This window comes from Oreochromis niloticus, linkage group LG23 (genome assembly GCF_001858045.2).
Source record: "Oreochromis niloticus isolate F11D_XX linkage group LG23, O_niloticus_UMD_NMBU, whole genome shotgun sequence".
Taxonomy (NCBI): Eukaryota; Metazoa; Chordata; class Actinopteri; order Cichliformes; family Cichlidae; genus Oreochromis; species Oreochromis niloticus.
In genome coordinates, this window is record NC_031986.2 from 9830247 (window position 1) to 9952142 (window position 121896).

Genomic DNA, 121896 nt, shown 5'->3' on the forward strand with positions numbered 1-121896 from the left:
TCTATAAAAGCAGGGGTTTCTGCATTTTGTGGGTCTGGAGCATTCAGGTATGTGTTTACACAATGCCACAATCTTCCCAGGAATGGGCGTCTAAGCAAATTCTGCCCAAGGTCAGACTGTGCAATGATCAGAGAAACTGCAAAAACCCCAAGAGCTACATCTCAGACTCTTCAGCCCTCAGCTGGCATGTTAAATGTAAAAGCCCATGACAGCATAATCAAAAAGAAAATGAACAAGTGTGATGTGAGCCGAGAGCCACCTTTGCCCAAAAACCCCTTTTTTCAAAAAAGAATATAGCAGCACGGTTTAAATTAATTGTATCTGAGAAAACCACACCACTTCTGGAACAATGTCCTTTGGATAAATGAGACCACAGTGGAGATCTTTGGCCATAATGCACAGCTCCAAGTTTGGAGGAAAAAAAAAGCCTACCATAACAACTCAAACACCTCACACTAACTGTCAGCACGGTGGTGGAGGGGTAATGACTTGGGCTTGTGGGCACAAACTATTCTAGAGTGAAATGTGAAGCCATCTGTGTGACAGCATAATGGTGAAAAGAAAAGAACCAAGGTTTTGCATTGTCCCAGTCAAATGCCAGACCAGCTAAAATGCTATGGCAGGACCTTAAGAGAGCTGTGCAAAAACAAATGCTCGCAAACCTTAAAGAACTAAAGCAACGCTGTAAAGAAGAGTAGACCTAAATTCCTCCAAATCGATGTGAGAGACTGAGAAAGTCATACAGATAGCAATTACTTCAAGTTATTGATGCCAAAGGGCATTCTATTGATATTGAATCATATGATATACTTAATTTTTAATAGGCCTGCATAAAGTCCTTTAAAATTTTTCTAAAGACTATTCCATGCCCAAGGTCTAGTAAGACTTCTTTTCGTACAACTATACTTGTTAAACTTACTGCAAGGATATGTTTGAAATTATAGCATATTCAGTATTTTATAGGAAGATGATAATTGAGAAAATTGTTTTAATTTCTGCAACATGTGATTAATATTTGATTAAAGAAATCAAACTAAATGTCTTAAATGGGTTTGCAGAGGTAGTTATGACTATATATATATATATATGTATATATATATATGTATGTGTAATAATAAAAGAGCAGCGCTGCATCAAGCAGCTTTATATATTTTCCTTTTTTCAAACTGATGAGTTAACGAAATGAAAGTGAGATCAAAAAAACTTTATTCTCATTTTATCAGCATCAAAGGTGACAATAAAAGTGAACAAATTTGGTGTCTGAACTTGTGAGATAAACAAACTAAATCCTTGATGTTCACTTGTTTTTTTTCCTCCACCATACTTGTCAGAGATCGCCTGTCACTCAAAGCGCGCAGGCAGTACTGTGTTGCGTTTAGCTTTATTTTTCTTTTCTTTTGGTGGTGAAACTCTATTCATTCTTTATTCCGCTTTTAAGTTTTGATTTTTCAAACACAAACTGCATTCACTGTCAGCAGAAACATGAAACGACTTGCTCAAGGTGATTTCTCTGACCTAATTTAAGCACACAAATATTTTACAAATCCATATTTTAGACGTGTTAACCATGTTGTGACTTTTTCTATCTACAACACATGTGTACTGGATGGATTTCCTTCCTGGTCATCGGTTTCTCTCAGCAGTGATCACCTTTAGATCACCTACAGACCGCATGATTTGGGATTTTTCCTAAATCGATGTAGTCAGAGGCAGCAGCACAAGGAACTGACAGCACTATATCAGCTTTCCAAATCATATTAAATGTCTGAGGGAGACTTATCTGCTACCTAGAGGCTACAGTAGCTCAAGCAAAGATACTGTATACTGGCCTTTCACCAGTCCCAACAGGCTGATTAGCATTTCCTCATGCCCGCAGAGTTCAGTTGCTGAGCTGGTGGCATATACTAAGAGCTGGCTGTGTACAGTATTTTCAAGTAAGGTCAGAACCAGACCAGGAAAAGAAATGTAAACAAACCTTCATCACAGGTACTGCTGTGTAAGTTATTGTACTTGGTCCAAAATGGAGCAAATGTATAAAAGATAATATGGCCCGCAAGGCCTAGCATTATTTTCAGGGAAAAACTATGCATATAAATGACTTATGTGTTATTTAAAAGGAGAGTTCTTTCAATAAACAAAGGTTAAAGGGTTGAGCAATATTGTTAAATTATCCAACAAGACACTGTCCAAAATCTCTTAAGTGCTAATATATATGCACATTTTTACAGTTTAAGAAGTTTATAAAATCACATATTTGGTATTAAACTTAATTTGACAAAAGCAGCAAGCTTAGCAGCTGATATGAAAAGGTGTGGCTAACATATGCTACTAAATGATTAGTGTTCAACTTGCAGTGTGCAAAACTAGCAGTATGCAACTGTAGCTGAAAACTACATCATTAGTGTTAAAAAAAATGTTCCAGATTGCTCGTGAGCGCATAAAATGTTCTGGACATGGGAACAGAGACATGAGAAGACGAGTGTGGTTTTTTTCGGTGGCTGTCAAGGCTTTAAGGAGCCAGACCACTAAAGTGGCAAAACATGACAAAATCCTTCAAAAAAAGGAAGGCCCCAAATAAATAATACAGTTCAGATCCAAGTTAAACTTGGCTAAAGTTAGCTTGACTTAAATCAACTACAGCTGTGTTGAAAAGGGTTTGGAGTGGAGGGTCATCTTTGAAGAATAGTCCACATCAGCATTCATCCATTGGTCAAACCTTTTTGAAGCATAAGTGCTGGTTTTGCTTATGCATATTTTTTCTTTTTTGTCTTATCCTGTAGGGTTTTTTTTGGGGGGGGGGGATGTACACAATTGTATGACAACCTAAGTCCTTTTCATCAGAGTAAGTCTTCTCCTTGTCTCCAGTTTTTTTGATCCCCATGGTAAGAACGCCTCTGTGTTCAAGCTGTCAATGCGATTTCTTTATTTGTTCCCCCAGCCGTGTCCTCATTTTAAACATGCTCTTCTCCTTTCACCTTTCTCCCCGTGTCTCCGCTCCTCTCCTAAACAAAGTCAGCATGGGTGTGATTGGGCCTAAATTTGCATGAACAAATCGCACAGGCTGTTGCCTCTCAATGGCGCCTGCACTTTTCAGATGATTCAGCTGTGTGTGTGTGTGTGTGTGTGTGTGTGTCTGTCTGTCTCTGTCACATTGACGCCCGGAGTGTTTGCGTGCCGACTTCCCTCTGTGGCCGTCCTACTTCCAAGCAACCAGTCACACACACACATTCTTACACGCACACAAATGTGCTTGACGTATTTTGGAAATATTAGTGCGCTTGCTTCTGTGCCTGCCAAGGATTACTCCATCTGCAACAGCCCCTTCCAACCCTAATGAGAATTCGTGTTATATTTTAAACAGCCAAGGAGACGCTGCAGTCGCACTATCATCTTTTCAGTCCTTTCAGCCTCATATTACTATTTGACTCTGAGGTGCCAAGTTCAAATTCATTTCAGTGAGAATAAAGTACATTGTAAAAATACCTATGAAGTAAGAGAATGCACTTAATCCAGCAAATATGAGCACTGTGTTAGTTTTGCAGTCTAATGGAGCGACTGTATTATTCAGATAGGCTGGTCTCAAGGTTCCTACAAATGAGAAATGGCAAATGAGCGTGAAGCACGGGCAAAGTTTCAACTCGCACAACGACTTAAAAGTACACTCAGCTTTCCAAAAGGGATACAAGTGAGGCTCTTTATATGAATATAAATGTGGGAGTAGTGCGGGTGCGCGTGCTGCGTGTGTGTCTGTTACGATGAACAATAAACACTTCCTCTGAAAACGAAATCCCTCTGACGTCCTGTGTGTTAATAAGCCTGGGAGGAGAGTCTCAATACGTGTTTGTGTGTCAACATAGGTACGTATCAGCCCAGCGCCTCTCAGAAAACAAAAGACACATGGAGGCAAATCTTCACCATGTGCCGCTCTCCACTAGCTCTGTTTGTTTGATTCTCTTTGTTGTTGGGGTTTGGTTTTGTTTTTTTCAAAGCGTGAACGATCAGCAGGACACCGGTGTGCCACGATAAAAGAGAGGAAGAGGAAATGAAATGGGAGCTGATGTGAAAGTAAACACGAGACTCCTTCATTCTCCTCGTTATTCCATGAAAACCTGTAGTGGGAAATTAATTTCCTACATCATTAACATTTGCCTCTTGTTTAGAAAGTTTCTTCTTCTTTCCTTCTCAGCATGTCATTGCTGTGTGCACCTGTATGGAGTATACTTTGCTTCTGTGCTTCTTTAGCACTGAGGTGACATTTTCAGCACATTTGCTCAGCAAGATGCCTTAAATGACACCTAATTTACCTGCCACAGTGTTGTGGACTTGCTTTTTCTCCACTGACAGCCTTCCTTTGTAATGTCACTAAAAGGATGACTGCTGACATCACACCTTATCGTCTCAGTCTAGTCTTCAAGCTGTGTAAGTGACAGTGGTGAGATGTATCAAATTCCGGCAAAAAAAACAACACTACCTTGAGTAGCAGAACATGTTATTTGGTGACACTAAAGATGGTGATACACGTTGTTCCACCACATTTCATATCAACACCTTCTTGAGTGTTTAATTCTTTAGGACAGACTATCTACACTGTTAATTCAACACAGTCTCGGGCAGTTTGTAATATATTTTCACAAAATCTGTTGATTTGTTTACCTGAAAGAGTAGTTAGTAGCTTTATTTTCTTTGTTCCCAGGTTGACAAGTTCGAGAAGTCTGAGAAGCATGAAAATATTCTTCCTATTCAAATACTTTACTTTTGCATTTGACAGTAATCATACTACCACCAGCCAAACAACAGAACAGTTCAAGTCTATGTACACGACCATAATGAGGTTTCTCACATGATGTCATATGGACGTAATTTCATGACATGATAAAACCATCGGTTGCTAGGGAAAATGCGTATTCCATACCTGGATGGCAGTGATTGCTGGAGGTAGCTGGCTCTCTGTGGATGAAATAGGTTGCAAAGAGGGGGCTGCACCAAAATCCCCCAAGTGATTGATTTGGTTACCGGCAGGTTGCATCTAGTTTGTCAGCAAACACTCATTAAATACTGGGTTAGCAGTAGTAATATTCAAAAAAGGATGGAGTAGTCGTGCCTCAGAGTTGCAGCCAACATATTTCAAAAGAAACAACTCTGACGAAAACTGGAAATGGAGACTATTTGCCTTCAAAGTTTTCACTATAGCTCAGAGAGTAGCTGGACAGTCTTTGGACAGGGAATACTCCTATGTATTATGTTTACTGTGCAACCACCACATGGCTCAGAATCAGTCTCTAGGCCTATGTGACCTTATTCACTGTGTCTTATATTGTCATCACGATAGTCAGTTGTCCAAAGTGGCAGACAAGCTAATGCAATGTGGTTAGCGGTTACGTGTCTGCAAAACTTCAGTCGACTACATTTTCATGGATACTTGATATTGCTATTAGAACAGAACGATTACTTGCACGCAATCTGTGTCCAGAAACTCTTCAATGCCACAAGATATCTTAATAAATTGCTTTGAGTTGGAAGGGTTCTTCCAGGTTTGCCTGAATTCTACTATTAATTCTGCTCAGCAGTTAAAGCTGTTTGGATTTGTCATTGCTGTGTTCTGAGTAATACAAAGACACTTTGAAATCTGGTTTTGGATCCGATTTAGAAAAAAATCACCAAATCATGCTTTTTTGCTCTCGAGTCTTATTTAACTTTGTCTGATTATAGGCTGGCAATCAGAAAAATGTCAACAAGGATCATTCCACCTGCTCTTTTCCAGAAGCATGATTCTGCTCCACCCTGCACACCTGTGCCTCAATCACCTAAGTCACACTTTCTTTGCCCCCCACTAAACCCAGGCATTTAAACACAGCTGTTATTCTGTCATCTATGACCTTCGAGCTCCTGTTTTATATTCTGAAATGTTACATTTGTCTTTGTCCATTGATTCAAGTGAAATGCATTTTACACCATGTCCTTTGAAAAGATCGGCATATGGGTCCTGTCATTGGTCTACACTAAGCAATATATCAATAAGCTCAGTAGAAATTTTATTTTTTTTAAAATGTTACTAGTAAGAGTATTAAACTCTACAGTGATAATATTTAAGTTAATTGTTTTAGTATCTGAACCCTAAATCATTGAGCTATTTTGATGAAGGTTTGATGAAAAGCCTTTAAGGACTCATTTTGCTTCACTCTTGATACTCTTGATACGCTCGCTGCAGGTTTAGCCTATCTGGCAGAAATACTGCCCTTTAAAATGACTATTGCAGCTGAGCTTAGTTGCTTAATTTTTTCCTTAAATCATCAAAATATCTGCAGGATGTCCAGAATCAGTCATGTTCCGTGCAGTTGATTGGACATGATTTAAGGCTTGTCTCAAATCCAGGGTCCAACAGAGAATCTTGTTAAGACGTTGTTCTGGGAGAAGAATAAAGACAGCGGGGTTTCATTGCAAATGCTAAAGACCTGGAAACAGCATGATTTAGGAGGTTATAAAGGAGACAACGGTAACCTTTACCAAGCTTCAGAATCCTCAATGCTTGCTAGTGTTACCTGATAATGTAGCGCTACACTCTCTCATCCGAGCATGTCGACTTCTGGCTCCAAGAAAACCAGCATAGCCATAGTGATAACAGTGAGGCTTCAGAATGGGGCTTCACAAACTGTGTATTATTCCACGTCAGGTCTTGACCAGCACAGACTTGATGACGGTACTGCTGCTGAGCCATGTGCGTAAATACGCGCATCACTCTTAATTTAAAGAAGCACTCACTGCTTCTGCTGCTGTGTGATGCTGCAGTCATTTATTAAAGTCAAAGGAACTGAAACACAGCCAGCTGTGGGCAACAAACAGAACATTTAGCAGGGTTACTAATGTGTCTGCAGAATCCCAGTTTACACCTGAACGACGCTGTTATAATATTCAAACATTAATCTGATTCATTTCTTTCCATGTTAGAAGCTGGATTTAGATAGATGTTTTAACATAGCATGTAACAGATGAAATCAGAATGGAAAGTATAAGAAGGAAAATAGATTAAAAGCTGCTTTGTGGTGTTCAAGGAGGTCTGTGTGTTCACATCTGCAGATTTAAACTGAGGCTGTTTTTTTCTGCTTTTGTTCTCTCTGCAGTTTTCATTATAGCCTTTCTGTGGAGAAATGTGAAGAAAAATGGTATGGATGCTAGAGTTCTTATGTATTCGTGGAACAGTGCCAGCTGCTCTCCATGCACAAACTAAAACTAATTTCTTTCCTACAGACAAAACTTTTCCTGCCCAGTGATTTGACTGGGATTTACAAATCACGGTAGGCAGTCCTCCTATTTCCTTCTTTCTTCTCTTTGTTCTCAGCTAAACTAGCAATCTGAGGCCAAACCTTTACGAGTCCTTCAAGAAAACTCGCTTTAGATTGCATACAGCTCAAGACAGAGATGAAGATTCACCCTTTAGTGTGACTATTACCTCGAGCACCCAGGATGGGCACGCAAGAAGATCCTGGAGTGGCTTCTAGACAGCTCCTCTCTGGCTGTTCTTGTGACCTGATAAAAACTGGACTTTAAGTCTACCTCCAGCATCACAATGTAGCAAACCCAGGAAAAGATTAGACTTCATGATAAATGCACTATTTGTTTTTTATCTAGCGACACATTCAAAATTTTTAAAAAAATAGTGATTTTGTTTGATGTGAAGCTAAAACCTCCCACACTGATCTCCACGTGAAGCATTCTCCCTGTGTGGCTCTGCTCCAAGGTTGACAAACTCTTGTTTTTCCCGCTCAAGTCCAACTTTTGCTCCACAAAAATAAATTAATGACAAAATCCCAGAGGGAGCTTACTAAAATAAAAAGAAAATCGGGAGGAAGCGGGAAGAAAAGAGACAAGGTTTTCAGCTTCACAAAGCGGGGGCTTTTGACAGCTAGACATGAGACTGGCCTCCTCTTTTCTTTCACCTCTGCTATTCATTCCCCTTATTGGGCTTTTCTTTCTGATCTGTCTCTTCTCACCATCTCCTTTCTTCTCCCCGCAGCATAAATGACCCTGGAGGGTTGGCAGCCTGTGAGCAGAAGCTAGTCAATCAAGATTTGAGAAGAGAGGGAGAAGATCCAAGACATCATGCCGGAATTCAGACGGCACGTTGTTAACTGTGCGCACGTGTGTGTGTGCGCACAAGTATCTGTGTGTGTGTGTGTGTGTGTGTGTGTGTACGTGCGTGCTCCAGCAGGGGGTTGTCAGCACAGGTTGGCCTGACACAGGAGTCTGTTTCAGAGGTTGCCTAGGAAATGAGGCGGAAACCATTCCACTAACTCCGTTCTTAAGACCGACAGGGAAAGTGACTTTGGGGAGTTAACAGCAACTCTCTGAAAGGACACGCTGAGCTGAAGCTACAGGAAAATTTTATTTACCTCTTTTAGATTTTGGAGAAATGACCAGGACTTCAGTCGAGAATTTATAATGACCTCTGGAGCGTGACGTTTATCTCATTTAGACACCTTGCAAGTCACAGAGACAAAGCAAATTAAAAATGCATGGTGGTTTGGCTGCTGTGTTGAGTTCGGGAGCACGTCGCTACACGGAGCAGACGGTCGGCAATAAATGGAGGCAGCCTGGTTTCTCATTTTTCAGGCATTTTCTGCAGGATGACTTGATTTCTTACCTGATGAATGCCGTTCATAATCGGCTTTGTCACAAGCTACATGTTATTCACACGAGTGATCTAAATGAAAGCGTGGGGTTGCCTGAGGTCTGAAGCACGTCACCGGAAACCATGGGGGCATTCGTCTTTGAGCTAATGAACTCGGGGAGAAATCCAGGTTTACTCCACAGAAGTGAAAGAGGCCGAATCGAAATATGATTAAAAGCTAATTAAACACACCATTAAATCGGCAACGAATGTGGTTCCCTGTAGTGTACAATGAGGTTCATGTATCACGCCCAGCCGTCCAGCTAAGCGTGGGCTGCTTCATTTGTCACCGCTGTGCGGCTTCGCTGTAGCGTCAGCATTCACAGAAATACTTTTTCTCTCTTGATCTGCTTTCTGCACAAATTTGTTGTCTTCAAAAGTTATAAATCAGTTCAACCAGCTGTTACACAAAAGTATGAAAAAAAATCTTTACAACAAAATATGTCAGCTAAAACTTTAAGTTCACGTGGATTGTAATCATATAGATCTGCACATTGTCTTACGGTAACTGTCTGTATATGGGATGTAGTGTAATCATACATCAGCATTAAAGTGCACATGTATTGAACATATATTATAACTAATTATCTGTCTTTTTCCATAGGATTTCACTTTTTTTAAACTCGCTTTTTACGTGTTTTTTTTTATTGCTTTCATTAGACTTGTTTTTGTGGAAAGGCCACATTGCTACTGTTTTCTGTGTGTGCATTACTTAGATTGCTAAAGACCTTTTAAAAAAATAAAAGTCAACATAATCGTCTCAAAAAGAAGAGTTTATCTAAAAGTATACATTATAATAATATAGAATAGAATACAGTTCTGGATTGGAAATAAAATGTATCTGCAAAGCTTAACACAGCTAAGGACGATAGATAAAATTATGTGCATTTTTAGAACTCTGCAGTAGCTGATATAACGTTAATTGCAAGATGTAAGCAGAACAGATACAGACTATGAGACTGTTTAATGAGTTTGCCGGTGTAAAGACTGGAAGAATGTCAACACAGTGATTCTACTTATAGAAAGACACATGGCAACGCTCAAACTGTCGAGAAGTAAGACTTAGAGCCACAGCACAATCTAACGCAGTCAGTTACATGAGCAAAGCGGTACACAGCGCACACAGGATTGTCTGACTCCTCACAAGTATTGACGTCCCTTTTGCAGATGTATGTTATAATAATACATAGAATGATACAGGCTAATTCTACTGTTCTTAAACGCAGTGCACACTTGAAATTAATCTGTGCATTCTGTACACTGTGTGTGTGATACATCTGGAAAGCACATTAAATATTAACTATATGCAATTAGAACAATCTCCTGAAGTCATGCACTTGATCTCTAAACTCTCTTCGTTGCATGAAAGGGTTACAATGATCCCACTACTCATTAGTGTGCTGGAACATCCTTTGGTATACTTGGTGTCCTTCGTCCTCTTACTTTGCCCCGCCGTTTTGGAAGTCCCTCTGGGGTGAAAGAAATTCACACTTAATGACTTCAAAAGAACACACATATGTGTATAATTAGCGTTACTGTTGAGCATTTGGAGGCATATGTTAGAAACGCCAGCGATTCTTTTGTTCTATATTGGAAAAGACACATAATGTATAAGGCCAGCTACAGCTAATTAGCTGTTATGATGGCCCTTTTATAGACTGCATGAATAAAATCAATAACAATGCCAAATCTTTACTTACATATTCCACTCATATGCATTATGAATCGTATTAGCTGGCATTTGTATGTGTGTGTGTGTGTGTGTGTGTGTGTCTCAGAGGGATGTTTTAATTCACAGCATGGCACTGAATAGCAAGTACGCTGGCTCTGTCTATGATTGTATTGTAAGGTCTTTCCTCTTCACTTTTACCTTAAAAGATTGTGAAAGGAGACGAGGGGAGGCGGGAGTGCGAGGGAGAGGAAGGGAGGAAATGTAACAAAACTACAAAGAGCTATTTAGCTGCTCAAACAAATAATGTTGGTGTCAGCGTAATGCCAGAAACGCTTCCTCAACCCATCCCAAAAGATAATGACCTGGACACACCCCTCTGTCAAGCAAAATAAAAGCACTGCTTCATCAGCCTGTTCTTTTTATTATCTGTTTTTGGCATCAAGGCGTGTTTACAAGACAGCTCCTTATTGTATTTCCTGATCTTATCCTTTGCCCCCTTTCATTTCCGTCTAGCGCCTTTTCATTTAGACTCCGTGATGCAGCACCTATCTTTGCCAAGCTTCGTCAAAGCCCATTGCTAAATATTCAGCCGTCTCAAAGGTGCTCTTTCCCTTTCTGCTCATCTCTCTTTCACTGCCTCACTCGTTCTCGCTCACTTGTTTCTCCCTATCTCTCCTTTCCCATCGTCTTTTCACTCAAAGCTCAAGAGCAACCTGCTCTCGGAGGAAATACAGGCCCTGCCAAAGAATTCATTGAATTTGTTGTACAATTGATCCCTTGGAGGCAAGCTAGGGTTGAGAGTTGGTTGTGGGGGGGTGAAGGGGTAGAGACGGGAGGTATGGAAGGGTCAGGAGAACAGGGAGGGAGGGCTAATGTGAAGGGCTGGCAACTGCATCGGAGGGGACTGATTGAAAACAACACAGCAAAGTCTCAATTGGAACGGATCCTGTTCAAATTTACTCTCCCTTACCTATCTCCCAACACTGAAGTTGGCAAAGTGAGGCACTGGAACAATACAGTCGCCACTCTTTTCTATCCTCTCTTCCTGTTCCTTCAGAGGTGATACACATAATGATTGAAGACAATCCAGCGTTTAATCAGCAAAACCAGATAATAAAGTTTGCCTTTAAATCCTTTCAAATATGCAAATTTGCTATTCGTGGTAATCTGATATTGTTTTACACTCCTACTCAATCGTACTTCTGTGGTTTAACGAATAAAGTGCACGTCTGTCTTCTCCTCACCGACAAGCAAAACATATGATCCCTTGGCTGTAGCAGTGAGATTGGTGAATTTGCTAAACTACATGTGCAAAGCTCCAAGGTCTAAGACACTGACAGCATACATGCACAAGTCCTACAGATTAAGATTTCTTGTCATCCACCTATTCCTCGATTTGCTGTACCTGCTTATCTGTTTATAAAGTCATAGGGGGCTGGAGTCTGTCCCAACTGGCATTAGGCTAGAGGTGGGATGCAACCTGGGCAAGTCGCCAGTCCATCATAGGGTCTTGTCATCTTGAATCTTCATGTGCAGGTGTGCAACATGACCAGCTGTGTCCTGCACAGTGTTGTAATTAAATGTAATAAGATATTAAATTCAAGGTAGAGCACACAGTAATGGCAGCAAAAACATATTTAGCGATGCTAATGGGTAATCATTGCAGTTTGGGTTACTCGGTTAGGCCTCAGTCACATAGCCCAGGAGACTGGTAGGGGACTCTCTGGCAAAAATTTCCCAACATGTTGGCAAGCTGTTACTGGAAGTTGCCTGCTGTTGCCAACTGAAACTGGTCAGCAAGAGGTTGTATATGCATGATAAAGGTTGTATATGCATGATTGCTTTGGTCGCTAGCAGTTGCCCATAGTTTGCATGGAAGATACTGATTTGTCTGCAAACATCCTCTCAACATCTTTCTCTCCAAGATCTAGAGAAAAATGACAGTCTGCCTCAAACTGGGAACAAGAATGTTTGCTTTCAGAGTAAAGTTGTACCACAGCAAATGAAGCATTTCAAAGTTGTCACTTTTACTTCTGTGTTTCTAGCTTGCATCGTGCTTTTTTTCAAATTTCATTACAGTTTGGAGAGTAAATGGAAAGCATTGAAAGCATTCGCAGACAAATCAGAGTCTTTCATGCACAGTAATGGTGACCAAGGCAATTATAAGGAGGTTTCAGCGCTGCACTGTATACCTCTTTGCAACCCATGTCACGCTAGCAACTGCCAGCAAACTCTAGCAATCAGTTTAATATCAGGTTATTAAAGTTTAAAAAAACTTTAATAACCTGAGTTTTACTTCAAGTATCTTCACATATTTGGTGGGTTTTTTGGAATGTGTAAAGCCTTAGAGCCACTAGGGCTATATTCATATAAACTCATACAGCAAAAAGGTTGTTTTCAAGAAATATTTTTTCCTTTCCTTTTGCATTGTACATGAACAACAGTTGGTATTTTAGGCAACCTTTTACTTTATAATACCCTCCATAAGGATGTGCATCCACATCATATATACGTATAAAAGGATTTAGGGAAAATAAGTATGAGGTTTGAACACTTGCACATTTTCATGTCTGACATATACACATGAACAGTGCCAAGTACTTCCCTTCATCCATAAAACGCTTATGTTCTCACTTTAATATTTAGACGCTAAATTGTCCCGCAAGTGTCTGAAGGAAGTATTACTGTGAGCATCTTGAATTGGATCTCTAGTTAATTTCTTTATATTGGAAGAGAATGCCTTGGCTTGAACCTCCATGCATCTCATCACCATTGGTGTGTCCGCTAGTTACACTTTGTGATCGTAAGACAGTTGAAAGTGCATCCCACCCATCATCCACCCACACACACATACAGATTCAGTGTTATTACAGTGTTCGACACATCTAACCACAGTAATTGAAATCATAATATTCGGTTGCCTCTGACAGGATTTTTGATGGAGTTTCAGTAGAATAGCAGGCTAATGGCTTCCACATAGATTTGATCATTACAGAGAATGAAAGCTTGCTTTTGTAGGGCGCTGGTGATTATCCACCTGCTCCATTTGGAGCTGAAGAAAAATTGAACCTCCAATTTCCATGGCTTGTACTCATTTAAAGGTCCACGGTGGCATCAAAGGGTGTGGAGTGGTGCTTGTTCTCCTGTGATGAGACACAAGAAAGCCAATCATACAACTACTACTACGACACAATGCATGATGATGGTGGCTGATGAGCAATTTGTACAAACATAGCTTTTCAAATACACTACCTTTTTTGCATCAGATGAACTGCATTAAGGCAGAGTGTTAGAATAATGGGTCTTTGGATCAATGAGGTAAAAGGCAAAAGAAATTATGACTTGAAAAAATATTAGAGGTTAAAAAAAAAAAAAAAACCTGTTCGAAAATTTTCTAAGTCAAGTTTTCTAAGTTAAAAAAAATGTCAGGGGAGAAACAGAAAGCAGGATAAATGATCTATCCCGACAAGAAGTAGATTCCTGAACTTGAGTTCTAAGGCTTCCACACTCACAGCAGTGTGTGTTTGGAGAATAACCAAGACCAGCAGCTAGCTGCTAGCTTCAAAGACGTGGAAGCAGGAGAGTGGATGGTAAATAAACACAAAGTTATGCTAGGGTTTTTTTGTTTTCTTTAAGGGGGGGGGGCATAGAAGCTTTATTTACTATTAACCTCTTTCTTTTATTTGCCTAAACTGTCACTATCTGCTTATCATGCTTGATCGGTATTCCAAAGGTGGTTAACCCCAGCAAGTTTTACAAGCTGCGAGGTATCCATGAGGGGTTGAAATCCCTCTATTTTCTTTGGCTCTGTAGAGTGGAATATAACAGGGCTCACGAGCTGTGCCTTCCCATCCACTGGGCTGATTGGAATAGAGAAGCTGATTCCCCCTGTTTCACTCTCAGCCTAACTAGTTCTCATAGCACTTTGAAGTGCCTCACCCAGAGCTCTGGCAGTCTGCAGGAGACTGATCTCAGACATGCTGAAAGAGGGGTGGGGGGCTGAAGAACAGAGGCACATGTTCGGCACGCGCTCACACACTCACAGCCGTAGGATGTGTGGACATAGAAAAATACCCCACCATGCCTTTTTATATGAAAGTATACTCTTCTGGACATTTTTACTTGCAAGTATTTGCACTTAGCTGCTTAAATAAGTGCCTTTGCTAAACAACCAAAATGTAATCGTTAATGCATATTAAACCTACAGTTCATTGGGATAATAATCACGACGATAATCAGTGTTGCATGTTTTATTTGAATTTACTTAAAATCTGGAAAGAGCTGCAAATGAGAAAACTGCTTGCCAATTTTGGGCATTTTAAAGTTCCCGAATTGCCTGAAATGACTTTTAATTGACTCCCAATATGTTGGCACCCTTCAAAATATACGCTGATTCCCTGGCTTGAATTTCACTTCCAGTCGGCCTCATTGCAAATGAGCTTCGTTTCCCCCTAGTAATAATATTACCATCGTTACACAGATGACTACTCCCTCCACTTCTTAGCCTCAAATGCTCCGAAAATCCCCAAATCTCTACCTTGAAATGCACTTCCACAGTGCTGCGAGCTATACGCCCCAAGCTACAATCCATCTGGGCAATAATTCCATTACTATATAGAGCTTAGCATATAAGGGCATCGCATCTGCCTCAAAAACACACTGACTCACCAGACTGAAATGTGCCCTCAGTCTGCTTGACTTCCTCGGCATTCATCCCCATAGTAACATCTCAAAGGATGAGCAGACATACACAGTCTGATGTACAACATACAAGCACAGAGCAAGAGCAGCTGCTGCTTTCTCAGTTTAGGATTTAAAACTTTATTTTGATCTTTTATAGTTTATCTTTATAATGGGACTTTTAACATCATATCCATGTTAGATGGATTTTCCCCCACACTTTGGTGTTTGTTTAAAAATTTTAATGGTCAAGACCCAACAAATGGAGGCAGGCATATGCTGCTGCTGTTAAATTTTAGAAGATGGGATCACCTAGTGTTAATTGTGCTCTTCAGTTCTGTCAACAGCCATTGTTTTTGTCAGCAGTATTTTTAGAGGTAGTTACATTTCAGTTAATAATTCATGTTTAACCTCTCAGAGATCTGACACACCCATGAATAAAACTGAAACAATAAACACAAACTGGTAAAAAGCCACCTCAACCTTAGACTGCTAATTTTAAGTTCCTGAGGTTTTTTTGTTTTTTAGTCTCTTAAATCTAAAACATTAACAGCATTTAAAAGCAGGGGACCCACAAAAATGACTGAAAGTGCTTAGCTTAATTATGAATTATTGATTGTATGTATAAGACAAGCATGACTATGATGCCATCCACTAGTTTAAGGATCCCATGTGTAAACTATTAACAATACTATTGTGGGTGTCGCCATGTAGACTCTTGGAAATGACCCGAAGTTACCAAAGGTAGACGTGCTAATGCTAGCAAGCTTGATTAGCAAGGTGGCTCGATAGACTGAATGGATGGAACACACAGATAAACAAATCTAGTGCTAACTGACATATGAACAATTACACACAATTCGATATCCCCGTGTTCGTGTCGTTTCTTCATCACCATAATAATGTTCAGCATCAACGTCACAACTGACCAATGGCATTAGCTTAGCATTCATTTAGCATTAGCCAAGAAGTTATCTTGTTTTGCTAGAGAAAGTTTTTAATAGCATTAGGGGAGTAACCTAAATTTAGATAACAGCAACCTAACTTGATAATATATTTGTTATATCGTATCACAAAATAACATAATATAGCAATTTTTTCCTCACAGTGTTGATCCTGGACCAACATTATTATATAGACACCTTTAAATGCTACTAGAAATTCACTCGCCAAAACTGAAGCATAGACTTGATGAACTACTGGTAACTGCACACCCAAACATATTATATGTCAGATAATTGCTCCAAAAGACATTAACACCATAGACAGTGTGAAGAAATCCAACTCCACAATGCAAATTGACAGCTGTCCCTTTAGACCCTACCGGTCACAGCAGAAGGCCGCCTCTCCCCGTTAACAGGTTTCTTCCTGTTAAAAGGGGTATTTTCCCTCCCACTGTTGCTGTGTTTGTTCATAAGGGAACATCTGATTGTTGGGCTATTCTCTCTATAATTGTAGGGTCTTTAACTTACAATATAAAGCCCCTTGAGCTGACTGTTCTTTTAATTTGTTGCTATATAAATAAAAAGTAAATTGTTTTGTTTTACTTTTTCCTATCAGGGTCTATCGGGATTGACTTGCAACAGGAGGCAACCTCTAGTGGCCATTCAGAAAATTACCGTTTCTAGAAATTTCACATTGGGGTTATTTTTCAGCCCCTGAGGGTAGAATAACAACTAGGCACAAATAAAAACTTTGAAGATGAAAGGGGGGAAATTTTTATTTTTCACCCATAAAACAACATAAAAAATTCAGAAAGCACCGAAGTAAACATGGCAGGTGTGTGAGAAATGCTAAAAGGACCATTGTAGCAGGGATTCTGTGTTAGCTGCAGCTATTTAAAGACGTGTAAGTGTGGTGTAGGAGGTTTTTGTTGAAAGAGCATTTTTATCATTCTTTAACAGTGGGAGGTTCATATTCACATTCACTTATTGTGGGTGTGTTGGGCAGCAGCAGTGCGATTAAAGCTAGACGGTCTGATTACCATTTGTGATCGTGTTGCTTAAAGTGTACATGTAAATAAAGCCCCAGAATTCTGCTGTCATGATCAGTGACACAGCAAATCTAATTATAGTTAGGGGCGATTATTCAAACCCGCCAGTTAGCTGTTGTACTGTCAGCACAGATTTCCTCACAGCTCTGTGGAAATGAACCAGAAGACCTCCACGATACCACTGTCCATGTCACTCTCAGCTGCAGTTCCTCCTCAGAATTACACTATCACTACAGATAACTCTCCCATATGTTCTTTTAACTCCAAATACACTGTGAATCACCTGAGTGAAACTGCAACTCACCTTTTTTTTTCCAGAATAATCCTGTCTGGCAGTATTTCAGAAGTTTGCTGGACAGATTGCTTGTTGATACAAATACGCTAACACATCAGCACACACAAGCACCCACATGCATACATGCATGAACTGTTTAGACGATGCCCAGGGAACCTTACAATTCAAGGTGTTGCCTCGGTATTTATGCCCTTCCCCTGGTGTGCGTTTGACCCATAAAATTACTAAGCCAAATGGATGTTTGACTCAAAACATCACCCGTAGGATGTTTATGCAGCACTGCGAAGCGCAGTCGGCTTCAAATCGCCCTGGAGTAATTGCAGGGCTTTCCAAAAGCCCGTGATTGCTCTTCCAAGCTGTAGCGTTAACACATCTGATTGGGGGCTGAGATATAAAGGTGCTTTGAATGTGGGATGATTTGGGTAAAAGATGGTTGGAAAGGGATCTGTGTGGTTGCATAAATCCACACCTTGGGCGATGTCTTATGCTGGAGCTGGAAGGAGTGAGGGTGGAGGAAGCATAAGCTTTGCAAGCTGTTGCACACGGGGACAGGGAAATGATCCCAGGCATCTTGTTTGCATTGTCTTGCGTGGCCATTGTTTGTGAATGTCACGCAGCAGCTTCCAGCTCTCAGCGTGATGGAGAGGGTTGAAGCTTAGTACTATGACACATACACACATGTACGGATATGTGCAGACACACATATACACACACATACACAGTTTCAGTGTTGCAGAGGGTAGGACAGTAGATTTTTCCCCAAAGCCGCAGTCTGAAAAAGCTCCATTACAGTGTGTGTATCGCCCTCTTCTGTTCAACCACATGAACTGCACTCACACAGCTCCATTAGCTGACCCAGACTATCTACTCTTAAATTTGCATACTGTTTTTTCCTCTATTTGTGGTTTTCAGTCTGTTTTTTAGTCATTAATCCTTAATGGATGGGTGATTGAACGTTCAACTGTCAAAGAAAATGCTGCTTTATGGAGAACCACGCACTGAATTTTGTCAGCTTTGTGTGTGTGTTAATTATAGAGTCGGTGACACATGTCGACAAGCATTGCCTGCTTTAGCAGCATACCCTTTTACCAACAGTATTAGCCAAAGGTTTTAGGCACTCAAGGTTTAGAATCTTATCCAACATCAAATACCATCTGGGCTTCTGATGAGTCCCAAATACATTCTGTACCATGACAACAGGACTAAAAAAAACTACAAGAGCAAGGACTCCAGCTACAGATGGTGTGGCCTTCACAGAGGCATGATCTTGACATCATGGAGTATGGGATTACATGGAGGGACAGAAGGAAGAGAAAAGCAAAGTACTGTGGCAAATTCACCGAGATGCTTGGAAAGTACATGCCAAGTACTTTGGCAAAAGCTGTACCTCAGAGAGTACATGCTAGTTTAAAGGCAAATTATAGTCATACTGTTTTGTGTTTGCAACACTTACATATATAGATATTTAAGATATAAATTTATAGTTTTATGTCTCAGTATAAGATTATGGTTATTTTGAGAGTTAGATTGATTGTTTTGTTTTGTAACATGTAAAAATATATATTAAAAAAATATTCTAAAAGCATTCATTTTCCATGAATAACTCTACCACACAATTTACATGCTCGACAAGGAGTAGGATGAAGTTTTACGCTTACTTAATCTTTCCCCTCTAAAAAGTATTTAAGAATTTATTACTGCATAGAACTCCATACTAACCCAGTATAACCCATAGAACACTTACCTCAAGGTGGTTTTATATGGTAAAGACTACAATAATATAGAGAAAACCCCAACAATCAGACAATCCCCTATTAGCAAGCACTTGACAACAGTGGGAAGGAAAAACTCCCTTTTAACAGGAAGAAACCTCCAGCAGAACCAGGCTCAGGGAGGGGCGGCCATCTGCCGTGACTGCTTGAGGGTGAGGACACACACACAGTCCCACATAAAACAATATAAACTTCACAAACCAAAACAACAAACTCAATTTTTACATACACCCCGTGATTAAGAGCCCTCTAAATTCCTGTACATTGAGAAAATAATCTTTATATATTTTTTTTTAAACTGAGTTCTGTTTGGACATGGCTGACATTTCACACTTAAACTGTTCCACAATTTTACACCATATATGACTATAGAGTAACATTATAAAACAGTTTGGCTCAAAACTTTACCCTACACTTCTCAAACATTTTAGGTAAAGAAATGCAGGTGAAAAGTGTTAATGCCAAGATATTACCGTGGCTCTTCCAGAGCAAAAAATCATAACAATAGGCAGAAAAAAGACGGTCAAAATGACTGTTTGTTGACTTGCCAGAGTCAAGTGTTTTTACATGAGTTCAAAAATCAGAAAATGCTATCAACAGTCAGGAAAAAGTATGTTTTTCTGAATGATATATGAACAAAACCCTCCATAGAAATCTTCAGAAGGCAAGACAAGCATAAAACTGGAAAATCTGATGTATGCAAGTTCTTCTGAAGTAGAGATATCTGACATTCTGAGATTTCTGAGTGTATGTGGAGATTTCGCAAGAATAAAGAGGAAAAACTCGTTTTTAGACAACAGCATTTTATGAAAAACCACCAATTAAGTGTGTATAAACCAACAGAGAATAAGACAAATGAAATAAGTAAAATTAAAATATATACGTTTGGATAGTTCCTGTATTTTGAGAAAAGAAAAAGAATGATATATTAGGTTCCTGCAGACCATAAAAATATGAGTATTTCTTGTAAATCAGCTATTCAGAAAAGGTATCTTTGCATTGCTTTAATCCTGGATTAGCTCTCCTGCTGTACTCTCAAAATATTGATTCTTTATAGGTCAGTCGAGTGCTCTGGAGAGCCTTGGTAAAAAAAAAAAAGAGAAAATATACCTTTGTTGTTTTTTCTGGTACTCACTGAAAAAAAAAGTTTAAAAGCCTTTTTAAACCTTAATTAAATATTGATAGTATTTTCAAACTTCAAGGCAGCCTCAGAAGTTTTAGGCGTCATTTATATATCTGTTTTACCCAGTTGGCACAGACCACTGCATGAGCCACAGTGTGATTCAGTGCCACAGTGAAAATACAAGGACCACTGAATTTTCAGCTTATCCCTGTCACCCCTCATCTACTTCAGGCCCACCACGGTTCAATACATGCTGTGTGTATAGAGGTATGTAATTGAATGTTACCTATACCTTTCACTGCTCACAGGTTCCCAGTGAAACTGAAACTCTATCAAATACCCTTCTCACAAACAAGCCCCCTCAGGTGTAAAGGCACCAATCGGTATGAAGTGAACACTGCAGCAGCAACTTTCTGGTTTTATCTGTGGTGATTCTGTGGAAACGTAAGTGAAACATGTGGCCTTAATTTCAGCAACAAAGATCATTTGCAGGTAACTGATGAATTTAAAGGAGATGTTTATGCTAATTTTAAAGTTGACATTATACCTATTAGACTCTACCGAGGCTCTTTTGCATGATTACAGTTCAAAATAATCTTTACGAATTTCATACTTCACATCAGTTTCAGTTTTCAGTTTTCAGTTTTCAGTGCCACCCATGAGTTCATTCACAGCCTGAAACAAGTACCTGTAGCTTCTTTACCCCTTCAATTTAACCCCTCTGAATTCTAACTGGCTACCTCTCTCAAACAGAAGGTTTGAACTGTAGGTGGGTCGTCCTTCTGGACTCACAGTGAGAGCTTTTTGCCTGAGAGGACCATAGTTCATAAAAGATGGGACTAGCTACCATGACATCACTCACTGGTTTCTGAAACCTCAAAACGAGCATTTTTACTGTCAGCATCTTGGTTGCAGAAAAGGGGCAGGTCTGGCTGAGTATAGATAATCCTCAATTTTAAAACATGACCAAGACCAAAATAATTACAGAGTCTCACAAGAGACATTGGAGAAAAAATTACATGTACTTTTGCAAGATTCTGCAAAAGGGTTGCGAGATCGTGAGAAAGACTGTTTTTTCTTCCTGCATTTATTATGTTTCCATCAGTACTCGTGAAGCTGTACTGCAGCTGGCTGTCAATGAATTCACCCAAGACTGCCAGGAACATCTTGCTATGACTCTGTCCCCTTACACTTCCCTTACACTGTCAAAATAAAAACCTATGAATCTTTCCCATGGGTGAGTGTTTTCCATGACTATGTTTGTTTCCAGTGTCTGGTACTGACCTGGAGGTTCCTAGGCTTTTGCAGGATCTCGCAAAAGCAACTCAACATCTCGAAAATCTTTTTTAGAATCTTCCATTTTTCTCCAATGTCCCTTGCAGGGCTCAATATGAATCAAAGTGAGTGTCATAACAGAAAGTCATTTTCCCATAAAGTTCGGAAGCCTCTTTTTAAACCATAACTGTCGCCATCTGGTGGTCTTCTGATAAAATGCAGGTTAAGACAACTTTGGATTGGCTTCCTTTTTCTGACATGGAAGCTAAATCCAGGCTCTATACTGGTTATGGAGATAATCATATTAGCGATATTGACTATCAGTGACATCATACAGAGCCAAGAGCATAAAAAAAAACATCAAACACAATGTGTTTAGAGCACTCTGAGCTGTTGACTCACATGGATTTATTTCAGATATGTTTACCTGACTGTTAGAAACTTTGGCCACGTTTAATTAACCATCCAAACTAGTTTAAACACAATGTATGAATGTACTATTGCAATACTTGTCCAACGTATGATCCAGTGTTCTTGTTTTGCTTGTATATGTTCACCTTACTGTGTTTTGTGAATTTATATTTCATTTTGGAGATTAGTTTCTCACATTCCTCATATTTTCACTCCCTCCTTTGTTCCTTTCCCTGCCCTCTTTATTGTCTCCATTGAGTCCCCTTGTGCCTTGTCATCCCTGGTGTGTATCTGTGTGTGTGTGGACTGACTCTTTGGAAATGCCGAAGTATTTTCGCAACTGCCGTTCCTCCTCCTACACCGTTGACAGCTGGGTCTACACTTAATTATTACCTCAAAGTGTGACAGTAAAAGCATAATAGGTACACTTTAAGACCTGTACAGTATCTTTTTGATTAGTTTTTATTTATTTATCTATTTTAGTAAGTGTTCGCTGGTATTTTGGAACCACTTTCTGTCCTGAAACAGGGATTTCTGCCAAACCGCCTTGGCTTTTTATTTGACAATAAAAACATTTGTTGCCTCACCTCTCATTTGTCGCCCAGGTTCAGCTCTCTTTCAGTTTTTTAAAACAGTCACACGTGCCAAGAAAGTCCTGGATTTTTCTTCAAAGTACCTTCAAATAAATGAGGGATGGTGTTTAATACAATTCAGGGACAACCTCACCGAGAATTACACATTGTCATTCACTTTCCTATCTCACCTTGCAGCTGAGGTTATATAAATCCAGTCAATTATGAGGAAGGCATTTGCAAAAGGACATATTTCACTATCAAATCAATAAATGTTCCAGCAAAAAGAACTCCATTCTCTACTTTCATAGCAAGTTGGATAACTTTTTTTTTTAGTCATTACTGCAAAAATGTTTTATTTGAATCAGCGCAAAGGCTTCTACTCTCTGTACTCTGTACATGGGGATATTGAAAACCCTCCTGGGGAGCGATTGTTGATGGAGGTAACTGTCACTCTTTGAAATCCTAATTTGCTGTAAGACAGAAAGCAAGCTTGTCAACTGAGAAAATTGCTACCTTTATTTTCACACTATTCCCTTCTGTTGAACGTAAATGACATAAATGACAGTCTGTGGCAGCAGAGACAAGTAACAAAGCTTCACCACAATATCCATACCTTCAGTAGAACAGTCTCCCTGTTTAGCTTGTACATGTACAGTAATGTGCAAAGGTCTAGAGCCACCTGTCCTTTTGTTTTCCTTTTTCTTGTTTATTTTAGAGCCAGACTATTTTTTATTTAGTTAGTTTTTTAAGTTTGTCCTGGTCGATCTCCACCCAAAGATGTTAGATTTTGGTCAGGCGAGCATAGGGGGCCAGTCAATGGTCAATTCATCCATCCTCCAGGAACTGCCTGCATGCTCTTGCCCCATGAGGCCAGGTATTGCTGTACACGAGGAGAAACAAGGACCACCAGCATTGGGTCTCACAATTGGTCCAAGGATTGCGTCCTGATACCTAATGGCAGTCTGGGTGTCATTGCATAGCCTGTAAAGGTCTTTGTGTCCCTCCATGGATATGCCTCCTCAGACCATCACTCACCCAACACCAAACCAGTCATGCTGAATGATGTACACAGGCAATATAACGTCCTCCGTGTTTTTAGACCCCTTTACATCTGTCACATGTGCTCAGGGTGAACTGCTCTCATCTGTGGAAAGCACAGTGGTTACCTGCCAATTCGGGTATTCTATGGCAAATGCCAATCAGGTTCCATGTTGACGAGCAGTGAGCACAGGGCCCACTAGAGGATGCCCTGCCCGTAGGCCACACTCATAAAGTCTATTTCTCATTGTCTGGTCAGAGACCAAGCCCTGTCCAGCTCTCTAGAGTTACTGCCTGTCCCTTGAAATCTCCTCCACACTCTTGAAACTGTGCTGGCAGACACAGGAAAACTTGTGGTAAGAACACATATAGATGTGCCATCCTGGAGGAGGTGGACTACCTGTGCAACCTCTGTATGCTACCAGTAGTGACACTGACTCTAGCCAAATGCAAAACTAGTGAAAAAACAGTCAGAAAAGATGAGGAGGGAAGCATGTCAGTGGCCTCCAGCTGTAAGACCATTCCTTTTTTAGTAGTTGTCTCATTGTTGAGCCTTCAGTGAACTTGTTAACTATATTAACACCAAAGCAGCTGACACTGATTAACAACCTCCTCTGCTATTTAAGTAACCAGACCAATATCCCAGAAGTTTAACTGATTTAATGCTATAATCTGATAAAAAAGTCTTCCTTCAACTTTTTTGAGAAGTGTAATTCTCCAGGCTTACCCAAGGGTTTCGAAGGGTTTCTTTGGACGTTGGCTGCTTTTTTTTTCTTTCTTATGTTTTAAGCCACTGAACACCAACCTTTGAATCATTCAAGCATTATATTATAAAAGGCACCTACCTCAAGGGATGAACCAGCGTTGTCTACACATACCAGGCAACTTAGAATAGCACCAATTTAAAATTGCATCTTTAGGCATATTGCTACTAGAAGCCTGCTGCAAAAAACACAATTTGTTTCCCTCTTCAGTTGAATTTATGAGGAAAATGCCAAAAATAACACTGTTTGACACATATAACATGTGTTTTGTTAAACCACCTGACAAGCAAAAAAATATTACCAGTCAGGTACTAGGACTTTTATGTCTGCATTCTTGAGTCAGTAAGCATTGTTAATTTTGCTGTGTTCATTGCTGTGTATTTGATAAGTATTCCTAACACCAACAATAGCTAGTGTTTGGTTTTATGAATTTTATTGGTACACATTATAGCTCTGTCGGGTATATTTGTCAAGCAAGCACAACCGCATGCTTTGAATAGGCAGACATGAAAAGATTTATTCTAATTGCCAGGTAAACACTTACACCCTCACACTCACATGGTTTGAGCTAGAAATTCAGGGCCCCTTGAGAACAACACAGCAGTTATTACACCTGAAATATATGTAATTGCAGCCATCCTCTGAGGCCTCTGTGCAAATTTCGGCCTCTCAAATCATTGACGCTACACACTTTGTGGAAAAGCCAGCGATATTAAATTGTTTGCAGCATACAATCCATCTGTATAGGATGTCAAGTTGCACGAAAATGTTCCTGGTTTTAATTTGTCATCTGCGACCGCATGGAATTGAGCTGAATCATGGATGATAGATTTCAGGATCTCGGTGTATCTGTGTACAGGCTAAGTTTGTATGTGTGTGCAATGAACATCTCTGACGTCACGAGATTATTTCTTTGTGAGTCAGTTAGATGAAAGAGACAACGTATCCCCCTCGGATCTGCAAATGATTGCGGGCAACATATACAGATACAAGGGATTGCACACAAAGATGTGCACACAGGAGGCAGAGCAAAAATCAAACCCTCGCTCAGACCGGATATGAACATGATTCACCGAGTCACCTGGGAGTGTCATTTCTAAGTATCTCCAGTGGGACTCGCCTCAGGTAATCCATAAGCAATTATTCTGCGGAGACAACAGACAGGCCTGTCATATCCGTTCTTTTCTCTTGGCAAATGCACTCAGGCAAGAACAAACGGTGCCACGAGCCAGCGCACAAACACACCTACGCACGTACACACGCATCCATATACAAACGTGCATCTTCCTCTCACCTTCACACACAAATACACCTAATCTCACGCATACGCGATGCTCCTTTTTTGTGTTGCCTGTACAAATTCATCAAATTCACCTTTTTATTTTTTCTGTTATCACATTTTCCCTGCTTCTCATCCTCACCTTTCTCTCCTTCATGCACTCTCACATAGCAGCTACATTTCAGACCTAATGAGGTCTTTTCAATGCTCTTATTCATTCCCCGTCACTGATTGTACGCGCGAGGTTCATATTACCCGTCACAAGAAGTAGTACTCAACCTGAACAACCGCTGTATAATGTTTTTAGCATCTCTGAAAGAAAGATGGGGCTTGTTTGAGATTATCTATAATACAGATGTTACTGATTTAATTGTATTTATTGGAGATGTGCACATTCGAACTGGCTTTAAATCTGCAGTGCGTAGAGAAGAACTGGGTCTGCAACAACAGCGGCTGCCTCGATGTTGTCGTCTTATGGCCTGTTTTAGCCTCAGAGTAAGTTGAACCATAAATTGTAGGTACTGTGATGTGATCCATTTGGTTGTGAAGACTCAGCATTCAAAAGTTTTCTTTTTGGAGCCAGAAGTTTCCAATGTTTGGACAGAAGAGGTGGAGTGCTAAGTCATTAGTCATTGATGCTAGCGCACCTGGTTGCTAGCATTGATAGATTGATAGTTAGATGGTCTTCACTGGTACAGATACCAGCTAATTAGCGCTAAGCAACATCATAATGAGCTACTAAAATTTCTCTCACCAAAACTGGAGTATAGGCTTCTTGAACAGCCAGCTAGCATAATTAACTTCACAGCATGCTGTACTGACAAGGCCAAATTTAATGCAGTTAGCAGCCAAAGAGCTCCAGCACTACAGATCAAACCAAGAAGTGACACCTAGCAGACAGAAAAGGTCAATTACCTACAGAATCCAACCTAGTTTTTGCCCCAGGCTCTAAACATTCCTGCTGTAAAGTTAGGGATTTTAACATGGGAGTCTATGGAGGTTGAGTAATTGTTAGAGCCGCCATCAGGAACAGGATCTTTCGGCTCTTCCTCATAGGTTGGTACATGAGTTTGACAGGTTTTCGATCAATTCTGACACAGCTCAAACTAACCTTGACTTGGAACTGCTGTGAATGATTTTCCTTATCTTCCTTTATCTTCACCCATCTCTTTTCACTGTATGTGTTTATGAACCACTCTACATTTAGTCATTAGTCATTATTCATCTCTGGCTCTTCTTCATAGAAGAGTGATTTTTGAGGTTTTCTCTCTTTACCTTTCAATGTAAAGGGCCTTGAGGCGACTGCAATTTGGTGCTATATAAATAAAACTGAAGTGGGTTGAACTGAATGTGAAATGGAGGATTTGAGACTTTTAAAGCATGATACCTTTTGGATATGTCTCTGCCCACATTTGCACAATTTTCCATTTAAACCTCGGAGTCATCATTTGTGATGACCCCAACCCTAGCATCAAACCCTAAACGAGTGTTAGAATCTGAGACAAGCAGAAAGTGCTTATTTAGAAAATAATGTCAATAGTTTTTCATGTCTGTCAGTTTGTTCCCTGACTGCAAAGAATTTGGAGAGCACTTTTTAAAAGACCAAAAATTAGATATTTTACTTGCATATGGTGAACCTGAGAGGACTAACAGAGGGTACTAATCAACAACTAATATTGTTCAAAACCCTCAAGCTTTAACATAGTCAAATTACAGTATAATATGATCCTATTATGACCTAATGGTCCCATTTTAGAACTTTAATAATGTACTGTGATAATTACATCTGATTATGAGAATTTGAACTTTGTGGTTGGAGGTGCGTGTGCAAAATGTTTTGGAAATAAAGAGGAGGAAAGGTTTACCCTTATGCAGAAATATCATCTTTCAGCAGACAGTGATAAAAAGCTTATAAAACAGACACATTTATTTCATTTCTCGATATCAAGGAGAAAAGAGAAATGAGTACACATTACAGCAGGTATGGTCACTCAATTCTGAAATTTATCATTCTACAGACTTTTTTGTATAGCTGCTACCAGATAAGGCGAACCTCTCCACTATCACCAATCAGACAGCCTGTCCTTGATGTAGTTCGTAGAGGCAAAACTCAGGTCATTGCGCTTCTGACTCTTTTAGACTTCCCCAAAATAGTGAGACCTCAACAAATAGTGTGATCAACTCCAAAATATCCATCACTCAAATTATAATAGGTAGATTTATCAAAATAACTTTGCACTTCCCAGGTCAGGGGAGGCCATTCTGCTTTATGGACTAGAAAATCTTTTTCTTTGTTGACCACAACAGCTTTAACCCTGAGGTCAGTCATCAGCAATGACACTGTAACCCTAAGTCTAAGAGTATGCTATCAGAATGTGATTTTTCACCTTAAAAATTATTCTTCCAAGTCTTTGAAATGAGGGGAAAACTTTCTAACTGACGCACACACCCAAGTCGTTGCCTTCAAATGTCCTTTTTGTTCTAAGGGGGAAGTTGTTAGGACTTTTACAGAGAATCCTTTGGGTACACACAACACATGCCATGGCACACGCAATTGACAGCTGATGAGCTGATTCGTTTGAGCATTATCATTTGACTTATTCAAATTCATCTGTCTGATTGATTAATGTTTTGACTCTTGATTCATTCTCTGTGACTTCTGGAAACTTTTAATTGTCTATTCTCCAACAAAATGATTGACCTGCACACATTTTCAACCTAACCTTAGAGTGCCATCGCTATTGTACCTAAGAAGGTTAACTCTTCAGCCCCTGAAAGCCTGAGCAGGAGTAAACCTTGAAACTCATTCTTATATGACTCAAACTTAAACTTCAGGCCTGCTTGACTGGGTTTGCTTCAGAAGTTACCCTTGGAAAAACCCCAAACCTGTTTTAATGGTCGTCAAAACCATGTGTTTACTGATATGTACTGAGGTGTCAAAACTCGTCGTTAAGGGTACTGGGGATTGTCAGAAGTTGTGTTTTGGGGGTAAAAGACAACTTCTCAAGACTTTTTTTTTCTGCAGTGGTACTGAATTTACACTTGACTGTAAGTCACTCGCAGTACAAGTCAGACAAATCAGTGCCTCAAGTCTTCATACGGAGGTCAAAAGTCATCACCAAGTTAATAGTTACAAATTTCTTACGACAAATTCCTGCTAATTTCACATGACAAACAACATAGTACGGATATTTATTTTATTGTTATTTATATTTCACAGCCTCCTCCAAAGTAAACAGCCAGCATTATGAGCTAAACAGTGATGGCAGTAATGGCAGACAGAGCTTTTAAGGTGGCTTGGGGTAAAAACATAAAATATACATTTTTATACATTTTCTTTACTCCTGATTTATTGTCAAGTGTTCTTTTTATTTAATATGTTAAAATATAGTGAGCAAAAAAACTGTATTTATACACATATAGTAGTACAAACATGCCAACTGAGCAGTGGCCATTATGAGGAACCGAGGGTTAATGCCATCTGAACTTTTACTACTACATTTAGTAACACCAAAGTCTACTCACATGTGAGAAATGCTGTCACTCAAGCACATACAGTACACACAAGGAAGTGCAGCCTTATTTATTCTTCTACTTTCCCGGGTCCGGTACTCCCTCTAGCACTTTTCCGATAAAAATAAAAGTTGATGTGTTGCTCTCCTGCATTTTAAAACCAGATGAGACACATTCTAGCTCTGAGCCAACTTCTGTTGCACGCTGCCCCGCTGGGACTTCTTTTGCAAATGCCTGCCACTTAATTTGGCCTTATTCAAAAGAGAAATGAACAGAAATGGCTGAAACTAACACACGGCCAGTGTCTGCTACCTTTTTAATTCTTGCCTTTATCATTTCTTGTTGCTTGGTTGCTCCCCTCTCTTGTCTACCTTATTTTTTTCTGCCAATTACTTGAGTGCACAAAAGCCCTTCCCCATTTGGAGTGCAATAAATTATCGTCTCTTAATTAGGCAGCGAGGCGGTAAAAGCATGTCTGTCCAAGTTTGTTTCAACCCAACTGAAGATTTTATGATTGAGAGGTGCAAACTAATTGGATTCTTGACTGGCTGTCTGGATGAAATTGCAAGACTATTGAAGAGGGACTGAGTGAGTGAAGGTGGGAGAGAGAAGTTTTAAAGGAAAGAATCCCAGGAAAGGAAGAAGCGCTGAGAAAGACAGATTGTCAGTACCAAGTGAAAGGAGAGTTCAGAGGATGAAGGGAAATGAGAGGCAACAAAAGCCAGCAACATGTTTATTTAGAAACCGTGATAAAAAGGCATTACGATCAACCATGAGAGAGTGTGATTTCTTGGAGTCAAAATTACAGTCATAAAGATCACACTACTAATTCTTTTTTTTATCTTAATATTTGTGGCTTGATGACTGTGTTCAGCTTCCTTGCTAAAACTTTCCAAAACCCTATCATTTTTAAACCAGTCACTCTTTTCTGTTGCCCCTGGCCTTGCCCGATCAATAGATTAGATTGTTTATCACAAAAATAATAATAATTCTTTTTAAAAAACCCACCCTTTTCCAGCGCAGTAAGATTAGAATACTAAGCTAGGGCATACATAACAGGTCTCAGATTAAAATCAAATGCATTGAAATAGAAATTAGGGTTTCTGTTCCAAAAAGATTTAAAAAGAGGGTTTTGGCAAGCGAGGGTACATTTGAATATTGTTCGTCAGGTAGCGGCTGGTAATTGGAGGCCTAATAAGATGCTGAGCTGGATCTGATTCTCATTAATGACCCTCCTGTCTGCTGTCCCTTCAGGAGGCTTAGGAATGAGACCAAAGCTTGTGAGAATAACGAGTAAGCAACAGAGATGTTTTGGGTTTTTTTAAAGAAGCTAGTTTTGCTATTAAGTCATGAACTTTGTGGAAAAGGGAAAGACAAATTTGTTCTTAGAATAATTGCATTGATCTGTAACAAGGCTTAGCAATGCTGACAAGATGAAAAGCCTGCTACCTCCAAATTCCACAACTGCTAACCTGCAATTAGTAATGAGAGTAGAAGGGCTAATTGCAGGCTTAGGAAATGGAGTAGCCTGCTTTTTAGGAGTTTTCTAACACCAGCATTTAATAAAGCCAGGCAATGAGTTCTGTGCTTTTAGAGGATTTTTTTTTAGGTCATCAGTAGATATGCTTAGCTGGCCAGCCTTTGGCTCCTTGTAGCTACCCTACCTCCTTACAGGTGAGACCCAACAGCCAAAAGCCTTGCAGCACCCTCCCAGATGTACTTAAGCCAAGTGCAGAGGCTCATTCTAGACGTAAACCAAGCCCCGAAGCACAGTCTCTATTGCCAACAATCTGGTCTTCGGGATGTCGGCCAATTCCTGGATTCTCAGAGTCTACAGCTTTGGTGGTCATTAAGAAGCTCAACCGGTAGGTGGAAAACATAGACAGCAGCACATCAAAAGATATGGTTGACTGCCTTTAGTGGCAAATCTCTGCTGTATCTTGTGCAAAAAAAAAAAGAGTGGGCCTTCCATTTGCTGTGAGAGACAATCAGAGCCAGCAGGGTTTGCAGCTGCCCACATCTCTCTCCACCTCTCTGCTAATGATTGACCTGGAACCTGTTAGCCACAGAAGCTAATAACTTGTCCACAATAATTATAATTTTAACATCAAAACTAGCAATTATTTTGTCAGAGTGGGTGTTATTTCTCACAAATAGTGGTTATTCAGCAGGTAATGTTTAATAACACTTTAACAGTGGAATGATCACTTTAGAATAAAAAGCAAATCAAATCACACTGTGACATCTCTAGATTTGGCAGGAATGGGGTATCTTACTGACACACACGTGATTTTGTTCACTTTTCTGGCTAGTCTTTTAGAGATCTCAAGTCTCAGAAGTCTCAAGTCTCAGAAAGTGCTGCCACTGACTGACCTGAATGACATTCAGCTTAGGACTCTATGCCAGACTATAGCATCAGTCCTTGTTTGTCTTTTTGTTGAAGTATGACCATAGCTGTACGCTGGGGTTTTTTCCTGAATGAAGTTAGGACCACCCAGATGTAAAAATCTAAGACCACAGTGTTGGTTTTTGTGTACCCATTTCCCTCATTGCTGGTTTTCAAAAACTCATCTCAAATGATTCGTTGATAGTGGCATGCAGTCTGTTTTAAAATATTTTCAGATCGATTGAGACCCCAGCCAAGCAGTTACTAAAAAAGTATCTGGTACGAGGTACTACCTCCTAACAGTAAGCTCTAAAAACATAGTTGAGTCGAACTGAGCAGAGTGGAAAAGGGCTATTTGGTATTTTGAACTGTACAAAGGCAGTTTATTCAGCAATGAGTCAAAGATTTCCTGCTCTTCACCCAAACTGGTCAAAGAATCTTGGAAGAGTTCCAGAAGACCTGAAGATCAACACTTTGTCTCTGTGGTCAGCGGCAGGTATTTGGGAATGGTTTGCTAGGCTGGAGTGAAAAATGTTAACACAAACACATTAAGCCTACCAAATGAATCCATTTTTGGGAATAAGAAAATGACCGACAGGCTGGTGATTGCATATCGATTTCACAGTCAGACCGCTGCTACGACATTATGCCTGCAGTCAAGCCTCATGACGCAGTTTGTCTGTCCATACGCAAACATAGACACCTACAGCTACTAATGGTGATACTATAACTTGTGAGGATTAAACAGTGGTTTGGAGTCACAGAGTGACCTGGTGGAGAGCCAAACCAGTTACTTGCTCATGCATACAGGAACTGCATTTCATTTATTGATTTCCTCATTTATGTTTAATAAAGTCTAAATCAGTGGGAAGATGTATTATTTTTTTGGTTTGTTTTCCACAGCTGGACCAGAGGTCTCACTGTATATGAAATACCTCAACTTCATACGCATGAATTCCTTATAGATTATTATAAATGCCAATCAATCAATCGCCCTGATTGAGAATACCTTTTTCTTTGATGCCAGTAATGACTCACACACACTCATGTTTGCAAGATTTTACTACACTGCACTGACATATTCATTTCCTGAAAACTCACCTGGAAACTAAGTCTTTACCCATAAATTAAATCCCCAAAAAGGGAAGCTGTGTGAGTCAACAACTTTATGTCCTTATGTCTAACACACACACACAAAACACATACACACCAGGTCTAAGTACACAGAAATTCATCTGCTTTGTTGCCATTTACTGTCAATAATGAAGTGCCATTTCTGTGGAGGCACTTGTGTGTTTATTTTCTTGAATCCTAGCAGTGACATCTGCTGGTCATTACAAGTAAGAGCCCTGTTTGCAAGACTGCACAGAGAACAAAGCTCCTGCATAGCCAAGCCAAAGACCTACATTAGCAGTTAGACATTAAGAAAAAAGGAAAGCTATTGTACCTTTATTTTTTTAATTTAAGTGTGAAGTGTATTAGAATTTCTTCTGCACAGAGCTGGTGTATTAAAAGCCATTTTAACATGTTACAAATTGGAATGATGTGAAGTCACTCATGCTGTTGTTAGACTTGGGTTTGTTTTGACTTTGTTGCTTCTGTGTCTCTGTAAGAAATGCTCTCTCATTTTGTACACCCACTCCTGAGGGAGTTGCTGGTATTGCTCATCTTGAAATTCTGCAGTTGCCTATTTGCTTAAAATGCCAAATTGTCAGCAGCAAGTAGCCACTAATGCATGCCCACCACACACACACACACACACACACACACACACACATACACCTCCTTGTGTATTAGGATGGCAAAAGCCCATAGAGTACATGTACAGCTCCCCAGGGAAGACATAGGCTGTGTCTTTTTGTCTCTGTGTTGTAGTGTAGCCATGAGAAAAAAGATCCTCATGGGACTGCAAGGCCTGTGGACTCACCAGACAAGTACAGCTGCAGTGCACAAACAGCAACCCACTGAACCGACTCTGGCCTGATGGCATGTGCAAAAATGGGACAGTGTTTGCCTAAAGGACAGTGAAGTGGTCTTGTGAAGGAAGGTCAGTGGTTCAACTTCCCACGGGGGGGGGACTGAATGAGTAACAGTTTCCTTGTCTTGCTAAAGTATCATCAAGGTCCCCAACAGGCAGCAAAGAAAAGGCCTGAGCTGTTTAAGCACACTAGTTCACACTAGTTGTCACGTGTTAATACAGTGCGACATCACCGCGCACGAACCGAGGCTGTGGAGAAAAACAACACGAGCTCGGCAAAACCTTCCCTTGACAAAGGTTAATAAAATAGTCGGGACTCAACCTTTTGAGGTACATTTGAGGCAAGCAGCAGAATCCCAAGACACATTAAGTTGCCGCATCGATTGTTTAAAATGTCACACAAACTCTTGTATGGCAACACGAGAGGATGGGTAAGCGCTTTTAACTGCTGAACTTCACTCAGATTGTATAAAGTTAAAAGATGGGGTCAGAATTTAAAAATTTAGATTTTCCTGAAAGTAAAAACTAGTTTTATTAATACAGAACTAATGAATCAGTTAGCCTATGTTGACTCTGTACGAGGCAGAAACATTTAGAATAAAGACCTCCACATAGAATATCAAGAAAATATCGTCTTACTAATTTTACAGTAGTACAGATGGGCTCATATAATTAGTTGCACCCCTTTGCATAAAATTATTAATCGATATAGACTAGAGCCATTTATCAATAAAAATAGATGGACTTACCATGAGCAACCACTTGGCAAAAAGTGGGAAGGAAAAACTCCCTTTTAACAGGAAGACACCTCCAGTAGAACCAGGCGCAATGAGAAGCAGCCATCTGCCACTGCCAGCTGGTTTGTTGTCCCTCCTTCAGATTGTTTCCTGTTTTATTCTGAAATTTAGAAGCTAGTTCCTTGTATGGCTCATGGCGTTGTGTGCGCCCTGGCTTTGTTTCTCCTCTACCCTGTGGTATACTATCCTTTTTGTTTGGGTATATTTGGCTTCCTGTTGAGTATTCTCGCTGTTGTTACATTCCCCCTGCTGGCGTTCAGAGTTTGGTTTCTTTTAAATTGCTTTTGGACTTTTTTTTCAAACTCAATTCATTCAGCTTTCCTGGAGTGCTTTTCATCATCCATGTAAGTTTGGAATAAAATTCAATTATCTTACCTACCTGCTGTGTGCCTCCACAGGTGACAGTACCATTTCAGTTCAATTCAGTTTTATTTATATAGCAACAAACCACAACAACAGTCACCTCAAGGTGCTTTATGTAGTAAACTAAAGACCCTGCAACAAAATTTTTCCTAAAAAAAAATACATAAATAAAATGTAATAAAAAGTTAAGAACTTTTGGTAAACAAAAAAAACTCAGAGCTGCCTATACTGACACATTATTAAAACTCAAAAATAAGGCTTAAGATACATAGTTACAATACCACAACCCATATTTCCAGCTTGTTTTTTTTGTTATGATGAATTTTATGAAAACAGGCAAAGAGCCATCCTAGCTGTGAATTAAAAACACACACTCACACACACATGCATGACTCTGTCATTTGATGACCTGAAAAATTGTCTTTGTGTCCCTTTTGTTGTTTGCTCAGTGGAGCGCTGGGTAAACTCATTCGGCGTGCTCACGCCACTGAACTGTGTGAACGACACACAGAGCTTCAGCTAATGCTACAGTACAACAGTCTAGCAGTGAAGCCCCACTGAACCCCTGGCGTCTTAGAACAATTGCTCCTGGAGAAATCAGGAAGAGCCCCCGATGTCTGCGGGAAGTTCACGTGATAAACTTCCTCTTCTATGGGAAACGTGTAAACTCGAGTGAACTCAGCAGGCTGAAGTCTGAACCTTCTGAAGTGTTTGACGTTAGAACATTTTTTGAATGATTCATGGCGTGACAGAAAAAGCCCATGCTGTCAAGTCCCTGTGCAGCATCTGTTCCTATAGAGTGAAATAGCAGTGAAGTACAATGCTGATATAAGAATATTGATTACAGCAGCTTTAAATGACTGATTCTTGCTTACAGCACCAAGTGCAACACCTGCCCGAAGGGCACCAGTAACTTTATTCAAAACCAAAATGTCACAGTCTAAACTTATTGAATTTGGGACCGCCTGAATTTTCTCAATATGCGATCTTTATTTTTCACCAGAAATGGCTCCTGGCATTTCTCCTGGATATTTTATGAGATCGACTCTTGACATTCTCACACCGGCGCCATATTACTTAACTGGAGAAAAACAAAAGAGCACACTTTAATGTGAAAAGGAACAATGTTTATTTTTCACTCTCGTACAGACTTAGCTCAGACAGTAGTGACGCAAGCACTCGTACTGTATTATTTTCCCGTAAAAATATCCACAGAGACTGAACAGATAACACCATGGCCTCATACAAAGTTCAAATGGAAACATTAAATTAAACACAATATTTGCATCATTTACAATGAAACACAGAGTTCAATCTATTTCCAATAAACACAGAATTGAAGCTCATTTGTCCTATGTATTGTGTTTTGAACCAACGTCTGTCAAGATATACAACCAAATCTTTACATTTACAATTTTGTAACGCTTAACAATTTTTCAGTGGACTCTAACCTAAATTACAGAGAACATACTGTACTTGATTGTGTTTCTTCTGGGAGGTTTTGTTATACGCGACTATTTACGTATCAATGGCTGAAACTCACGTTGGCTAATTTTATCCGTTTAAATTGGAGAAATTAAGGAAAAACAAAAAATCAAATAGGACTCTGTGACTGAGTGAGGTGATTTTACCATACTGATATCGTCATTGTGCAACACGTCTGAGGACAGCCCCCTGTGCATGGGTGGTTGACTTAATAAAGTATCTTTTTTATAGACAGTCTGAATATAGGTTTGATGACCTGAAGTGTAAAAAGAACATGTAAAGCAGTATGTAGAGATGAGATCACCCTGGTTTTGGTGTAACGGTACTGTGGCACAGATGTGTCTCACTAAATATCCATATGCTCAATTACCAGAGCGTTTAAAAAAGAAGAAAAGAAAAAAATTACACCCAAATGTTCATTTCACACCTAATCTCCAATAATAACCTGTGGCTACAACTGTAACACAATTCACATATTATGTACCACATAAAATAATAATGACAGGACTTGTATGACTGCCAAAAATGAACTGAACACAATAAGTCCAACACAACACTTTCCCAATATGAATACATGTTAATTGCACCAGAATGCATTTGAATGTTAAGCTACAAAAAGCATGAATAAAGTATGAACAATGTGCAAAGACAAAGTCTATATTTATGGGAATGTTGCATTTAATATTGACCATAATGCTATTTTCTTCTCTGTCACGTTTTAAAAATAAGTCTCCATTTATTCTCGTAGCGTAAAATTTATATGAACAGCAATGGCTACTTTGGTTCCTTTTTAATGAGCAAGGAAAAAATAAGAGGGGTGAAATTACTTTACAAAATATACATCTGTAATTCTGCTCTTTCCAACAACCCTGACTGATGAAAGTATACTTTTTGTGTTTATGTGTGCAGTATGTGCAGTTTGAGGGAATTTCAAAGTGCAATATCTAAGAAAATAATCTAAAAAAGGCGGGTAGAGAGGAAAATAATTGATTGTGGCTTGTATCCTAGTTACCATGGTACAAATATGCTCACCATAGCCCAAAGTGCCTTAGAGTAGACTTTTCTAGTCCAGCACAGTCTTGAGCTAAGACTGATTTAGACTGAGTTATCACAAAGCCTTTCAAAGTCAAGCCCAACATTAACCAGAGTCAGATTTGATTGAGCAAATTTTAATAATAAACAGAAAATCTGTTGACAAAGCAACACATCATGCAATACGTCTTCTTTTTTCTTTTTTGCACAGTAAAGCTGCACTAGGTAACTTTGCACAAATGCTAGCAAGTTCTGTTGCTGTCTGAGAAAGTGAAAGTGTGATACTCACATAGAAAGCAAACAGGGTGTTATGGCATGTATCAAAGGAAGCCAGCTCGTAAAGGAGGAATAAATAAGACATTTGCAAGTCTGGCTTTATATTAGGACAGTGTGCTTGCTAGCTTCTGATAGAGATGTCATTGCCTCTGGGTACAAAAGTGCATATGAGGAGAATTTATGTTGGGTAAATAGAGCAGAGCTGATTGAATTAAAGAGGATAGATCCCTCTTCTGTTCTCTATCCAAAGATGAGTACTTTCACATCTCTTGCCCAGTGCAGCTTTAAGATACTAAATTTGGGTTGATTTATTTTTGTCTCTGTGTAGCTTTCAGTTGTTGGGTTCCAGTCCCTCTAGATGGTCAGGGATTGGTAGACCAGTAAGAATGGTTAGACACTTGTTCCACACGTTGAACACAGGACACACGGGCTGGATGAAGGAGACATGAAATGTGTGTAGGTGCTGGGAGCCTACAGCGTCATAGAAGCTCAGGTATCCAGCATCATAATCCAGCAGGACCCCAACGCGTCGCAGGTGGGGCGACGGCTCGATGGCTAGCTCCTTGCTGTTGTGACGAACTACCCAGGAGTTGTTGCAGCGGCAGAGCACCCAAGACGCTGAGTTCTTGCCGATCCATTCGTGCTTGGGGGCTGACTTATAGGCTATGCCTACAGCATACCTTGGGAGGAGATAAAATATTCTATTATCATTATTTGGAAACCAGAGACTATCAGTATTTGCTTAGATGAGTATCTCAGTATTCTGTTCATAAGCGAATTTGGTGGTATAAGCAGATGGAGTGGTGAACTGTCAGAAGTAATTGTGAAATGAGGCAAAGCTTTCACTTTCAACACCAATCTAGGTTCCACCCTTCATCTGTTTCCATGACTGAAAAATTGGGATTGCAGATACAGCCAAACTGCTACCTGTGTAGTGTGTCTACACGGATCTTTAGCAACAGGCTGAGGATCTCAGACATCTCTAAGGACCTGCTGCTCCTTTATGCAGAAAGCAACAAACTGAGGTGGTCCAAGCATCTAATTAGGATGGAGCTTTCCTTTTAGAGGTTCTCTGGTCATGCTCGGCTGGGAGGAACCCCAAAGGCTGATCCAGAATACAATAGAGGGATTACATTTGTCATCTGACATAGGAGGATACCTCAGAAGAAAGAGGGAGGGTTGCTGGGGAAAAGTCTGCTTAGCCCCACCTCCTAACTTTGAATAAGTGGACAGAAATGCATAGATGGATAGATGTTTTCCTCAAACAGAATCCATAAATTATTACTTAAAATGTGTAGCTCTCACCATGTGCTCCCTCCAATGAGAGCTTCCCAGTAGTGACGCCCACTGTCAATATAGACATTTCCCACTACACCGTAGCTGCTCTGGCTGGCGAACCGCTCTTGGCTGTGACCTTTCTTAGATGTGGTTTCATCTCGCTCCACTGTCAGGTTGTCGTGGGACACTTTCAGCTTCTTGTGAGCAGATTTAGGATCAAGCTTGAATGGCTGGCCTGTTCGTAGTAAACGAGATAAATAGAAGAGTTGATTTACAAATGGTTTCCATAATTTTCTAGGAAAAGACAGCGCATACCTGAGTTCTTACCAACTTGACCATAAGGACCATGTAGTTACTAAGAGTTGATAGTGAAGACTTTTCTAGCACTACTTTCCAGGGCGCACTGTGGAACACTTTATTATATGTTATGTGTAGGTCGTGTCTTGTTATATCCTGTATGTTACCTAAATGTTGTGCATCTGCACTTTATTGTTGTCTATGTCTACGCATGGGACAGTGTGAAACATAATTTCAATTCCTTTGTATGGCAAGTACATCTGAAGAAATTGACAAATAAAACTGACTTTGACTTTGACTTTGACGTGTAATTTCTCTCCTTGACCTACTTACCACCTATGGCAAATATTTAGCAGTCCACCAAATAAATAGTAATTAGGGGCTGTGTGTTTACAGACAGAAAAAAAAGACTCAGGACTATTTCAGTCTTTATTATCTTACTGTTTGTCTTTAAAGTCCCTGGTTCACTGCTTCTGCTCCCCGCTTGGTTAATAGCCTTGACAACAAAGATATACTTGGTGCCACTCTGCAGACCGTGCACTGTGTAGTGGTTCTGCTTGATGTTGGGAACAATCATCCAGCTTTCCAAGGAGTTACAGAGACCTGAGAGTGGAGGAAAAAACCAAAAGAGTCATGTGAGATTTAGTAAATAGTCAGTTAATTCACTTAAATTATAATTCATTTTATTTATTTTTTGCATTATGCGACTCTATAGGACAAAGTCTAGAATGAAAATGAAACTCAGTGCTGAAGAATTCATATAACTGCAGGCATTTCTCCTTAAAATAACTCACAAATAACAGAAAAACTATTTACTTAAGAGTTCCCTGGAAGAATGATGCATCGCTGTGTGAAAGGACGGTGAACAAAATAACCGGTTGTGTGCAACCCTGTGCCAGTGGAAACAGGTGAGATGGTGTGAAAAGGCACATGAGGAAACTATTCACACCTCGTTGACTTCATAGCTGCACTGTGCTCCCTCTGCTGTGTGTGTTTGTGTGTCTTTGGTATGTGCTTTTTATTTAATGGCACTTCAGCGCTGCTGCACAACCTCCTGAGGCATATGTGTGTATATGTGGGTGTACATTTTCCCTCCATTTCATGTCTTTGTTTGCCTGCTGATTTACTCGGGAAGTTGCCACTGCTCGTTGTTATCCATAGATGGAAACCAGTGTTTTGGGTGTGTTTTTTTTTTAAATAATGAGCACCCACAATGAAGATTTTAATGTCACTGTCACATAAACTGTTATGCCACATTCTAACAAAGACCTCTAAACAGACAAAAATATCATCGGGTGCGCTGACACTGAACACAAAGTCTTTTAAATATTTGTTTTACCTTTTAAAATCTTAAAGCAAGAGAGGAAATAAAGAGTCATATTTATTTAAGAAATGAAATGGAAGTTATGCAGTTATGCAGTTATGTAAAGATAATTTGCAGCACAGGCCTAAAACTAACCTGTATATTATGGAGCCCCGCAAGGGACACTGGAGAAAAAAAAATGAAGATGAACTTTTGTGAGATCTCGCAAAACTTTTGCGAGATCCTGAGTTACTTTTGCGAGATCGCGCAAAATAGGCCGCATTCAGAGGCCGCATTTGAAGGCTGATTACATCATAGCCAGGTGACGAAGGCTGTCCCAATTCGAAGGCTGCTCCAAATGCGTCCTTCATTTCCCCGAATTTGATGGATGGGTCGGGTGTATCCTTCGTGGCCCAACCTATCTCAGAATTCATAGTGCGGCCCAGCCAATTCCAGTTTCCAACAATGGTGGCAGCTACTTAGTTTTAATATTACTCTTTCTGGCTCACAAAATAAGCTTTTAAGATATTTTCAGGCGAGAATGTAGCTCTGTAAACTTCAAATATCTGCTCAGTTTATCAAGACATCACACACTTGCAAAAGTGCTCCGAGGTTTTCGGAGACGTCTGTTACCCACCAGCTCGAACCTGACCAGGAGGTCGAGGCCCACTAGAGCTGGCGAGAACACCGCACTCCCGGTACATCGTGCCTCGGCCTCCGAAGGATGCGGCCTATTTTGCTAGATCTCGCAAAAGGTTTGCAGGATCTCACAAAAGTTCATTTTCATTTTTTTTTCTCCAATGTCCCTTGTGGGGCTCCGCAGTATATTGTAAACTCACATTTGCTTGCTTAATTCTTGCAGAAATGATAGCTAGACAGCGAGATAGCCTTCATGTCTAACTTTAGCTAACGCAAAAACATATCTTCTCAACGTGATTATAGACGATAGTTTGTTATGTAATATATAATTCACTGATAATGGAAGAAAAAGCATCTAAATTCAGGCTAACAAAAGCTAGCTTAGCATAAAAGTATGATCTGTTAATAATATAATATGGTCTAGTAAAGCTACTTTCAATATTCTGATTTATTTAAATTGACAATAATGTGCCTAGTAAATGAATAATCATAATGAAAGTAGATAGGCACCTGAATTCATTAATTATCAGTTTATTTTAGTTTCTGAGAAGAATAGGCTAATATGGTATATATGTATTTGTGTGTACTGTGTTTTTGAATGCAATTCAAATTCCTTTGGAGAAAAAAAGGACAATGGAATGTAGTTAACTGAAAATCCTGAATCCTGAAAATTATTAAATCCATGATGCTAAAGACTAAAGGCAATATTAGGCTACGTCCACCCTAATGCGTTTTCGTTTGAAAACGCATCGTTTTCTCTCCGTTTTGGCCTCCCGTCCACACTGAGACGGCGTTTTCCTCAAGGAAAAACAGCGTTTTGAAAACGCTCTTGAAAACGAATACATTTCAAAACGGAGCTGTCTCGTCACAGTGTGGACGCTCGAAAACGCAGACTTTCTAAAACGATGACGCATTTTAGTCATGTGATGCAGTCATGTGACCAATTAAACAAAGATAGCGGAATGCATTATACAGCAGTTGTTTTGATTGCTCTCAATTTTGACAGCCCCAAAAAAGACTAATATCAGTTTTTACATGCTCCAGATAGCTTTTCTTCAAATTCTTTAATTGTTTGCACATGCACAGGACTGGAACATAAGCTTTTTGGGCGGTTTCAATGTGGACGCACAACTCTGTGAAAATGACTGAAAATGCCGTTTTCAAATCTATCCGGGCTAGTGTGGACGTAGCCTTAGGCTACGTTCACACTGCAGGCGAAAGCGCATCAAATCCGACTTTTCTGACCCTATGCAACCCATATCCGATCATGGTATGACAGTGTGAACGGCACAAATCCGATATTTTCAAATCCGATCTGGGTCACTTTCGTATGTGGTACTGAATCCGATACATATCCGATGTTTTAGAAAGCGACTGCTGTTTGAACGGTCATGTCGTATTAAATCCGTCTTTTACGTCACTGACACAAGACAGATGCCAATTATCAGCACCGGAGAAGCGCCCGAGAAGACATCGCGAAGGCTTGCTGGCCATCCAGTGTAGATGTTAGTGAAACTGTTGGGAAGACAACGTGAACATTTTATTTGTACTGTATAATCTGCAGATTCTGACAGAAATCTGCAACTATCCTTTGAAGCACCGCTCCTCTAAAACAGCAATAAGTATAATTATTAGGTTATTTACATTATTATGTAAATAACAAAATAACTTAAAGCAAAAACTGGGAAACGTAAAGTCCGAAGTCTTTATATTAAGGGCCATCAGTCAAACAATACTGTTTGGTCTGGGTCTAAACAGAGCACGTTGTGTGTGACGTCTTCTTTTGCGCATGCGGGCCGCTTTGAGCGTTCACACTAGAGCGCGTTTGCTGTCGCATTTTATTTATAGTGTGAACAAGCAGACAAAAAAATCGGATTTGATCAAAAAATCAGAATTGAGCATTAAGACCTGCAGTGTGAACATAGCCTTACTGTATACCACCATGCAGTTATTATTTAACTACTGAGGCAGCTACTGACACTAGAACAGGCTAAAAGACCTCTAAGACTAAAAAGCAGTTTGTGCATGATCTTGTCATATATTTCCCACTGGAAATCTGAAGGCTGTACAGAACAATTAGAAGGATGTTTTAATTTTTCCATTCCATAAAATTACAATACTCATACTTCCTGCATAGTGATACAACTCAATTGCCACGGGGGGAAACGTCTTGCAAATGACTTGGATGCCAAAAGCAACACCTCTGACATTACCAGACATGATAACAAGAGGAGAGAAAAATCACGCTGTCTTCTTGAATGGAAAGAGACAGAAATGTGAAAGCAAGAGAGGAAATGAAGTGTCAAATTAGTTTAATGGCTGTCATTTTTAAACACGCTTTAATCTGTGAAGTAATGACAAGGCAATGGCGAAGGTGTAACCTTACATAGATGGGAAGGGAAAAAAAATAAAGGGAGGGTGTAACCTTAAGGTATCAGGAGCTGAGTGAAAAGGAGGGAACCAAAGCATGGGAATCAAGAAAAGAAATGGAAAAAGGTACTTTTGCTGTTAGGTAATTCTGTTTGAATGTTAAAAAGGATTTCAAAAAGAGCAGATGAAAGACAGAGAAAAGGCGGTTTGATTGAAAGGGAGCAGGGGATCTCGCCTTCAGATGCCCTGACCCCATTTTCTTCCTTGTAGTTGTTGCTCACTCGAGTGTGCTCATGATTGTCTCGGGCTTGTGTGTATTTGAGCAAGAGTGAGTATGTCGGCGTATACTGCCTGTCTGTTGTTGCTCTACGAGGCATTGTGTCACTTAGCGTGTGTCAAGGATGCCGATTCGTTTCCCAGCTGTCATCCCTCCTGACACATCTCACTCCTTCGATGCCACTTAAACCTAAATGTTTCGCATGTTTCAGTGTAAGAACTCTGCGTTTCCAGTGAAGTCTAATCTTTTACTGAGTGCTCTCCATGCATTCTGGATTTGCTATTGTCAAATCTTATCCCTCTTTCATCCTTCACAAGCTACAGTCATTTGATGTGTGACAACATCAGGGTGATAGTAGCATAAAGGCCAGAGGCTTCACTTCAGGAGCTTCCACTTCCACTTCAACGCTATCTTATAAAAGCACTTCAACTCCCGCCTGCCTAAGGGGAGCTAGTGGCCACCAGTAGGGCAGCATAAATGTACAGAGTTGATCTTAGGTCTGACGAGGATGCCTCCTGGACGCCTCTTAGGTGAGGTGTTTCAGGTATGTCCTGCCAGGAAGAGGTCCTGGGGCAGACCCAGAACTCGCTGGAGAGGTTATATCTCTCAGCTGGTTTGAGAATGACTCGATGTGCCCTCGGATGAGGTAAGATGACTTGCCTAGAATTAGGGTTAGGGCTTGGTTTTGGATGTTTCAAGGTGGATGCATTTAGAAGGCCCAATTTACATTGGTATGGGGCAGAGTAGGGCTTTCTGGCACTACTTTGTCTACTTTCGAGGTGCATGGAGAGGAGAAGAAAATCTAAAGAAGTTAGAAGTCTATCAACACTTTTATAATAACTTTAGTTCTTGACCAAGCCATTAAAGCTTGTGGCCCTCATCACAGTCATCCCTGATGTCTGTAGTACACCCGTGCATATACAGACAGCTGTCACTGGATTACTCTGATGATGAGTAAAATTAAACTACCATAAAAGTGTCAGCATTTAAACATAACATGAGTCTTAGACAAGTTTTGATCTTCTAAAAGGATATGTGAATGTTTATTCACAATTCAGCGTGACAGATGGAAATTACATGAATCTGTTTGCATTCACATTTACCAAGTTAGTACTGCTAAAAGGATTGCTTTTTTTCCCACAAATTACATTAATTGGATACTTAGGAAGTGAAGTTGTACCTTAATTACTTAATGGAAGCCATTAAGGTGCTTTAAGACCCTGAATGCGGCGCTCAATGGGTCGCTTCAACCTCCCTCCTTCCCCCTGGGAAGTTGTTTTTTGCAGTTCAAAAAGCTCTTCCCTACAAACGACTCACCATCTTTCAACTTTCTTTTTAATCTTGCTAATGCTAATGAATTCACCCCCATAACCTCTTATTTTCTTTACTGTAGCTGGGACCTTAAAAATAACTACTAAAATAAACTTTGTAGATTGGTTATCTGAGCTGGGTTATGTCTTCATGTCTTTAATCAATTTTGTGCTTTCAAGATTTGAAAAACCATTTCGTTCTTATCTGATTCCAGCATTCATTTTATACTTACTGGCAATGTTGGACTGTCCGGTGAAAATAGCATACTGGAGCTCATAGGACGTCACAGTGAATTCATCATCTGACGTCCAGTGGACAGTGATCGTGTCGTAGGAAGCCGTGCACAGTTCTTCCCTTATGCACGGAGCACTTGGAGCTGCAATGATTGAAGAAAATAATCATCGTCTCAGGCCCTAATTTTAGATTGTGTTTGGATAAAATTGCAAATTACATTAGCGATATTCCAAAGTGATGACACACTCAAAGGTTGTCAGCTGTTACAACAGTAGCCCTGATTAACCCAGTACGTGTTCATTTGCTTCGATTTATGAGTCTACAAGCTTCATTACACATAGGACTGAGGATGCTCTTTCTAATAGAGTGGTAGGCTGAGCATTAAAAGGAAGGCAGGAGCAAAATAATAAACAATTCAGATAAAAAGCAGATTGCATTAACAGCAGGAACAGTAAATATAACAGCCCTTTTTAGGAGTAACAAATGCGAGTCGTTACATAACCAGAGATGTTAGATCGGCTCTCTTCCACTCATGCATTCATTGGAAAACTTCATTACGTTATAACTGTTTTTGTTCCACAGAGAAATAAATACAATGAATCACTCCTGTATTCAGTGCATGAAGCCTCTCTGTAGAAAGAGATAGAAAGAGAATGGACCGAAGTAAAGAAATAAAGATACAAAGGCACAGCTTAAATTGATTGTAAAGCCACTTCCTATCTCTTTCTCTGTCTGTCACTCGCTCCCTCTCCCGAGCCTTCTGTCATGAGTGGCTGCACATAGTGGAGTGATTCAGACTGATTCACTTAGTGAAAAGGCCCTCCAGCGAAGCCCTCATGCATCACAGAGAATAAATACGAGCCAGCCACTTTCACAGACCTTCAAAACCCACTACACTACCTCGTTTTTGTCCCCACCAAGCTCCATAATTCATGCAGTGACATTTTGATGGGGCCTTGCAAATAGGACATCGGAAATTAATGTTGAAAATTAATTTTAGAGTTAATAGGCTGGGGTCTGTTCAAATGCAATGCTTGAAGAAAACCGAGACATCAAAAGATTTTTTTTTAAATCCTAAATTAAAGCATGAATATAATCTTAATTGGAGGCAATATTTGAGTTTCACAGCCCATGAGAAACTGAATCGTGTAATCAAAGGGCTACACTATAGATTAAGACTATACATTAGGTCATGGATTCAAAGAAAGAAGCCATCAAAAGATGATGATAATGAGGATGAACATGAACAGAAGTTCTCAGTGATTGTCACTACACATTTTGAAAATTAGTTGTATAATCTGTCCTGTCTTCCACCTCTGTTGTTGTGATTTAGCACTGTATAAACAAAACTGAATTGAACTGAATTGAATTATAATCGGTAGACGTCCATTTGAAGAAAAATGGAGATTAAACATAAAGGTTTCCCAAGCAGAAAGTTCTGGGTTTCTGGGTAAAAATAAAGCCTGCAGTTCCTTGAATGGCCACTTGAGGCTATCTTCAAATGTAAAGACTTCCATGTTAAAAGGCTGAACACCACAGCAGAAAAAACATCTTTACAGCCTGATACAAAAGACTCTTTGCGTCTTGATGCCAAATTACTCCCTTTTGGAGTCACCCACCTGAATTGTATCTAGGCTTATGGGGTCAGATTTAGTTGAATAGGCAAAATAGCACAATCTCTAAACTCCTTGGAAACATATCCCTAAACATAAATTGTGTGTCACGAACATTAACAAATTACTTTTTACGCTTCTCACTATATTTTGTGTTTTGAGAAAAAACTCCCAGAAATACATATCCAACAGTCAGTTGCAGATATTCCCACTTTATACATGCCACCCTGTCACTGTCGTCTCTTTGTAAATACTTAAAATTTTAGTTTAACCTTTAAGGCCCTACATGGTCAAGCTCCCCAGTACATATCTGACCTGCTGAAACTGCATTCCTTTTCCCGAGCTCTAAGGTCATCAGGTCAGAGACTGTCGGTGGCCCACGCACTCGATTTAAAACTCGTGGTGATCGGGCCTTTCAGGCAGTGGCACCAAGGTTGTGGAATTCTCTCCCACTGGTTTTATGCTATATAGACTAGACATTTGTCTTGTAAGACATAAAAGGCAAGCTTTTAATTAATTTGTTGTTTTTATGTTGTATTTTACTGTTTTACATTGTTATTTGTTGTATTTCCATTCTTTTCATTTTTCATTTTCTTTGCTGTAAAGCACTTTGTGATTTTTATCTACAAAAAACGCTATATAAATAAATTTTATTTACTTACTTACTTACCAACAGAACATATTTTTTCCTCCAATACCCACTCTGCACTAACGAAACACATTAGTTAAGCTGGCCCATAGTCTACTAACCAGTGTTCTAGCATTTTATTTGAATGCTACTTGCCACTAATTAGCAGCCATCTGTAAGTACATTGAATGCCTGCCAAGCTTGTTAGCATTAGTTGGTAACATAGCACATCACCCAAACACAGTCAGGCTATGATTTTTACCAGTGAGGTAATCCAGATTCTCCAACAGCTTCTTCTCTCTAGTAAAGTCCAGGGCAAAGGTGTCGAAGGTGTCAGTCAGGTGTATCTCAGGGATCAGCACTTGGGTTGATGCAGTAGCCATGGAAACCCTATATCAGGACCAGTAGATACTTGTAATACACTTTTCATATGAACTAGTCAGTTTAAGTTATTTTGTAATTGTATATGTATGTGTTAGGGGTGTTTTTGAAGGGTAGACCACCCCAAAATAGACTTTAACTGGACTGAAAAAAAAGCATTGCTCATGTCAACATCACAAGTGTTAGTGATACAGTGACAAGCGTTTTTAGCATTTTGCAAAGCATTGTACATGATAAACACCCATATACAGAATTAACACCTCAACAGTTGCTAAATAAAAACAAAAACTCCCAATCTAAAGAAAATCCTCTTCCTAATTAGTGAAGCTGTGCAGATTAGATTCTGATTGAAACACTGCTTTTGTTTGAAGGACTAAAGGATAATGATTTCTTTTTATATCACCCCTTTTGTTTCTCCTGAGGATGCACATACTGGAGAGCAGGTTTTGTTCTCAATTGCCAAATCAATTAGTCAGAGAGCTTAAGCAGGGAGCGGAATAAGATTATGCTAAATAGAAGATGAAATCCCACTCTACTTGTTTTGGCTGTTGGCGAAGTTATGTACACTAAGTTTTCAAACTGTTTCTCACCATTTGTGTGGTTGCAGTCTCAACCTCTCCCTTAAGCTAGATTTTAACATGCTGAGCTGAATAATTAAGGCATGCGGTCAGTGTGTGGGCTGTCTGACCTCTCATTGATGCTCTTGGCCGTCTGCAGAAAGCGAGCATGATCAGTTTCTTTCAGCGTCTGATCGGCCTGTGTTATGAGGGCTGTGGACCTCTCTATGCATTGCTTGCAGTTGGAGATCTGTTGGGCGAGCTTCCGAAGCCTATGTGCCTAGAAAGTGTGAAAGAGAAAGTCACAGAAAAGACTATCAGGATGAATCGGAATGGATGAAATAGTGGTTATGCAAGTTAAGGTGTTGTGAATCATTATGGCTGATAACATAATCGCTGATGGCACGAAATGTCCCAGAAATATGGGGTTTTATGGATGCAAGAAGATGGATGTTAACATTTTGGAGTCACTCATACATGAAAAGGTCAAATCCATGGTTGACTAATGCAGGTAGTCATCAAATTCTGCATGTTTTCTTCTACTGGTATTAACATCACAGAAGGTTAACAAAGGGCATGAACATACCCATCATCCATAAATAAAATCACAGGACATTTAGTTTAATGGCTTTCACTTTACTTGTCTCTTTTTCCACATTCTTTTTGCACCTGACACTTCAAGGTAATGTTTTGGACATAGCTACCCATAATTGGTTGGTTTCTTAAATTCTGTTCTGAAGCCTTGAGGAAACAGACTTGACAACAAGATTGAAAAGTCATTAGGCATTGAGCACATTTATCTGCTATTTTGAAAAAAGGTGTAAAAAGGACTTTTGAAATAGATTTTTTATTTTATTAGGTATGACGTAAAATTAGTGACTGACCCATCAACTTAGCAAGATAGCGTTTACAGGTGTCATAGGGGCTCATTTGCTTTCCTATAGACTTCTATAGAACGATTATAGAAAGGCTTTTTGCAACCAGATGCTGGCTATCTGGTGGCCTTCAAATAGAATGGTGGTTTAAGACAGTGGTCCCCAACCTTTTTTTGCACCACAGACCGGTGTATGTCCTACAGTATTTTCACAGACTAGATTTACTCATAACACATGGGAAACGACCCAGGGAAACCGAGTTAACAATAAAAACAATTAAAAAACAATGCTAAAAACCCTGAAAACCATGAATTTTACACCCGAGCCTCAACTCTCACGGCCCGGTACCAAACGACTCACGGACCGGTACCAGTCCATGGCCGGGGGGTTGGGGTCCGCTGGTTTAAGACACTTGCGCACTGACTTAATTTTTCCAGCTTGGAAGCTACGTCCATGGTTTATCTTGTGTATGCCAATAAAAATGTATGAATTCAATTATTCAAATGAATAATTTTAAGGGCATTCATTCTGGTAGGGAAATCTGAAATCGTGTTCATTATTTGAGTCGCTTTACCCTGCCTACCTTGCTGCTCATCTGCAAGATGCTTTGCAACCCACCTAACTAATGTAACAACATGCCTTTTGTTTTCTGTGGTTGGTGGTATGGGTGTATAGGTCTTATTGCTGCACTACTAGAGCTACCATGAAAAATAAATTGTTGCATATAAAAAAACAACAACAACATTTTTTCTTGGCTGGAGTAGTCCTCGGAAGCTCCATACAGATTTAAAATCTTAACAAAAGAAGAGTAAATAACGAGCACACAGGGTGCTTGGCAAAGATGTTTTCTATCAATATCAGCTAATCTTCTCATGCCCCAGCTAATCTTAACTTTTTCAGAGCTGTCAGTGATTCTGCTAAATGCAAATCTGGGATTTTAGATGGCCTCGTTTGCCCCTCGGTTTCATTTTCTTTCCCTGTCAGCAAAGATTTCAGGAGACAGATTTAGGTCAGTGGTTGCATTGAGGTCAAAGGACATTTCATCAGCAGCTTGGCTTGCAAAGAACCCAAGATACTGTAATCCTGATTTAAAGCCACTGAAAATTTCGGTCAATTGCTAGTCATTATTACTACAGAAACTTTGTCTCAGAAAAGACAGTTTTGAGTTGTTTTTGAGTATGCACTAACACAAACACCAAAAATCAATTTGTAAGAATTCTGTTGGTCTATAAACAATGATCCATCCATCTGTATCCATTTCTCTATTTGCTGCACAATCCTAACAGCTGAAAGCCTAGATTACATGGTAAAAAAAAAAATCCCTAGTGCATTCCAAGTCTCATTAGACGGAGCTTAAAGAAATCATCTGGGTTTAGAGTACGAGAAAGAGTGCCGTCCCATATGCTCTGGGATCTGCTTTTGGGCAGTCTGTCTGTTTTTCCCTTCTGTTGAATGTGTGTTGAAGGGTTTGCCGTCTGTTGGAAGAGTAAGGTTCAGGTCAAGCAACTGTGATGAAGCATTGTGTTGAATAGAAAATGAGATCTGATGATATCTTAAATTGATGTCAGAGAGTTTAAATTGCGATTAATAAAAGCTTGGCCTTATAAGTCAATCAACTCTAGCAAAACACAAGCTCTGAATTGTAGTTCTGTGTCATGTAGATATTAAACACACAGCATGAATGAGGGAATCCATTTGTTTCACAGATTATTACAGCTGCAGACAATGTTCACTCTAGGAGGATTATTATGTGTGCTTGAGCAGTTGATAGATGGACTGAAGCAGCATTTTAATATTAAATGAAAGTTGTAAGAAAGATTGGGAGAATATGTAGGGAAAGCTGGTTATAAATACAGCATTTATAGCAAACAAATGGTGTCACAGTCCTCACCCCTCTGAGCGTTCACCTCACCTTCCCCTCTTTGATCTTGTTCCCGATGATCTGCCTCCTCTGCTGAATAATGTCGATCAGGACGTCACACTCCTCCACGAGCTTGCCCTCCTGGCGGGACGCGTTCACCTGAGAAACCAATTCGAGGCGAGTATTAGACAAACAAAGAGACTGATGAAAGGTGTGGATGGAGTATATAGAGGGATGTATGTTTAGTGATTCCACATCATGTCCACAGAGGGACAGCGTGTTATTTTCATCCATCAGCCAGCCCTCCTGTCTGGAAGCAAACACTTGACGAAGATGGGGCATATTCAGCTATTTTGCCTCCTGCTGGCTAGAGTGCTGAGTGATAAGTAAAGTAAGCAGGAAGCCTTATGTCTGTAAGAAAGCAGACATGACTCTCAGCAATATGCTATGCAAGGGTAATGAAATGAGCTCATATACATGGTACAGTGTATATATTTGCCTTTTATCTGAGTGTGAGAATTCTGAATGTGAAAGAAATGTACAGTAGTTTTATGTTTTTGCTGTTTTATATATTAAACAAGTACATAAAAAGGTGAAACGATGTACAAATAGACCCTGTGGAAACTCTGACTCTCTGAGCAACTTCAATAACAGAAGTTGCTTTTCAAATTCAACAAAGGGCATTTGTGAACTGTCACAGACAGTGACAGTTCACAAATGCCCTTTGGTCTTATTTTACCCTTCATAAAAACTTTACTTCCTAACTCATAACTAGTTATCCATTATTAGAAGAGTGGCAGCTTTCAGAGACAGGTTGGCTAGCTACAAACTGGATGGCTAGCTGTTTGCCAATCATCGGTTCAGCTAATTCAAATCAAAGATCTAAATCTTCAAACTGTGTTTGAGATGTTGGTGCCTTTTGAAGCATTTTTAATGCAATTATCTGACAAATAATATGCCATGCTCTTCCACTAATTTTACTAAACAGGCGTTCTATGTATTGTAGCTTACCTAGGCTAGTTAGCTTGCTAAAGAAGCTAACTAGTCAAGAATACTTATTATTGACTAGTTAGCTAGTCAATAATACTTATTATTCTTGACTATCTAACTTGCTAAAGAAGCTAACTAGTCAAGAATACTTATTATTCTTGACCAAAAAAAACCATGCAGCAACTTTATTTTTACAAATGCTCTCGTGTAGCATTTAAGGGGAATGGAATATAAAGGTGATTACATCTAAACAGTCAAATTGTTCTTTTCATATACAGATATATATACCTACAATCATTGTAGGTATATATTATGGAATTCACAATATGGAATTCCAGTGTAGAGCCTAGTAATATCCTAAGTGAGCAGCAGTATTATAAAAGGAGCATAATTAGCCTAATTTCTAAGTCTGTGGACTGAAACATCTTTGTGCCTCAAGTCCCGCTGATGGCAGTTAAGTTTAATAAAAATGATTTAGTCTAGCTGGAAGGTGTTTGAAAAAGTACAGCTGACTGCTTTCAAGGTGGTTCTGCCATGAGGGTCCATTCTGTGAGGCAATTGATTCACTTTGCAGTTGGAACCTGTACAGTCTGAGCAGGCTATAAAAGTTGTTCAAGTCCAATTATGAGAGTGCAGGTCCAAACATAATGTGTAATTTCTCATTGTGGTCATTTCCTAGCGGCCCTTTCAGCACCTTGTAAAGTGTTTTCTTGCTGCAGCAGAGCGATAGCACTGGGAGCAATGAAAGGGAAGTCTGCTGTGAGCGTTACCGAGCTAAAGAAAGACTGCACAGTTATTCATGCAAACATACACTCTTACAAGCACACATCGATGCTGACAGGTGTTTTAATAATGACATCATAGGGGCTCATTTGCTTTTCCTCCACAGAGCCAAACGAGGTTGGAGTAGACTTCCACAATATCCTCAGCGTCCCTTCCTAAACAGCATTTATGTGATTTTCTGGGATCATGTTGCCAACAGAAACAATTTTCCACCTGGATTACATCTCAGTGCTTATGTTAGACATGCCGAGCTGACGCAACGCCTTAGCTCTGCTCTATAGCAATGCCTCTGCAACTGTCTTTTCAACACTGTTAATTGGTTTCATCAACATCACTGTGACAGCTCTGGGGAAGCCTGACATTTTTAACAGTTTACTGTATATGTTATCTCTGAGTGGCATTTTGTACACCACTTAGTATACTTATGCAGATATAAGGTATTTTGGGTTGAAGCCTTTCTTAATATAAACCAAAAGGGCACATGCTGAGGCTAATCTGTTCCTTGGAAGGCAGCTCTTTTCATCTCTAGCCGCATTTATTTAACTTCTGGCACTGATTAATGTTTTGATGTTTTAGGAATGGCTTCCAAAAACTGATTGAAACAGCCTAAAATGAAGCTGGAATAAAAGCCTCAGCTTTTTCTGGCATTACTTTGTCTCTTTAGTTTACCAGAAAGCTCTAACTTGCTTTCTCGGACATTACGTGACTGTAGAAGGTGTCATCTGAAGGTGTCACTGTGGATTTAAGGTGATATGCCCCTCTATGCTTATCTCTCAACAAGATGGCACGGACACACAAAAGTAATCTTAAGCTCTTTTCACAGATGCACTTTAGCCCTGAACCTTTTTGGGATTTACACAACAGACATTTGAGAATCAAAAGTCTGACACATCCTGGATGTTAGCCAGTATGCCCTCTGTGCCCTCTCTATACAACTTAGTCTATGTGCTGTCTGAACATGCCCATGTGAGAATAACACATCTAATGTTCCAATGTATTAACCAATAGTAGGTGGGTGTCACCTTTGCTGTCACCTATATGCTCTATGTCAGGGAGTGGGGGAAATCCAGGCCTCAAGGGCCGGCGTCCTGCAGGTTTGAGATGTGCCCTTGATCCAACACAGCTGATTTAAATGGCTAAATGACCTCCTCAACATGTCTTGAACTCTCTAGAGGCCTGGTCATGAACTAATCGTTTGATTCAGGTGTGTTGACCCAGGGTGAGATCTAAAACCTGCAGGACATCAGTCCTTGAGGCCTGGAGTTCCCCCACCCCTGCTCTATGTTGACAGTACCCTTGACTAAACCACTAACCACACTTCTATAAGCGCAAATACATGTATTTATGAACTATCTATGGCTCATTTAGAATAATCAGACTGAAAGGCTAGTCTAAAGGTAAGGTAATCCATAACTGACAAGCATGGTTCTGCACTGGTAGTCCACATGGACTTTCGGCTTTTTAGACAACAAGTGTGTCCTCATAGCCTTAGTGTATAAGATGACTTCTCATAATCGCTCTATTTGCACTACCCAACGTGGAACCATAAATCCCACATCGGAAAAAAAATCAAAGTTGAGCATGGCCCAAAGGATCAGGTTACACAGCACCTGTATTGTCAGTTGTTCCTTACATTCTTCAACCACCACTTTGTTTTTGTGTCACTTTGTAACAATGAATTAGTTATTGAGTTATGTGTAAGTTAACGTTAGCAGTGCTTGCATCAGCACCTGATGCTTTTACCTTTAAGCTTTTACCTTGCAAGCTTAAGGGATTGCTCTGATCTTAAAAAATGATTGACTGTATGTGGCCTGTGTTGGTGTACCACACAACCACACTGGTTAACACAGCTGTCGACTGTCTTAATTTTTAACATCGACTGTTAATGACTTCCTGTGGTGTCTGGCGCCATAACCAACTCTACCAATTCTAATACATTTTTAGCAGTGGTTACCAATCCCTCAGGCAGCAGTGCATAATAACAATATCTTGTCAGCTAGTTTGCTGCTTCAATCCACTTTCATAGTTCGACAAAGAGAGCTTATTTTCAAGTAAGGAAAAGAATAAGAAAAGAATACTTTCTGTACCCTTGAACATAGTTAACCTGTTAGTAAATGGATGTCATAATAAAAAACTGCAGTAACAAGAGAGTGGCGCAGACACACTGTCATGTACACAGTCACACAGACACCCACACACAATTTGTGACCAAAGTACATGATGTGCTGTGTAAAGATGTGAAGCATCTAATGACTGTGGGCAGAGCCCTCTGGAGCATATGATCAGTATGACAGATTATAGCCTGAGAGGGACATTAAGTGATTCATTTAACCACAGAAACACACACGCATGCACACAAATGATTCAAGCCTGGAGGATATCCAAACTTTGTAAAATGCGCATCAAACAAACTTTCTGGAGGGGGGGTGGTGGAGTTGGTCTTGAAGGGCCTATATTCCCTGACACGCATCAGAGGTAACGCTTTTCCTTCTCTCTCTGGCTTTAAAACAAAACTGCAAAAGCGCTAATCCTTTTTCATTTTCTTGTTTTCTTTTTCTTTTTTTAATGGGATAATTTCCTTCCTTTCATTTAAATAAACAAACCAATTAACTGCCTAAAACGATCCCTCTTTGAGTATTTAGGATTATTGCATTGAAACTCATTGTACCGTCACAAAATTATAACTGTGCCCCATTTTTGCAAAAGAAAAAAAAAACAGCATAGAAGGGTCCAAATGTGGTTTGGCTCTGATTCTTTGAAAAAGAAAAAAAACATGTCACGATGCCAGCCGAAAAAGAATGCGTGCGTAATTTGGTGTGGGAGCATTAAATGAAACTGTGGCCACAGCCGAACCACAGCAGATGGTGGCTCAGAGGAACTGGGTGCGCAGTCATTTTTTGTTTGTTTTTATTTATTTATTTATTTATTTATTTATTTTTAAACATGATTCGTTAAGGAAGGTTGCCATTTGCTTGATCTTTCTCCAACATTTAGGGTCTGGGAGAATCTCAGCAGCCATCTTTAGTGAGGCTTTGGGAAAGGTTTAATGTGATGTGAAAAATTCAGAAAGCTCCATCAACAGCAACCAAAGCTGAGTGACCATCTCTTTTTTTAATTTATTTATTTTTAAGCCCTGACATATTCATGCCAAGCACGTCAGACAGCTCAGTTTCCTGAGTTCACGTAAGTTCATGGATGTACTTTTTAGCCCATGATCGTTATTGTTTTGTTTGCTTGCAACTTTTTCTAGTCCAGTTCGACCCTGTGCAGCTTGACCCGACGTGCTATCACTGCACACCTCAGGGGTTATTTAGGGTTACAGATTATGTTGCAAAACCCAGCTGCATGTGTCATAATGCACTGGGGAGAAATAGGTCAAGCGGGTTTGTTTGCACTTTTCATGTTCATCATTTATTCATCAGAAAAGGATCCAAGTTTTTCTTTCTCCTGTTTGAAATTCTTGCCTCGTCACAGTTTCCCCCTGAGCTTAAAGCTCAGAGGAAGCATATCTGTGTGATGGGAAACATGAAAACATGCTCGAAAAAAAAATGTATACAGCGCTTAAATGTTAATAAATCATAATCCTCTTTCCTTGCAGCATGCAAAGGCCTTGCCACGCAAGCAGGCTGTTCTCCATTATTTCTAAACTAAGATGTCACTGCCTTTCAACCACTGCCTGTGGCATCACTTTATTTAAAGCTTCTTAGTGGGCTAGTGGAACATGAACAGGCAGGCTTAGCACAGAATTGCCTTCACTCGAGCTAAATGCATGCAGACATTCGCACAATTGGTTGTTATCCTAAAAATAAACGTGTTAGACTGAAACCAGATGATTTGCACTTGCCTGTTTCTGCACTCAAAGCTTTTGGGAAATTTCAACATTTCAATTTGGAAAACAGTTTTTTCTCAGTGCATGGAGGTTGAAAGATGTTGCACATGTTGCATATATTTGTATTTTTCTATATTTATATGTAACCCTTAAAAGATGCTAAAGACGCTATATTTGTTTGTGTACATATATTTTTGTCTGCATCCTTTGTAAGATTAGAGTTTCGAACGTTCTGTTTTATTATTAAGAATATTTATGTGAAATGAAACAGAGCTCGATGACACCTCCAAAATAACTTTTACAAATAATAACAAATCTGATTTTTTTGAGTAAACTTTGTTTTACTTGTATTTGTTTTTAATGTAAATAAATCTACCCTGTCACTTGTCTAATATGTTTTTTATCTGCCCAGAAACAAGGGAAAAAATGACCAGTAAATGTAAATGAATAACAGCAGGTTTAAAAAACAAATCACTGTAAATTAACATTTTTTGCCAAAATCTGATATATCTTCACTTTTTAAAATGATATTCATTAACAGTCATAAAGAAAAAAAGTTTTTTGCAGTGGCATTGCAAAATACAAAATACAAATAAAACAGCACAACAGTTTGAGTGAGTAATCAAGACAAAATGACAAATATTCAAAAAAACTAAAACAAAAAAATAAATATTATATTAGGTTTTCAAAATGATCGTCATATTCAGTCATTTACTGTAAGTGTTGTTGTCAACTCTTGCTACATGCTAAGCTAAGGGTTAATAATCAAGGTTGAGTAATTATACTGTACAGGTTACACAGGAGATGCTACAGTTAAGTCTTAAGTAGTAAAATATTATATTATCCATTCATTTGATAAATTAAAATTAAAATTACATAAAACATAGAGCTAACTATAAAGGGCCACGTGGGACTCACCTCTACATGCTGACAAGTCTGAATCAGTTTTCCCATAAGAGACTCCAGCTCGTTGTTCCTCTTGATCAGATTACTCAGGTTGGAATCCAGAGCTTGCTGCAGAAAACAATAACACAAAAGAGACAACGGAGAAACTGAGAAACAAGTAAAAAAAAAAGTCTCTGATATGAATGTAAAGAAATCAAAGTGGAGAAAGAGCTGTAAATACAAGAAAGATAAAAATGCAAAAAGAACTCCTTTCCCTTTTAGTTTTCTCACGGAAGCCAGAGGGGATGTAAGAATATCAGAACAACAGCAACAACAGAAAAAGTTCTGAAGCAAGTGGAAAAGAGCTGCGTCTAGAAAACACAAGAAATAAAAAAAAAGCTGTTTGATTCCTCAGTTCAGGTCCACAAAATAACAGCAAAGAGAAGCAACGATTTTCTATCAGCTCTCCTTCTGCGCAAGCGTCCCCAGGAGCTCCGGTGTTATAGCCTGTCTTTTTAAACAGGTGCGTTTGGTGACCACGTACCTCTGAGCGCGGTTGATACCCCTCGTCTCTGTACTGCCTCCTCATCCTGCCCCGTCCGAGTCCGAGCCTCCGACAGAGAAGCCTACTCTACGAGAGGATGTGACTGGGACAGCCACTCCACTGAGCACCAAGCCATGCGCAAACCCGGCCAAGCGGCAAATTAGGCATCAAAAGCTTTCCCTATGAGAGCATGCAGCAGCGCTCCCGGCTAACGAACCGGCAAACAGGTGACAGCACGTCAGTGCTGTCCCTTAATGCTCCTCCCTGCTTCCCCCCCACCCTCCATCCCGCCCCCCTTTTTTCCTCCTCTCTGTTGCTTTTCATCTGCCTGGGCACAAGCTGTCTCCTTTACTTCTAAGACCATCATATTATTGCCAAACCAAGCGTGCTTAAGCTGCTCTGATGCCACGTCTCCTCTTGCCCATTCAAAACTGTTTTCCAGATGAATTTCAGACCAGCCTTGGTGAACTCTGAGATTTTCATGTCTCCAAAAACGAAAAAAGGTGTGCAAGTTCGCTACAGCAGCAAGGCCGTGACAGGCGGCACACTTTTCCTAACGCACAAGAAGTGAATCTTTTGCTTTCTTTACAGCTGCTACTTACTCGCCTTCACAAGTGAGCCTGCTGTGAAACGACATTTGTATTTGCTCGACCTTTAACCTCCCCCCCTTTGTTTTATAGCAGCAGTGTAAACAAAGGCAGTTCTGATGCTACAGTAAGGATTAAAAAGGCACTACCTATAGCGAATATTGTATAAACAACCACAGTAAATACTGGCAAAGATTTGCGTGTGCAGGCATGTGTACACTACTGTACTCGGGGCTTAAATGGATGGCCTTAATACGGCGATGACACACAAAAACCAAACAAGGCATAAAGGACTGTTTGAACAGAAATGTGGCGCTGTCATCACTATTCCTCTAAAAAAATGGGCTCTGAAAGGATGGAGATGAGGACAAGAGACACAACAATAAGTCAGCAGCTCCCTCAGATGCAGTTGAAATGTGTTTCCACACCCCAGTGTAATGTAGGAAAGGTAAAGTTCATGAAGTACACAAACACGCACACAAGGGAAAAGGAGCAACGAAAGTCATGTTAAGTTTTCCGTACTTCTGTTTGCGGCTGCGTTCCTGTTCGTGTTAACGTAACCTTTGCGTGTTTGTTTGCTGTTTTATTTGGACTCCACATCGACAGCATCCATGTTGCCAAGTGGCGTTTATCTCTTGGGGACTGCTAGCCCTGTCAGGTTGATCACCCATCAGTCATCCTGCCGGTTTATCCTACCATCTCTCTTTCTCTTTGTCTGCCTGTCCTCTTTTTCTGCTGCCGGTCCAAGCCGGATTTTTACCCTGCATCCCTCCAAAAAAAAGAAAAGTCTCTGTGTGAAGTTAATCTGCTCTGAATCACCTTGGCTAAGCCTTTTTGATTTGTTGAGTTTTATTATACATAGCGAGCCGCAGGATTTAGATTATCTTAAGATGCAAAATGATTTAATAAAAAATGATGGATACTTTTACATTTGACACATGTGAAATATACAGTTTTTAAAAATGTGGAACACTTACATGTACTAAAAAGATTTTATTGCTTGAATGTTACTGTGATCTTAGAGTACCTTTTTCCTTCTCTGTCCTCCTTTACTAAGTGGTTTTTGTCCTGACACAAAGACAAAGACTGACACAAAAACTTTAAAACTTAGTTATTAATTCAGAGTTTGTGACTATAGTTTTAGAACTATCATGATATTATACTTGTTTTTATTTCATCACAGTTTTATGCTGCATTATAGCATTCCTTTATTTAAAAATGTGCCAGTATTTTGAAGTTCGGAGATAAAACTTAATAGTAAAACTGAATATTTGACAACAGCTGACCAGGTTTATTTATTTGCAGAAAGGACGCACTAAGAAAGATACAGTTCTTTTCAAAGCCATCAGAGAAAAAGAGTGATTTTTGTTGTTCGTCTCACTGAAACACAAGTTGCCCGTAAAAACCGAGCTAACCGAATGAGGCAGTGCCAAAAAATGTTTTGCATATAAAAAAATGTCATGTCAAAGTGTTTTTTCTTCACTTCCTTGTTTCATATGGCTGTTTAATGGGAGGTAAAATTGTAAAAATGCTACAAATAGTTGTTGTACACCAATATTGATTTCTTTTAGCTGGGTAAAAAAATGTTGGTTGTTCATTGCCATGTGCTGCAGAGAACACACTGACTGTGGATCAGACACTGGTACTACTCCACTGCAACACCAATGAGCCATGCCCAACAGAGTGAAAACAGATTACCCAGTAAAACTGTAGTTGATTTCCAGTACTTTGTGACATCTCACATTTTTCTTTCATAGAAAATATCAAGAAATGGATTGTGTATCACCATGCAGCCTAAAAATATCAAGGTAGGACTTCTCAGTCCACTCGGTTTCCACACTTTCAGAAAGCTAGTTAGTTTACTCCCACAACCCATCTAGGATTTATGTAAACATCCAGAGGTCAGCGATAGAGGAGCAGTCTCAACCTGGTCTGTAGAGGCGGTTTGATTCAGGCTTTTGTGTAGACGGCAGAGACTTGAGACTTGGCTCAAATTGAGTAAGTAGGCGAAGTGAATGAAGAGCAGTTCCAACAGAAGAGGCATAATTCAAGCCTGTTCTCATTCCCAGGGCCTCAATTAAAGCTGTTTTGGCAAAATCACCGGATTGGGGCTTTTGGAATGAAGGTATATTTGGCCCCTGTGCCTGGATGTGCAGGCTCACGGTGTAAGATGGGTTTAAGTCATTATTTTTCAGATGTTGTGAAAAAGAATATTTCTTTGCCAAACTATGGTCTTTTCTTTAGTACCCAAATCTAAGCAAGAAATGTCCAGTGCCTAAAACTAAACAAGTACTTTTCAGTACCTGAAACTAACCAAGTAGTTGTAGGTCCCTAAACCCAATCAAGAAACAATCAGTACCTAAACCTGTCAAGGTTTTCTCCGTATCTGGACCTAGCTGTAACTTTATTATGCCTAAATTTAACCAAGTAGATTGCAATGGATAAACCCAACTAAGTACTTTTCAGTACCTAAGAGTGACCAAGAAACTTTTAGTGCCTAAATGTAGCCAAGAAGTTTCCAGTGCTTCAGTCTAACAGCCATGAGAGTTCAAAACAGTTTTTGTGAGGTTTTTATATTTCAAAGAAAAGCTTATTCATTCAATGGCATCTGTTCGTAATTAGTGAGAAGCTGTTCTGCTACAGCATGCTCAGAACTTCTCTTCGGTTCTTCTCATATCGCCCTAAAAGAATCCACTCTTTGAAACCAAGGCAAATTTTTCATCTCTTTCATCACCTAACATCTTCGTGACGGCTTCAAAAAAGGTTACGTGTCTCTATATAACAAGCATCACACTTGTTATCAGTGTATGCACTGTTCATGTGTTCAAAAATGGCTGTAGATGCATGCGGTGAATGAAACAAATCACCCTGGAGCAGTGCTGATAAGCTAAGAACGTATGCGAGCGGATCGCACATGCTCGCTCACTCACAGATAGCAAAAGGTAAGCAACTGAAGTCAAAACTTCAGAGGACCTACATCTTTTCTAAGATTTACTGTGACACTGAGCAGGATTGTGCTCTGAGGATTCATCTCCATTCTCGTCCTGGTTCATGAGTTAGAGAGATCAGAGAAACCTCAGTCACGCAGATGAGGAGAGAGACTGTGAGGAAAAGATGAGGAAGAACAAAGGCAGACAGTTAAACAGCAAGACAGACATTAAAGAGGAAGCAGGAAGAGGAAACGGGAACTTTAAAAGAGCCCATGCTTGTTTACTGCTCTGCTTTATAGTCTGTCCACCTGTCCCTACACACATCTATAATGTATTTATCTCATATCATCATTGTAGTAGGCGTTGTGTATTGGTGTATTGTTTCCACTACTGAGCTAAGTTATAAATTGGAAACAAATTGTTTGTGTTTCTTTTATCAGTCTGAGAGAAACACAGATGACTCCTACAGGAAAAGGGCACTGATTAAGAAGCAAAGCACAGCAGAGGAAAAAGAAAACACAGCATGAAAGGAGCATTGTTGTAGAAGAAATTGAAAAAGGATGAGTTGTGTGTGTGTGTGTGTGTGTGTGTGTGTGTGTGTGTGTGTGTGTGTGTGTGTGTGTGTGTGAGAGAGAGAGAGAGAGAGAGAGAGAAACAAAAAAGCCCAGAGCGAAGAGAACATTGAGTACAGGAAGTAAAAGTTGTCTGCGAGTGCTACACAATGCACTGTAAATTTTCACAGAGTGGCTTTTTTATTACGGTTAAAGAGAGAACCTCATATCTGTACATTTCTTTAAAATAGAACTTTAAACATGGGATGCCAAGCATCTTATAACTTCTTGGTTTGAAATGCACACTCTAGTTTAGGATTTATCATTTTATCTTCTTAGTAGCTACATCAATACTGCATCTAACAGCAGCAGGCAGATCTTTTGATGGCAAAATGACTCAAAAGCACTAAACAACAGGAAATGCTAGTAACCAGTTCTGAACACAAAGAGCTTTAGCAGTGACAAAGCCCAATGCACAAACACAGCAGTCTATTTATGCTAACCACAAATAAGCAAATTTTGATAATAATGTCACTATTTCAACTTTTCAAGGGCGACAATACAAATGCTAACATCATGATTTCACCTCAAACATACCAGACTTTGGACGTTTTGCTGGTCTGGTTCTGGTCATATCAAAGTGGCCTCATGGACATTGAAACATGTACAAACATATAGTATGGAAGACAAAAACTGATTTTGCACAATTCTAACTTGAAAGCTTGAAAGTCAGCATTTGGTGTGACCACCCTTACTCTTCAACACAACCTGAATAGTTCTCCAGACATCTTCTCTCCAGCCACACTCCTTCAATAATGTCGAGGTCTGGGTACTGGGGAGATCAAGACTGAAAGAGTGGCTTTTCTATCCAGGTACACTTTTACTGCATTGGTGGAGTGTTTGGGATCATTGTCATGCTGGAAAATGAAGCTATTGCCAATCAGATTCTTCCAGATGGTACTGAATGGTGGATTAAAATCTGATGGTACATTTCTGTTTCATATTTCTATGAATTTGGATCCGTATAGTCGGCAACATCACAGGCTGAAATATGTCCCCAAACCATGACAGAGCCTCCACCGTGCTTTTCAGATGGCTGTAGACACTGTCGTACCTGACTTGAATCAAGAATTTCAAATTTGGATTCATCACTTCATTTTTAGTCTACTTCCTTACACAATTTGGTATATCTACAGCCTTTTCTCTTTGTTTCCCTTCTTCATAGCCACTTTTCCACCTAGACCATTTTTGACGAACAATAGAAGATAAACTGAAGGGCCAGATGCATCTCTCAGGTCCTGAGTCAGGTCTTTGTTGGAATTTTAGTTGATTTCTTAAGGGCATGACTTTCAAATACTGTTCATCTGGAATAGATTCTTTCTTTACCCTTTACATGTCCAATTTCCTCGTTTTTTTAAGGACACACTGCACACAGATACGCCAAGTTTGCAGGTAACAGTTTTTTCAGAATCACCTTGTTAGGACAAAACCATTATTTTATGTCTGTCAAACTATGTTGTGACTGTGCTGTGTGTATGTGACTGAATGTGGAAAAAGTAGGACGTTGTTGAAATTGTTTTCTGGAAATGCTCTTTACACTTTTTGTCAGGATGTTGTTGTTTTTTGTGGGTGGTTTACACTAAGAGAAAGATGATTTACCAACTAACTGACTCTTGCTTACTTCCAAACATGATCCCTCCTCAAGAAGTCCAAAAAGATCAGCTATTGGAGATTTAAGTGACTCTATGCCATGATATTGTAGGTGATAAATATGACTGACATATTAAAGAATAGCCAGTTGTCCCCTAAAAAACATGGCCAATGGGTTTACTTTTCATCTTGCTGCAGTGATGTAAAGTGATGCAGAGTGTCCTCTACACTCTGGCATCACTGTTGTGTGGTCAGAGGGAAGAAGCAATGCTCACTCTCTCTGTTTGAAAGTTTCAAGCTTGTTGAGCTTTTGATCACACCCAGCGGCAGCACCAGTGGAGGGTGTGATGTCAAGTTGTACTACTCTTTTGGCTGTCAGCATATGTATTTTTAATTTAGCTTTTTATTGCTGTTTTATGATCCACTTTAAAGATTGTTTGCCAAAGTCAAGGTTGCATTTAAAAAAAGAAAGAAAAAAGGTCAGGACGATAGGATGGACTGTCAAAGCATGTAAGGGAATAAGTATTTTTTATGATATAAAAGATGAATGAGATGGCTGGAGGACATGGAGCTAAATGTCATGCTTATCACCAAGGTTACGGTTCAGAAGCTTTTGTGTCTGCTCCTGTTTTATTGTGTTTGTACTTGACAGCCCAACGTATTTTTTAACACTAAAGGGCAGCTGATTAACCAAAGTGGATTACAACAAAACAGAACCAACCTGTGATTTGAAATTACACACACAAAGAGCAGCTGCCATCTTTTATCCTCAAGGTTCTTTCTCCTCCGACCCGGAGCCAAGGCTATTTCCAGCCGCCTCCTCCGTCAATTTCCTGTGACGGGGGTAATTTTATCTCTGAAAAAGGATGGGTGTTCCCACAATAACCTCCATGGCTCTTATCAGACACACACCACCACTGCCACTGGAAAAAAAGGAAACTATTCCAATCATCTGATATTCTCCCCCGCACCCCCTGCGGAGTGGGGATATCTCAAATTCCAGCAGATCAGGGCAAAAAGTGATATGAATGAAATGTTCCAGAAAATATGACCAAAACAGTTCCAAGTTGTCAGACTTTATAATGAAAGAAAAAGAAGTGAAAAATCATATCTAAAGAAAATCGGGTGTCCTGTAACAGCTTGAGCATTTTGACTTTAAGCTATTGGAATTACCTGACAAAGGGAGGCTACGTGCTGGACCTCCTCGTTTAAGAAGTCTCCCCAAAGTTTTCTGTCTTTATAAATTAAATATCAAATGCGTTTTTCAGCATTAATATTGCATTGCACTTCACTTGGTAATTATGTTAGACCTCAATTTACTTCCTACCCTGTTTCTGTTTACCACGCAACCTGCCTTTTTAAAGCCACAACACATTCACTGTATACTGTACAATGTTCATAAAATCTGAGAACAGTCTGTGTCTAAATGTACTTGTGTTACATAATCATAGCTCATCATTGCTTTTATTTATTTATGACTATATACTGTCTTGTTTTAATCCATTCTTTCACAAAATACTGCCATGCACAGATTAGACACAAAGAGAAAAAGAAATAGCTTACAGAAATGAATTAAAGTTAAGTGACGTGACATGTGTGGTGCCTTGAATCAGAACTTATCCTGAGGCAGAGATATATTTTAAGCCTCACTCTTACCGAAGACAGCAAAACAAGCCAGTGGTCTGAAAAATAAAGTGTGGCTTTTAATGTGATTAGCAATAATCCGTCTTTAACTTGAAGGATAATGTATAATATTCAGCTCAATGGGCTTTTTTTTTATCCTGGACTTAAAGTCGTGTTTATGAAAATCAGAAATTCTGTTGTATTTATGTTTTTTCTTCATTTTTGAAGAAAAAAAACTGGAATTTTCACCTCAGTAGCTCTACTCCTGTAACAAACAGTCAATTTATCAGTATGCAAAGTGATTGCAAATTTGATTTTTTCACAATCTAGGCACGTAATAAATGCAATTTCTTCAAAACAGCTTAAAAGAGATGATTGAAATTACTTCTTTCATTTTTTTAATTGCATGCCCTTCCCATTTCATTGAGACAAAGTACAATTACAGTTCATATCAGCTTGCTACCAAAACAAAACAAAACACAAAAAAGGTAATACCTTGAAGGTGCATTATGCTAGCACGCCCCACTAAATATAAAAGAGTGAGTAGATGTAGCCAAAAGTACATGGCATCAGCTCAGTGGTGGCTTATAACATTATGTTTAGCTAATAATAGTAGCTTGCTAACACAGAGCTCATGTTAGCTATATTACAGCTAACACAAAACATGGTAAAATAATCAATTCAATTCAATTTTATTTCTACAGCGCCAAATCATAACAACATTCGCCTCAAGGTGCTTTATATTGTAAGGCAGACCCTATAATAATAGATACAGAGAAAAACCCAACAATCATATGACCCCCTATGAGCAAGCACTTTGGCAACAGTGGGAAGGAAAAACTCCCTTTTAACAGGAAGAAACCTTCGGCAGAACCAGGGTCAGGGAGGGGCGGGGCCATCTGCTGCGACCATTTGGGGAGAGAGAAGGAAAACAGGATAAAGACATGCTGTGGAAGAGAGACAGAGATTAATAACAAGGATGATTTCATGCAAAGAGGTCTATTAACATATGTTGAGTGAGAAAGGTGACTGGAAAGGAAAAACTCAATGCATCATGGGAGACCCACAGCAGCCTACGCCTATTGCAGCATAACTAAGGGAGAATTCAGGGTCACCTGATCCAGCCCTAACTATATGCTTTAGCAAAAAGGGAAGTTTTAAGCCTAATCTTAAAAGTAGAGATAGTGTCTGTCTCCCGAATCCAAACTGGAAACTGGTTCCATAGAAGAGGGGCCTGAAAACTGTAGGCTCTCCCTCCCATTCTACTTTTAAATACTCTGTCAAAGCTGCATACAATAGTTAAGATAAAAAAATTCCTTATTTCTTATCTGTTTATAAGTCAAATATAAACTATATTCTACTATACTGGGGTATAGCCTGGTGGAAGGCTATACCCCAGTATACGGAAGCCTGGTGGTTTTTCCTGCCTGCTCCAGGCTCCAGTCCACATGCCTATATATCCTTGGGCAAGACACTGAACCACAATTTGCTCTCCGGTGTATTCATGTGTGTGTATGTTGGATGGAAAGCACTTAGGTGGAGGAAAAAAAGTGAAAAAAAGTGAACCAGCCCATTGACCATATTGAATATCTTAAAACATACTGGCGCGATGAGTCAGAAAGCTATGTTATTAAACACTGAAAATAGTGAACATAGTCACTGAGTCACTGAAATACTTGGAAATTATTCCAAATAATAATTGTTGAAATAATTTCAACTATGTGATTTTTAAAATAAACTTTCAAAGTTATGTTGCAAATCAAGTTAAAGCACATGGTTAACTTGAAATACAATATGTAACTCAAAATTTCATGTCATCTTCTTTGAAATGTGATTTACAATGTTAAAAATGTAAGATACCTCCAAATCCTGATATAATTACCTGAAATTCTGACTTATAGATGGCAAAAATGTTTTGTTTTGTTTTTGCTTGCATAGAAATGTCCTTCCTACTGGCCTCCCAATTCATTTAAAATGCTGCCGCTAGAATACTGCCTACACACCAAGAAGAGAGAACACATTACACCAATTTGTTCTGGCTTCTTGTGTAATACAGCACTGAATTTCAGGACCTGGTTTGCTGAATAAAGAAACAAAAAACAGACACATCTCTCAGACCTGCAAGGACCGGTCAGCTGGTGGTGCCCAGAGTTCAAACCAAATCCAACAAACTGACTTTAAACCAGTGCACAGTTGTGATTCAGCTGTGTTTGGGGCCTAGAGCTGCCCCAACTCGAGCTATTTTTAAAGCCAAGCTAATGACTTTTTTTTCTACTGCTTTTACCTAATATGGACTTTGTACTTTTTAATAAATTCAGATGTAATCTTACCTGCTCTTTCATTCAACTGGTTCATATTTTATTATGTTATTTTCTTTATCTTTTACTTTTTTCCCCTGTCTTTAGCTTTTAAAGTGTTTTTTTCAGTCTTTTTTAAATTTTCATTTTAATATTCTTATGAAGTTTTCCTGTCTTTTAAATATTTCAGTAGATTATGGAGAGCCCGTTGAAATGCCTGTGTGTATAAACTGTGTGTGTCCGTGTGTGTGTGTGTGTGTGTAGATGTTAGTGCCTTCGTGTGTATGTTTTCTTTTGTGTAAGTGCGCGAGAAAAATCGAGCGAGCGCGCTCACAAGTTAATGAAGCGGTCACACATGCTTTGTTTTCCCATCTGTTGTCAGTGTCCTCACAAGGTACTCTGAGTGATGTCAAACAGCAGGAGGACTATATATTTCAACAAGAACTTCATTTAACCAACGAGCCCTGTCAGAAGTAAATGTCAAGACGTTTGGGGGGGAAAATGACTGAATAACAAAGTTGGAACATGTGACAGAAATCCCTCATTTGGTTTTAGACGTGTATCCTCTCGTATAACTGTTAAGAAATGGTTGAAACTTGGGAATGCACATGAGCTGCAGTAGTATTGCTCACACGGATTCAAAGTATGACATGGTTTGCTTGACCTAAACAATTTGTCTTGCACACTTTGTTGGCTTACACAGGCAGTATTTAAAAACCTCTGTGCAGGTAGGAGACACAAGTGCCATCCCGTTGTTTTGTTTTGGGTTTTTTGGGGGGGGTTGTGTTTTTGTTTTGTGGTATAGGTGATAATTAGCTTGTATAATAACTGCAGGGTGTGCTGACCTGTGCTATTTCTCTCTGGTTGAATGGAGGGAGAGCAGGGAGAAAGAAAATCACGATAATTAGATGATGCACTGACCTGTAGCCTTCCTGCTAATTTTTCTTCTCTGCCTAAATTTGCTGAAACAGGCAACATGAGGCGGTAGAGGCACCCACATTAAATCTAATGACAAAGAACATCAAGCCCATCATTGGAGGCAACGCTGGTTTTAAAACAAAAGAATGATAAACAGAAAGGCAGGAGGGAATGTTTAGGCTTATTTATTGGGTGCATACATATGTAATCATAATCACCGATTTTAGTTAGGTTCAATTTCTCCGATTATATCACTGCATGCCCTTTCTCCAAGGACATATTACCAACTACTAACACATATTTCAAAACCCTTGTAAAAGGAGAACCACGCTCAGTCATGACATTTTATTTAAGGGTGCTTAGCAAGGCTGAATAAACCCATTTGTGTGTGTGTGTAGTGCGTGGCTAAAAAATGTCCCCTGGTTAAATGACACTTTGGTGCGGTGGTGGGGAATCTTTATTCTCTCTGTTGCATGCATGCTTGGGCAGCAGAAAAGCTCAAACATTGTTTTTATTCAAATCATCAGGTTTGACCTACGTGAATGCACATGTGCTGGACATTAGAGGTGACACAGCTGCAACCAAGATGCATAAATGGGTATACTTAGGATGCACCAGTGGGGATCATGATGATTGCGGTTGATACCAAGAGGAACACAGAAATAGCACAAAAAAGTCAGTTCCTCCAGCTGCTGCTTGAGGCTGCCTCCAAAAGCGAGTCAGTCCCAGTAGATTAGCATCTTAAAATGCCAAACTTTAAAGCAGAAAAACATGTTTACAGCCCTGTGCTCTATAGCTAATTCCCACTTCTAAACAACTATACAGGAGTGTTTTTGTTTTTGTTTTCTTTTAACATGACTCCTTTTTTTCTGGAAGAGAGTTTTATAGAACCTAAGACATTTTCCTCCATATTTCAAAGCTATGACATCACAAAAATGTGACTGGTCAATGTTGATCGTGGAAAAACATTATTGGCACAATAACGGGATATCTCATACACCCATTTGTGCTATAATCAGCTAATTTCAGTTCATGTGGGGCAGGAGGAAAATGTGGTGATAAAAACATATTTTTTTCTTTGATAGCACAAAGGGACAAGCCCATGATTTGTCTAGGACAGAAACAAGCACATTATACCGCTAACGCAATCTCAGTTCTTTGCAACCCTCTACACAAAAAACATGCTAACACAAAGCTAGTCACAGAATGAAGATAAAGTTAGTCGCATGCTGGCCCCAGCCCAGCAGCCAGAGTCTGAAGTTCAACAGGTAACAGAGGCAGTGACATTGTAGCCTCCATTCCATATTTGTAAAGTAGAATTACCATGGCGATCCCTTTAAAGTCTCTTTGAGTTTGTTTTCAGCTTTGCTTTGTGTTCTTGGCACGTTACATACGTAAATACTAAAGGAAAGATTGTATATGTGTCCTCATTCGGACAATCATTTGAGTTGTGTGCAGAACTGTAGCCTATGGTTGATATTCCTAACTTGTAAGTATGAGACAATGTATTTCCATTCATTTTACTTAGAAGAAAAGTACTGAGAAATGTGTAATCCATTACTTGTTTTGAGTAAAGACTCCAACACTGGTTATGATTCAACAAAGCTAAGCTGAAATACTGATAGTGTATCCGTATGTGCCTATATACTGTTCTACATAACTTACAATGGCACCTTTGTAAATGTCTAATTTTCAACTTTATCCATCCATCCATTCGCTTCCGCTCATCCTTTTCAGGGTCGCGGGGGCGCTGGAGCCTATCCCAGCTGTCATAGGGCGAGAGGCGGGGTACACCCTGGACAGGTCGCCAGTCTGTCGCAGGGCCAACACACAATTATGGCCCTTTTCAACTTTACCTGAACCTAAAGACAAAGAAGTATTCTAAAACAGAAAGTGTTGGTTGCAAACTGTTAACCTGTTGGGTTACTCTAACTGAACAGCAGAAATGATGTGTTCATTGTGTGGCATAGAAGGCCGTTTGCCAGAGAAAACCTTCTCTGTGCTGATCTAAAATCAGATTACTAGCAGCCTAGTAGGACCACAAACGCGAGGTAAAAGTGAACTTACATCATCAGGGGTGTGATGTGGAGACTAGCGATGTGTCTTGCATTCACTAATTCAGCTTTGTAAATGGAAGATAACTGCATACTCATAGTTTCTGGATTTTGCATTGTACTATGAAAGCTTGGCTTTGGACTGAAGTAGCTATACCTTGGCCATTTCTACTTTGACCATTTTTTTCCCTTTTTTGTCTCCCTTCCCTTTTATAGAAGCCATTAAAATACTCCAACATTATGCAAATGTAATCCCAAGTCACTGGAGACACTGTCCAGCAAAGTGCTTATATTAGTCAAAGGCAGATTAATAGAAGAAACCATCTGGTGGACATCCAAGGTAACATTTACTTCTGCATGATCTTTGCTGTAAGACACACACACGCACAGACACACACTGCCTCCATCTCCATTACCAGCACACTGTAATAGCCATGCTCAATTAAGCACACCTACACCCAGCAGGCAATTGGTGCTCGTTAACCTGCAACCTCATTAAAGACACCATGCCTTGTCACTAATGACACTCCCCATATTCGCTCTGTGTGCTTGCTTCTGAACGCCCTCCTGGCACAGTGGCATGGCGCAGTGATTATGCTAATTGCTTAATTATTCAGCAGAGATAATAAGTCAGCACGAGATGATAAAATCTCACATGATAATCGAGTGAGATACCTGGATAAGGATAATAGAAAATTTCACACTTTTGAGCAGAGTAAAATTAAAGTTTAATATTCATTATATGGGTATAAGATAAAGAACAAAGAAAGTATAAGCTTATCTGTCATTAGAATGTGACGGATCTTGCAGGTTTTAATTAGAAAATGGGGATTTTTAGAAGATTTCAAATGAGAAATAACTTCATTAAAATCAATTAAGCAAACATAAGAAGGGTCTGTGCTTACCCTGAGTTTTTCATAGCGGTCGTTCAGTGCTGCCACCTGGTGGTCCCTGTGCCGTCCGACTAACTTGCAGAGTGAGCAGATGAGCTGATCATCAGTGACACAGTACATGTTCACCTTTTCCTCCTCGTGCTCCAGGCATTGGAGCCCTCTGAGGTGGCAGTCCGGCATAGGCTCGATGAGCCGGTGGCCGGTGAACGGCTTCTTGTTGGGGTGCGTCGCTCTGAGGCATTCGTCGCAGTACGACACCTCGCACGTTACGCATGTCTTAACAGCGTCCTGTGGCGGGTCCTGCTCGCAGAACTGGCACTGGACCGGCTCCGGAGGTGTGCTCGGGCTGGACATGGCGGCACTGAGGGGGACCAGGGCCAACCGGTTGCTACCTTCCTCACCAGGAGAGTTGGGCCCGCTGTGAGGGGCAGGCAACGACAGCGGCAGGGGGAGCCCGGCTGAAGATGAGGCCCGTTGAACTCTATCAATAATATTCTGCAAGGTCACGTTTCTCTTAAGTCCTTCTAGTCCACGCTCTGGACTCAAGGAAATGACATATCTACAGGTGGGGCACTGGAAGGCGCCGATGCTCTGAACTGATTCGTTGGTGGTGCAGTGGGAGACGAGGATGCGGTGGGCGCAGCCGAAGCACAGGCTATGGGCACAGGGGAGCAGCAGTGGGTCTTCAAAGAGCTCCAGGCAGATTGGACAAGTTAGCTCTGACTCCAGAGTGTCCATCCTGATTAAAAAAGGCCAGGCGGGACCAGGCGCAGTGTCAGCGAAATCCAGAAGAGCCACTCAGCTGTCTGGAGGCCAGAGAGATAGATGGAGGCGAGCAGAGAGAGGGAGAAAGGAAAAGAAAGCAGGGGGATTTGTGATTAAATGGTGTGAAACAGCTTACTTCTCTGCGCTTTCTTTGGAGGGCTTATATCTCAATGAAGCAGACCACTGAGTTGACTTAAAGTTGCCGGGTTTTCTACGCCTGACTTAAGACTGAAAAAAAGACTAAACAAACAGATTAATTAGCATGGTTCGGTATGTTCCACCAATAAGCATTTAGAAGTTTAAAATCAACACCTGACGATAATTTGGCTGTGGAACTTCTACCTTTGTCCACAGTCTTAAGTAGAAAGGAGGCACAGGGGCCTATAAATTCCCAATTATTTATATATTGCCTGTGACAGTGGCCTCAAGGCCCTTTATTTTGTAAGCTACATACCCTTCAACATTTGAGAGAAAACCTCATTTATCAGACAATCCTCTATGAGCAAAAACTTGGTGATGGTGGGAAGGAAGAACTCACTTTGATGAGGAACAGACAGCCATCTGCTGAGCAGTGAGGTCAAAAAGAAGATCGAAAAGTAGAACACAGCCACAAACAACAGACAAGGCAAAACTACAGGAGAGATGCTCAGTGCATGATGGGAGGTTCCTCATCACAGTTCTGGGTCATCTGACCCAGCCCTAATGATAGCCTTTATCAAAAAAGAGCTTAATCTTGAAAGTGAAAATAGCTGGGAGCCTATTAGCAAGATTCAAGACAGTCTAAGTTAGAAAAAGCTGCATTAGTATCAAAAAATAAGATGAGGAGAATGTTGCTAGTTAGTTTGGAGGTTTCTTCCGGTTAAAAGGGAATTTTTCCTTCCCACTGTCACCAAGTGCTTATTTATATGAAGTAGCCTGATTGTTGGGGTTTTCTATGTATTGTGTATTACTGATTTGGTGCTTTATATGTACATTTTAATTGTACTAAGAGAAAATGAAAAGACTATTCTGTAGGTTGAAAGCCAAACATCTCATGGTCTTTGTAGCAGCCACATAGCAGATGTGTTGTTGACCCACTTTGTGCCCTTTTGTGATTCTCATTGTTGTTGACCGCACTACGCTATAGGTTTCCCTATGCTTGGATTAACACGATTACACAACATCAGCAGCAGCTGCCGCCGTCATGTTGACTGCAGCATCAAGGAAGCATCTGTCAGGCTGCACTTAAAACTACTGAGCCACAAGCCAGTAATGCAACTTCTCACTAATCAGATACTTTATGTAACTGGTGTGCAAGAGTGGGAGTGAGTTGCGCTTTATCCCTCGTTCTTTACCATTAAGTCATTGTGCAGGTACAGATAGTACAGTATGTAAGCTCTGAAAAGGCAAGTGACAGAAAAGGCCTTAACAAAAGTCTAAGAGCAGGTTGAGATGTCTTTTTTTTCCAAGTTGCTCTTAAATGGGTGGGATTATGGGATGTATATGTGGGAAATATGTTTGTACTCTACTTACTTTGGCTACAGAAGGCTGACCCCACTCGTTTTTTTCTCAAATTATATTTAATTGCCTGATGCATGATAAACACACAAAGTACATTTTGTAACATTACTATCTTTCTTTTAGCTATGTACTAGTGTATTGGTGGCAGAGGGGAATAATTTTCCCAGCATGCTCTGAGTGAGACAAAATAATTAGGATTCTAAGTCATCTGGTACATCATGTTCTAGCAAGAAGCACTGCGAGATCAGATAAGGGTAGCATGACAGATGTTTTACTAGTTACACTGAAAGTTTCAGAACTCATTCAAAACTACTGTGTTCACAGACTGAATGACGCTCGCACCCAAACGCGACATAACCTCTTTGGCGGAAGTAATAATGCTTCAGAGGAATGACTACAGATTGTTCTTCTCACCTGGTTTACATTAAACAAAGGAAAGAAATTAAATTAAATTTGATGAAGCTTGATGAGATTTTTAATGGGTTTTTGGGCTTTTGAGGCTTCCGTACAATCATTTCAAGTCATTTCAAGCGTACTTTTGCTCAAATCATATAAATTCAACTTTGATGCACCTTTACCACTCGAGTTGAAATGGGAGTCTTGTTTTGACATTGACTACAGCTGTGGCTGCATCTGCCACATCTGGAGTCAGTTGCTAATTAGAACACATGCCAATTCATTTCTCCTGCAGAGCCACTGACTCTGGATTTCCACGTGAACCTGCATGCTGTCAACATGTCTCCAAGAGACTCAGGAAGAAAATGTAGAAGAGGCAGAACTCAAATTAAGAAACACAAAACAACAAAATGTAGCAAGATTTACTGTTTTATAAAATTCTGATTATGTTGGAAAGCATTAAAGGGGAGCTGCCTGCTAATTAATATAACTAAAAGTGCTCAAGTAAGCTAATAAATAAGTATGGCTCTGTTTCCAGTCAGTTTTAATAAAGAAAAGTTACCTCTGAGACTTTGCCTCCAAGTTAAAAATTCAACAGTGCATGCTTTCTTCATTTCTGAACTCATAGCCCTAGGCCTTTTAATACACTTTTGGTTAATTTTAAGAAGATAAATTGGATTTTACTGTAGCTGAAAATCTCAATGAAAAAAAATCCCCATTTTAGAAGTGAAATAAAAGTGAAACCAACCCCTCAGGGCTAAAAGGATCTTTGCCAGTTTCAGGAAATGTGTCACAGCACAAAAAAAAAGAAAAAAGAAAGAAAGAAAATGTCAGATTAGCACAGAGATAATTCTGAAAACAATGAGATTTAAAAAATAAATGATTTTGAGTATGAATGCATTTGATTATAATGAGTATGTAAATTGATATTATAAACCATGCTCCAATTTCTACACGCTTTAAGCATAATAACGACAGTGACACACACTCACACACACAAGAAAAATGCGAGGAATGAAATGAAATGCAGGAAAGCAATCCGCTCTTATCTCCATGGTGCGGCCTTTTCAGCAGATGTCACTGTTTACTGAGATTAAGACTCGTGTGTATCTGAGTGGACTGCTGCACTCTGAATATCTCCTCTTCATTCTCTAAGCTATCTTTATGCATGGTTTCCTCTCATCCTCTGGGAAAAAAACAAAAAAACAAGTGCTGCAGATAAACTGTCCTCATATGAGCTCAGCGCAGTCCAACCACCACTTTTAGTACCTGTGATATTTGAGATCAGATATTTACTGTGAGACTTGATGAGCTGGTGAAAGAGATGGGATGGGGGGGAACTGTGTACAAAGACGTATTACCAAGCAAGCCCTTGATCTCTTACGTTTAAATCAGAAGGGAAAGACCAAATGCTGGAATCAAGCAAATATGGAAGGATATACAGAAGAAAATGCAAGTAATTGAATGTGGGAGATGGGAGTGATTTGGCAATCACATGCTTTAAATGAAATGGAATGGGTATGTGTTTGCTTGGACTGTTCAAAACAAACACTCAGAGAGACACACTCTTCTACACTGGCATTGCAGCATGTGCACACACAGTGATACATACTCACACTCATTGCCGACTGTCAAATAAAACTTGGAGGGTTGAAAGGGTTAGCGTATACTGTTGTTCTTTTGGGCGAATTGCCTTTTCGTAACAGCATCGTTGGATGTTAGCTTACAGCAGCTCTGAAGCTAAATAATAATAATGGATTGCATTTTATATAGCGTTTTTCGAGACCCTCAAAGCGCTTTACAATTCCACTATTCATTCACTCTCACATTCACACACTGGTGGAGGCAAGCTGCAGTTGTAGCCACAGCTGCCCTGGGGCAGAGTGACAGAAGCGAGGCTGCCATATCGCACCATCGGCCCCTCTGGCCATCACCAGTAGGTGGTAGGTGAAGTGTTTTGCCCAAGGACACAACGACCGAGACTGTCCGAGCCGGGGCTCGAACCGGCAACCTTCTGATTACAAGACAAACTGCCAACTCTTGGGCCACGATCACCCCAATAATCACTAAATGACCAGTTTCAACATGAGGGAGCAAAGTTTACGCACTAGGGTGAGATGTAATCTTATTTAGCCCAAGTATATGACAGTATACATCTGCGGTCATGTATGTAAACACAAACTTAACACACTGACTTCTCCAAATGTAAGATGATGGCAAAAGAGCTCTAAATTCACTCCTACCTAAATGCAAGCAATGTAAGATTGGGACAATCCCAAATCTTTCAACTTTTTTTATGATTTTTTTTTTTTTTTTACCTAGATGGTTACACAAAAAAACCAACAATACAACAAGAGGCTGCGACCTGGCACAGCTTCAGTAATCTGTTTCTTATACATATATATATAAATAAGGAGAGAACACTTGTGTAGGGAAGAATTATCATCAATCTCTGTATTTTAACTCCTGTCAGGTGTGTAAAGTCTTTTGTGACAAAAAAAAAAAATCTTCTTAAATCCTACTTTTACCTGGCATGCAACCAATAGCAGCCGGACTAAGTTAGCAACTAGCTTGTGGCTAAAGATGCTGAAAAGATTGATAAGTAATTTTCTAGACAAACTCTAGAACTTGAACTAAATGCATATGTTGTCATTTAAAGCCAAAAAACAAACCCTTAACTAGCTGTACATCATTAGCCTAACACCCCACAGTTGGAAGACTAAGCAAAGTTAAGCTAACTTAACTTGTTAGTAAGACTGAAAATCCCAAAGAGGTCATTGTAACCTGTTTAATCTGGTATCCTCTTTATTTTAGCTTAACTAGATATGATGCATTAGTCAAACTTCATTTTTTACTTTTTGTTCTACTATAATATTAAAATAATTTAGATATGTTTATTATACTCTTTGTTTATTTGTTTATCTGTGGATTCTAATATTTTAATATCTAATATGGTACATATGTTATTTTAATAAAACTAATGAAACCACAAAAACTTAATCTTAGAAACAATCTAGTAATCATCAGTTTATAAGATACTAAAATATAATACCATATAGCATTGTGTATCAGGTGATTTTTTAACCCTTCTCATTTATAAGTATTCCTATAGGGCAGCAAACATATACGGTCCTATTTATTAATATCTGTTTTTCTACAAACTTTCTACACATGTTTAATACTTTCCCCTTTTTCTATCGGTAACAAACATCTCAACCTGACTCAAGCTGACAAAAAAAGGGGCCGGCACAAACTGGTTAAGGTTAGCTGGCAAACTTGCAAACATTTATCCTTTAAATTACTTTGAGGCTTGCATTTGTTTTTAAAAGATGTCGAAAAACGTGACAATCCAACCACGTTGATGAAGTTGATATTAAAAAATGTGTGAGCTCGGCCAATCGGATGTCCTCAAACTGGTTCATCATGTTCCACTTGTTCCACGCTGATAGCAGAGGACTATTGATCGACTGTTGTTAATTAACAGATGAACTAGATTAAATAGCTCACTGAACAAGACCACAATAATCCAATATTACATTAAAAAAAGGTTCTATTTAATTCTCAGGTATTCATGAAGTTTAAAACAGTTCCACTCCTTCTGGAGCATGCTTCCTTTTGTCAATCAGACTCTCTAGACTCATCACAATGAGGTTAATACAAAGCGTAACCATTAAAACAAAAGAAATCTAATGCATGAGTGTTGTCTGTTTGAAGGTAATGATAGTGCACAAATGAACTAAATATGAATTGGGCCAGTCTAAGGACTATTTTTTTAATGCACTCCATTCCAGCACACAGCTGTCAGCCAACTAACAAACAAAGTAGAGAAGGTAGATGCAGGAAAAAATAACTTCCTGACAAAGCCAAAAAAAAGTTAGACATTGACAAAGCTCTGACAGGTTTGAAAGGGGAGGGAGGAAACCTGGAGGCACGAAAGGATGAAGCGAAAAAAAACCCCCTCACTCTGACAAAGGAACACACACAAATCTAAATCTGCGCTTACATATAGACATGCATAGTTACACAAATCCAAATTGGCAGATGAGACAAGATGAAATGCCTCTCAATACACCATAGGTGACACTGTTGAACCATGTTTTGAGGTGACAGAGAACAAAACAGAAGAAGAACGAGTGGAAAGGGGATGTAAAGAAGTAATTTCAAAAAACTGGAGGCAAAGAAGAGAAAGCAGGAGAGAGAGAGGGGGGGAGAAAGGCCATTCAGAGTGGAGGAAAAACTTGATGGAATCAGAGTTGTTTATTTTTCCCACCATCACTTTGTGCCCCATGACTGTCAGAGCTGCCACTATGTGTGAAAGACTCGTCTGCTGTGCTGGAACCACTGAAATGTCAGTACCAATAGCGTTCAGTGGGGGGCAATACAAAGCTGAATGAGCAGTGGAAGACTCCTCTACAGTCATTTCTCCTCTGTTTCTCTGCAGCTTCAGCATGTGAAGAAAATGTTTCATTCTGAACAGGAGCTGATGTTTGTAACATTACTTGCAGCTATATTTTTATGGGATGCTGCATAGTGCCTCATCCAAAATGACATCTACCTAATTTACAGAAGTCTATGTATAAAAAAGAGGAGAAGGCTCATTATATTTTTGTTCTTCATCTTTCATTAAAATGCTTAACAATTTTGTGTGTAGACTAAAGATGTCCACAACATATTTATCTAGTTTATCGAAATGTTGTTTAACAGCTGCTTTCAAAGAAGTTCTAAATGTCGTGTTTCATTAAAATAATCTGTTTTTCTCTGTCTATTTTCATCTATCTGCTTGGAATAATCTGCGATTGTTACTCATTATATAACTATTTAAGGTTGTGTCAAAAAACAGATTCATGATGTTTTGAATTTTAGCTCATGTTAGCAGCTCTATCCTGCTGTGTAATGAGTAATAATGCCATTGTACACGTTACTAAAGATATGTCCTCATGCTAAAATTTAAAAAACAGCTTTAAGCATACAGACTAATGCTTTCTATCGATACTTTGTTTGCCTTGGTCATACAGTGTTAGCTATTAGCACGATACTATATAGTCTTTAATAAGCTTGAATGATGTTTTCACTTTTTAAAGGTGCCTGTTTACAGGTGAGTCAAATTTCAAGAGGAAACTGTTTTCAACCAAACTATACAGCTATTATAGGTTTAGCATTAGTGCTGACAAAATTGCTAGCAATAATCATCAATATCTCATGAAACTTTGCTAGTTTAGGTGTAGTCTCAACCAGCCATTATGTAATACTTACTTACTACTACTTACTAATACTAATACTAATACTAATTACTAATTAATAATTACTACTGCCAGTGACCACTATGTACTGTATGTGGTGTTAGCTCAGCTTAGCACTAGATAAATGTTTAGAGCTAGTACCCTGAAAAGTTAAAAGATCTTTTTAAACTGTTATTTCAGTCACAGTTATAACATTGATTAAGATTTCTATTGTTTACTGACTTTTTGTTGGTGTTCGCAATCAGTGCATCGACTGCTTCTGTCTGTAAAATACCCACTGTCCTACATTTTTGTATTTTCAACCATGCTAAAACAGGATGTGGTTATTGAAACTGCTGACTGTTACGTGTAGGGGAGCCTGCAAAATGATTTTTGAACTCATCAACAAGGAAGCATTTCAACAATAGATCCTGCTCTTTCAGATGCATTGCTAATGTAGTGATACCAATTTTACTGCAATGTGAAAAGGCTCATCATGTCAAATCAACGAATGTTCCCACGAAGAGGATTTTGAGAGTGTACAAATCTCAAGGCAAATGAGGAAGCAGTTTAATTTCATTGCTTTAACCATGAAAAATTCAGTCAGAAAGCACAAACTGTAAGAACATTCAGTGAAACTCTCTCTGTGACCTTTTCCTCAGAAATGGCAATATAATATTCAATAGATATGATAGGCTCAGAAGGATCAGATTGACATTTGTTTATCTCAGTCTTCCTCTGTTTCTGTTTCTGTCTCTACTCATCTCATGTTACATCACGGTGTAACACAAGTCCAAAATGCTACATTTCTATTTTGAGAGGGTACAAATGTCATTGCCCCGATGCCTCGCTGAAATGCCTGCTGTTTTATTTTGAAAAAGAAAAGTAACTTTTATATGGTCTCTGATCCATGAATGCCAACACATAACCTTTTGCAACTGGCCATTATTTCAGCGTTCACTTATTCAGTGAGGGTTAAATCAAACCCAACTTTTATCCCTGTGATTAGCCAGTACTCTGGCTAATCTTCCTTAACCCTCAGCCTAAACCAAACCCTAAGTATTTAAAGAGACTACCAAAGATTTGGTGTGTGTTGCAATGAGTCTCCAAAAGTTGAATCTGTTCATCTGGACGTAGCGTTTTGTGGGAGAAACGTTTCTCCCACAAAACGCTACGTCCAGATGAACAGATTCAACTTTTGGAGATTTACTTTCCTGGATGATTGAGAATTCATCAAGATGTTGCAATGAGTGTTTATTAAGACAGACAGGGTTGGGTTAGAGGTTAAAGTACTTTTTAGAAATGAGTTCATATTTAGACAAATGCTCACTCACTCCACATATAAATGTATCTGAAAATAACTAATAAATTCATTTAGAAATTAAGCCTCTGTCAACTTTTGATCTCCCTTCCTGTTTATATTTGGGCTCGGCTCCCCCCATTAGTCTGCATTCTGCTTCTAAATCTTTCATTAACGTCAGGTCCACGAAGGTTGCCGCTTTCCTTTCCCCTTGTAGTTTGAACTGTTAAAATTTTCATAGGACCTCTTTCTTTTCTCTCCATTTTCTAAAAACTGATTCAACAAGAGAATGATGCAGACAAAAAAAAATCCCCAGACGAGCGAGAGAGAGATTCTCTGTTCGATGTAAAGGGAAAGACTGAGCGCTGCACTTTTACATAATGCACTGAGACACTCATAATGATGATGATAATTGTTGCTAACTGCAGGTCTAAACACTGATATGTTTTATAGGTTTTTGTAATAAAACTTACTTTGTGATCATTTGTTCTCTTAAAATTTTGCTTCAGGGAAATTTGATTGCATTGCTTTTTCTGATTTTTTTCAGCACAATGAATACTTCAACTGCACAAAAACCTGAAAAACTCAACTAAAACGAGCAACACTTCTGCGTGGAAGTGTAGAGAGATTCCATTACCAGATAGCTTTGGGTAAATTACGTTAAAAGAAATTACTCGGCAATAAGAACCCAAAAAAGCTATGAAAAAAACCTCACATTTGGGTGCAGGGTCCATTTGGTGATTTGACGTGTGCGACTGTGGCAGCGCACGGAGCAGAACTGAGAAGTAGGTCATCCCCATTGACCTGGCTCGCATAATAAGCATACACACTGCATGTGTGTGTCACTTTATGATCGTGCTGTTCCAATTTGCTCTTAACTCAGAGAGGCAGAAAATAGCAAACACACAGCGAAATGTTAGAACCGAGCGAAAGAGGGCAAAGCATCTGAAGCCGAGCCAAAACATGACGATATCTGGCTGTCAGCCTTTGCCGCCTGTAAAATGTAACATTACAAAGTCTTTTCCTGCTCAAACTTCAAAATGCAAATTTGAATCTGTAATAGATTCACAATGCGCTCAGGGTAAAGGTGACCAGAACCTGTCCGCATTGGATTGTCAGGTACCATTTTGCCTAAACTGCCCACAAACATCGCCTACTTTAGCAACTGGGACAGAGAGAGAAAAAGAAGCAGCTCTCAATTATTCACATTTTTATAAAAAGCTGAATAAATTATTTACATTTTTGTGAGCTCTTCAGTGCAACCTCTACTTGGCTTCGCTTTTTTGCCAACATCTAAACCATTTGACACCTCACGTACATCAATATGTCAAAGAATTTTAAAGATCCCTCAAATGTTTATGTTTTTCCCTGAATTGCAAATCCTATAATCTGGTTTCATAGCAGGGCTGGAGAGCTGGAGAGATTAACCTTCAACCTCGTGAGGTTGTTGAGAACAAGGAGCCTTTTCAGGGGTTTTCTCTCCTTGCTAAGGTTGGACCAGATTAATTTCAACGGTGCACAGCCGAATGTTTTAAATTAAACAGATATATTTTTTATTAAATTTAAAATCTAAGTTTTGAACTTCATCTTTTTGGTTAAACGTTCTTCTTAATATACAATTTCATTGTATTTGGCCATCAATAATTAACGGTCAAATCCGGGATGCTCTGGAATTCCAGGTCCAAATTATTACATTACCTAAAATATTTAGTTGCACTACAAGTGTTGCATTATTTTTATACTTTATATTAGAATGCATGCCTCAATACTGTGCTCAATTACTAAAGTATATTGCAGTGTTCGTGACTATCACCATGCTAGCCAAGACAAAACTGTAAAAAGTAACATTTTATAATAAACTTGCAAATTAAAATAGAAAGTTCTGTTAACTGAAAATTGTTGAGCTGGTACATCATCATGTTACATAGTATCTTCCTGCATCGCCATGTCTATACAGCATGTTTCTACAATGTTTTCCTGCACTATTAGCCTTCTGGCTCGTCTTGTATGTAATAAATCTTGAAGTGCAAGGAAATTCATTTTATATATTCAACAGCCTTGCTCACAGGTGTAGTTGTCATAAGTCCAATTAGGACAGAGGACGAAAAAGTTGGGTGATGAACATGCCCAGAGCTGAAGCTAACGAAGTCCAAACTCCACTTCTAGTGATAAAAAAGCTTTTTGAGTGTTAGATGTCAAATTCAAGGGAGAATTAGAACTCAAAATCTTTTTCCTTTTCCTTTCCTTCCTTCCTTCTACCTCCTTAACTTCTCCTTCGTGTTCACTACAGTATGAGACTGGATATTTAACAAGTTACCAACACTAGCAGTTGCCACACGCACGCACACACTCAAAGCTTTTGTCTGATTCCAGATACCCTGCCATGCTGATCCCTAATCCGCTTCCTACAATACTGGCTGTGACCAATCCCGGCCTTTCATGTTTCGAAGCGGTCAGTCACACCTAACAGGATTGGCTGGTCATAGTCTGGGATGCAGAGGCTATTAGTGATTATAATAAAGGGTGACATTTGTGAATGTGGTGTGGGTGCTTGTGTGAGACGGTGCGTGTGTGGCAGGGTCTGTCTGGGATCTCACTTATGTGACCCAGATTGGGTACAGTGGCGCATGTGAAAATGGAGGGCGGTAGGGGGGTGGAGATTATGTTAACAACTCAAAAGCTGTTGTTGTCAAGGACAGTTTTTATCAGGGTGAATGATCTTTACTCTCCCACCACATGCAAACACACATAGGTGCCTTTATCATCTATTAGTAAAGGATTTCTATCTACCTATATAACTTTTAAAACCTGGTGATCTCAAAATATCGGCTATAAATTCATGCAATATATAAATAAATGTAAAACATTTTATTGAAAATTAATTGCAAACTCTTCAGTGTGTGCCAGAACGGTTAGCGCTGTTTTGGTCTCTCTCTCTGGCCAAAGGTTCAACAATACGCATGTGTAATCAGCAGCTCTAAACACCTCAATTCTGATCGTTTTTTTCTACTCTCAACTCTAAATGATGTCACGGGGGTTATCCCTAATGTGGTCTGCCAATTAGAAGAAAGTTGGCTTAAAGTAAGGGGAAAGGGAGCTAAAACAGCCTGCTTCAGAGATGAAATGGATGACTGCGCCAAGGCTCATCATACATGAACAAGTGTCATTTTGAACTTTGAATCATGCAAAGTAACTTTAGTAGAGTCCAAGAGCAAAAATTCAGAGCTGAAAATGAGTGTAATAGTCATCTTTTTGAATTGGGGTGGGAAAAAAACACCCTACACTTAGCTGGAAGCAAAACGTCACACTTTTCTGACACCTTTTGATAATCACACATCACAATAGTGCTAGCTTGAATTCACACTGTAATAGAATTCACTGCAGCAACAGTTGAGTTAAGTGCCATTTACTGTCCAATAATTAAAAGCTGATGCACTTCAACGTTACTTCTGGTTCACTTTTCAAACTGTACAGTAAGAACCTCAGTTGGCTATTTGACATAAGACTGACTGCAGGAAAGAGAGCACTCACTGAACCCTCATATGCTGCATTTCCAGACACTACAGATTTAGTTAATGTCTCCTTCCATGAGCACAATTATTCTATAATGCCTTAATGCTGCCTCAAAATGTGCGCTTAGGATCCCCTAGTGGAGATGAAAGTGATTAAACTGTGGTTATGCCCTGAAGTGCTAAATTATCATAGCAACTTTGATTGGATAATGAAATGTTTTCGATGTGAAAATGGCCCCAGAGAGCTGGTAAAGATTAGGTAAGCCAGTGTTTGCATGCATGAACAGAGCACTAGTGGGATAAACACCACGCATGCAGCATTTGCATGACTCATGCAGTGTAGCATGCAAAAAGATCTTGTTTTTGGGAACTATTCAGGGCAATTAAGATTACTGATGCAAAATATCCTTCTTATCGAGTTACATTTACATGTTATTATGGCTCATTTTCTGGATAAAACAATGAATATCTTATAGTTGTGCACAGATTTCTCTGTGGAAAAACCCAGATTTTCTTTTGTGTTTGAAGATTTTTAACTTGTTGGAAATTAGGATTTCATCTTGTTGAGAATTTGTTAAGTTGTGGTCAAGCAGTCACCTTGGACATCTGCTTCTTCAAGAAAAAGCTGATTACTTCTATATAAACTCAGTTTAACCTGCCTGAAATGCCTAAATGACCCTGTTCCACAGGGCACCTTGTGTCATGACACCAGAGATGTGGAATATGCTAACAATTATACTAGATTTTTAATACAAGGCTTCAAGTCATCTGTGTTTATGTTGAACTGGAAGGTTACGAATGTCAAAAAGCAGGATGGTATTCAACCTATCCAAGACCTCAAGAATGATGGATATTCCAAACACATCTGCCGAGCCGCAGCTGATTGAGTAAATCCCTTGATGCGTATCAAATGTCCGCAATGTTTTTTCAGAACCGAGCCCAACCTGACACCTGTGAAAGGGTGTTTTTTATCAGGCAGCATGCTGAGAGGATCACTGATTTTGCCTTCCATTAGTGAAACTGAAACTTCATGTTACATAAACAATTTAAAAGCAGTGCTGATCTTTGGGATCTTCATTTTTGTTAGCTTTTAATCCTCTGAGAAAATATGACCTACCTACTTGAGGATGGCTCCAAAAGTTAATTCATGCTGCCCACATAAGACAAAGACTCTAACCTACCAAGACTCTAATGCATCCCTAAGAGTGAGTTGATTGATGTCAGTTGCAGTGACAAAATTATAAAGACATTTTAAGAAAAAAATTTACAACAGAAAATGTAGCAAGTTTACAAAGACTGAAAGCAGCATTTAGAACTTGGGAGAGGTTAACTCAGGGCATTCAGATTTTTAATGCATGGCAGAAATCATTGTGTGCCAACAAAGGCAACTGTACCTGATTGCTGTCTGCTAGCTTTACCTCCTGCGAACCTGAGTCGCTGAACTGGACTTCTGAACACACCGAGCATTTTGAATACATTGATGTGACAAACTACATTGTTTTCTATGTTGCTAAACCAGAAAGTCTGCTTGAATTTTGGTGTAGCATATTAAATATGTTACTTAGCACTGATTAGTAGTTATCTTTAAAGCTTGCTAAACAAACTACTTAGCATTAGCTAATAATGTGATAACTTCTGGTTCCAGAAAGCCAAGATGGCAACAACCATGATGCTAGAATAATTCGAAATCCATAGTTGACAATACCAGTGAGTGTAATCACATGGCTATGTCCATCTTTTACAGTCTATGAGTTTAGTTTAGGTTTTGTGTTTTTATTATTTCATGGTGAAATAGTCAAAGGTTCTTAGATGATAATGTGTGGAATCAAATGACCCAAAAAGCAAAGAATGCAATTAACAATGTGCAAAGAGACTTACAGAAATTGAACTGATTTGTTTTAGGATGCTAGATAAAATCTTTAGATTTTATCTGTAAAATTTCAGGCTGTTTTTATCATAAATTTGACCTCGCTAACATCACGCTGCTCCATGCGACAGGACAACTCTCATCAGTACATTTTTTAGTTATGATTTCCAAATTCACCAGGCAATAAAACAACTACTTGTTCAGCGGAGAAGCATCATGTGGAATGTGTGGCCGCTCATTAATTTAGTCTGAGAAGCGAAACTGTCATGCACATTTAGCGAAGGAGACAAGGATTTAGATGTTGAAGAAGAGTTCAACGTCAATTATTTATTTATTTATTTTCATTTTTCTTCTTTCATTTCTCTGTGTTTCTATTCAGAAAGATTCAGTATCACAGGTTTTACTGACCATATTAAAATGACTCACAGTACATAGGGTTTAGTTTTGCCACATTAGTAGAAAGTTATTTGCAGTGCTGGGTCACTGCACCGTGGTATAATCCTCCACTCAACCTTTTAGTATAAACATGAATTATTTCGACTGCAGATCAGACAAAAAGCCTACACTTCAGCCTCCATTAAGTAGAACAAAATCCAGTATTTTATTTCCTTTGTTTCTAAAATTACTGTGTAATAGCCTGATAGTCGTACAAACATTGTGGATTTTATATTTATATAGTTAAAATGTTGAAACTTGTCCAATACCACACTGCAGCACACTGTTGAGGCGCCTGACAACTTTAAAATAAAAAGTTTGAGGAACCACTTATCCTCTCCACAGGACTGCACAAGCTGCCAACTCTCACTGAACCGATTGTGCTCATTGTCACCGTTTCTGATGTTTCCATAGCAACATTGCACTCTCATCTTATCCAGTGGGTGATTAAAGAACGCACTGGGGTGGATAAAATGAACTGATCTGGAGTGGAAATAGAGCGAGAATGAGAGAGAGAGAGAGAGAGAGAGAAAGGAATCCAGTATGTCTTGTCCCTTTTCAAGCGTGTTTAGATAGCAATTAGCAGTTCACCCCTCGAGCGTCTGAAGTAGGCAACTGCTGACGCTTTGAAGATCAAATTAACCAATTACGGGCAGATAAGACTCTCAGGAGTTCTACCTCCCCGTTTTATCATGGATACTACATCCTTGTGAGATAACAGAATATTTTGGGGGTAGCACTGCTGTCTGCTTGTAACGGCATTAGCCACCAAGTTTTTCTGGAATACATTTTTTCCTTGTGATCAAAGCGTTATTGCATTTTCTTTAAAGCTAGGTCATATGAAGTGCTTTTCCATAATCGGTGAAGTACCTGCAGCATGCCCCCACTTTGGAGAAAAAGCTGCTTTATACACTGTTGCTAGCAAAGCCTATTTTAGCACTAACAAAATAACAGCAACCTAACCAGCAAAATCAATATCCTAATTGTACTTTTGCAGTGCTTTACCTTAGAGTCCGATCATTCAAGAATTTTAGAGATCCTCATCAACTGGTGCCATGATTGGTTAGACTTTTTATCAGATTCAAATGGACTTAGTGACACAACTCCTAGTGAAGACACATGCAAAGTACAGCAGTCTTGAGTTTTGGTGATATTGATTAGTCTGACACTTGGCAATAATTAGCAGATACAGTATCTGTCTGTGCATTGCAATCTTACAGTTTATGGATACAGCTGGCTAACCATGCCTCCTAGCATTAGTGGATAATTGAGCACATTACTCTCTTGTCCAAATATGCTAACTTCAGGCTAAATAAAAGAAAACAACATAGAAACAGCCAAAAATGTTAACTTTGAGGAACTTTGACGAACTCTGATGTCAAACACTGACTTTGGGCTCCAGAGTGGTTAGGTGACGAGTGGAAAAATGATGTAACCAAACAGCTTCAGAAAAGTTAAAGCCTAAAACAAAAGTAAAATAGTGTAAAAAAAACAAAAAACAAAAAAACATGTTTCCTAACCTGAGGCCCCAGCTACCTCAGGAGAAGACAACAATAGCATTTTAAGAGGAGATGGGGTTTGTGATTAAAAATGACTGTTGAGCTGGAAGTGAGAGTACGTTGTGAGAAAACTAAAGTCAAAGCTGTAGTTGATCAGCAACCAGTATTCTGGAAGAAAAAATAAGTTATTTTTTGTCAAGGGTGTTTCTGAAGAGGTTGGTAACAGCCTGAGCACCTCATCAGAAAGGACTGCCGTACAGCGAGGTAAAACGGTGACACAACTTACCCTACATTTTCTTCATCTGTGGGTCTCGGATTACAATATATTTGGCTTCCAACCCTGTCAATAGCAGCACATTGCTTAGCTTGCAGTCCATTACTGCTGCCTACTTCTCCAAACTAGAGGCTACACTGTCTATAAATACCTCACACAGCTCTTCTTCAAAGAAACCAAGCCATCCGTTTTAAATCAGCGACGCTCAAAGTTTAAGACTGCACCTTATCCTTGAGTCAAGTTTACATAAACTGACAGATGTGCTCCAAGAAGGAAAAGAAATGAAAAAAAATCAGCATTTGCTATAATTGTCTACATAGTTCCCACGCTCAGTCTTCATTCACGAGAGAGAGAGGGGGGTTTGAAACCTAAGATGCTTCAGTCAAGCCTGCCCAGGCTGACAATGTCTCAATGAAACATGTCGGGGGGAAACAGGAAAAGAAACCGCAACAATGCTATTGTTGCTATATTGGTCGGCAAACTGACAGCTAAGGACCAAGTACAGAGAGGGTCTTTTTGTTTTGCCTAGTCTATTCATGTCAAAGCAGACTTTGAATATGGCAACTTATGGTGAGCACATAAGCACTGCTATATTTGGATGGATTGGATAATTTCACTTCCATATGACTTCCATAGACAGTTAAAATTAATGGTGAACAGTCTCTTTGAAAAGTGCTACACAAGCCGAAAACTATTTTACAAGTGTTTTCAGACAAGTTGGCATCTTCCAAACAAACTATGGACAACCGTGATAATCTGCTGGTGACCAAACTTTGACCTGTACGGATCAAAATACGTGGGTTTATAAATCAGAGCAATCATAAACTATTTACCACCAAAAAACTTCTATGTTATGAAGAATATATGGTTAGCGGTTAGGGTTACTTTACATCAGACCTCATGAGGTTAAAGCCATTTCCAACTTCAACATAAACTATCACTAAAAGTGAGCAGCACCTACTTCTATTTAATGCATTTGATTGCTTAATTAAGGCCTCAACTTAGGCTACAGTGACCTCCGCCTCCTCAAGTTCTCCACTGTACTGCAGATCAAACACAGAAACCTGGATTTCCTTGATCTCGCTGACCCGCCGCAGGTGAGAAAAAGCACTCGCAGCCCTGAGCCCGTGTTATCCAGCTGTCACCCACATGCTTCAGCACACACAAGATGCATGCACGCTCTCACACACATGCACTGATGTGTACTTAACACGGCTCAGCACACTGGAGACGCAGAGAAATTCAATAACCTGACCTCTGGGAGGCTTAGAAACACCGAATGAGCGACTTGTGTCGATGTGAACAACGTGTAGAGCATGTAGTGCAGCTAACCTGTATACAAAGGTGTTTTATCCTATCTGCACATACAGGGCTTTCAAACGAGGAGGAAGGAATTGGGGAGGACAGTACAGATAAACATCTCCCCTTTCAAATTAATGCTGTCAAACTCCCTGCACACTTTAGTGGAAAGCAGACAAAACATTTGGGACCTCTGAAGCTGCTCTTACACACTCAAGTACTCAAGTACGAGCGCACTTTTAAGCATCCTTCAAGGCACTGTCTCCTGTCTCCTTTATGTGTGCCCGCGCTTCAAGCAACCACCAAAATATCCAGTGGCTTTTTGAATTTGGGTCACAAAAAGTCAGACTCACATGCTACGTAACAATGCCCACACACAGACACCGTTTTTTGTTGTTTTCTTTTTCTTTTTTGGTAAGCTGCCAAAGTTTTACAGCTAATACCTGTCGACCTCTTAAAATGGGATCAACTGATTTGCTCGTGTGTGTGGAAGCTGCCACACTTCAGGGAGGAACATGAGCCCAAATTAAAAGCTGAAGTTCTTCAGAACTCCTCGCTATAAATGTCTGTCCAGCAACTGTTTCTTCACAAGTTTCTTTTCAACCACCATACAGACTGGCTCCAAACTACTACACTGGCTCAGTCCTGAAGCCACTGCTCTGTCATTATCATTCCAGCAATGCTGGCACTGAATGCTTCCACTCCTTATTTCCACTGAGAATACAGTCTGATCTGAGATGGAGGGTGAAAGCATGCGGGAATCCCCCAGGGACTGGGAGACTTAAGTAAACTACTCTGAGAACTCCCTCTGAGACAGCCCACACCTCCCACACCTCCATACAGTAAGCACACACACATACAAAAAAAAAAAAAGAATACAAATCAAACTCCCCTCTCTGCTTTCTGTTCCTTACCTTCCACATGATTAAAATCCCATCATCCACAAACAAAAGTGAAAAAGAGAGGAAGAGAGAGAGAAGTGGGAGTGGAGGGGGGGGAGAATGGCAGCTATCTTTGGGTCTCTCTCTCCTCTATGGGATGCAGAAACAGCAGCAGCGGCGGCAGTGGCAAAAGCAGCAGCGAGCAGCAAACTTGGGAGTCAGAGAGGATGTGGATGCGTCTCCGTGGCTGTGTCATCACCTCTCATGACATGTTTCCTCCCCTGCCTGTGTAAGCCTTTGCATCCTGACCCAGCACAGAGAGAGTGAGAGAGAGAGAGAGAGAGAGAGACGGGACAAAGTAGTGTACCTCCCCCCTCTCTTTATCCCCTCCTCCTCGGTCCATTCCTCCCTTTCTGTTTCCCTGTATTCAAATCTGCCAGCGAGCTGCCGTGTCTCAAAGTAGGCCAATCACCGAACTGCTGGGGGGTGGAGTCAGGGCCCGCTGTGTGTGCAAGTGTGCTTGCAGTCATACAAACAGACATTGGGTGTGCATGTCTACTTATCCTTGCTGTAATATGCTTTGCATGCAAATTCATATTCCAAGTGTGATGTGCACATCTGTGCAAGCAAAAAAAAAAAAAAACATCCCAGAGTTCTCAAGAGTGGATTTTCAAATAATTGCTTAGTCTCAGGCAATAATCGAACAAATAAAAAGCCAGACTCCAGATTATTTTGCTGGGTTTATGTTTTCGTCTTGCAAATATTTACTGCATCTTTCAGTCACTTCAAGTGCCTTCTAAATGGCCAAACCTCCGGGAGTGAAAAATGAAGCCAGTAACAGCAGCTCCAGGAGTGGTTACTTGAGGCTGAAATGCTAGAAAAGAGAAAGTCCCCACAGGCTCTCATGTTAAAATGCCCAACTTCGTAGCATTAAAATACACGCTTACAGATACACAAAGCGTTTGGGGTGTTTATGGATACTTTCCCCTTTCGTAACAACCTCATAGTAGACACGTTTTTTTCATAACTTCTCCTGTTGGATATTTTTAAGGCTAAAAGTTAGAGGTAGGGCTGTTTTGATTGGCAAACAGGCACAGCCGACGTAGATGATAACTATAATACTTTTAATCATGACAGATATTGCTTGCTTATGTGGCACAGATTGTCCAAGAAGTTTCAGGTCTATTCTTGGTATATTAAAGTGCAGCATCATATTAGCCCATAGCTTTGCACCAGTTAGTGCTTCCAGCACATACAGATTATGCAGCTTGTTAATCGAGCTAGCTTATATTTACACCCCAGTCACTCAGGCCGAGATTGTTGCCCCAGTTGGCAACTGGCTGCCAACCACCATTTGGTATAGAAAAGAAAACCGTTCTGAGTGTTTGCTGTAGGCAGCTGGAACCCTGAATCCGATCACTAAAGTCTGAATCATCAGGTTTAGAGTCCATCAGTGACCGCCCAATAGCCTCTTGTCACTGGAAAAAATGTATATTTTGCAAGTAGTTGGCAAATGGTTGCTAGAGGTTGGTAGGTGAAATTGTTTGCTAAGATGTGTACAGTGCCTGGTGAACCAAACTTCAGATTGCCACAGTTGTCCATAGTTTGTCTGAAGATGCCTACTTGTCTGCAAACACTTGCCAACTGCTAGTAAAGTGGTAGTAAAGTAGTTTTCAGTTTGCATAGCACTTTTCACAGTTCCAGCATTAACTTTTGCTTTAAAGGCATCACGACCCTTTCACAGTTTCAGGTATTGTTGGGTAGTTAAGCATAATGGAGGGCATAAAAAACATTGCTAAGATTACATTTCTGATTATAGCTAGTTGGTTTGGAGATTTGCAATGCAAAGTCAGTTCTTCAAATGCATCTGCACAGGTAGCATGCTAACACCAAGGAAGCCAAGAATCCAGAGCCCGAACTTAAACCGATCCACAAATCACGTGTTGAGCTGTCAGGATTTAAGGCTCCATTTTCTACCAGTACATGTTTCTAAAGATGAATCACTGTATTGATCGGTTGGTGCCAGTACTGAAAGAAAGACCTGATGTGTGTCCTCATCAGGATAGGGATTTGTGTTGATGTATGGGCCTACAGGTTTTACATTGTTCACTTCAAAATAACAATATGTGTGTCTGATTTTTGTTGAAATAAAGTTACATAAAACTGAATTGCTTGAAATACATGTGCAGCAAGAAGATGAGGAAGTCTTATTACATACTGACACTATGTTTATCATCGTTGTGGTCAATGACCCCTAAAGACACCAGCTGAATTTGACATTTAACTTTAATTTATACCAGCTGTGCTACAGTTAATAGCAGTTAGTGAGGAAGAACATTGTTTAGCTTAAAGCTTAAAACCACGGTGTAGTATAAATGCCGTGACTGTGATTTGTTATTTACTAGGAGAACAACAAGCATAGTGGAAGCTGTATTAAAGGCGAATGCCATCAACAGCAGTTCAAAGTAAGAACACGTCAACAAATATGTTAAATATTTGTCAAATGAAGTTCTCTTTGCATTGGAGATGAGTAAAATCCACTACACATGAGACACCTGTGTATTACCTTCCATCTTTCCACCCATGACACGTCCTCAGCACAAATTCGCCCTGTGTAATTTATTTAAATGCCTCCCCAATGTCCCGATGTCGCTCCCTCTCTCCCTCCACCTTGAAACCTCAGCTGTTTTGGCTGCTCCCCATAAAAACAATCTCCTCCTTTTTTTCCCCCTTTTTTTTAACACAGCCCACAAGGAAAGCAGCTTAAATTAATCTCTGAGATGCAAGTCAGTCGCACACATAGCCCACGCTGGCCTGTCATTACTGCAATCTTTGATCCAGAATCTTCAGCTGTTTGGAAAGCCCACCTGTCTGAAACGCAGTGGACAGTTCACTTTGAGCGAGCAATTATGCGTGAGAAATGGCAGAAAGTCTGAATCAAAACCACTTTTCCGAAGTCCACCGTTTATGTGAAAAAAAACCAAACTTGATCGCAAGCAGCTCATTGCTAGCTTATCTGAAATAATCCCTAACATTTTGCCCTAGAGAAGTGACTCCTCTAGTTTGGAGCGTAGAACATGGTTCCTGCTCTTGCAGTGGATTGTGGGTTCAATTCTATCTTGCATGCTTGTATGTTTTGGCGTGAAAATATGTTGAATATGCCAGATAAACCTGTTTGTTTGGGTCTGCTAAGTGCCAAACAGCATGCCTAAAACTGTCAATGCTTGGCATTTCGTTTCACTGGCGCGTTTAACAGATTCCTATTAGATAAAGTGTTTTTGGAGTTCCTATAAGGTCATTTGGAGCCAAAGTGGTAAAATACGCTTAAAGTGGGAAAGTATGGCATGCTTAGTGAATTCTTTAAACATCAGGGAACATTTTCATATTCCAAACCCTAGACTAAGTTCACTAAAGTGTATGTGTATGCACAGTGTGTGTGTGTATGCGTGTGTGTGTGCTGCGGTTGCAGGATTCTGGTGTGTATTTCTGGCGGTTGGAGTGGGATCAGTCGAGGTGAGGCTGCTGCTAAAGAATGCTCTTTTGGAAAAGGACAAGGAAAGAGTTTCCATCTCGGGTCAGTTGCCGGCAAGAGAGCAAGCCCACTCACTTTCTGAACACTCTTTACCAGGCCGGCAAGACGTGAAGTGTTCCCTCGCTATGTGAAGAAAGAAAAGTAAAAGCACATGCAGTTAGTAAAAAAAGAAAAAATTGTCAAAGGAAAAATATAACCCTACCATCTAAGAACTAAAAATAAACATGAGTTGACTGGTGAAATTGGAAAATATGTCTTGCTAAAGGTTGGACTTTCAGGAGTGCCTTTTTTAACTCTCAGATATTAGCTTCACAGAGACATGGGTTATTATGCTTCTTTCAAACTGAAATTTCATCTCATCATCTCTTCCCAAGCCAAATCTAACAGACCGTAGCAATGCACAGATGAATGTGTGAGTCTTTTGCTTTTTTTCTGTTTGTTTTTATTGTTTTAGGGCTGATATTTTGATTTTTATACTTGTAAACATAAAAAAAAATCTCAAAGTTCACTGTTGCCAAAATGCTTTTTAGTTTAACAAACTAAACAATGAATACTTAGAAAGACACGGTTTCTATGACATGTTATTTAGCCACAAAACTGTTCGCTTTCACAACAAAAACTTTCAAAAGTTTCCATAACAGACAAAATTTACACCAAGCTCACATTTGTGACTCATTACTAATGACTGTACATAAAAGATGGATGTGGCCATTGTGCCATAGTCCCCTCTAGATTGCTGAGTGTAGCAGTATGGTCATCATCATTTGGTTTTGTTGGAGCCAGAAGTGATTAGCTCAAGATGGCAAGCATAGTCAGCTATGCTAAGTAACATACAAACACATTAATCGAATTTCTTTCTGCTGGTTAGTGCAGTGTGATAGAGTGTGATACTATTACATAGTGATGTAATTGTAGCAAAATTCATAAAAAGCACACCTAATAATGAAAACTATAAGAACTTATACATTTTAAGCTAGCTAGTTACAAAAGTATCCTGCTGGTACCGCTGAGGAAACTAGCTATACAAATACCAAAGCTGTATTCTTAAGTAGACGTTTAAGCTTGATTGGGACTTCTATGGAAAATGTCATAAAGAACATCCCCACTAGGGCCAATGAGAAACCATGGATGACGCAGGAAGTACGTGAAAAGCTAAAAGTACAGAATGAGCCAACCTCAACTGTCTACAGGGGATGCCATTTCCTCTGCTTTCCACTGGAGCTTGGCACTTCTGGAGGAGAACAACAGTCATGTATCAATGCTGCTTGTTGACTTCAGCTCAGCATTCAATACGGTCAGCAGCTGGTCAACAAACCAACACCCGAGGGTATCTGCACCTCCATGTGTAACTGGCTGCTGGACTTCCTCACCAACAGACCTCAGTCAGTAAGAGTGGGAAACAGCATCTCCAGCTCCATCTCCCTCTCCATCAGCTCGCCTCAGGGCTCTGTTCCGAGCTCACTGCTGTTCACGCTGCTGACATATGACTGCAGCGCTGCATCTGCTTCTAATCACATTATCAAGTATGCAGATGAAACAACAGTGGTAGGTCTCATTAGCAACAGCAATGACCTGTCCTATAGAGAGGAGGTGAAGCGATTGGTGGACTGGTGCAGTGTTAATAGTCTGTTCCTGAACACTGAACATTGAGAGGACCAAGGAGATTATCATCGACTTCAGGAAAAAACAGCCCAGTCATTCCCCACTCGTCCTTGACAACAGTGCTGTGGAGGTAGTCAAAAGCATCAAGCTTTTGGGGGTAGAGATAACTGACAGCCTGGACTGATCACTTAATACAGGATCAGTAGTTAAACGGACTCAGCAGTGTTTGTACTTCCTGCTCCTGGATGAGGAGAGCATACCTTCACCCTCCCATCCTCTCCACTTTCTGCCGTGTTACTGTCGAGATCGTGCTGACCAGCTGTACCTCCATCTGGTTTGGCAGCTCCAGGGTCCCAGAGAAGAAGTCGCTGCAGAGAGTGGTGAGAACTGCTGAAAAGATCAGTGGGACTTCTCTTCCATCCATCCAGGATATTCCACACAGACGCTGTCTCAGCAGAGCCCTTAACACCATCCATACTATTCAAACTGTCATTATTCATTTGATTGATGTTAATCACTAGTCTATTTTGCCATCTGACTATATTTTGTTCTATTGTTTAGTGTGAACAGCTTTTACCTATTTCTTTAAAAATTGCTGCCTATTTTTGAACTTACCATTTATTCGGCTTTCTGCACCACTAAAGTGAGAGTTTGCTTTCCTTTGAAACAAAGTTTTGTCTTCGAGCTTGCACAGACTGTTTTATTCCACTGATGCAACACTGTAGACATGGATACTGTATTGTGTTGCATTGACAGGTCGTCTGTTACTTTTTTCCCCTTGGAAGTTATCCAACAGCACTCTTTGGAATTAAAACATGAACACGAGGACTCTTCATTCAAGTCTCTCAGCACACACAGTAGCTAAAGCTTTGTCAAGCATGGTCTGCTGTAAAGCAGCGTGACTGTTTTTCACCTTGAACTATATATCCCTGTGATGCCCCTGGTGGTATTGTGATTGTGCTTCAAATGTCATTGTGGAAAAAGACAAAGGGGTGCTGAGTATTAGAATAATAATGGCTTCATTTGATAACTTTTAAAGCAAGCAATAAAGGAAAAATGTTTTTTCTTCTTTTTTTTTAGTAAAAACACAAAATCTTCCATTCTGTTCAGAAATGTCATTTCCGTGAAGATGTTTTGACACACACAGAAACACAGATGTATTCACAAAGACTGAGAAAGTTTGACTCTGTTTGTATTCAAGGCTGCGGTTTTGTGTTTGTACCCAGAGAGCTTTTTTTATCATCAGCTGTAAGAAAACATGAGACAGATAATAAAGTTAGTGACGGTAAAAGCTTTTCTATGGAAACCCAAAGCAATATTTCCAAGCTTGATTTTTATCGTCTGCTTTATGAAGGCTGCTGCATCTTTTGGTAAAATATTGGGTCTGTACTCTTGCCTTTTCATTTTCAAGCGTCCCATGACAACTCACAATTTGGGAAAGGTTGGCCTCCGCTCAGAATTTAAAGAGGCTTTACTTTTAACTACCAGGAATGAGCGGAATGCAGAGGGGTCTGTCTCCTCTCTCGGGGCTGCGACCATTTCAGGGATAAAAGACGACAGGGTTATGACCAAGACCTTTGCAGAGGGCAGCAACGCCGTGGGTAGCCTGGGATTTGTAGGATTTACTTCACATGTGTGCACTTCAAGGTTTTAAATAGACCCTGGTCAACATCCTGGGTGAAAGATATGCAAAAAGACAAATTCTGTTGAGTATCCAACAATGCAAATCCTTTCAAACCCACCAATCCGTACTAAAAAAACATCAGATCCATCTGCATATTATCCTCCAGAGGCACCTTTACGACTTGGATGGAGAGCATCTTAAAACCTCCTCTCTTCACTGATTGTTATCTTTAACAGTATTTACTGTATGACTCATGTGAAGCTTGGGAGATATTCTGTATAGGCCTTCTTATGTTTGCTCTTAAGTGCAGACCTTCTTGTATAAGACCAAAAGAAAACACAGGACTATCTTTGTAGTTGCAGTAAAAGCCCTTTTGGAAAATGCCAAACAGATTTCCCCTCAAGCTGACCTTTGGCCCTTTTTTTAAGAGCAAGTTCACATGCGGTCAGCCGAGGACTGGTTTTAATCAGGAAGTCGAAGACATACAGCTGGTACCAGCTGAGACATTGTCTGCTTTGAAGTGCAGTTTGGGATTTAAGAGGGTGTAAAGTAGGAATGAAGTTGTTGCATTTTGGTTGTGCTCCTTTCTGTGTTTTGTTAAGGAGATACTCTTGTGGAGCCTGGAAGCTATCTGTCTCTGTCAAGTGACCTCAGTAAATAAAGTGATCTAATCTGCGAGAAACTAATACACAGAAAAGCCTCGAAAAACAGACATTAGGAAGAGGGCAACCAGGGACGAGAGGCAAGACAGACAGATTAAGAGATAAAAGGGAGGGTAGTGCAGGAGATAAAGAAATCAACATGATAAACACTAAATGCAAGGTCTCTCTTTTCTCAGAAGTAGATATATTTGTATGCAGACAAGGAAATAAACCAAAAGGGGAAAAAGAAGAAGGGAAATTGAAAATAAAATGACTATAGATCAAGAGTAACTTTTCTGTGGCAGCAAAGACTAGTTCCAATAACAAACAAATGAGATGTGGGGCCTCAATTTGCTCTGTTAGTACACTCCATGTAGTGCAGACTATTTTTAAATAAATTATATTGCATAGTATGTGAGTTTGTCTCAAATCGAAGACAGTGAGTTGTCTTAGTTTTAGGCATGCAGCAGTAGCATTTGCTAAACATACCTATCACCTAGCATTCACTTACAAGCAATTCAACTTGTACATCATCTGATGACACATAATACAAGTTTACACTGAAGGCGACACTTACAAATAAAGTTGAGACACCTAGTATTTCAGTGTAATGTTGCTGTTATAGTCGCTAGTGATGAAATAAGAAACAGCAAGTAAGGCAGTGGCTAGCAATGACTCCTGTCATCGTAAATGTTAAATACAAGCTCCCTGTTTTTGTAGAAGTAGACACATTTTTATTGAAATAGAAAAGTAAATGGCTGTTGATCAAGAGTAACTTTTCTTTAGCAGCTAAGAATAGTTACAATAAAAAACTAATTTGTCCTGGTAATTCAATGAAACACTGCTGCTAGCTAGTGACCAAACTCAGTGATAGCTCGCTATGCAATGGCTAGCTAAAACTGCTGTTATCCTATGCTCTTCTACTGGAACAGCAATGTTATTCAGGTAACCTGTTAGAGGATGTTCAGATGGTGAAGGTTTTATCCCAAGAAAATATCCTCCACACCATGACATCACCCCAACCAGCCTGAACCACTGACATAAGGTGGAGCCACGCTTTCATGTTATACATGCCAGACCCTGACCATACCATCTGAGAGTCATCAGACCAAGGTTCTAACCATCTATAGTCCAATTTTGGTGAGACACTGTGACTTGTAGCCTCTTTTTTCTGTTCTTCACTGATATGTGGCTCCTGTTGTGCTCTTCTGCTTAAAGGTTTGATATCTTGTGAACCACTTAGAGATGCTCTTCTGCATACCTTCGTTGTAATCAGTTACTGTTGCCTTCTTATCACCTCAATGCAGTCTGGCCATTCTCCCCTGACCTTTGGCATCAAGAAGGCATTTTCCCCAGAGAAGTGCTGCTCACTGGATAGTGTCTCTTTTTCAGACCATTCTCTGTAAACCCTAGAGATTTTGGTTGTGTGGGAAAAGTCCGGAAGGTCAACATTTTCTGAAATACTCAGACCAGCCCAACTAGGCCCAACAATCATTCCACTTTCAAAGTCACTTAAATCAGCTTTTCTTTCCCATTCTGATGGTCAGTTTGAACTTAAACAGTTGCTGGTTAAACATTGGTGCTGACGAGCAGTTGAACAGGTCTTCCTAAAAATGTGTGCTCAGTCTACATACTATACTTACATACCCATACGTCACTGCAAGTATATGAATGTCCAATGCACTCAAAATAGCAGGAGTACATATGGACATATGAGAAACAAGAAGAATACTGAATGTTGCACATTTACAACGTGAATCAGCAGATAGCACAGAATCAGAGGTGAGTCTGCACTCACGTCTATTTGTGTACGTGAACTGGATGAACTCAAACCTGACATACAACAATATTTTGATTCCCCGCTGTTTGTGTGTCCCGAATAAGAAAGCATGAGACAACCGAGGTCAGGCTGAGTAATAAACTCTGAACCATGAGCAGTTCTTTCAAGCATGACATGACATTGGATGTGATTAAAAACAACTTCAAGAATTTATATTTTAGGGTTACAGTTAAATTAGACTCAGAGCAGTTCTTTTCCACATTATTCATGCGGGGTACTAAACATCCTCCCTTCTAGATCCATTGTCTAAATCTGGCACATTACCCAGCAGCTAGAGCTCAAGGTCATTCTGTCACCACTGCAACATCATCCGGGCTAATGCAAACGTGCCCCTATGCACAGAGAAGCGCACAAGCATAAATGCCCAAAAGCCTGCACACGAATGTGCACCCGTATTGCACACGGGCAAACAGGGATAAACATAGACATGTGCACATAAGTGTACTCGCACACATGCATACATATGGGTGTCAGGCAGCATCATCATTAGCTGTCAGCGGACCCAGTGTGGCCTCAAACTGTCACTGAAGGAATCCCGTCCCCGATGCTCGCCTTCAACCCAATGCAGTACCAGCTGGCACGCTATGACATCACATAATCTCACCAAAAAAAAGGCTAAGATAAGAAATGCCTGTATCTTTAAAACAATAATAATAATAATAAAGGTCAAAAATGTTTATATTGAGCAAAAAATTGCAAGCGTTTTAGGAGTTTAGCCATAAAACTAAACCACTGGTTTGGTTCATAGCCTCCAACGGTCTTATCTTTGTTCAGCATTTCAGTTCAACAGTTTGAATAAATAAGAGCTGCTTATTACCAGCAGGCTAGCACAGCTTCATTATTTGTTACAGCTGGCTGTGCTGCATGCATTGTGACTGGGCAAAAAAGAAAATCTGTCTTGGCATATAAGACAAAACCATTTTAGCTCAAAGTCAAAAAGCTTCGGCTTTACCGGAGCTTTCGCCTGCACCTCGTATCATCAGCAAATGGAAGTCATTTCAATTTATAATGCTAGTCACAGAATAAAGGCATGTATAAAAAAAAAAAGAAGTCAGGGAGCTTCATAATGGAAGCATCATTTTCACATCAGTAAATTTTAAATGATACCCAGCACCACTAATGCTAAGGCATATTTCTCTGAGCTGCCTAAAGGCTCAATCCAGCGTTAAAACTCTGTCAAACGCAATAAAGTTGGACAGTTTGTTGACCAGGCTCTCATAAACCGAGACACTGAAAACTGTGTGGAAGACCTCCATAAAACGGGGCTATCTCTAAGAAATTTGTTACTGATTCATGAATCAGCTTAAGGGTCAGTAACATCCTGCTTTTGTTTTAAGTAGCAAAGAGCAAAACAGATCAGATTATTCTGCCTTTCTTTTTTTATATTCCTATTACTAATACCAATCCAGTTTTATTAGATCAAGATGCAACTTGGGAAGGTTTAAAGAGGAGAAAGCATCAGCTGCACATAATAGGTCACTGGATATTCTGCACCACTTGGTGAGCATTAGCCGGCTCTCGGGCGGTCGCTGTCACGCACAACCAAGTTTGTTTCTCTGTTCAGGCATCGCTGCATTATCTATTAAAATTCTCACACGGGGGCAAGAGTACCGCAGAGTGCGTCTGCCATCTTGAATGGAGCGAAATGAGGGTGTGATGAGGCATAAAAATTCTCTTCACTCCTCCTTCCTTTCAGCCCAGGCAACAAACGAAATCCAGTTTAAGATATTTGCCGTTTGTGGCCAAGAGGAAGGTCGTCGTGTTTTTCCTTTATTGTCCTGTCAAGTACAGCTGAATACCACGGAGCTTTTCAAACTAAAATCCTAATTATGCCCCCGTGTAACCCTCTAATTAGTACATTAACATATCAGTCTGTAATGCTCTACTTGCATGTCGCACCCATTCAGCTCACCATTCGTCCTTGCCTCATTGTATAACTCATGAACCGCTCATTCTACATTAAATGAAGGTCTTTACAAACTTGGATGATAAAGGACAGCAAATGTCAGTGGCTCATAAGCACTGAGAGGACAGCTGGTAAATTACTAGTGTTGATAACATTTTATACATTTTTCATGCTACCATAGCTGACATGAGACAGTAGCAATTATGTGTTTATAACATTTTAATATATGCTATAGTTTGTATTTGTTAGTGAGTAGCAAATTTATGAAAAAGATTTCAACAGTCAAATACTGTTGTTCAATAAAAGCCCCTGACAATTCAGATGCACACTCAGGGTCTAACATAACTGACGAAACAGCCCTAATTGTCTTTTAAGCATAGACTGTATATAAAAGATAGACAGGCCACCTATCGGTTTTGGACTCTACATTTATCTCAGTGGCATCCATGTGGCCAGAAATTACCACATCTGGATGTAGTACTAAGAACTAAATAAACCAAGGCTAAGCTTTACCACCATAGCCGTCTAGAAGGGAGGAATGGGGGGGCAGGGGGTGCCTCTCAACCCACTTTCCATGAATGAAATATACCGATAGAAACAGTGGGCATGTTACTGAAGTCCATCTATCCGCTTCTGCTTATCCTTTTCAGGGTCGCGGGAGCCTATCCCAGCTGTCTTGGGGCGAGAGGCAGGATACACCCTGCTATGTGTTAGCTGAGTCTGTTGCAGGGCTAACACATGGACAGAGGCAACCAATCGCACTCCACACTTAAAGACCCCAGCCTGATGGTGGAATTGAACTCAGAAACTTCTTGCTGAGAGGCAACAGTGCTAACCCACATGTCACCGTGCTGCCTGTTACAAACATACAGTGCAGCACTTCAGAGTCACATTGCTAGGGTGCAGTCTATAGACTGCATGCAGTCGATGCAGTCTATATTTAAAACACGGTTATTGAATTTCACAGGCCATACTATGTGTTTTAAAGCTTTAGTTACTTATTATTTTGCAAATGAATTGCATTATTATAAATCAAGCACTGAGCAATGTATAAGTAATTAAAACTATCAACAGCTGCAGCAATAACATGCATATGATTCGAAAAAGAGTCATTTCATGAGTACATTTACTTTAGCTACATATACTAAATATTAAATATATTGGATTATACAACCTGTGAACTATTAGGATATCTTTTTTCCATCTTGCAAAAGGAATATCCATCACAAGATTATGTTAAAATTCTTATGGAGCTCTACTTTTCAAAGAAATCTCCAACAGGACACACGGATGTTTGTGAGTTAAAAATGTGTCTTTTGTACTTTTCTTATTAAATATTTTGGCTAAATGTTCTAGTACTTAGGTATTTAAGTAATAGATCAGACTGTCCTGCTGTTTCACTGTGGAAACTTCGTTTTTTTCAACTAGGTCCACAGTAAAAAAAAAAAAAAAGGTAAAAAAAACCTTTCAGTTTCATAATTACAGGGGCGCTACCAGAACTTTTTTTCTGTCTTTTTCACACATTTATTTATTCATGCTAAGAGATTTTTTTTTTTCGTTTTCTACAGCAGCATTTCTTGAATATGTGGAAAAACTCAGAAATACTCTTAAAGCTGCACTTCTTTTTTCTTATATTAAGATATCTCAGGAATTTAAAAGTGTAGTTAAATATCTTCACAGTGACAGAAAGGGTGGTTTCAGTGGTTCGGCCCACATACGATGGGTTGCATGTGGCCCCTGATGTAAAATGAGTTTGACATTATCAATCTAACAGATGGTTTTGATTGGTTACTACTTCCATGAGATGTGATCATGTGACTGACAGCAGGTGATTTCAGATGGAACCATTGTCTGTATTATTGTCTACTTATAAATTCTTTAAAACAAGTATTATATTACTTGGATGGCAATTATAAAGTATGTTGTAAATGGTCATTAAATGCTGCAAAATGCATCTGTCAAGTTTTATAAAAACATTTGCAACTTTACAAAAACTACCCAGACAAAGTTCATAGATGCATTAATTAGGAAACCTCAACTGGAATAAAAACTACTTGGAGTAAAGTTAAAGAAAACTGCAAAAAAAATAATAAAAACATGATGGACAGATTGAAAGTGTAACTGCATATCATGCAAGATGACTCTCTCCAGACTGGCCAATGATTCAATCAGCCAACTATGAAATCACACCAGCTGGAACACTGATACCGACTGTGAGCACAGAAGTGTACACCTTACTTTGGGTTAAAAATAAATAAAAAAAATTGCAGCTCCCATCATTTGAAGACCTAACAGAGGTCATAGGAAATTCTATGTGCAGATGATTGAGGAGCAAGTTGTCATTTTAAAGTCAAAGGCTTCTTTAGCTGAGCATTCCCACTGTGAAAAAAATGGACTTTTCCACAGGTGTGCCGAATGACTGCGTGAAGCATGAATAAGTTATAAGTGAAAGTCAGGCTCTCCGACCTCCCTCTGCTCTTGTACCCTGCAGTGCAATGCTGCTCTGTGATTACGCGTGTGCGTGTGTGCATGTGTGTGTGGTAGTTAATGTAATGCAATAGTTAATGTACTATAGTCCACCCAACAGTGAGAAAATATTCTGATTTATGGGACTGCCATCGCCTGTGACAGGAAGAGCACACATTTGGCGCGCACACACATCGGGAACAACTCGCTTCGCTCATACCGAATAAAAAAGTACACATCTTCTATGGCAATAAAAAGAATCCGAGATGCTAGCTGGGGATGCAGATGACTATGAAATAGAGTCAGTGAGAGGAATCGAAAGCTGGAACATTAATCAAAGAGCATGCATTTTGTATGAAGGCAGGTGGGGGGGGGCTTAAACAATGTGATGGCAGCATGACTGTATGAGACAGTGATTAATTATGAATGGAATAAATGATGCTCTCAGTTGGATCATTAATGGGTTGAATTATTAATTAAGTCGTCTGGGCTTTAATAAATGCTAAATATACTTTTGACAATGTTTACAGCTTCAAGGCCCGATATGTGATCAAAATGTAAATACACAAGTTTTTTCTGCCTTTTAAAATTTAAAGAAAAGTATACAACATTTGTTAATCGTGTTTGCTTGTGAATAAATTTTGAATTGGTATTAAAGTGGAACTGACACAATGGCGGGGGCTTCAAATAATGAGGTGATGCTTGTGAGCCTAAAGTCTGAAGCTCAGCCTTCAGACTGCTCTAAATACTCCCTGTCTGGTGCAAAGACACCACTTGCTCTCTAAACCTTGTTTTTGAGGCTCAACCAATCAGAAAGTTACCCTAAAGTGAGAGCAGCTAATGTTTGCTTGTTTCACATGACCAATAGTTGACAGCGAGCCCCAGAATCAGATAAATAAGTGAGATTTTGAACAGTTAATTCTCCAAAGTTACTCCAGCAGAGTGCAACAATAACAATATAGAGCTCCAATAAAGAGAGATGGATTTTACTTTATTTGTGTTGCCATTTCATCTCTCGGCCTTTTGATGAATGATGATTGGTGCAATAGCAAGGCATTGTAAACTGCTGCAGGTACTTATTGACTCTATTGCTCGTGGAAATGCAGTCACATATGTGCACATTATGCCCCACCTTCTCCTGCCAAAATGAAAGTAACCAAACATATTTTCTGGTAAATGAGTAATATATAATCTTCTACTTCAGCTGCTGCTTTAAGGGGGCATCACAGTTGATCATCTGCCTAATGGATAAGGACTTGCAGAATATTCAGAGACTATAGCCTATTCCAGTTTTGTGTTTGAGGGATTCGCTTAGACACATAAGGAATATTTGGATTTTTTTAGATTGTAGAAGTAAATCAGTGAACCAAAAACCTGTCCACATACAATAGGAACGTGACTTCGGACCCTTTGATTTTCAGCTGTTTATGGGGAAGCTGGACAGAGACAGACCCACCTATTTAAGTCACTTCGAATGCATTATTCAGACAGGGAGATAAATGGGCAGTTTTTGTTTGCGCATGCAGGTGCATCCCAGGGGACGATGCTTCTTAAAGCGAATGACATTTGCTTCCAACATGGTTGCCTGCCCTCTCTACGTGTCTTGTTTCTCTATCGTGCTCGAGCTGTCCCCTCAGGCTGAGCCAACACCTTGTCTCTATTCTTCTAACATCAGCAGAGATAAATAGTGCCAGCCACAGACACGCGGGGCCAATCTCACGAACTCACACCAACACATACACACTGACCTCACAGGTTTAATCAATAAACCACCCGCAGCACTTTTCCAAAGCTTACAGAGAGACACTGTGGGACTACTTATGTGTGTGTGTGTTTTGTTACCACTCTCCAAAAAAAAACAAACACCCAAACATCCCAATCTATAAGCCAATAGCAGCACTGCATCCCTTGGAATGCACAGTTTTGTATATCTCAGTTATCTGTTTGCACAAAAGAAATCCATTGTCAGCGGTGAGGCTAAAAGAAAGTGTTTTCTTCAAGTGTTTGACTCTTGCTTGGAAGAAGCATAACCTCCCATTAATACAAATCGACTTATAGATTGAGTACCTCACAAAAATTCAATTCAGTTTTATTTATGTAGCACCAAATCACAACAACAGTCATCTCAAGGTGGTTTATATTGCAAGTTAAGGACTCTACAATAATACAGAAAACTACGACAGTCAGACGATCCCCCGTGAGCAAGCACTTGGTGACAGGGGCAAGAAAAAAACGTCCTTTTAACAGAAAGAAACCTCTTTCAGAACAAGGCTCAGGGTGGTGCTCCATCTGCTGTGATTGGTTGGGTGGTGAGGGGAATGGAGTCATTCAAAGCTGAATTTGTTCATCCCTGTTTATTGTCTTGTTTCTGAGAACCAGGACATGTTTCCATAATTGGTTGGAGATCATTATGTAGGATTGTTGACAAAAGTTGTGGTTTGTGTCTTGCGATCACTGGTAGCCCCTCCCAGTAGCCACTGATGTAAGTGGGGTCATCAAATTTTTCGTCCCATGGTGGTGCCAACTTTTTTGTTTGTGGCTCTTGATTGTTGATAGAAAACACCTAATTGTCACACAGATTTCTTTAAAAGTGAGAACTTCACATATCAATCTGCTTTCTTTAGTTGTTGTCCAAGTAAGTTTGGGGGCTGTAGCTTACCCCAGCTGAGATTATGTGAAAAGCTGGGTACACTTTGGACAGGAAAGAGGAAACCATGAAAATATTCAATTACACCTTGGACGGGTATATTGGATAAGCAGTCACCAGGCTAACACACAGAACAAGACAAGCCCTCACATTCAAAATCACACCTTTGGGCAATTTCGATTCACCACTAACTGCATGTCTCTGGACTGTGGAAGGAAGGTGGAGGACCCGGAGAAAAGGTTGCAGCCAAGACCTTCTTACTGTCAGGCAACACTCAAAGGTCCATTATGAGTTTAAATACAGGTTAGTATTTCCACAAGATCAGTGGCAATTTCTGGGGATATAGAAAGTGTTATTTTGTCCTGTTTATTGTCTTGTCTTTTTTTTTATCTTTGAATCAGGGAGGTCATTTTCTTAAAAAAACAAAAAAGGTATTTTCTTTACTTTAACATTATTTGCTAACAGGTCAAAATCACAATATCAGTTAAGAGGGTCGATCTCAGCAGATACCAATATTAACCTGATATCTGGGCATCTTTTTTAATCACTTGCAAAGCACCAAATCACAGCAACGGTCCCCTCAAGATGCTTTATATTGTAAGGTGAAGACCCTACATATCGATGGGACCCACTAAAATACAGTTCTAAATATTACTTATAACCCTCACTGAATTTATTTCAGGAAAACATGCACCATAATTCTTGTTGCATTCATGTATGCCATGCTAATGAATGCAAATCATAATAAGGTGAATTATTATCCAAGAAATTCTCAGCACTGTGTGACACGGATGAACCTGTAAAGACGAAATTAGGCTGCGTAGGGAGTACTACTTGACACAGCTCTTTTTTTGGAGCAAGGAACACTGGTGTCACATACTGGTCCCACATCAGCATCCCTATTGTGCAAGAAAAGCTATGCTGCCAAGTAACCTTGTAAAGCATCGTGAGACGAAGCACCGTTCCTTAGCAGAGAAAGACACCCCCCACATAAAAAAAGACCATCCTGATAATTTGCGGGCATTGGTGGTTTAAACAGCGTTAAAATGTGTCTGTTTTCAAGGGTGTAAAGATGCCCAAATACATTAATGTATCATACAGTGATTTAGCCAATCCAATACAATTTGAGACATCTTTCCAGTGCAGGGAAGGGATGTTGAACTAGAGCAAACTTCTTCTTTAGCTCTACTACATTTTTCCAGCATAGCTTGGCTCCTACATGACTGTGATACTGTTGACTAGTCACATTCCTATTCTGGTTTTCCCCTAATGCAGACCAAACAAAATGAAATCTGAGTCGCAAGTCTCTGGAATGGGTTTTGTGTTTGGACAGTGTAATCCTTTGTTATTCTTACATTATTGGTTGTCGCATTGACAATGAATTGGCGGGTACACCACAATGTTCAGATTGCACTGTGACAGTCATCTCCATCCACCCACGGGTTATTCTTCATTCATAGTAATGAATTTATAGTCATGAGTAATGAATAATTTAAATAAATATTTAAATATATTTAAATATTTGTTTTCACTGAGAAATATATACACTGGCTCTCTCACGGTTTTACTTACAAATCAGAACTGGCTCTCCTAAAAGTTGGAGGACCTTTTAACCATACAATGTGATATCAGGATACAGTGATAATACTGCCTGTTTCTGACCATATTTTTTTAATGTTCAGCTGCTCTTTTTAGGCTTGGAGAATGGCTACTCCTGCACCCCTCTGCAAGTTTATGAATTCTCCATGAGGACACATCGACCACCTTCTACTTGTAGTCCAGACACTGACTCCGAGCTTCAGCTGATCAAAGAGCCAATTAATGCTGGCAGCGGTATGCGCACAGTGTTGCAGTGCAAATCAATGGCATACTAAACTGCACAGGCACAAAGACTTGGTGAACTAGACAAGACAAACAGTGTCAGGTACTGCTGGAGTCACTCCGAATTACCTTCTGTTGGTATTTACATGGTCTCTTTTATTTTATTTTATTTTATTATCATTTTATTTAAAATGAAGGTTTTTGGATTACTGGACCCATACAAGTACTTTTCATGTCCTGGTGACCATTGAAATTATAGTTTATTCTGATGATACTTCAACATAATTGCAAGATGAATCCGCAGTGATGTTTCAAAATCACTGTCAAGAAGCCAGAGTTGCTTCTAGAAAGAGTTTTTCTTTGTCAGGCTGTCCACTGTGACTGTCTTGTGTTGACGAAGGCAAACACTAAGGTCAAAATGGAGAAGAAATCATATCAGAATTGGTGCAGGGACAGTGTTACACGAGGAAAGCTAAGAATATTGTAATTATGTGAAAGCAATACAGAATATTTGAGAGCCTGACTGCATTATATTACTGTAGATGTGTTCAATTCTCATCTGATGCCTGTTTGTTCTGTTTTTATTAGCATAAAAATAAAGTTTGCCATAAACTGAAGAAGCACAAAGTGACGCACAGAACTATGCAATAAAGCTTATGCCTGAGAGACTGGCCAAGAACACAAGTAAATATAAATATATAAGCTGCCAATACAAATATATGATTAAGAACTCATTTTCTTAGCTAGGAGTGGCTCCTGGTGTGGTCTTCTGCTGTTGTAGCACCTGAGATGCTCTTCTGCATACCTTGGTTGCACAAAATAGTTATTTGAGTTACTGTTACCTTCCACGCATTAGCTCAAAGTAGTCTGACCATTTTCCTCTGACCTCTGCCATAAACAAGTCATTTTTACTTGATATTTCTGTCTTTTTTGGTCTGTTGTCTGTAAACCCTAGAAGTAGCTGTGCCAGAAAATCCCAGTGGTTTTAGAAATACTCCGACCAGTGCGTTTGGCAGCATGAACCAAAAGTTCATAGTCACTCAGATCACCCTTTTTACCGATTCTTATACTCTGAATGAACTTCAGCAGGTTGACTTGACCATGTCCTAAATGGACTGGGTTTCTGCCATGTGACTGGCTGATTAGAATGAATATGCTCACTGTGAACTTGATGCCATGTTTTCCACCGTGTTGCATCCATAAACTGTACTGGTGCAACATACAGACAAGCCTGCAAATGATCTCACAGCAAGCCGCATTATTTGATAATTACAGTAAAAATACTCTGAGAAGCAACAACAGCAGAACCACAGTGGTCAGGTCTGGTACAGTGACATGAATGGGATGAAGTGAAACAAAGAAGACAGTGGTTGACTACAGCTAATACTCCTCACTTTTTAAGCATTACCTGTTTTGCAGACGGATCCAACAAATCCTTGGTGAGGATCTCTTGGGTCACATTTTAACGCAGTAAACGTAACCAAGCAGTAAATCTAAACCCAACCAAACAGCAAGATAAATTGAAGCTAAATGGTACATAAATCAGTGCAAATCAAACTGTGAAACACAAAGTTCCCAAACAGGATACGAACCCTGGTTTCCAGGTTAACAGTTTTTTAAAGTCGCTTTCAGTGGATGTCCTCAAAGAGATAGTGCTATCTATAGAAGGTTCCCAGCTTATTTAACAATAGTAAAACTCTATGATTCATCCTCTCTCAATACATTGTGTACTTGTGCCAACCATTACATGACAATAGCAAACACAGCCAAAGCTGCAGTCAAGCAAAAGCTGTTAAACAGTGACAGAACAGAACAGGACACTTGACTGTAATTCGCAGTCCATCTCATTACTAAGTGTCTTTGGCTCGCCTTAGCTTTGTCGTTATGCAGATAAACATTCAAGTGCCATGTTTGGTCACCCGTAGAACAAACCAATCCTTTCATCCTGTCCCGTATCCCCAGGGTGGATAAAAGGGGACCACTACAAATAAAATGCTTCTACTTGCATTTAACCTCCCTCCTACTTCTCCTCAAACTCAAGCCTCTGTCTTCTCTCTTTATTCAAACTCATCTTCTTGAGCTTTAGTGTAAGACAAGGAGGTGGCTATGAGCCAGTGTTCTGCTGTTGGGGAGCTGAAACATGAATGCCAAGATGGATGGGATTTTATAGCTGGAATGTGGGGGGTTTGGCTGGGCATGAAAAGATTGGACACACTGGCAGTCGCTGATGCCAAGGCCTTCTAGCATGAGACCCTGCTGGGTTCCAAATATGGCAAAGAGTGTGTCAAAATTAAACTTCAAAAGGAGAAATATTTTAGAGAGTTTCATGCCACATTAAAGTAATATTCAATTGTTTATTTTATATTTTCATAGTAAAAAACAATTTGTTTCTGACAGAAAAACCAGAAACTGTTGCGGAATATAGCAATAATGAATAGCTAGCATTAGCAGACTGTTACAACCTCCAGAAAACATATATTCAAGAGATAAATATCACCCATTGGTTCATAGATTCAAGCTTTTAAACCTCAACTTTAGCATTATGACTGCTCTCATATTGTTTGGGGTTCTTTTGCTTAGATTTTTTGTGTGTGTGTTTTTTGCAGCCCAAAATGAAACGTGTAGAAAGGTTAGCAACCAGGAAAGTTACCAGCTAACGCTATAAAGTTTTGATTGCAAGCATTGGACAAATCATGGGACACAAATGTATATTCCCTGACAGGTTGTGAGTGGTTGCTGGCTGATGCTGACTGAAATTGGGCTGCTAGCAGTTTACTGTTCTTGCCCACAGTTTGTATATCTGCAAACACTCGCTACTTTACACTCCAAGCACTTGCAAAACTTGAAAGAGTGCAACATAAACTACAACCAAATTATTTCAATATTTTTAACCAGCGCAATTGCATGGAGGCTTTTGGTGTAGCATTACATAACTCTTTGATATCAATTCCATGCTAGCGACTGCCAGCAATCTCTAGAAACCAACTACAGAACACACTCTTCCCTATTACCCAGCATTTACCAATGGGTATCTGATAGGCCTCTAGCACTGTTTGAACAGGCCTTTAGTGATCAGTTTCACAGCAGCTGCCAGAATCTGTAGCAACCACTCGCAACCAGTCAAAGAATACACTTTATTCTCTCGTTATTCTCTCACTGGTTCCTGCTAGATGGTTGCTAACCGGCCTCTAAGTCTGTGTGACTAAAGTCTTAGAGAAACAGAATTCTAGGGGTTCATTCACCACTCACCAAAACTGCTGTGTTTTACAGAAAGTCATATCCCTTATTGGATAATTTCATTAATAATGTTCTAAAAGGCATCAATACCAAAAGCATGGTTCAGTTCAGTGATTCAAATTAGGGGAGGTGCAACTTTAACTACTAGCTAAATTCACAAGCTTTGGCATTTACTTGTCAGTCAAAACACAAAGACACCAATCAATACTAATTTAAACTTTCAGCCTTAATCGAAATGGGTGATTAATACAAAATTTCACTACTCCAGTTGTCATGAAGGTGGAAATTAGCAATATGGAGAGACCTCTTACACTTTCAGAATTACCCTTAAGTGTCCACATGAAGAACTGCACTTTTTCATCTTTGGTTTCATTTTACCTATGGCAAAAACGCAAATGCCTCTACTTTTTATTTCACTCACTCGCCATCTTGGGTTTTTTTCCCAACAGTTGTACACTTCATTGTGACAAGCCAGGAAAGTCACACGTTTGCTCCAGGTTTGTGTCACGTATCCAAACCTAACTCCTTATGCGGTTTCACCTCATTTTACTTCAGCGTTACTAGCTCCAGGTATGCAACTGTCACATCCTGCTGCATTCACCAGCACCTCCCTCTCCACATGTCAGCACTGATAAGGGAATTGAGTGCATGGCATCTATAATGGGGGAGGGAGGTAGTAGGAATGTTATGAAATACAACTACTTCCACAACCAAAGCAGTAATGGCCACAGCATGCTGTTGGTTCAGTTAGAAATGAACAGTGACACATTTCATCCTTCTTGAAGCAAAAGGTCAATACACTAGCAGAACTCACAAAAATCTCATCTACAAAAGATGAGCAGCATTGGAGCCTTCTGACTGAATAAAATATGCAATTCTTCAAGAACAGAGAGTATAGCTGCTCTTGTGGGGAATCATCTCAGCAATTCTAATGTTTGTGATTGTCAAAGAATGTCTATAAGAAACCTTTCAGCCTTTCAGTTTGCTACTACAGCTCAGAAGATGTTTAGATTATGTAAAACACCCAAAAGACACAATTCTTGAGAACATAGCTGAATTGCTAACGTCGTTTTTGGAACGCAGTTAAAAGAGATTTCATTTATCTCGCAATGTAGTAAACTGTAGATTCACTTTGCTCATTCACCCACAGAGAAATCCTACTAACTGAATACATTTTACATCATTATTTAATATTAACATCTCTGTGTGTTTGTATGCTGGTCTTTAAAAAAAGGCAGTCATAGCCCCAGTGCCAACAACTCGGACGCAAGCCCCGATGCCTAAACCAGGCAATAACAAATACAACCAAAAGATTAGCATAGGTAAACACACATTCACTACAGATTTCTGTGTTTAGCATTCAGCTTAGCAAAGCTGTCTATAATTCATAACTGTGTATGGGCACTGTTTGTATTATTCATTATCAATTTTCTGTTGCACCTTCCTACAGACACATTGCATTGCGGTGACACATCAGAGGCTGTTTAATGCTGAAGTCTACACAAATTTATGCAGACCTGAGGGAAGCTGAACTACTTATCAGTTTCAAGTTGAACTGTACTTTTTAATCTTTGCAGAAGGGTGACTACGTGTTCGCAGGCACGGGAAGCCAGTGATGCACATCGGGGTGGGAGAACGCATCACAGAAGAATCTACACAAAGAAAAGTTCACAGTGACTCATTCCAAGGAACTAACTGTTCAAGCACAATAGAACACAACTGCTTTTGCATTACAATCATGGCTTACATTATTTAGCATTAGCAACATTTAGCACCTAGAAGACCCATTGGTTTGACATGTCTATCTAAATAATTCCTTGAAAAGCAAAGACTTTCATTCATTCAGTGCTGTATGTACTCTAGTGGGCTTTTTTTTTTTTTAACAAAAGCAGAAGCTGCATCTTCAACTTGTAATAACCAGAGTCCAAGAGAGGCTAACGAAGCCTACAAACTAAGCCTATTACAATGACTAGCAGGAGATTTAGCATCATAATACATACAGGCTATCCAGTTCAAATGTGGAACATTGGTTTCCATTATAATTGAGTCCAAACAAGCAATTTGTCCACTGGCTCTTATACATGGAGAAAAGGGACTAAATTGGATGATATTATGACATAAACAAAGGCCTCTTTGGGTAAATGCAGGGTACAGCTAATAAGCTGATAGTAAAGTAGGGTCTTTATCAACTTTTTTTTTTATTGTATATGATTACGCAAGTTAATAATCCACTTAAATCCCTAATTAGCAGTTATTTTTTATTTAAATAATTCTGTAACAGGTACATTGTTATTAAAAGTTTGTTTTATTTCTCTTCTCATACTTGCCTTTCATTCTTGTCTAAATAAATGCAATACTCGCAGTAAATCAGTGCTACACTGAAGCATGTTAAGTTCACAGGCAATACAAAGCTACTGAAACAGGCACGAACCAAAGTGGAACCAAAGGGCAAATCTTTGTTAAAAAAATCAAAAATGCCACTTTAAAACAATAACAGCAGCATGCACGTGCATTCAACTGCCACGCTTAGACCACATGGAGCAATCAAGCCCCCAACACCACCACCCCACCTCCGCCCCCCAACCCATTCTGACCCACTCCACCCCTCTGATGTATGACATCCTATTGTGAATGTGCTATGGGGTAAAAAAAAAAAAAAAGAAAGAAAGAAAAAGACCCTAAACCTATTGCCTCTAAAGGATTGGTCCCAGAGAAAGTGAATTAAGCAACAAAAGAGGCACTTACGTTCAAGAGCCTCACATGGTCGTCCGACAGAAAAGAAGAGAAGCGGGCAGTGATTCCAGCCTGAGACAACAATAGTGAGTAACCTTGAAGAGAGAGAGAGATGGAGAGAAAGTGAGGGTGGTGTTGGTGGTGGTGGTGGGGGGGAGGAGAGACAGTGAGTTAGAGAGGTGGGAAAGAAATGTGAGAAAGAGAGGAGACAGATTGATGCGTCCACACACCGCGGCGTAGACGCAAATCAAAACACTTTGGATCTTTTCTTGCATCTCCCCTCCTCTCCTCCTCCCGTTCAGTTCCCCCCCCCACCACCAACCCGTGCCTTCGGGTTTCACATGTGTTCAGGCTCAGGCAAGCGTGAAGCGAGCTGAGGAAATCAGCGCTGCAAGTGCTTTGTCCAGCGGTTGGGAAACTCATGCTTCCATTACGTGGAACATTGAGCTTTCTGGCTGCCTTCTGTGGGTCTGATCCGCAGCAGATGGATGGAGAGGCAGGAGATGATATCCAGCATCTTGGCCCGTCTATCACACCTTTCCTGGAAGCTTGCTCTAAAACATAAGATTTTATTTATTTATTTTTTAAAACTTGCGTGTCCTCTGGAAAATGCAGATAAATCTCTTTCAGTGGCATGTGTCCAGTTTCCCCTACAACTCTGTTTCTGATCATACTGCACTTTTTTTTTTATCCTCTTTAAAGAGATGATGCAAACTGCTTCAATTTTTAGAACTGTCTGCAGTTTTCTACAGCTTTGAGTTGCTTTTAACTTTTAACAGTTTCCACCCGGGGGAACGGCAGCGCAGCGCAGCAGGATCAGCAGTTGTTTTGCAACTGAAAAAACACAGATAAACTATGAGCACTGGAGTCTTTAAAGTTAATATCAACAGTTTGATTGATTGATAGTTTTAAAATCTGACATGTACCCCTGTCAGAGGAAAAAGTCTTTGATGAATTTAATTTTAATAGGAAGGACAGGATCATGAAAACAGGATCCAGGTATGGTATCGTTCTAATCCATTAATATGTTTTTAAATCCAGCTTCAGTGGTTTCAGTCTAATTGCCTTAAAATAAATGGCTTCCACTTACATTTACAGGCATTCTACTTTTATTCTACTTTGTTTATCAGCACTCGGCTCATTTCAAATGAAGTTGGGTTACCATGGAAACACGCCTCTTACTGGCAGCACAACTCTCTGTATCATAGATTGTAACATGTCATTTTTTAACTGCGGATCTTCAGTCAAACCTGTGTTGAATTATATATGGATATTGAGTATATAATGCACAGTATGGAATTTTGGATGCAAAGTAAGCCGGTTTTCATTATATTATTATGTATAAACTAAAGAATAAGACCGGTTGAAATAAACAGTATCAAATGCGCTGGGTCTTGGAATCTGTCACAGACTGAATAATAGAAGGGCGTAGCCTCCATAAACTCATTAACTGATTTTGAACTTTGCATTTTTTAACCTCAACATTGTTATTTTGGCTATTTGCATTGTGCCAGAAGTGACCCTACTTGGATGAGTGAGTGCTAAGCTATCAGCTAATGCTCATAAGCTTGGCTAGCAAGGTGAATTAACAGTGGGTGCAGCACACATGTAGTTATTCATGCTAGGTGACACATGACAACATTCTAGAGTTTAACTCACTATAATGGAAGTACGAAGCATGATATTTTTCAGGTGAATCCAAAAGTCACAACCACCATGGAGAGAACGATCTCAGGGTGGAGTCCTGTTGGCTGAGTTGAGGCCTGGTAATATCAAATCATCTACAATGATGAGTTGTCAAAAAAACAACTAAAATTAACCCTGTGTACAACTTTGGCTTCATTTTTTAGCCAAGGAGTTTGGACCTTGTATATATGTTATAGTAATGAGCTTTATTAATAATACTTTTGTTAAGATTAGCAATCAAAGTTATCCATATTTGTTTGTTTTTAGCTTTGCATGTCACTATACTAACATCTGCAAATTCACTTGCAATAAAAGGCAGGCTGTAGCACTAGCTAATGCTATTGTACTAAGACCGTCAGAAATTTCCCAGTTAGATGTTAGTTAAGTAGTGCTAGATAAACTGATACATTTGCCAACAGAAAGCTGTCATTTTACAGTGTTCCTGTAGGGAACTGTAAAAATATCACAGTACTGCTTAGTATAGATTATAAGCTGTAAGATTTACTTCATCCTGATTTCTTAGTTTGTTTGGGGTTTTTTTATGTATAATTTTCACAGTTAAATGTTTCAGATCATCAAATTTATATATTAGACAAAGATAACCTGAGTAAATACAAAATGTCATTTTTAAATTATGATTTAATTTATTAAGAGAAAAAGCCTTTTTAAAACTACCTGGGTCTATTTAAACAGGTAACTGCCCACCCTGATTAGCCCCACTTTTAGAAAGTTGATTTTACCAGCCACACCCCAGCCTGTTGAATCAAGAAATCACCTAAATCACTAAATAGATGTAAACTGATGAGACACAAAGCAAAAAGAACACAAATACTTATCTTAAATTTGACAAAAACATCTTGCTACACAAGACTTTAGGGAAAATATTGTGGACTGTGGACTGAAAAGACAAAAGCTAAACTTTTTGAATGGTTTGAGTCAAACTAACACAGCATTTCATTTAAAAAAAAATTATACCAACAGTCAAACATGGTGGTAGTGTTATGTTCTGGGACTGGTTTGCTGCTTCAGGACCTTGACAACATGTCATAATCGATTGACCCATTCATTTCAAAGGTCATTAGTTCATGCCCTGAAGCTCAAGCACATTTAGGTTATGCAACAGGACAATGATCTGAAACACACCACCTCTCAATGGCTCAAAAAACAAAGAAAACGAAGGATTTGTAGTGGCCAAATCAAAGTCTGGACTTAAATCTAAATAAGATGCATTACCTTAAAGAGGCTGTTCAAATCCGAAAAGCCTCCAATGTGGATGAATCAAAACAGTTCTGCAAAGAAGAGTGGCCCAAATTTCCTCCACTGCAATGTGAAAGACTCATTGCTGCTCATTAATAGTCAAATGCTTGATTACAGTTTTTGTGGCCACATGTGTCAAAAACCAGTTAGATGTAGCAGGCACACAGGGCGAGTTAGGTTTGGATAACTTTTTACATTAAGAAATTCAATCGTCATTTGTTTGATGATCTGAAACATTTAAGTGTGACAAATAGGCAAAAAAGAAACAGCTATAAGGGAGGGTGCAAATGCTTTATATCAAAGCTCACACCTCATGTTTGAGTCTTACAGTTCTTTTAATACTTAATATTAGCTAGAAAAAAAATACAGTATCTTTCTAGTTAACATTCATATCAACATCAACATTTACATGATTCAAAAGAACGATATACTACGTGCAACATTTCATGCATTTTGCAGCAATTTGTTACATGTAATTTTGTAGGTTTTAGTCCAAAGCTTTATCCAAAGTAAGACTACAAAATAAATGAAGCCATAATATTTGAAGCATCTTTGAAAACAAATGAAATTTAATGTTTGTTTTTGGGGGTTTTCCTGAGTCGGATTATAAAATAGCTGTTGTTCTGAGAGGGATTCTGGCCATGTTTGCATGACTGACAGGTGTCTGAGGCTATCACACTCAGCTGTGTTGTTTATACCGCCTCAGCTTCACTTAGTGTCTGGATTATTTTGGTAGCCACAGCAAAGGCAGTGACAACAGATGAACCCAAATCCAAACCCCAACACATCTGAAGCTAAAAACTGTCAAAACTTCAAAACACTTCACTCTTTGGCTTTTCTGGCACACACTCAATAACATGTCTGTGATGACAAGAAATGTAAGGTTTAAACATCGAGCTGAAGGCTCAGTATGGGTGCACACCGGGGCAGTATTATGAAAGAAAACACAGTTTCTTACAGTCATTATACACTCAGAAAAAATGTGTCTGGAATGGCATATGGCAAAATTATAGAGATTACCTGATTTACCCATGCATTGAGTAAAGACAGCCATTTGAACCCTCCCATCTGACAGTGGGTAGGATTTAAATGACCTAAGCTCTTCCAGCGGCCCTTATTAACATGATCAGCAGCTAAGTCAAGCTCCACAAGGGAGCCTAAGTCCTGCTGATGATGACAGACTTGCCTAATCATCGTCTGTTTCAGTGTTATGAAAAAACAACAACAACAGATTAACATGAACATTAATAATATGCTTTTGAGTGACTATTTCATGCTCCATAAAGATTACAAAGGACGTGAAGCAGATTTTTATGTCTGTATCTTCTCTCTCTTATGCCTCATGGACACGTAGGGAGATAATCTTGCGATGCTCTATCTCGCAAGGCAAGTGGAAGGATAATCTTCCACCCAAGAGATGTTCTTTAATTTTTATGTGTATTACCTTAGTCATAATACGAGCAGCAGTGTTTTTTGTGTGTGTGTGTATCTTAATAGAACAACTCTCTTGCTGCACATTGCTTTGCAAAGCTATTTTGGTGCACTTTAAACAACGTTACAGTACCAATCATTGAGGGAATAATAGACACTGTAGGGCTCCCGTGAGATTCAAATACATTTCAAAGCTGTTTAGCTGTTGTGTTTGGATGTGGTGCAGTGGTATTAATGTTTCCCCTGAGCTTAAAGTTCATTGCTAATATGTTCCACACCAACCTCTGGCAATTTTTTTAGTGCTTTCATCCTTTCTTTTCTGCAGTGGAACAAATTATGAAAGACCTGTTTTGTCTTACTTTTCATTACTTCAACAAAAATGTTAGCAGGCCATTCGCTTTTATTCGCTGTCATTGTCAGTGTATCGGCTGTGATAAGATGTTGTACGTTTTAGTAGTGCTGTGTGATACTGCAAATTCTGGTATCGATCCTATATCAAGTAAATACAGGGCCAGTATTGCCGATACTGATTCTGATGTTTTCAGTCTATAAAGGCAGCTTATGTTGGGGAGATCACTGTGAATTTGCACATTCTGAAAACATTTTAATGACCACTAAGTCACAGATTTTTAATTGCCATAATAATTAGTTATTACAACAAAACAGACCTTTAATGTAAATGTGTCTGTCTCTAAAGCACTTTGGGTCAACTTCTAGCATTTAAATGTGTTATAGGATATAAATAAAATAAATGTGACAGTCAGCACAAAAAGGTTGAGTTATTTTTCATAGCACATGCTTGAGGTATAGCTTTACATTAAAAAAAAAAAATTAAAGTGGGCTATAAACCTAACTTAAAACAAAATATTGATCCTATCAAGCTAGTATCGTTACAATAACAATACCAATGATGGTATCGATACTGTCGATATTTGGATTGACACCACCCAGTTCTACTTTTTAGCCTCTGTTAGTTAGATACATTAATGTGGGAAAAACACACAGAAACTGACCTTCAGTACACCTACTTAACCAGGTTAGCTATAGCTGTAAGCCACTTGTATGAGTTTTGAAACTAAAATGCAAATGCCAGAACTACATCATGATTACAAGATGTTAATAATATTAAACCGTTAGGCTTCTGTGTTCACCATGAAGACACTGAATGCCCCATTTGTCTACTTCTTAACACCAAAGTTGTTGATGATTAAATAATAGGGGATTTTTACTCACCTGTTTTATGTTCTTACAAAAATACCCAAAGCTTGACCTTTTTCACTGATTTAACCAAAAAACATTTTAATATAAAACAAACTCTGATTTTGAGATGGGGCAGAATGCAGACATGTTAATTCATTTCCGAGGTTTTAACCCTCACTCCTGAGACACTCTATTTGGTCAGCCTGCTGCCCCAAAGGCTTCTCTCTACATTCAGTGACAGTGATGAAATAAAACTTGAACACACCTCATTAAAATGAAATGCATTAAGCTGGAATAATTCCACCATCAGTAAAGTAGAAACATGGATTTGGCTCTAAAAAGCCATTTAATAGGTAATATATCACCAGCTCGGGATCTTCAAGCATCACTTTTAGCTTAATTCAATACTGTTAGAGCCAAAAGATGCCAGCAATCACTAAATCGCATCTTGATCTTTGCTATCGATCTCCGTGGATCTATTTTCTTCCGTTGATCAAATTCAGGGTCATGTCAGGGTTGGAGCCTCTCCTTAGACCGGTTGTCAGTCTGTCGCAGGGCTAAATCTCTCTAAAAATTAATGAAATAAAAATAAAAAAGCAGACAGGAGTTTCTAGGATGCAGCGCCTACCAAAAACCTGATGGGAGAACACACACACACACACACACACACACCAGATGAAAGTACCCACAAGGCATTCACTGTATTGCACTGCTGGAAGGATACAGGGGTGTGTCCAGAGGGGGGCACCAGGTGGCACTGGTCCCTCCAAAATGTTTATGCAACACAAAACTATTTTTATACTGTTGTGCAATGCTGCTTTTTGTGCATCCTATTCGGACACATGAGCCAGAAACTGTGCCCAATGTTTTCTATGCACCTGGAAGAAGAAAAAATATGTGTTGCCAGATTTAGTTGACCTAGTGTGGAAATGTTCCGAGTTATAAAAACAGTTGGAACAGAAGCTTCATCACACTGGGTGCCGCCAGCTACGAGGTGAGGGGAAACTTCAAAGGACCCTGCAATGTAACTGAAGTTTAATTATAATGTGTTAAGTGCTAATTTCAAGTTACTCAAGTTTTACAGCTCAGTCCTCGGCTGCCTAAAGGTACAAGCCCACCTTCATCCAGCTGTAGTTTGGCTTATAACCTCAACAGCACATCAAAGAGGATAATTAATTGGATCAATATGTTCCAAAGTGAGCTGATGTGAGGAATTTACTTCAGTTTCAGTGACACATGTACATCCAGATGTGTGCCGTATACGGGCTGGATGTGAAACAAACAGGTCAGAGCTGCTTATAAATTGGCGTGAGGAGCTTTCCTTCCGCTCAGTCTATGCAGCCAGGAGGTCAGTTCAATACCAGAAGGGAGTCACTAACACACGTGCACCATCTGTTGACCCACTTAGCCCATCTGTACAGCAGAAACGGCACACACACACACACAAAGGTACATTGCTGGCATTAGAAAGCGACAGAGTTGGTAACAGGTCACTGTTCCATCTTTATCTCAGAAATGCGACAGCCTTTTGTGGTGTCATCAAAAAGTTGCTTACATTTAAAAAGCAGGCGAGCTCAAATCTCTGGGTCAAAGCTCAAGTGTAGTCACATTAAAACAGAACGTGCAAGTGTTGCTCTTCCTCCACTTCCTGTTTTGTTTTTTTGGGGGGGGGAATCAAGCTGGCCACCATGCACTGAGATGTTTTATTTCCTGTTTGTTCTGTTTTTAAACTGGTTTTGGGATTCAATTCAATTCAGTTTTTCTTTACATTGTAAGAAAAAAAGATACGACAACAA

General features: G+C 39.6%; 1 protein-coding gene across 2 annotated transcripts; it reads right to left on the bottom strand.

Annotated features, from left to right (window-relative positions):
- Positions 1–35684: 35684 nt before the first annotated feature.
- LOC100692412 (E3 ubiquitin-protein ligase Midline-1) lies at positions 35685–114795 on the bottom strand. 2 transcript variants are annotated; one of them, XM_005450010.4, is made up of 10 exons: positions 114539–114795; positions 71543–72336; positions 57517–57612; positions 51048–51155; positions 48392–48540; positions 47585–47712; positions 45080–45223; positions 39389–39550; positions 38678–38885; positions 35685–38052 (listed from the first exon to the last, which is right to left on the bottom strand). In XM_005450010.4, the coding sequence occupies exons 2-10, from the start codon at positions 72266–72268 to the stop codon at positions 37704–37706; spliced, it is 2070 nt and encodes a 689-aa protein (XP_005450067.1). In that variant the 5' UTR covers positions 72269–72336; positions 114539–114795; the 3' UTR covers positions 35685–37703. The 2 variants fall into 2 exon arrangements, with proteins under 2 accessions (XP_005450067.1, XP_005450066.1); XM_005450009.4 differs by lacking the exon at positions 114539–114795 and adding an exon at positions 90511–90814.
- Positions 114796–121896: the final 7101 nt, after the last annotated feature.

Coding starts and splice junctions, on each gene's coding strand:
- LOC100692412 (XM_005450010.4), bottom strand. CDS start 72,268: ATGGACACTCTGGAGTCAGAGCTAACTTGTCCAATCTGCCTGGAGCTC. Junction 51,156..57,516: donor AGACTTGTCAGCATGTAGAG/GTGAGTCCCACG, acceptor TTGGTTTCTCAG/GTGAACGCGTCCCGCCAGGA. Junction 39,551..45,079: donor CGGACAGTCCAACATTGCCA/GTAAGTATAAAA, acceptor CTCCACTCTCAG/GTCTCTGTAACTCCTTGGAA.